The sequence below is a fragment of the Pongo pygmaeus genome, chromosome 20, assembly GCF_028885625.2.
Source record: "Pongo pygmaeus isolate AG05252 chromosome 20, NHGRI_mPonPyg2-v2.0_pri, whole genome shotgun sequence".
Taxonomy (NCBI): domain Eukaryota; kingdom Metazoa; phylum Chordata; class Mammalia; order Primates; family Hominidae; genus Pongo; species Pongo pygmaeus.
In genome coordinates this window covers 18,999,433-19,121,328 of record NC_072393.2, presented here as the reverse complement: position 1 = coordinate 19,121,328, position 121,896 = coordinate 18,999,433, and the positions used below count along the sequence as shown (strand labels likewise).

Here is a 121,896-nt window from a genome sequence, read left to right as displayed (position 1 = left end):
TATATATATATATATATATATATATATATATATATCGATTTTCATTTGAAATGCCTTGGACATTGCCACTGCCCTACTTTATCTTTGTTTTGAGACAGAGTCTCACTCTGTCGCCCAGGCTGGAGTGCAGTGGCGCGACCTTGGCTCACTGCAATCTCCACCTCTCAGGTTCAAGCGATTCTCCTACCTCAGCCTCCCAAGAAGCTGGGATTACAGGCATGAACCGTGATGCCCAGCTAATTTTTATGGGATTTTTTTTTTGAGACGGAGTCTCTGTGGCCCAGGCTGGAGTGCAGTGGCGCAGACTCAGCTCACTGCAACCTCTGCCTGTAGGGTTCAAGTGATTCTCCTGCCTCAGCCTCCCAAGTAGCTGGAATTACAGGCACCTACCACCACACCCGGCTAATTTTTGTATTTTTAGTAGAGACAGGGTTTCACCATGTTGGCCAGGCTGGTCTTGAACTTCTGACCTCAGGTGATCCGCCCGCCTCGGCCTCCCAAAGTGCTGGGATTACAGACGTGAGCCACCGTGCCCAGCCATCTTCCTTCTTGATATGATTTTGCGCACTTTGGTAAACTCCTCTACTTTTTGCCTAACAAGCATATTCTTCCCCCAACCCCACTCCCTCAACTTTTTAGTGTTAACAACCCTTATTTGGGGAACACTGGTTCTGACTTTCAGTCTGTGAGATGTGAATGGCTGGTCTCACCACTCTCCCACCACGCAAACACCCCTCCCTAAGGTGGAAGTCTTGGCCAATCAGCATAGCCCATTGTGCTGGCCATCAAGATTGGTTCAGGGCAGGCTGGGTGTTGTGGCTCATGCCTGTAATCCCAGCACTTGGGAGGCCGAGGCAGGAGGATCATTTGAGCCCAGGAGCTCGAGACCAGCCTGGGCAACATAGCGAGATTTAATCTCTACTAAAAATAAAAAAATTACCTGGGCCTGGTGGTGCCTGCTTATAATCGCAGCTACTCAGAAGGCTGAGACAGGAGGATTGCTTGAGCCTGGGAGATGGAGGCTGCAGTGAGCTATGATAATGCCACTGCACTCCAGCCTGGGTGACAGAGCAAGACCCTGTCTCAAAAAAAAAAAAAAAAAACCAAAAAAAAAAAAAAACAGGCTGGGCGCTGGGTCATGACTGTAATCCCTACACTTTTGGAGGCAGAGACGGGCAGATCACCTGAGGTCAGGAGTTTGAGACCAGCCTGGCCAACATGGTGAAACCCCGTCTAGACTAAAAATACAAAAAAAGTTAGCCAGATGTGGTGGAACACGCCTGTAATTCCAGCTACTCGGGAGGCTGAGGCAGGAAAATCACTTGAACCCAGGAGGTGGAGGTTGCAGTGAGCCAAGATAGCTCCACTTCACTCTAGCCTCGGCAACAAAGGGAGACTTTGTCTCAAAAAACACAAGAGATTAGTTCAGCTGGGCCAAAAGAGTGGACCCACACAGAGGAGAAAACAGAGCCAGGCCTGGCACGGTGGCTCACAACTGTAATCCCAGCACTTTGGGAGGCCAAGGTGGGTGGATCACTTGAGGTCAGGAGCTTGAGACCAGCCTGACCAACACAGTAAAACCCCATCTCTACTAAAAATACAAAATTAGCTGGGCATGGTGGCACATGCCTCTAATCCCAGCTACTTGAGAGGCTGAGGCAGGAGAACAGCTTGAACCCAGGAGGCAGAGGTTGCAGTGAGCCGAGATCACACTACTGTACTCCAGCCTGAGCTTCTGGATCCAGCCATTCCTAAAGCTAGACTCACCTGCCTTTTCAGTTATGTAGGCCAAAAATTTATTCCCTTTTGTGCTTGTCTACTTGTATTCTTGTTTGTTTGTTTGTTTGTTTGTTTTTTCAGACAGGGTCTCACTTTGTTGCCCAGGCTGGAGTGCAGTGACATGATCATGCTCACTGAAGCCCCAACCCTTAGGCTCAGGTGATCCCCCCACCTCAGCCTTCCAGGTAGCTGGGACTACAGGTGTGCACCATCATGCCTGGCTAATGTTTTGTGGTTTTTGTGGAGACAGGATTCAACCTGTTGCTCAGGCTGGTCTCAAACTCCTGGGCTCAAGTGATCCGCCCCCCTCAGCCTCCCAAAGTGCTGAGATTACAGGTGTGCACCACCGTGCCTGGCCTGCCTAAATCTATTTCAAGTTTTTTTTCTGTTCTTGGTTCTGACTGAGACTGCGGCTTCTGTGAGTCCAATGCAAGACTGGGCCTGCTACATATGTGGCTTCCAGTTCTTTTTTTTTTTTTTTTTTAAAGCAGAGTCTCGCTAGGTCTCCCAGGCTAGAATGCAGTGGTACGATCTTGGCTCACTGCAACCTCCGCCTCACAGGTTCAAGTGATTCTCCTGCATCAGCCTCTAGAGCAGCTGGGACTACAAGTGTGCGCCGCTACGCCCAGCTAATTTTTGTATTTTTAGTAGAGACGGGGTTTCACCATGTTGGTCAGGCTGGTCTCGAACTCCTGACCTCAGATGATACTCCCGCCTTGGCATCCCAAAGTGCTGGGATTATAGGCATGAGCCACCACGCCCGACCGGCTTCTAGTTCTTGACAGCATCCTGTGAGGTCAGAGAAGAAATAAAAACAGAGCAGGGATAGCAGCTGCCCTAGCAACTTATGCACCAAAACTCAAGCCTCACAGCCGACCTCAGCTGTTTCCACACACTGAGTTTTGTAGGCTTTAAATGAAGTTAGCCGGGCGTGGTGGCTCATGCCTGTAATCCCAGCACTTTGGGAGGCCGAGGCGGGCGGCTCACCTGAGGTCAGGAGTTTGAGACCAGCCTGACCAACATGGAGAAACCCCGTCTCTACTAAAAATACAATATTAACCGGGCATGGTGGCACATGCCTGTAATCCCAGCTACTCAGGAGGCTGAGGCAAGAGAATCGCTTGAACCCAGGAGGCGGAGGTTGCAGTGAGCCAAGATCGCGCCATTGCACTCCAGCCTGGGCAACAAAAGTGAACCTCCATCTCAAATAAATAAATAAATAAATAAATAAATAAATAAATAAATAAAGTTAATAAGTGTCAACTGCCTTACTTCTAAGAAGTGCTCCATAATTGATGCCACTTACCCTAATCAACTACATGTATCTTTTCTTTTCTTTGTTTCTTTTTTGAGACACAGTTTCGCTCTGTTACCCAAGCTGGAGTGCAGTGTTGCGATCTCGATCTCAGCTCACTGCAACCGCCGCCTCCCGGGTTCAAGCAATTCTCCTCCTACTTCAGCCTCCCGAGTAGCTGAGATTACAGGTGTGTACCACGATGTCTAGCTAATTTTTTCTTTTGTTTTGAGATGGAGTTTCACTCTGTCGCCCAGGCTGGCATACAGTGGCGAGATCTCGGCTCACTGCAGCCTTCACCTCCTAGGCTCAAGCGATTTTCCTGCCTCAGCCTCCTGAGTAGCTGTGACTACAGGCGTAGGCCACCACACCCGGCTACTTTTTGTATTTTTAGTAGAGACGGGGTTTCGCCATGTTGGCCAGGTTGCTTTCGAACTCCTGACCTCAAGTGATCCTCCTGGCTCGGCTTCGCAAACTGCTGGGATTATAGGCGTGAGCCATCGCGCCTGGCCCTGTAGGCTTTAAATGAAATCAATATGTGTCAACATACGTTAATATGTTAGTATGTTAACATATGTTAATATGTGTCTCGCTCCTAAGAGGTGCTCCATAAATGCCACTTACCCTGATCACTTACATATAGCTGCACTAAGCCAGTTTCCAGACACAGGAAGATGGAAAAGATTTTGGGGACTAGCAAGGGTTACAGCAAGGAGCCATCCTGGGCATGTGCAGAAGTAAGTCTGCTGCTCTTCCTACTCACCCCCATTCACCCCGCAGCCCGCCTGGCGTGAAACTTGATCCATCCTAAACCCTGGTGATGAGTCAGAGGAAGCAGCCAGCCCGCTCATTGTGCAATGGCCAGACAGCAGCCCAAGCCCCCCTTCTTGCTCCACTGACCCCCAGCCCTGAGAAGGGTGAGGCTTCAGTGTCCACTGACCCGGGCAGAATCCAACCCTGAGGTTTTCACTTTCTTCCTTCATCAAAGGAACTTGCTGCCACCCAGTGTGGTCCAACACTGCTCCTCACAACAGCCCTACGGGCTTTGCAAAGCAGGGCAGATCCCACACTCCCATCGCACTTTAAAAAAAAAAAAAATCTAAAGGCTTGGCGCAGTGGCTCATGCCTGTAATCCCAGCACTTTGGGAGGCAGAGGCGGGTGGGTCACCTGAGCTCAGGAGTTCAAGACCAGCCTGGCCAACATGGTGAAACCCTGTCTCTTAAAAAAAAAAAATACAAAAATTAGCTAGGCATGATGGTGGGTGCCTGTAATCCCAGCTACTCGGGAGGCTGAGGCAGGAGAATCGCTTGAACCTGGGAGGTGGAGGTTGCAGTGAGCCGAGATCGCACCATTGCACTCCAGCCTGGGCGACAGAGTGAGACTCCATCTTAAATTAAAAAAAAAAAAATACCCTCCTCCTTGGCAGCTCCACATGCTTATGCTCGGCTCGGCTCTCGCTCCAGCCACATGGGCTTCTTAGCTGTTCCCTCTGCCTGGATTGCGTGCCTCCAAGATGCTTTCGTGGCTGGCTCCTTCTCGACTTGGAGGCCTCTGCTCTGAGAGACCCTCCTGAAGGGTCTAGCTGAAGTGGACCTCCAGTGTCTCTTCCCATGACCCAGAAACATCCCACTCTCTGAAGGCAGCTGTTTGTGCGGTCTCATCTGATCCCTTATAGATTGAGATGAAATTATGTTCACCTTTCCCAAAGAGGCCAGGGCCAGGCCAGAGTTCCCTGTGGACCTGTGGAATGTGGAAAGGGCAAAGACACACGTGATTTCTTATGTGTTTTTGTTCATTCGTTTGTGTGTTTTTAAGACAGAGTCTTGCTCTGTCACCCAGGCTGGAGTGCAGTGGTGCGAACTCGGCTCACTGGAACCTCCACCTCCACACCTGTAATGTCAGCACTTTGGGGGACTGAGGCGGGTGGATCACCTGAGGTCAGGAGTTTGAGACCAGCCTGGCCAACACAGTGAAACCCCGTCTCTACTAAAAATGCAAAAAAACATTAACTGGGCGTGGTGGCGCACGCCTGTAAACCCAGCTACTTGGGAGGCTGAGGAAGGAGAATCGCTTGACCCGGGAGATCAAGAAACTCTTGAGCATTTCTGTGCGGTCCAACACTTATCAGTTGTCAAGCTGTGTGACAATGGAAAACTGTCTTCACCTCTCTGAGCCTCACTGCCCTCCTCTGCTAAATGTGGACAGTGGTGCTCCTCATAGCAGGCTCTTGGAAAGATTAAACAGATAACACATGGAAAGCACTTAGCTCAGTGCCTGCTTCATCCAAGCACTCAGCAACTGTTAGGAAAGCAAAACGCTACTTTGCAATGTTAGTTTTCATGCTTTGCTTCTCAGCTCTTCCTTATATGGGATCTTAGTCGATTTGGGGTACCCACGTCGTGTGGAGGTGAATTAGGGCCATTGGAGCTGAGAGGCAAAGAGGAAAACAATCCCTGGTCTGTCTTTGACTTCCAAAAGAGGCTCTCATCGTACAGAGTTTTTAAAAGGCAAAGCAAAAGCCAGGTCTGATCATGAAGAGAGAGGGAAAGGACCCAAGAGAAGCCAGCAATGCCCCTCCTTACGATAAGGTTACAGGAGGACCCAGGCCCCTCGTCCTCTCACCCAGGCTTGAGTGGTGGGTGAAGGGTGGGACGGGGTGGGCTGCCAAGGAGGGTACTGAGAGGCTGGAACTGGGCAGGCGGGGGACCCAGGGTTCAAGTCTAGGGACCCAGCCACTTGCGCTGAGGGGTAGATGGCTGAAGTGTGTGTTGGAAAACTCGTTGGTTGGCTGGTCGCATTGGCTTGTGCCTATATTCTCAGCACTTTGGGAGGCAGAGGCAGGAGGACTGCTTGAGCTCAGGAGTTTGAAACCAGCCTGGGCAACATAGAGAGACTGGGGCATGCTCCCAGGGACACCTACAGTGTCCATGCCCTGAAACTTGGCCAAGGCCCCACCGACCTCCCCACATCCAGACCCCCATCCTGCTGTCCAAGAGCCTGGGGCACTCACAGCCCCCACTCACCTGAAACAAACAAACAAAAAAAAGAGAGAGATACCTCGACCTCCAGGGGGCAGTGGCTGCTAAGGAGATGCAGAATGGGCTTTTCTTTTTGGTTGCCAGCGTCAGGGTCCCCATCCAAGTTTGGGGAGTCCCCCCACAGAGGGAAGTTGGTCACCCTGCTAACAAGAGAGGCCCCCAAGGCAAGGGTGACCCATCGAACTATTGGCCCCGGTTCCCACCTATTCCTGCGTCCCTGCCCTCTACAGTTCTTCCTTCCAGGTGGAAGACACTTCCCCATTCCGGATGTGGGGCTCAGCCATGTCATTTGCTTGGCCAAAGACTTATGGGCAGGTCAGGCATAGTGGCTCATGCCTGTAATCCCAGCACTTTGGGAGGCCGAGGCAGGTGGATCACTTGAGGCCAGGAGTTCGAGACCAGCCTGGCCAACAAAGCGAAACCCCGTCTCTACTAAAAATACAAAACTTACACCAGGCGTGGTGGCACATACCTGTAATCCCAGCTACTCAAGAGGCTGAGGCAAGAGAATCACTTGATTGCTTGATCTTGGGAGGTAGAGGTTGCTGTGAGCCGAGATTGCGCCACTGCACTCTAGCCTGGGTGACAGAGCGAGACTCAGTCTCAAATAAATAAATACATGAATAAGCTGCTCTTGGTGGCATGAGCATATAGTTCTAGCTAGTCAGGAGGCTAAGGTGGGAGTATCACTTGAGCCCAGGAGGTCGAGGCTGCAGTGAACCATGATTGTGCCACTGCACTCCAGCCTGGGTGACAGAGCAAGACTCCATCTCAAAAAAAAAAAAAAAAAAAAAAAGACTTATGGGCAGATGTGATAGTATGTGAGTCCCGAATTGAGACCCTACGAGGCCTCACGTGATTCCACTTGTCCTCAGACACCTGCAGGAGGAAAATGTGCCCTGGCTAGCTGCTGTTCCAGCAGGAGGCAAGAACCCGTGGAGCAGGGCCTCTGGGCCACTCTGCATCCTTGCACCTGGAAGCAGAGCTGCCCAGCCAAGGCCAGCCTAGAGCAGACACCACCTCTGCTGACTCACAGACATGTGAAAAACAAACGCTTATTGTTGTATGCCATTGAGACTTGGGGGTGTTTGTTGCACAGCAGTGGCTGACTAATACACACGAATGTACTCACTTTCACCACTCCTGGGACAGCTGGGGAATGGCGTGGGATACTGGCTGGGCCTCTAGGATGTTTCCATGCAGGCACAAGTGCTACAGAGAAACAGCATCAGGGCAGGACCATCTGTTTTCTAGGGGCAGCTGTGGCTGAGTGCCCAGGGCAGATGGCAGTGCCAACGGAGGCGTCTGGATTCTGCAGTGGTGGCAGGATCGTCCTCTGGCATAATTTCAGCTGAAGGCCTAGCTGCCTCACCCCTTTGATTCCCTTGTTTACTTTTTTCTTTTCTTTTTTTTTTTTTTTTTTTTTTTTGAGACAGGGTCTCACTGTGTTACCCAGGCTGGAGTGCAGTGGCACAATCACAGCTCACTGCAGCCTTGATCTCTGGGGCTCAAGCTATCCTCACCTCACCCTCCTGTGTAGCTGGGACTACAGGTGCACGCCACTCTGCCAGGCTAATTCTTCTATTTTTTGTAGAGACGGGGTTTTGCTGTGTTGCTGGTCTCCAACTCCTGAGCTCAAGAGATCTGCCTGCCTCAGCCTCCCAAAGTGCTGGGAATACAGTCTCTAAACCAAAAAAAAAAAAAAAAAAAAAAGAAAAGAAAAGAGAGAGGCATAGTCGTGCCCCCTCCCAGAAATCACGGGCCACCAGTCATAACATCCCGGCACCTCTGACCTCCAGTCTCCTTATTATGAGAGATAATGTCTGCACTGCCGAAAACACTAATGGCCAGATATGCTTGTCACCAAACAGTTCCAAAATTATAATGTCAATGTGTCAGATGCTGGAGTATTCCCATCTCATGTCAGGGTTTTTACTTGTAAGCAACAGAAACTGACTCTAGACAATTTATTTACTTAAATTTTTTTTGAGGTGGAGTCTTACTCTGTTGCCCGGGCTAGAGTGCAGTGGTGCAATCTTGGCTCACTGCAACCTCCGCCTCCCAGGTTCAAGCAATTCTCCTGCCTCAGCCTCCTGAGTAGCTGGGATTACAGGCATGAATCACCACACCTGGCTAATTTTTGTATTTTTAGTAGAGGCAGGGTTTCACCATGTTGGCCAGGCTGGTCTTGAACTCCTGACCTCAAGTGATCTGCCCGTCTCAGCCTCCCAAAGTGCTGGGATTACAGGCGTGAGCCGCTGCATCCGGCCTGGACAATTTAAATAGCCAATGTGTATATTGCAAAACTGGTTGGTTGGCTAGGTACGGTGGCTCATGCCTATAATCCCGGCACTTTGGGAGGCCAAGGCAGGAGTGTTGCTTGAGCCCAGGAGTTCAAAACCCACCTGGACAACATAGTGAGACTCTGTCTCTATTAAAAAAAGAAAAAGGCCAGGCGTGGTGGCTCACGCCTGTAATCCCAGCACTTTGAGAGACCAAGGTGGGCAGATCACTTGAGGTCAGGAGTTCAAGACCAGCCTGGCCAAGGCGGCGAACCTCGTCTGTACCAAAAATACAAAAATTAGCCAGGAGTAGTGGCGTGCACCTGTAATCCCAGCTACTCAGGAGGCTGAGGCAGGAGAATTGCTTGAACCCGGGAGGCAGAGGTTGCCATGAACTGAGATGGCGCCATTGCACTCCAGCCTGGGCAACAGAGTAGACTCCATCTCAAAAAAAAAACAACAACAAAAAATTGTTTGGTAGCTCACAGAAGTGATGAGAAGGCTGGAAAACCAGGCTCAGAAAAACAGGCTGGAGTGCAGTGGTGCAATCACAGCTCCTTGCAGCCTAGAACTCCTGGGCTCAGGTGATCCTCCCACTTCAGCCTCTCCGAGTAGCTGGGACTACAGGCGTGCACCACCCTGACGAGCTTTTTTTTTCTTTTTTTTTTTTTTTTTGTAGTGATAAGTTCTCACTATGTCACTCAGGGCTGGTCTTGAACTCTTGGACTCAAGCAATCCTCCTGCCTTGGCCTCCTAAAGCTCTGGGATTACAGGCGTGAGCCACCGCGCCCAGCCTGAGTGTGCTCTCTTAACTTGCTCCTCCTGGCCACAAGATGGCTGCAGAAGCCCCTGGCATTGTGTCCTCATAAGAAGCAGTAAGGGAGGGAAGGGGGCAACAAGGCCTCTCTCTCCCTTGTCCAGAAACACCCGACCCCTTCAAGCTTGCTGGCCAGAGCTGGGAAACACGCCCAGATTGCAAACAACCCCGGCAAAAGGCATTGCCAAGAACGGCTCAGCTGAATCTTAACCCCGGAGGCTGGGCACGTTGCTGCTGGCACCAAATCAGGGATCTGATGGTGAGGAGGGAGGAATGGCTGCCCGGCTGGCCACCAGAATGAGAGTGACAGGAAGACGAGAACAAAGCAGGGGCCTTGCTGGGGGTGGAGCACGGCTTGGTGCCCTCCTTTCCCTGGGGTTTGCACACAGAAGGTGCCCACAGCCACTAGTGTGAAGAAGGCTGCCCTCACCTTCCCGCCCCAGCACCTCTCCTTTGCGCAGCAAACATTTGAGCTATGCTCCGTCTGTGCCAGGCTCTGTGTTAGGCACCGGGCCGCTGAGATCCACGGCCGGGCGCCCCGAGGAAGAGCAGGACCCGAGGCTGCACCGTGCAAAGTGAATCTCCAGGGCCCGTGAGAACGGACCAGCTGGAGCTGCTTCCTCGGAGACAGAGCCAGGGGCGGGTTTCCAAGCTGGCCAGGTCCGGGGCGGATTCCCACCTCACACGGCTCCCCAGAGGCCCCCTTGGCCCTCACTTGCTGAGAGGCCCCAGAAGTCGCACTTGGCCTCCCTCTTGCGGGCCTGCATCCGACCGTCCCGAGAGACAGCGTTTTCCCACAGCCTGAGCCCAGGTGCGAGGGAGGCTCCTGCGGCTGGCGTCCAGGCCTCAGCGAGTAGGCAGGGCATCTGGAAGTAGACAGGTTTCCCCTAGGCTCGGGGCGGTGCTGGGCTCCAGACCCCTTTGGGCCACCAGGCACAGTGGGCTACGCTGGTCCAGGGGTGCATGCACAGATATGTGTGTGTGTGCATATGTGTGAGCTTGTGTTTCACCGTGTGTGGGTGAGCGTGTGAACGCGTTGCAATGCGTGAGTATGGACAAGCATGCGTGTGCAGGCGTGCACGAGTACGGCCATGTGAATGTGCGTGTTGCGGCATGCGTGTGCAGGTGTGTGCGTGAGCATGTGCGAGTGTGCGCAGGCGTATTCTGCCTCTGAAGGACACAAACGTTCACAAAGTGAAGATTCAAGCCAGTTTCTGCTAAATTAAAAACAGCTTTTTCATGTTTAAAGTTTACAATACGAAAAATAATTTTCCTTTCTTGGGGGGATGCGGGAGGAGGCTGAGGGAGGGGCAGGGGGCCCCACGAACATTCCATGAACCGGCCTAGACGGTTATGCACAATCGATCCGGTTAGATACAGCAGCGCCCCCCGCCCTGGGCCGGCGCCCCTGCCAGCTCATTGGGGACAAGATGTTCTGAGGTGTGAGCTGATCCGGGGGACTTGCAGCTGGCAAAGCTTCTCACTGCCCCCCTGAAGGGGCCATGCCTCCAGTGGGGAAGGGTTCTCTTTGGGGGAGCTCAGGTCGGGGGTGGGGCTGGAATGTTCTGGTAAGTCCCCGGGGAACTCGGCTTTCATTTCGATGCCCCTGACAGTGTAGGCTTCTTTTAGGTTCCCAATCATGTTCCTATTTTAGCACTGCCCACCCCTTCAGCCTCTAGTGTTACCCCAGCCCCGATGGCTGCCACACAGAAGCGCCAGGCATGCACGCGCAGCAACTTATGCAGATCCATGTGTGTGTGATATCCCAGGGCCTCCCTTCTAGGAAGGCCGTCCGGGAACATCAGGCTTTCTCCGCTAACTGCAACTGATAAGTGGCCTGCTCTGGGCGGCCCGGTTCATAGTTTGGCCGGCCATGATGAGAGTAGGGGGCTGAAGGCTCTTCCAAAGTGCCAAGGTGGGCCGGGCATGGTGGCTCACACCTGTAATCCCAGCACTTTGGGAGGCAGAGGCAGGTGGATCACCTGAGGTCAAGAGTTCAAGGCCAGCCTGGCCAACATGGTGAAACCCCGTCTGTACTAAAAATACAAAAATTAGCCAGGTGTGCTGGTGTGCGTCTGTAATCCTGGCTACTTGGGAGGCTAAGGCAGGTGAATTGCTTGAACCCAGGAGGCAGAGGTTGCAGTGAGCCGAGATCACGCCACTGCACTCCAGCCTGGGTGACAGAGTGAGGCTCCGTCTCAAAAAAACAAAAAAACCAACAACAAAAAACGCCAGGGTGAAAGTCCTGGCCATACTTCCTGCTGCCTCTGTGCCCCTGAGCCAAAGCCCAGCCCCCTGCCAACTCCTCTGAAAGGCTGGAAAAGGCTGAGGCGGGGGAGAGGAGCCCCCAGACACGCGGAGGACACACGAGGAATCTGTGACCAATCAGACCCAAGCCGCACAAGCTCGGTGCTGGGCCGGCTCCATCTCTTCACCATAACATTTTTATTAAATAAAGGGAAATATTAGGAGACGACGTCTGCTAAGATAGGAGGTTAATTCTTTACATGGTGAGTGGGTCACAGAGACAAGACATCAATCGTCTGTTAGCAGCGAGAGAGACACTTTAAGTTGCCCCAAGAGTACAAATCCCATCTATGAGACAGCAGTGCTGGCTTCTTAAAAACAGTAAAACCAATCAAAAAGAAAAGGTTTAGAGGTTCAGACATTAAAACAAATGTGGCCAGAGATGCCACAGAGCCCTTGAAGGGAAAGGCCTCACTGCTGGCTCCGTAGCAATGTTGACCCAAAAACAGGGCAGGTCAGGGAGTGGCGGGGCACAGAGGGGTGGAAAGGAGGGAGGAGAAAAAAGACGCCCCACCAGACCTGCGGCAAGCGACACTATGGGATTCTGAAGTTAGCGTCGCCCTCCAATTGCGGGAAGGGGACCGCCCGGCCAACTGGGCAAATGAAGAGGGCCGGGATGTCTCAGCCAGTTAAGGCCCCACAAGATGCTTAGTGCCAAATGGAAGGTCCAAAGCTCCTAAGGACCGTTTCTAGGAGTTGATATGGTTTTTCCTCCGGAAAGCAGATGAAGACAGGAACTGAGGCATGACCAGGGCCTCCCCTCAGCCGCTTGGGATGGGGGAAGGAGGGCACCCCAGGGGAGGCAGACACGTGCCCTCCTCCTCCACCCACCCCAAACCAGGGGCTTCTAAGCCACCTCTCACTGCTCCTGGAGGTCCGTGTGTTATGGACGTTTCGGGTGAGTTTATTTTAAAAACACGCGCGCAGGAGACTTGGAAGGAGGGTGAGTCATATACCACCGACTTGGGGTTCGATGTTGATGAGCTCACATCTGAATGCCTGAAACCGTGGGGCTGGGACGCCGTAGAGAAGTGAGATGGAGCTGCACAGGGACCCCCTGGAGACCTGGGATTCCACCCGCCAGCCCGCGGGGACTCGGGGGCCAGGCGAGGAAACCACCCGGGGGACGAATTTGCTGCCACCACATCTCAGACACTTCGCGGGCAAGCTCCCTCAGATGGACTCGGAGCCAGGATCTGCTTTGGGAAGGAGGGAGGGAGGGACCCCTGGGAGGGGGGTTATCAACGCGGCAGGCCCCTCAAGGGCAGCCCAGGCGAAGGGGGGCACTGGGGTTCTCAGGCAGACGTGCACTCGCCAAGCCCCACTTGGAGACAACATGCGGTCAGGCCAGGGTCCCGGGGGTCTTGGGGGCTACCTCCTGGTCCCGGCACGGGGCAGCAGGACGGGGGCGCAGGCTATGCCCGCGAAGGACTCCGGGAAGTGCAAGTCCCGCTCCCACTCGTCGGTGTCCGTGTTGTACACCTGTACGATGCCCGTGACGTTGTTGAGCCGCCAGTTGTAGCCCCCGACGATGTAGATCTTCCTCTCCAGCAGGCAGCAGCCGGCCTCTGACTGGCCGGCCCGCATGGGGCTCACGCTGGTCCACTGGTCCGTCTCGGGCACATAGTACTCCACAGCCAGCACGTCGAAGCAGCGGTCCACGTGGTCCATGCGGCCCCCGAGGGCATAGATGCGGCCGCCTGCGCCCACCATGGCGTGCAGCACGCGGGGTTCGCTCATGGGCGCCTTGAACTCCCACTGGTCGGCCACGGGGTCGTAGCAGTGCAGGGCCTTCTTGTCCTCCACTGAGATCCCGTAGCCACCCGAGATGTAGAGGCGGCCCCCTGAGGCGGCCCCAGCGTGGCCCCAGGTACGGCGCTTCAGCGAGCAGGCGTAGCCCCACTCGTTGCGCCGGGGGCAGTACCGCTCCACGGAGGCCAGGCTGCCGGCTCGGTTGCGGCCGCCCGTGGCGTACACCATGCCGCACAGCACGTTCAGCTGGAACTGGATGCGGCTCTCCTGCATGGCCTGCAGGCGCAGCCAGCGATTCAGGTGGGGGTCGTAGCGGTAGCAGGCGTCCACTGCGCCCTCGCCGCTGCGGTACTGCAGGTGCTGGCCCCCGGCCACGTACACAAAATTGTCCAGCACGGCCACGCACGTGTGGCTGCAGCCCACCTCCATCTCCGTGAGCTCGCGGAAGTGGCGGGCTCCCGGCTCGGGCAGCTGGTAGACCTTGCTGCTGACCGAGCGGTCGCTGTCGGTGTAAGGCGTGCCGCCGAAGGTGACCAGCGAGGGCACATCCGAGCGCACGGCGGTGCGCGGAGACTGCATCTCGTGCTGCCGGAAGGGCAGCACCTGGTAGTTGAAGGCCTCCAGCAGGTACTGGCGGCACAGCACATCCTCCACCATGATGTCCAGCGTCTGCACGCTGTCCACCAGCTCGGACGACTGCATGAGCGGGAAACGAATATGGCAGAGCACGTGGCTGGCGCGCGGCCGCCGGGCCGGGTCATGCTGCAGCCAGCGGACGGCCGCGCGGAACAGGTCGATCTCGGTGCAGCTCTGCAGCCGGTTGCTCTGCAGGAAGAAGACCAGGCGCTCCAGCGGCAGGCGCAGGAAATCCTCCTCCTCGGCAATCTGCAGGAAGTGCCGGAAGGTGAAGGCATCCACCGACTCCCGCAGCGAGGCCAGGCTGAAGGTGGTGGCCATCTGGCCGATGTTGAGGCAGGTCTCCACGCTCATTGCCGCCTTCAGGAACTCCTCGCACAGCTCCACCACGGGCAGCATCTGCAAGAACACGGCCGCACCCAGCACGTCCTGCACGCAGTCCAGGTCCAGTGTCACCTCGGCGCTGTAGGCGAAGTCAATGATGTGCCGCAGGCCACGGGCCGACACGCCCTTCAGCTCGATGACGTCCTGGCTTGCCTCCCGCATGCCGCCGGTGAACATGGCCCTGAAGGGCAGAAACACAACGTGTGGCTCGCAGTAGCTGAGGGGCGTTTTGGCCAGCCAAGAATTATCTGGCCTGGGGAACAGTGGCCTGGGGACACAGAACACAGGGCACAGCCAGCAAGAGGAAAGTAGGCGGAATGCTCATTAAAAACATGCAAAGGGGCCAGGCACAGTGGCTCACGCCTGTAATCTCAGCACTTTGGGAAGCCGAGGTGGGTGGATCACGAGGTCAGCAGATCGAGACCATGGCACTGCACTCCAGCCTGGGTGACAGAGTGAGACTCAAGTCACAAAAAAAAAATAACATGCAAAGGCTGGGCACAGTGGCTCATGCCTGTAATCCTAGCACTTTGGGAGGCCGAGGTGGGTGGATCACTTGATGTCAGGAGTTCAAGACCAGCCTAGAGGTTGCAGTGAGCCGAGATCATGCCTCTGCACTGCAGCCTGGGCAACAAGAGCGAGACTCCGTCTCAAACAAACAAAAAAACAAAAAAACCATGCAAAAAAAAAAAAAAAAGATTTTGAATCCACCCAAGCCATGCATCTTCCTATAAATAGCAACTCCCTGCTTGGCCCCTCTGCAGAGGACCCTGCCCCTGCCCCTTCATGACTAGATCGTGTTGGAGCTGCAGGAGCGGTGGCCCGGGTCAGCCTCACCCACAATGTGCCTGGTGGGGGTGCGGTTAGAGAGGCCAGGTATGGCAGTGCAGGATGAGAACACACCCTGTGGCTCTGGGGGCAGATCTGCAGCCCCACTTGACACCTGAGCTCAGGAACCGCAAGGCCAGTGCTCTGGAGGTGCCGTGCACCACAGTTCAGCCCTACCTTGTTCACTGACCTAAGCAGGCAGCTCTGGCGTGCCCAGCCTGAGTCTCAACAACCATCATGTGAACAGGGGAAGGTAATGAGGGTCCCCAGGAATGCAGCCCCCACCAGGAGGCTGTGCTGGGGTGACTGCTGTCTCCAGAGACAGGCTCAGGTGGTCGGGGAAGCGCCTCCCACCCAACAGCTATGTCCCCAGCCTCCATTGAGACCCCAGCTCTGCCCTTGTACTGCTGTGCTCTGGGAGGCAGAACATGAGAGTGGGAGGGGACACAGGCCCCCATGAGGGAGGGCAGCGGGGAGGCACAGGGTTCTAGGTCACAGTTCCCCTACAGCGTTCAGGGTGTTCCCCAGCAGAAGAGGGGAGAGCACCCCAGCTCCAGGGGAATGGGCGGTTCCTTCCAGGAGGCGCAATGGCATGGCATAGTAACTCCCACTTCTGCCAGTGCACCTCCCCTGATGGCCATCCGAGGAGGAGGGAACACCCCTTGTGCATTTGACCCACAAAGGCCTGTCCCCTAGTCTTGCACTTCATGTGAGCCAGGCTCAGGGCTACAGGGGCAAGGACAGCTGCCAGGGCGCTATCTCGGGGCCGCCCACTGACATCTGCCCAACAAGCCGCTCTTCAGCATCTCTGAGCGGTCCAGGAGCAGTAAGTATGCTGCCAGCTCCCCAGACCCTGCCCCGCTTGTCCCCACGGGTCCCCGCTGGCCCTCGGGCATGATGCGATGAAGGCAGAGGCGGTCGCCGGCGACAGGAGGGAGCTTTGCCTTTTAAGGTCTCGCTGGCTGCAGTGCCAGCACAGGGGAGCCTTTAAAGGGCATTGCTGGCTGGGCTGGCCCACCCGTCCCCAAATCCAGAATAAAAATAGAAGCGGCGCCCCAGTTGGCTCGGCTGCTGCGGCCCCCACAACAGCCTCATTGAGCCCACGGGGCAGGCGGCCTGGGCCTCAGGGAACGTGTGGCTGAGCGGCACACCTGGGCTGGGGCCTGGGAACCTCCCCAGGGTGGCCCAGCTCTCTCTGGCAGGGTCACCGCCTGGCAGGAAGGAGACTCACCTGCTGGTCACCCAGGGAGGGAGACCACTCAGCCCTGCAACAGCCCCCAGCTGACGAGGAGAATGCACCCCCCGCCCCACAGCCCTGCTCTGTGGTGCTCTCACTTCCGGCCCGGCCACGGCACAGGGACAGACAGACAGTGCCCGCCATGGCCTCTTCTGTCACATGGGGGAAGCGCCCACAGCTCAGGGCGACAGGGAGGAGAACTCATCTGGGCCTCAGACAGAGCCCAGGACATGGTGTTGGCAGACACAGGGTCCCTGCGGCCCTCGATGCCCCTCCAGTCCCCCAGCTGTCCTGCTCCAGGTGTCCTGAGGGGATGCCCTGAGGGCAGGGGCTTGTGCCCGTTTCACTGTAATCCCTGCTGCATCCCAAGGACTAGAATAGTGCCCGGCATACAGCAGTCGTCAAGTAAAGACAGATCGGGCTGGGGGCAGTGGCTCGCGCCTGTAACCCCAGCACTTTGGGAGGCCGAGGCAGGTGGATCATGAGGTCAGGAAATCGAGACCATCCTGGCTAACATGGTGAAACCCTGTCTCTACTAAAAATACAAAAAAATTAGCCAGGTGTGGTGGCATGCGCCTGTAGTCCCAGCTACTCGGGAGGCTGAGGCAGGAGAATCACTTGAACCCGGGAGGCGGAGGTTGCAGTGAGCCGAGATTGTGCCACTGCACTCCAGCCTGGGTGACACAGCGAGACTTCGTCTCAAAAAAAAAAAAGACAGATCAAAAGCCTGGCCAAGCCCTGCCACCCTGCGTGCAGGGTAGAAGTGAGTGGGTGCCCACAGGCCATCTCTGTCCCTCCAGGCATGTTCTGCCCAAAGAGAGTAAGATGCAAACTCAGGGAAGCCTGTGGGTTTACTGGACATTAAACCTCTCTCTAAAATCAGAAGAGCCCCGGAGCGGTGGCTCACGCCTATAATCCCAGCACTTTGGGAGTCCAAGGCAGGCAGATCACGAAGTCAGGAGTTCAATACCAGCCTGGCCAACATGGTGAAACCCCGTCTCTACTAAAAAATACAAAAAAATTAGCTGGGCATGGTGGCGGGTGCCTGTAGTCCCAGATACTCGGGAGGCTGAGGCAGGAGAACTGCTTGAACCCGGGAGGCGGAGGTTGCACTGAGCCGAGATCATGCTACTGCACTTCAGCCTGGGCAACAGCGCGCGAGACTCCATCTCAAAAAAAAAAAAAAAAAAAAGAAGAGCAGCCAGCACCAGCCGTTCTTCCTCGAAGCCGTCCCTGGGTAGCGCTGAGACATGCCCCCTTTAGAAAGTGGGTGCCATCTGCCCTGTCCCTGTCCCCACAGGCAGCCGCCCCTTCCAGCTGCCCGGGGCCAGCACTTACCTGAAGTAGTCGCTGCAGGCAGCCAGGACGACCTTGTGTGCAGGAAAGGCCTCTCTGTTAATAGTCAGCACAACATCGAGGAGCTGGCCCTGAGCGCGGAGGGTGGCCAGACCCTGCAGGAGGCTGGTGCTGTGGCTGGGTGCCGAGAAGGTACACTTGAGGGCCCCATTCTTGTCGGCCGTGCTGTGGGGAAAGCAGAGGTGGGGACATGGCTCAGAGGTTCACACACACACTATTACCTTGAACACAACACTCAGTGCAAGAAGCCAGACACAAAAGGCCGCACTGTGTATGACTCCACTGACGTGAAATGCCCAGAACAGGCAAATCCGCAGAGACAGGAAGCAGATGGGTGCCACCAAGGGCTGAGGGAGGGGAGGGGGGAGTGACTGCTGATGGGGTAGGGTCTCCTTTTGGAGGGATGAGAATGTTCTGGAACTAGATAGAGGTGGTGTTTGCACACCACTGTGAATCTACTAAATGCCACTGAATTGTCCACTTTCAGATAGTTTTATGTCACGTGAATTTCACTTCAATAAAAAACCAAAGGGCACACGGGAGCCTTCTCGAGTCCGCTGCAAGCCCCGCCACAGCCCCCCGCACCCCAGAGTATACGAGCCCTCTGTGGTCCAGCCCCCACTGCCCCTACTGCCCCCTCATCCCCTCTTCTCCAGCCCCACCACCCCTTTGCTATTTCATTTGGAGAAACTGTTGAACGGATCAATGAATGAATAGCTTAGGAGCCATTAACACACCACTTCTTCCTCAGAACACAACAGGGGGTGGACCCTGGTGCCACCTCCAGGATCAGTCCCCTCCAAGACCCCCACCCCCACCGGGCTGAGGCACCCTGCTCTGTCCTGGTGGCCTCTGCCCTCTGGAATTTGCTCTCCCATTCCTGGGACCCACGCCTGCCCGTAAGCGAGGGCCAGGAATGCGGGCACTGATCTTTCCAAGAAAGCGGGAAGAGACGGAAGGCTCCTTGGCCCCACTGCCAGCCAGCCCCAAAACCACAGTGGGCATTAAAGAGCCAACGTCAAACACAGGGCGCATAGTGGGCACTCAGTCAACATAGCAGCTGCCACCGGAGGTCCCTGACCTCCCCCTCAGGCCACCCTCCCAGAGACCCTTGGGAAAGGGTGAGTGATCAAGACAAACTGCTGGGGAGAGGGGCAGCAGCGCCAGCCGCTGACCACAGCCCTGCAAGGCACCACAGGCAGAGAAGTTGCCCAAGCCCCAGCCCTTCCTGCAAGGCACTGCATGTCCTAGAGGGTGGGGACATAGCATGAAGGACCCAGTGTGGGGCCTGTGCTCAGTGGAAAGCCTTTGAGTCCCTGGGGAAGCAGGGCATATGCTACTCAGAGCCCAATGCCACGGTCATCTGGGCTGGCTAGCAATGCTGCAGTGCCGGGGGTGCTGGAGCCCAGACCTCGTGTTTGCCTGGGAGGGTGGGGGTGCAGCCTTCTGAAAGCTGAGGAGGGCGGGGAAGGAAAGGGGTCCAGGTGCACCCTGAGACTCTGGCTTGTCCCTGTGGCCTTTCCCCTGCCAAGTGGAGGGGACGCTCACCTCCACTCCTCCCTTCCTCCCCTCCCCACACATCCGCCCCAATCGCACGTGACCAGGCTGCTGCTGTGAGCCAAGCCTCGGCTCTTTTCTCCCTAGACCCATGACAGATCCAGTTCCGAGGCTCGTGAGGAGCATGTCACAGGCTCATGGGCCGCCCTCCCCTATCCAGCCCCCCACAGGGGTCCAGCACCTGCCTGGACATCTCCAGGGGCAGGGTCTCGTTGCTTCCCATGAATGCCATGCCCTCTCACCGACACCCTGCGACGGGTGTCCAGGCGACACCCTGCGACGGGTGTCCAGGCTGCCTGGGGCCAAAGCCACATCCTGCATGTGCCTCTGAGGACCCTCAAGGTGACCACGTCTCTCCTTGTCCCCAGCTTGCCTCACTGGCTTTGCAAACTCCTCTTCCCTGCCCATGCATGCAGGGATGCTGCGTAAATGAGATGAAGTAGGCCCCGTCCTCATGGGCACGCAGTCCAGGCAATGGGGACCAAAAGGGGTCAGATCACCCAGGATCAGCTTTGTGTTGCAGCTGTGGCAAGAGTTGTGCCATCGGGCTCTGGGTGACCCCTGCCGGCCTTTCTGTGGACACTTTGTCTCCCAGAAGAATGCATGGGCCTTGCCAGCCTTTGCCATTTTGATTTTGGTCTGGTTTTTCCTTAGAAGTTCAAGGAGATTTGGGGGGAGGGATGGGAGGACTTCTTGTGCCTCCTGTAAAGCCCTTGGAGGCAGGTGTGCATGTGTACATTTTCATCAGAAGAAACACGTTGCACTGGGGCAAGTTCATCATGGGGCCACTCAGTCCTTAGGAGCATATTTACCATGCTCTTCCATATATAAAGATCATCAAGAAATCAATACAAATTAGCCAGGCATGCTGGCGTGAGCCTGTGTTCCCAGCTACTTGGGAGGCTGAGGTGGGAGGATCACTTGAGCTCAGGAGGTGGAGGCTGCAGTGAGCCATGTTTGTGCCACTGCACTCCAGCCTGGGTGACAGAGCGAGATCGAAAGATGCACAGAGAATGTGGGCTGATGATTCCCAGGAAAGCAAGCAGAGCTGGCTAGAAGGACGTAAGAGTCAGCCTCGCTTGCAGTCAGGGAAGCACATTCTCGGGGGGCTTATGAAGCAAGGTGACCCCCAGGAAGGCAGCTGTGTAGACCCAGCAACACTCTAAAGGCTCATGTCCTTTACCCAACAACTCTGTTTCTGAAACTTCCCAAATACCATCTCTAGGGGCCACAGACGAGAAATAAGCTAACCACCCTTAGAGGAGATTCGTGGAATCACAGCACCTTTGGAGTGAGGGCTGCCCTATAGATGGGTGAGGAGGCTGACGCATCCTGGGGAAGATGTTGCATGCAGGGGATGACGTCAAGGCTACAGGAGGAAGGAAGAGGCAGAGTGCACACAGTGGGATGCTATTTGGGCTCAAAGTGCCACACATATGCATCTGCCCATGAGTGCACAGAACATATCTGGAGAACTGAGAAGTTGGACAGAGAGGACCTCCCTCTGGGGAAGAAAGGGGCTGCTGCCCTGCCCCCTGCTATTCTGATGACTGAGGAACAGGAAACCAGGGAGGTGGGCCAGTGTTCCAAGCATGGGATCTCTGGGTTCCCCAGCAAGCAGAGAGGGTGCCCGGAACCCAGAAGGCAGGATCAGTTCAGCTGACTGGCAGGGCATCTCAGAGGAGACATCAGGGGCCAGCAGCCTGGGCCAAGCCAGCTCTGGTTAGCTGGGAACTCAGCAGTCACTCAACCACCCAGGCCTCAGCTACAAAGCAGGGGCAAATGACCGTCCAGCTCCCCAGCCCCGGGGCCGCTGGAGGATGAGATGAGCAAACGCAGAGCCCTGGGACCCAGGCTGCCACTAGCACGTGACGACTACACACTCGGAGAATTTGGATGCTCCCATCTGGAATTTAGGACACCCCAGGCCCAGAAAGCAGGGTGAGGCCCATCCACTGCTGTTTACAGGGCACAGGGCCCACGCTGGACCAAAGAGGGGAGGAAGCAGCTTGTCCTCCCCAGGCCTCCTCCTCATGCCCCGGTGATGCCTGACACTTTCCACATGGCTGTTTCCTTCCTCTCATCTTAGGGATGGGACAACTGTCCCTGAGGCCCCTGACATCACCCTCACTGCCGCCCCTATGAAGCCAAACCCACCCCGCTGCAGCCCCTCCTGGGGAACTCAAGGAGGGAGGAGGCCAGTAGGGGCAGGAGTCCCCCAGCCTGGACAGAGAAGCAAGATGCAGCCTGGGCGGAGGTGGGCAGGCAGAGGAGGAGGGAGGGCCGGGGCCAGGGCTGATGACTAAGGTCCTCTTCAGCCGGCCACTGGGAGGAGGGGAAGGACCCATTACTCAGGCCGGTCCAGACAGGGGGCGGCCGGCACGGCGGGGCCACAGGCCCCCAGGAAGGCGGTGGCCCTGAGCCGGTCCGAGTCTCCAGACGGCCACTCGAGTCACGGTCACCCGCACGTGAGTCATCGGAGCCAATGCGTCAGCAGCCCCGGCCGGGGCCGTCTCAAGAGGCCATTGCTGCCCGCCCTGGCTGCACCCTCTGCCCGAATCTGGCCTCTGAGTGGCCACACGCCCCCGCTACAGGCCTGGCCCGGGCTAGGGGCCATTCTGACACCTGCTTGCCGCTGTATCCCCCCAGGAATGTCATCGGGCACCCTAGCCAGACCCAGGCCTGTGCTGGACCCGAGGACACGCCCAGGTCTGCCCTGGCGACACCACCCCTGCTCCTCTCAGATGTCCCAGTGCAGGGATGTGCTGGGGCTGACATCCAGGGAGTCTGGGTGGGGTAAACTCCCCCAGGTGGACCGCCTGTTATGGGATTCCCGAGATCTCCAAGGGTTGCCCCGGGACCACCTGCTCACTACTGACACACCCTGTGGAGGCTCCTTCCCTCCCCACGCTGTTCTTTCATGGGGCCCTCGAACCCTCGCCTAAGAGTCTGCTCTGGGGGAACCCAGCCCAAGGCACGATGGCCTCGTGGGGGAGGTCACAGGAAGCTCAGAGTTGCAGAGGCTGCGGCCAGGCACCCTAGGGATGAAGCCTCGTGGAAGGATCAGGAGCAGAGGGAGGTGGGGGCTGCCTAGGGAGACAACAGTGAGGGGCACGCACCTGTCAGGGCAGGTGCCCCTCCTCCGGCCCCGGGCTGGCCTCATCTCCATGGTCGGCTTCCCAACCCACGAGAAGCGATCCAAAGCCCCAGAACGGTTCTTTTCATTGGAATGTCCAAAAAAGAAAAAAAAAAAAAGGCAAGAACAAGAAAGAATTTCATGGAAACATTTCTTTGGGGTTTTATAAAATCCTTTCCCACCCCCACGTGGAGCCCAGCGCTCGGGCCAGAACGGAGCCTGCCAGCATTGCCCCTCATAGGTGGTTCTGACGCGCGCAGTCCCTCACTTCCCCTCAAAGAGGAGAGCGCTTCCACGTTCAAAGCCAATTTTGGTTTTATTGTCCATGTGGCTCGAAGGAGCACAGCAGCGCAGCACAGCTGATTGGCTCCCACCCCGGCTGATGCGATGCCGCCCCAGGGTCCCGGTGCATGGGTGGGGAAGAGGCTGTGTACTTCAGGGGACAGCAGGGGACGTCAGGGCCGGCTGAGAAGCCACTGCCCACTCCCTAGCCTCTCTCCCAGCCAGTCCCAGGCTGGCAACTGGACCAAGACCATCCTGAGAGCCTTGTCTGAGATCCAGCAAGAGAGGGAAACAGAGACTCAGAGAGGGAGTGACAGAGACTTAGAGAGAGGGGACAGAGACCCAGAGAAGAACCGGGACCCAGAGAAAGAAAAACAGGACCCAGAGAGAAGGGGACAGATATCCAGAGAGAGAAAAACAGATTCAGAGATAAAGGGACAGAGACTTAGAGGGTACAGAGACCCAGAGGGGAACAGGGACCCAGAGAAAGGTAGACAGACAGAGACCCAGAGAGAGGGGGACAGGGACCCAGAGACAGGGGGACAGACAGAGACCCAGAGAGAGGGGGACAGGGACCCAGAGACAGGGGGACGGACAGAGACCCAGAGAGAGGGGGACAGGGACCCAGAGACAGGGGGACAGACAGAGACCCAGAGAGAGGGGGACAGGGACCCAGAGACAGGGGGACAGACAGAGACCCAGAGAGAGGGGGACAGGGACCCAGAGACAGGGGGACAGACAGAGACCCAGAGAGAGGGGGACAGGGACCCAGAGACAGGGGGACAGGGACCCAGAGACAGGGGGACAGACAGAGACCCAGAGAGGGGGGACAGAGACCCAGAGAGAGGAAGACAGAGACCCAGAGAGAGGGGGACAGGGACCCAGAGACAGGGGGACAGACAGAGACCCAGAGAGAGGGGGACAGAGACCCAGAGAGAGGAAGACAGAGACCCAGGGAGAGAGGGAGACAGAGACCCAGAGAAAGGGAGAGGGAGAGACAGAGGCCCAGCAAGAGGAGGAGAAAAAAACCCAGAGAGAGAGGAAGACAGATACCTAGAGACAGGGAGACAGGGAGACAGAGACCCAGAGAGAGGCAGATGGAGAGAGACCCAGAAGGAGAGGGAAAGAGAGACCCAGCAAGAGGGAGAGAAAGAGACCCAGGGAGAGAGGAAGACAGAGACCCAGAGACAGGGAGACAGAGACCCAGAGACAGGGAGACAGAGGCCCAGAGACAGGGAGACAGAGACCCAGAGACAGGGAGACAGAGACCCAGAGACAGGGAGACAGAGACCCAGAGACAGGGAGACAGAGACCCAGAGACAGGGAGACAGAGGCCCAGAGAGACAAGGAGAGAGATACAGGGAGAGAGAAACAGAGAGCCAGTGAAAGGAAGGGAAGCAGAGATGGTGGCAGGGGTGGGGGTGACAGCGACCAGGCAGTGTGGGAGATGGTGTGGGGCTCAGGTGCCAGAGCTGTGGGGGGCCTGGAATCCCACCACCAACCTCTCAGCCTCACAGCCACCACCCTACTCTCCAACCACGCTGACACCTTCTCTCATGACCCTTCCCACCCACTCTGACCTCACCAAGCAGGCACAGGTCTTCACACGCAGCCTCACAAATCCCCAGCAACCGGGGAGGTCACAGGCTCAGTATCCCTCTCCAAGATGGGAACACCGCGGCTCAGCGTGCCCCTGCTCCCCCCCGACCCCCGCCCCTGGCCACCAGCAGCTGCAGTCCTCGCTGGTTCTTGGGCACGTGCCTCGAGGGTAAAAGGTGCAGAGAGGCAGGGTCCCACCCATTCCACAAAGGCAGCTCCCCCAGTACTGTTGCCATGGTGACCACAATGTTTCACAGCACCGGGGACTGCTCCCAGCCCACAGGATGGAGTCGCTGGGTTCCGGCACCACATGCTGGCCCTCAAACGCTCCGGCCCCCACGCTCACGTCAGCAAGCATTCCCGTGGGACAGCTCAGAGGCCCCTGAGGCCCGGCTGCCCTGCTTCTCCCCCAGACTGCCCAAGGCTACTTCCTGGGGTTATCCCTCCTGATAAGGGGCCGCCCCTTCCAAGGCACCTGCTGTTCTCTGCGTCCCTCGGCTCCCGTGGGAGTGGAGGAAAGATAATGGCTTCTGGATGGACAAGTGGGAGAGCCCAGGAGTGGGTGCAGGGCCCCACCGCAGTGTCCCAGCAGGCCAGGACACTCAGCCACTGACAGACCCGGAGACTGGGACAGAGGAACAGAGATGGGGAGACAGAGACCCAGAAACAGAGGGACAGAGACACAGAGATGGCAACAGAGACAAAGAGACAGAGACCCAGAGACAGAGACACAGAGACAGGGAGACAGAGACCCAGATATGGAGACACAGAGACTCAGAGACAGGGAGACAGAGACCCAGATATGGAGACACAGAGACTCAGAGACTCAGAGACAGGGAGACAGAGACCCAGAGACTCAGAGACAGGGAGACACAGACCCAGGGAGAGGGAGACAGAGACCCAGAGACAAAGACAGAGACCCAGAGATGAAGACACAGAGACTCAGAGATAGGGAGACACAGACCCAGAGACAGGGAGGCAGAGACTCCAACCACACTGATACCTTCTCTCATGACCCTTGTCTCATGACAGAGACAGGGAGACACAGACCCAGAAACAGGGAGACAGAGACCCAGGGGCAGGGAGACAGAGATCCAGGGACAGGGAGACAGAGATCCAGAGACAGAGGGACAGAGACCCAGAGACAGAGGGACAGAGATGCAGAAACAGGGACAGAGACTCAGAGACAGAGATCCAAAGACAGAAGGACAGAGACCCAGAGACAGGGAGACAGAGACCCAGGGAGAGAGGGACAGAGACTCAGAGACAGGGAGACAGACTGCAGCTCAGCTCAGGGGCCGCCAGGGTGCAGCTGTCTGTGTCTCCCTCCTGCTTGACATGCTGATTTTCTCCAATATCTTCACGAATCATTTCAAACAGGAACCCACCACTCCCACCCTGTGCTGGGAGGGCAGGCGTGCTGGGCAGGCCAGGCGGGGTCAGAGCAACGCTAACCTCGCAGCCTCCCTACCCACCCACCATCAAGCCTCCTCCAAGAGCCCTGCGCTACTGAGGCAGACAGGGCTCGCCGTGAGCTGTGCATGTTGGTCCAACTCACACAGCGTCCTGCATGGATGCCCTCTGACCCCTGCGAAGGAGGCCTTGGCCTTCCCCTTCCTCCCAGCCTCCTGATCCGGAGCCATTCCCTGTCTGTCTGTCCTTGGCTTCAGCCTGTCTGTGCCTGCTGGGTGGGGACAGAATGACAGGAGACAGAGCATCTGGGAGTGCCTAGCAGGAGGCCACTGTACCCAGGGCTGGCACCCCTAGACAGCCCCCAAGTGACGGCCAGGGACGCCAAGGCTCAGAGAGGGTGGCGGGCTGCCCAAGTCACACCAGGAGTTCAGGGAGGGCAGGCAGGCAGGTTTCGGAATCGAGGATCAATTGGAAAGGACCACGACCAATGACCCCAAGGACCCAGTGAGGTGACAGGAGACACTCCCTGCTCTCAGGCTCAGCAGGTTGAGAGGTGAAGCCCACAGAGCTGGGAGCAGAAAGCTGAGGCCCGTCCACCCCCACCCTGCAGGTCCCCCACCAACCCCACCATGAAGCCAGGGCAAGCTGCGTGGCCTCCCCTTTCCTGAGCCTTGCTTAAACCTTCCAGAAGACAGAGGGTTAGAGGTGCAGTGGTTTGCAAGCTGTCATCTCAGGAGCATGGGGGTGTTCTAGATGAGGAAGGAGGCTGGAGGCATGGGTGGGTGGATGATGGACGGGTGTGGCCACCCCTCACCTGCTCCTCAGGGGTCACCATAAGCCTAGTGCCCTCAAGGCCGGGCTGTGATCTCCTGCCCTAATCCCAGCCTCTGACCAGTGCCACCAGGAGTCCAGGATGTTTGGGGCTCTGACTGCGGCCAATGGACAGGAAGACGCTATGCACAGCGCCCCCATCCTGGACTTGCCCGACTCCAGCCACTTCTCAAGGCCAACAAGAAGGAAGCCCCACCATCCAAACAAAGGCCCAGAAGACAAGGGGGTGTTCAGACCCCACCTCCCTGACCAGCGGCAAGCTCTCTGCCTCCATAGCACGAAGACAAGGGGATATTCAGACCCCACCTCCCTGACCAGCATCAAGCCCTCTGCCTCCACAGCACCCCTCCCATCCTGGCTCTCCATGTCCAGATGACATGCTGGGGCGTCTCCATCAGAACAGTCTTCACCGACCGAGGGAGCACCCAGTCTGTGCAGTCTTGGCTCCTGGCCCACCTTTTGGCTGGCAGTCTCTGAAGGGGCACTGCTACCATCCCATCTTACAGATGGGGAAATGGAGGCACAGAGAAGTTCGGCCACTGGCCCAAAGTTATACAGTAAACAGAGCCAGGGGGACACCAGGCTTGGCCAAAGGAGGCCTTCCTCAGCCAACACACGGGTGCTGGTCGACCTCTCCCCAGCCCCAGGTGGGTGTGCCTCTGATCGTGACCATCACACAGATGGGGAGACTGAGGCTCAGAGGGCTGAGACAGCTTGCCAAGGCTCTGCCTGAGCTAGGAGGATGGACATGGAGCTGAACAGCAGGAAGAGCAAGACAGGGGCTTTTCGAGGCCAGCCCCAGGCAAGAACGTGAATTTACCCCACTAGTCCTCCAGCCACCCTGCAAGAGAGGGAACCCCACTCTATAGATGAGGGGGTGGTGCCTGCCAGGTCCCACTGGGAGAACCTCGGTCTATGGCTCATCAGCCACCCCACCTCCCTGATCCCCACCTGGGCCGTTTGTCTTCCCTGCTCGTCACTCCATTTGCCACATCATCTGTTTCCAGCCTATCTCCCCATGGCTGAAAGGGGAACCCCATGGAAGCCGGGCAGGCAGGGTTCTGTCTCCTGCAATGTCCTGGTGCTCACTGCCATGCCTAGCATATGGTTGGAGCTCAGTCATGCTTGTCAACTGGATGGGTGGATGGGCAGTCAAGTGAATGGACAGGTAGATGGATGGGTAAATGAGTGGGTGGATGGGCAAATGGTAGATAGATGAATGGGTGGGTAGATGGGTGAATCGGTGGGTGGATGGGTAAATGGGTGGGTGAATGGATGGGTAAGTGGGTGGAGGGAGGGGTGAATGGATGAGTGGATGGATGGGTGGATAGATGGGTGGGTAGATGGATGGGTGGGTAGATGGATAGATGGATGGGTGGATGAAAGGGCGCGTGGATGGATAGGTGAGTTAATGGACGGCTGGATGGATGGAAGAATGGATGGGTGGATAGCTGGGTGGGTAGATGGATGGATGGGTGAATAAATGGATGAAAGGGTGGGTGGATGGGTGGACAGACAGGTGCGTAGGTTGATGGATGGGTGGCTGGATGGTAGATGAGTGGATTGGTGGATGGTGGGTTGGTGGATGGATAGTGATAGGTGGATAGATGGAAGGATGGCTGGACGGGCAGGTGGATGGGTGGGCAGATGGTGGATGAGTGGATTGGTGGATGGGTGGGTGGGTTGGTAGATGGATAGTGGTAGGTAGGTGGATGGGTAGATGGAAGGGTGCCTGGATGGGCAGGTAGATGAGTTAATGGATGAGTGGATGGAAGGGCAGGTGGATGGGTGACAGACAGACGGGCAGGTGGATGGGTGGCTGGGTACGTGGGTGGGTGGGTGCATGAATGGGTGGGTGGATAGATGGAAGAGTGGGCAGGCGGATGGGTGGGTGGATGGAAGAGTGGCTTGATGAAAGGGCGGGTGGATGGCTGGATGGGTGGATGGATTGGTAGGTGGGTAGGTGGGTGGATGGCTGGATGGAAGGGTGGGTAGATGGAAGAGTGGACCGATGGAAGCATGGGTGGATGGGTGGATGGAAGAGTGGACTGATGGAAGCATGGGTGGATGGGTGGACAGATGGGTAGGTGGGTGGACAGGTGGGTGGATGGAAGGGCAGGTGGATGGGTGAATGGATGGAAGGGTGGACTGATGGAAGGGTGGGTGGATGGGTGCGTGGATAGGTGGGTGGGTAGATGAAAGGGTGGGTGGGTGGATGGAAGGGTGGACTGATAGAAGGGCGGGTGGATGGGTGGATGGATGGGTGGGTGGGTAGATGGAAGGGTGGATGGGTGGGTGGATGGAAGGGTAGACTGATGGAAGGGTGGGTGGATGGGTGGATGGATGGGTGGGTAGGTAGATGGAAGGGTGGGAGGGGTGGGTAGGTGGGTGGATGGAAGGGCAGGGGGATGGGTGGGTGGATGGAAGGGTGGACTGATGAAAAGATGGGTGGATGGGGGCAGGTGGGTGGATGGGTGGGTCGGTGCTTGGGTGGATGGACAGGTGGAGTTATGGATGGTCAGGTGGGTGGGTGAACTGGTGGACATAGGAGTGAACAGGTGGGTAAGAAGGAGTGAGTGGGTGGCAGATAGATGAATGGTGGATGAAGGGTGGGTGGATAGATGGACAGATAAATCCACATCTTTGTGCTAGGCCAGCCCTGAAGAGCCCCTGTCTTGCTCTTCCTGCTGTTCAGCTCCACATCCATCCTCTAGGCTCAGGCAGAGCCTTGGTGAGCAGTCTCAGCCCTCTGAGCCTCAGTCTCCCCATCTGCATCATGGTGATGATCATAGGGCCTACCCACTTGGTACCATGAAAAGGCCAAAATGCACCTGTGCACTGGCCAAAGAAGGTCTCTCCTGGCCACACCTAGTGTCCCTCTGCCTTTTGTTTACTGCGTGGCCTTGGATGAGCCCCTGAACCTCTCTGTGCCTCAACTTCCCCATCTGTAAAATGGGATGATAGCCGTGCCCCTTTTCTAGGCTGCCTGCCGACAATGGAGCCAAGAACCAGAACTGCACCACCCCAGTTGATGGCCTTGCACAAAGTGGGTGCTCCCTTGGTTCGTGGGGGCTGTTTTGATGGGGACACCCCAACACTGTGGTCCAGGTACAAGCCAGGATGGGAGGGGTGCTGTGGAGGCAGAGAGCTTGCTGCTGGCCAGGGAGGTGGGGTTTGAGGGTGAGTGGATGGGTGAGGTGGCAGGTGGATGGCTCCCAGGTGGCAGCACTGGGCTGGAGCCCAACTCTTTTTGTTTTTTGAGATGGAGTCTGGCTCTGTCACTCAAGCTGGAGTGCAGTGGTGTGATCTCAGCTCTCTGCAACCTCCACCTCCCAGGTTCAAGTGATTCTCCTGCCTCAGCCTCCCGAGTAGCTGGGACTATAGGCGCCCGCCACCACGCCCAGCTAATTTTTGTATTTTTAATAGAGACGAGGTTTCATCACATCCACCAGTCTGGTCTCGAACTCTCGGCCTCAGGTGATCTGCCCGCCTTGGCCTCCCAAAGTGCTGGGATTACAGGCGCGAGCCACCGCACCTGGCCCGCTGGAGCCCACCTCTTATCTTAGCTCACTGCTTGTTCCTCTCCACAAGACCTCCTGGCCCGAGTCCTACTGTATGTGATCCTTCAGGATCCACCGCGAAGCCCTCAGCGGGACTCTCCTGCACATCCTGTCTCTGGACCTTTGCTCATGCTGTGCTCTGTGCTGAGTGGCCGACCCTCTTGCCCTCAGACCCTTCTCCCTCCACCACACTCCTGAGCCCACCAGCATTTCTGCGCTCAGCGCCTCTGCTGCCTCCACCCCAGAGCCTTCTCTGCCATGGCTTTCCTCACCCTCATGGCCCAGATGGGTCCCCATCCACGGCTGACGAGTGGGCAGGTCTCGGCCTGAGGCTTCCCTTTCCCATTCCCTCCCACTGAGGTGAGACTGCTTCTGCCACAGCCCATCCCCCGACTTGGTCCCACTGCACTGGGCCGGCAGCAGGGACCACTTGAATGAGCAAATCCCTTCGCTCCACAGTTCAGGCAAGTAGGTACATGACTGCACAGCTCCAGAGCACCGCTTGGAAACCCAGTGAAATTCCAGCACTGCTGAATTCTAGCATGTAGGGGTGGCAACGTGCTGCGAGGCAGCCCACCCCACTGCCTCCACTGGCAGGACAGTTGTTGAAGCCCCAGAAGGGACGGGGCTGCCACACGGCACTGCTCATCCGCAGCAGAGCCGGGCCAGATGCAGGCACTCCACAGCTTAGCCCAGCGCCTTCCAAAAACAACACAAATTTCAGCATCAGAGGGGGTGTGTCATGAATATCTTCATTTTTGGGGTGTTTACCATCCCTCCTCTTCTCATAAGGGCCCCCTGTTTTCCTTGGGAACCTCCTGTTCTCTATTCTCAGCCCCAGTGGTGGAGATCAGGCAGATTCCATTGCTGGGCTGAAAATATGGATGTGACACAGACTGGACAGAGGCTCCAGGGCCCCTGGCCATAGGGATTCATCCTGGGATGGGGACTTGGCCCTTCTGATCCAATCAGAGCCTTCCCTGGGAATTTTACTGGAGCCACCAGGATGAAGGGTCACCTTCCCGGTGGTGTTGGCAGGCTAGTGGAGTGGCAAGGTGAGGTCCCCTTTCTACCAGGTGGGCAGCACCCAGACAAGAGGGATGGCAGAGTTGAAAGAAGGGAGCCACAGATTCCAGCCTTCAGACCTTGCACCCCAACGTACCTAAAACCGGGTGTCTCCTTGCACTTTTTAAAATGTGAACTTCGAGTCTTTAACTGACGGCAGTGTCTTGGGTTTCTGGCTCTCCCCACCAAGAGGGGCCTCGGATGTCAGGGGCCTCAGATCCATCCACAGCATTCCAGACGAGCCTCTGGAAAAACCGCTGTGGCCTTAACACTTTTCCAGCTGCCGCCTCTCCCTGCAGTGCACACCAGCTTCCTACTGGGGCTGAGGGGTCAGGAAGCCCCGCTGAGGGCCATTCTGAGGGCGAGTGGGCGGTGGCCATCCCCAGCCGCAGCCCCGCCTGTCTGTGACGAGGCAGACGGCTCCACTCCGTCCGCCACGACTCCCAGAAAAGGTCAGCAAGCTGCCCGCGCCCCTGACCAATGCGAAAGTTCAGCAACTCTAAATGCTAACAGACTGGAGGCGTGACTGAGGCTGGAACGGCAGAGGGGCCCGGTGCCATCAGCCTTGGCGAGGAAAACATCACCCATCATCTGTGCAAGTGACTCACGTGGAGTATAAACATTTGTGCGCTCCTGACCCCCCGCTTCACACGACTGAGAGCCATGAGGACCCGAGGACGGGGAGCCAGAGGAGAGACCTAGAGAAGCCCTCCTGGGACAGGACAGACTTCACCAAGGAGAACGCGTGCTTCCAACTCGAACTTCAGTCCTGGAAGTTTTTCAGAGAGAGGATGACTCAGGCTGATGGCAACAGAGAGGGTGTCTTGGGGGCCCTCTGTGGGGCTCCACTACGTGTCTGTCATCTCACAGTCACCTTGACACTCCTTCCACCCCGCTCCGGGAAAATGTTCCGCTCTCAGACAATCTGGGTGATCACATGCCTCTCTGCTCTGCCTCCTTAGGCAGACTGCCTCAAATTCTAACATCCCGTGGAGAGCAGAACTCTCCGGATATCCAGCCCAGAGCGCTCCCGCCCGAGTCCGTCTTTGACCCCTGTGGAATTTCACAGTTGTGGCGTCAGTAAACATCTTCGGCCTCGATCCTTGGGTGACCCCCCTCCAGGCCTTTACAAGCCTGAAGGTCCACCCTTCAAGATCTCCTCCAGGCCCAGCCTGTTCAATTCCGGAAGCCCTTGCCCTCGCAGGAAAGGTCTGTGATTCCCCCAAGGTGCTGGTTACTTCCTCCCGGATCACAATATTTTCAGTATGCACCGTGGTGGTGCACACAGAGTGATCAGGCGCTCCGCTGCGCAGTGAGGGGTCTGAAATCACGCTGGACACGCACCAAAATCCGCTCTGCAGAGGAGGAATGCTAGAGAATTGCTGGCACGGCCGTTGGAGACGAGTCCTGTGAATTCTGCGCGGCCCTCTCCGGAGAGACATGTGGAAGGGGCGGGCTGGGGGGCAGGAAGGGACTGGAGGCTGGGGTTAACAAGTGTTAAGAGAGCTGGTCCGCACAGCTGCAGAGCGGCTACCAGAGGAGGAGGGCGGGGCTGCCGGCAGCAGGAACCCAGCGGGCTTGGCCCCCACTTCCACTTCAGACAGCTGGACAGTGAGAGAGCGGCTGTCGTTTGCCGCCTTTGCTTTAACATGCAGGGCTGAGGTTTTGCTCACTCACTAAAGACAGCACACGCAAAACGGTACGGTGCCCTGGGCTCTGTAACAGGGCCGGTTTACTGACAACATGCCTGTGAATTTCTGCTTCTCCGCCCACACCCTGCTGGTTCAATGAAGTGAAGAGGAAGAAGCGGATGACCCTCAGCCAGCCTGGGCATGCAGAGCTATGCCAGGAGGCTTCCCCTCTGGTATGCGTCGAAGACTGTGCAGGGTGCGGTACTCACTGGATCTATACTCAAGAGCATCCATCCCGTGCCAGCAGCTGTGCCAGCGCCAGGACCACCACTGTAAAAAGATCCGATAAAGCCCTACCCTTGGGGAACGTACATTCTACAGGGACATGGGTCCTCAAGCAGAGAATGTACCATGACGACAGGGCGAGCAGTGGCGCCACGGTGGACACAGTGGCCAGGCCCCGAGGAGACAACACTTGAGCCGTGCAAATCGCTGGGACAGGACATTCCAGTGAGTGTGCTTCAGAGCCCAGCAGAGCCGTCAGAGCTGTGCAAGCTCAGGGGCCCGGCGGGTCACATCAAGAAGTAGATTTTGTTCTGAGAGTGAGGGAGCCACTGGCAGGTGGCCAGCAGGGGAGTGAGGTCTGACCTAAGGCAGGTCTGATGCCTGCCTTAGGAGGGTCCCGCTGGCTGCAGTTGGGGATGATGCCCAGGAGGGGAAGAGCCAGGAATGGCTCTGAGCTGGGATGGGGAGGAGAGAGCAGGAGGAGCTGGCTCCAGGCTGTGGCTTGAAGGTAGAACCCACAAGAGATGCTACCTGGGGACCTCCTGGGCAGCTGCAGCCAGACTAAGGCCTTCTCTCAGGAGCAGGGACATTCCCAGGACTGGGACCTGCTGGTGGGAAGACCTGAAGCCCTCAAGGACTGTGGGAGCTCCAAGTGGCACGAACCCTGAGCAAGGAGAGGCATGAAGGGCTTTTCTGGAACACAGGCAAGGCTGCGAATCCCCTAGGCCAGGTGGCGCCTCCAAGTCTGCTGCTTGTTGCAGGCAGTGCAACCACGCGGGACCAAGGACAACCCTGACCTTCAGCCTGCCCGGTGGGGAGGGCAGAAACTGGCCACCATTATCGGTCAGCACAAGCTCAACCTCCAGGCATCCCCAAGCCTGCGTGTGCCTCTCCATCCCTCCAGGGCCCACCTTGGCCGAGGATCCCTTGTCTCTTGCCAGAGGGATCCTTTCTTTTTTGAGACAGAGTCTCACTTTGTCGCCCAGGCTGGAATGCAGTGGTGCAATCTCGGCTCCTGGGTTCAATCGACTATCGTGCCTCAGCCTCCAGAGCAGTTGGGACTACAAGCACCCGCCACCGCGCCCAGCTAGTTTTGTGTATTTTTAGTAGAGACTGGATCTCACTATGTTGCCCAGGCTGGTCTCGAACTCCTGACCTCAAGTGATCTACCCACCTTGGCCTCCCAATGTGCTGGGAATACAGGCGTGAGCCACCACACCCGGCCTACAGAAGGATCCTTTCAAAACAGGAGGCTGACTGATATGCCCCTCACCCAAACCCTGCCCTGGCCCCCTGGCCCAGCCAGCCCAGAAATGACCACACGACGTTCTCTAACTCCTGCTGGCATGTATGCGCCCCATGGGCAGGGTCCATCTGTCCCATGGACCCTGCATGTCCAGCACCAGGCATGGGGTGGACACAGGAGACTGTGGCACCTGCACAAAGGCAGAGAAAGGTGTCTAACAAATCCTGTCCACAGAGCAAAGAGCTGGGGATGCCAGGACGCATGCTGCCCAGTCACCCCTTGCCTTCGGTAGATCCCACCCCCTTCTTCCAGGATCCAAGGCCCCAAGTCGCTGAATTATTTCTATCTGTGTCCTTCCCCCTTATCCTCCTCTCTCCCTCCCCATTCTCCTGTTCTCTATCTTTCTCCTCCTCTCTCTCTCCTCCTCCTCCTCTCTTCCTCCTCCTCTTTTTCTCCTCCTCCTCTTCCTCCTCCTCCCTCTCATCTCCTCCTCCTCTTCCTCTACTCTTCCTCCTCCAGGGCCTCTTAACACCAAATCTAAAACATTCCCTAAAACCAAAGGATAAGACACACACACACACACACACACACACACACAAATATCAGAAAAAGGAAAAAACCAAAGAGCTGGAGTGAGGAGAAAGCCTCACTTTTACAGTGTCTGAGGAGAGATGGATGAGATAAAAAGTAATCGCAGTGGGGGAGGTGGGATGACATTCGCAGGGGCTCCCTGGAGACGGTGCGATTATGGCGGAGGGTAATAAAACCTTTCTTTCCCGGTAACTATGGACAATGACAAGGAGGCCGTCCCAGGGGTCAGAGCTACCAGGTGGAAACAGTCCAGCTGTGACGATTGCACTGCACGATTCCGGTTGAAGTGAGTGCTTTCAGAGCAATTCCACTCCCAGAGCTCCTGGGACCTGCCTACAAGGAGGGGAGGAGAGGGTGGCCTCCCTCCCAGAGAAGGGGCTCAGCTGTGAGGGGCAGAACGAGTAGCCTGGATGTGGCTCGGCCTGTGGGCCCGTGCCCTTCTTGGGCTGGCCCAGTCCCACCTGCCCCCATCCCTGCTGAGACGCACCACCCCCCGGCCCCCGCCCCCGCCCCACCGAGCTCCTGCTCCCAGGCCTGCTCCTGGCCGAACCTGCCCTCTCCAGCTCACGCTGGACGTGCTCTACTCTCCCGCTGCCCCTGCTGCTGTCCCTCTTACGGCCACCAAGTCATGGCACTACTGTCTTCCCAACGGCTCAAGCTCACCCTCTCCTTTCCCTGCCTGACACACGCACGCCACATCAAGGCTTGCTGCCTGACACACGCACGCCACATCAAGGCTTGCTGGCATCGACGATCCCCTCAAGGCCCATGTGGGCATGGCGGGCAGAAGGATGGCAGTGTCCCCATCATGGGCGACGTCAGCACTGCCACAGTAACACTGATGAGGCACGTGTGACCTCTCCCCGCTCGTTTCCTCCCAGACACCCCCCACCTGGTGGGCCTGGAGCCCCATTTCCCAGATGAGGAATCTGTCACAGCCACACCCCATAAAGAGGGAGCCACAGTCACCCATGGGTATGATGAGACACCTCATGCCGCGATATCTGACCACATTTTCCAGGAGAAGGACTTGAGTCCATGTCTTGGAAGGGTCAAAAATCCTCCTTCTGAAAGGGCCATGAGGCCGGGCGCGCTGGCTCATGCCTGTAATCCCAGCACTTTGGGAGGCCAAGGCAGGTGGATCACCTGAGGTCAGGAGTTCGAGACCAGCCTGGCCAACATGATGAAACCCCATCTCTCCTAAAACTACAAAAACTAGCCAGGCATGGTAGTGGGTGCCTGTAGTCCCAGCTACTTGGGAGGCTGAGGCAGGAGAATCACTTGAACCCAGAAGGCGGAGGTTGCAGTGAGCCAAAATCATGCCACTGCACTCCAGCCTGAGATCAGAGTGACGTCAAAAAAAATAATAATAATAAAAAAGAAAGGGGCAAGAGGCCAAAGGAACGAGAACTTCCCCAAAGTAGCAAGAACCTCCTTGGAAAGCCACCTCTTCCCCCAAGTCTTCCTAGCAGGAGCTGGGGGGCTGGACCCTTCCAAGGCCTCTGGGCTTGGTGGATATGATCTAGATTGTGGAGAAAGCTTCAACAGGCAAAGGCCACTGAGCCAGACTGACCGTGACAAACCCACCGGACACAGCGTCTCGGCCACAACTTTCCATGCAAACCCTTTCAGCAGGCAGCAAAGCCCCTGGGCACAACGTCCCAGCCATCACTTCTTTTTTTTTTTTTTTTTGATACAGAGTCTCACTCTGTCGCTCAGGCTGGAGTGCAGTGGCACGATCTCGGCTCATTGCAACCTCCTTCTCCCAGGTTCAAGCGATTCTCCTGCCTCAGCCTCCCGAGTTGCTGGGATTAAAGACGCCTACCACCACACCTGACTAATTTTTGTATTTTTAGTAGAGAGGGGGTTTCACTATGTTGGCCAGGCTGGTCTCAAACTCCTGACCTTGTAATCCGCCTGCCTCAGGCTCCCAAAGCGCTGGGATTACAGGAGTGAGCCAAAGCACCCAGCCTAGCCACCACTTCTTATGCAAATGCCTGAAGCCGGCACATCCCTCACCCAGATCCCCCCACCTCACCCCCAGGAACAGCATGACTCAGTGAGCCTGGGCCCTACCCAGGCGTCTCCAGGGAGTGTGGGCCAAAAAGCATGGATGCCAAAGGCCCATGTCGGAGAGACTGCAAGGCCAGAAGGTTCCTCCAAAACTCTGCCGGCCAGGTACCTCACAGTGATAGAATTTTAGCTGGGGAGGTGCGGCTCCCCGGAGGGTTTGCCTCCCCTTGCAACACCCCAAGTGGCCCAAGCCTCCTTTCCCTCCAAGGAGTCTAGACCCCATGGCCTGAGCTGGGAGGAGGCCAGCTGGTGAACAAGTGTCCTTTGTGCTTGCAGCAAGGACCCCACCTCCTCTCCGCACACCCCAGCCAGGGCAGCCCCACTCTGTCCATCCCTGAGGTTCGGCTCAGTCATTAACGACCATCTCTACTAGGCAACGGGTTTTTTGTTGATCCCTCGAGATAGGAAGGAAGGAGAATAAGCTTTTCTCTTTCTTTTTTCCCCCTTGGTTGCAGAAGACAGAAGTTGGAACAAACAAGTTATATAACGTTGGGGGCGGTCGGGGGTGGGAGAGTGCAGTCCCTCCTGGGGACAGTTTCTTGAGTTGTGGTACCGCTGGAAGGGCCAGGGGGAAGACAGAAACTGCCCCCGCCCCTGGCCAAAAGACAAAAGCTTCGTGGGACAAAAAGGCAGATGCGGGCGTTGCCTCGTAGGCTAGAAAGGCAGCCAGAGACTAAGGCCAGACCCCACTGCCCCCCAGCAGCCCCACAAGCCTCCCTGGAAAGGCAAAAGATTGACCTGATCCCACAGAAGGAAATTCCCACCTGTCAGACTGCAAGCCTCAGAGAGCAATAAGCTTTTGCACACCCCCATCCCTCCCTTCCTCCCTCTCAGCCATGTCTCTGGGACACTTCCTCCTTCTGTGTCATTCATGTTCCAGGCACACAAGACAGCACAAGAGAGACAGGCTTTCCAACCTCAAGGCACCAGAGAAACACAACAAATAATGTTAGGTGGTGACCAGCATGATCAAGAATATACAACAAGCATGCGCCCCAACAATTCCGCTCCTAGATGTGTACCCCAAAGGACTGAACATGAGTGTTTAGACAAAATGTGTACACTCATGTTCATAGCAGCATGATTCATAATAGCCAAAAGGTGGAACCAATCTAAGTGTCCATCAACAGATGAATGGATGATGTGGTGCATCCACACAGTGGAATATTACTCAGCCATAAAAAGGAATGAAGTGCTGATTTAGGCTACAACATGCATGACCCCCAAAGCATCATGCTGAGTGAAAGAAGCCAGACTCAAAAGGCCACATAGTACATGATTCTACTTATAAAACTTGAAAACAGATAGAGACAGACTGCAGATTGGTGATTGCCAGGGGCTGGGCAATGGAGAATAGGGGGTTAGCGCTAATGAAGATGGGGTCACCTTTTGCGGGGACAAAGATGTTTTGGAACTGGACAGCAGTGATGGTTGCACAATTCTGTGAATGTACTAAATGCCACTGAATTGTTCACTTAAAGTGGGTGAATTTTGTGTTACATATATCTTACCTCAAAAACAAAAAACAAAAATACAGGTTGGGCACAGTGGTTCATGCTTGTAGTCCCAGCACTTTGGGAGGCTATGGCAGGAAGATCACTTGAGCCCAGGAGTTCAAGACCAGCCTGGGCAACATAATGAGACCGCGTCTTGGCCGGACACAATGGCTCACGCCTGTAATCCCAGCACTTTGGGAGGCCAAGGTGGGCGGATAACCTGAGGTCGGGAGTTCGAGACCAGCCTGACCAACATGGAGAAACTGCGTCTCTACTAAAAATACAAAATTAGCTAGGCATGGTGGCACATGTCTGTAATCCCAGCTACTCGGGAGGCTGAGGCAGGAGAATCGCTTGAACCTGGGAGGCAGATGTTTCGGTGAATCGAGATCATGCCATTGCACTATAGCCTGGACAACAAGAGCAAAACTCTGTCTCAAAAAAAAAAAAAAAAGAGACCCCGTCTCTATAAAATAATATATATATTTTTAAAGACAGAGTCTGGTTCTCTCGCCCAGGTGGGAGTGCAGTGGAGCAATCTCAGCTCACTGCAACCTCCACCTCCCAGGTTAAAGCGATTCTCTTGCCTCAGCCTCCCGAGTAGCTGGGATTACAGGCATGTGCCACCAATCCTGGCTAATTTTTGTATTTTTAGTAGAGAAGGGGTTTCACCATGTGGGCTAGGCTGGTCTCAAACTCCTGACCTCAAGGGATCTGCCCACCTCGGCCTCCCAAAGTCCGGGATTATAGGCATGAGCCACCACGCCCGGCCCAAAACAATTTTTAAAAATTAGTCAGGTGTGGGCCGGGTGCGGTGGCTCACGCCTGTAATCCCAACACTTTGGGAGGCCAAGGCAGGTGGATCACGAGGTCAGGAGATCAAGACCATCCTGGCCAACACGGTGAAACCTCGTCTCTACGAAAAATACAAAAATTAGCCGGGCATGGTGGCGTGCACTGGTAGTCCCAGCTACTCAGGAGGCTGAGGCAGGAGAATCACTTAAACCCAGGAGGTGGAGGTTGCAGTGAGTCCAGATTGTGCCGCTGCACTCTAGCCTGGGCGACAGAGCGAGACAATGTCTCAAAAAAAAAAATTAGTCAGGTGTGGTAGTAGATGCCTGTAGTCCCAGCTACTCGGGAGGCTGAAGCAGAAGGATTGCTTGAGCCCAGGAGGTCAAGAAGGCTGCAGGGAGCTATGACACTGCATGCCAGCATGGGCGACAGAGTGAGACTCTGCCTCAAACCAAACCAAACAAACAAACAAAAAACCACAAGCCAGGCGCGGTGGCTCACGCCTGTAATCCCAGCACTTTGGGAGGCCCAGACAGGCAGATCAACTGAGGTCAGGAGTTCCAGACCAGCCTGGCCAACATGGAGAAACCCCATCTCTACTAAAAATACAAAATTAGCTGGGCTTGGTGGCAGGTGCCCGTAATCCCAGCTACTCGGGAGGCTGAGGTAGGAGAATCAGTTGCTTGAGCCCGGGAGGTGGAGGTTGCAGTGATCATGCCACTGCGCTCCGGCCTGGGCAACAAAAGTGAAACTCGATCTCAAACACACACACACACACACACACACACACACACAACTAGGTGACTAGAAAAAGTGTCCTGGGGACTACTTGAGCTTGCATGGTCAGGCAGGTGGCTCTGAGGGGCCAGAACCTTGGAGAGTGGAAGGATGAAAAGGAAGGAAGCGTGGGCAGGTTGAGGCGAGGAGGTGGGTCGTGCACCAGGCCTGGCTGTCCCATTTGCAATAAATGAAGGAACAGACGAACAATGCTACAAAGACTCAATGTCTCAAAATGACTTTTGAGAGAATGTCTTGTACCAATCTCCCTCAAAACATGATCCATTTTCTGCATGCTCCATCTTGCCACATTAGGGGTTCTCCCCACACTAGTACCTGAGGCATGAGACGCCCCTATCAGTTGCTCCAAACAGTGATTTTTCACTAGGATGGAGGATAGGGGAGAATGATAAAGATGTCTTTTAAGAAAGAGGGCCGGGCGTGGTGGCTCACACCGTAATCCCAGCACTTTGGGAGGCTGAGGCAGGCAGATCACGAGGTCAAGAGATCGAGACCAGCCTGACCAACATGGAGAAACCCCGTCTCTACTAAAAATACAAAAATTAGCTGGGTGTGGTGGCACATGCCTGTAATCCCAGCTCCTTGGGAGGCTGGGGCAGGAGAATTGCTTGAACCTGGGAGACAGAGGTTGCAGTGAGCCAAGATCATGCCATTGCACTCCAGCCTGGGCAACAGAGCAAGCCTCCATCTCAAAAAAAAAAGAAAAAAAGAAAAAAGAAAAAAGAAAAAGGGCCGGGTGTGGTGGCTCACGCCTGTAATCCCAGCACTTTGGGAGGCTGAGGCAGGCAGATCACCTGAGGTCAGGAGTTTGAGACCAGTCTAGCCAACATGGTGAAACCCCGTCTCTACTAAAAATACAAAAATTAGCCGGGTGTGGTGGCATGCACCTGTAATCCCAGCTACTCGGGAGGCTGAGACATGAGAATCGCTTGAACCCAAGAGGTGGAGGTTACAATGAGCTAGGATCGCACCACTGCACTCCAGCCTGGGCAACAAAGCGAGACTCAGTCTAAAAAAAAATAAATAAATAAATAAAAGGCAACCCAACTTAAAAATGGGCCAAAGATTTGAAAAGACACTTTACCAAAGATATGAATAGCTAAGAAGCTCATGAAAAACTGTCCAACATCATTAGTTATTAGAGAAATGCAAATTAAAACCAAAATAAGACTGGGAACAGTGGACACCTAAGTGCACACCTGTAATCCCACTTATTCCAGAGGCTGAGGCCCGAAGATCGCTTGAAGCCAGGACTTCCAGGGTGCAGTGAGCTAGGATCACACCATCGCACTCCAGCCTGGGCGACAGAGTGAGACCTCATCTCACAAATAAATAAATAAATAAAAACACCAAATGAAGACACCAGCACACACCTATAAGAATGGCTAAAACTAAGGACTGGCCATACCAGGTGTTAGTGAGGATGAGGAGGAGCTGGAACTCTTGAACATTGCTGGTGGGGATGCAAAATGGTACAGCCACTTTGGGAACGAGCTTGGCAGTTTCCTAAAAATTAAAACATGGCCAGTCTCGGTGGCTCACACCTGTAATCCCAGCACTTTGGGAGGCGGAAGCGGGCGGATCCCCTGAGGTCAGGAGTTCGAGACCAGTCTGGCCAACATGGCAAAACCCCGTCTCTACTAAAAATACAAAAATTAGCTGGGTGTGGTGGCGCAGCCCTACAATCCCAGCTACTCAGGAGGCTGAAGCAGGAGAATCGCTTGAACCTAGGAGGCAGAGGTTGCAGTGAACAACCTCTGGGCAACAGAGAGAGACTCCATCTCAAAAAAAAAAAAAAAATTGAAACATAGCCAGGCGTAGTGGCTCACACCTGTAATCCCAGCACTTTGGGAGGCCGAGGTGGGAAGATTGCTTGAGCCCAGGAATTCAAGACCAGCCTGGGCAACATGGCAAGACTTTGTCTCAACAAAAGCACAGAAAAAATAGCTGGGTGTGGTGGCATACGCCCTTGTAGTACCTACCAGCTACTTGGAAGGCTGAGGTGGGAGGATCACCTGAGCCCAAGGAGGTCGAGGCTGCAGTAAGCTGTGATTGCACCACTGCACTTCAGCCTGGGCAACAGAGTGAGACCCTGTCTCGAAAAAAAAAAAATTTAAACACATCTACCATATGAGCTAGTCATTCCACTCTTAAGTATTTACCCAAGAGGATGAAAATATACGTCCACACAGAGACACATACCCAGATGTTCACAGAAACTTTATTTGCAGTTGTCAAAATGGAAACAACCCAACAGTCCATCAACCAGTTAACGGATAAACAAACTGTGTCCGTCCATACGAGATTGTATGGACGGACACAGTTTGTTTATTTTCACTCCACAGTGAAAAAGAACAAATTTCTGATACAACAACACAGATGAACTTCAAAAACATTATGTTAAGGAAAGAAACCAGACGCAAAGGCCACATGTCTGATTCCATTCTTACAAAATTTCTAGAAAAGACAAAGCTACAGAGAGTGAAAGCAGATCAGGATGTCCCCGGGGCTGGATGTTGGGGGAGCAGGGTTAATTGCAAACGAGCTTGGGGGAACTCTTTGGGGTGATGGAAGCATTCCAAAAAACTGGATTGTGGTGAAGGATGCACAACTCAGTAAATGTACTGAAACTTAATGATCTGGGTTGAGCAGTGGTTCACACCTGTAATCCCAGCACTTCGGGAGGCTGAAGCGGGCAGATCACTTGAGGTCAGCAGTTCAAGATCAGCCTGGCCAACATGGCAAAACCCCGTCTCTACTAAAAATACAAAAATTAGCCGGGCATGGTAGCATGCACCTGTGGTCTCAGCTACTCGGGAGGCTGAGGCAGGAGAATTGCTTGAACCCAGGAGGCAAAGGTTGCAGTGAGCCGAGATCACACTACTGCACTCCAGCCTGGGCAACAGAGTAACACTCTGTCTCAAAAAAAAAAAAAAAAAGAAAAACTTAATGATAAATTAAAATGAGTGAATTGGCTGGGTGCAGTAGTTCACGCCTGTAATCCCAGCACTTTGGGAGGCCGAGGCGGGCGGATCACCTGAGGTCAGGATTGCCAGACCAGCCTGGCCAACAGTGAAACCCTGTCTCTAATTAAAAAATACAAAAATTAGCCGGGCATGGTGGCGGGCACCTGTAGTCCCAGCTACTCAGGAGGCTGAGGCAGGAGAATCCCTTGAACCTGGAAGGCAGAGGTTGCAGTGAGCCAAGATCGCGCCACTGCACTCCAGCCTGGGTGACAGAGAGAGATTCTGTCTCAAAAAATAAATAAATAAATAAAAACAAAATGAGTGAATTGTATGCCATGCAATTAATTATACCTTGATAAAGCTGTTTATAAAAAAAAAGCCCAGCATTGTGGCTCACATCTGTAATCTCAGCACTTAGTGAGGGGTGAGGCAAGAAGATTGCTTGAGCCCAGGAGTTTGAGACCAGCCTGGCAACAAAGCAAGACCTGGTATTTACAAAAAATTTAAAAATTAGCCAAGTGTGGTGGTGCACACCTGTAGTCCCAGCTACTCAGGAGGCTGAGGTGGGAGGATCACTTGAGTCCAGGAGTTTGAGGCTGTGGTGAGCCTCGGTGGCGTCACTGCACTCCAGCCTAGATACCTGCGTGACAGAGCGAGACGGGGTTTCAAAAAAATAAAAATAAAAAAAGCACTAGCCCCAGGTTATCCCACTCCAGTGCCCAAGGCAGGGACCTGCGGTTCACTGTCCCTCTTCCCTGTCCCTTACTTGCCAACTCATACCCAATTTTCAAGCCCTGGCCACTCTCTGAATATCTCTGAAAATCATCTGACATCTCCTGGCTCCCTACTGCAGGACAATCTTGCCCCACACCTACCCCAGGAGGCTGGTCACCCCTCTGGACACACACCTCCTGGGTTCCCCACGGCCCCTCTGGCAGACCAGATTCAATGCCCACAGACCTAAGTCTCAAGGTGCCACTCAGCATTCTCAGGAACAGGCAAGGCCTTTGCCTCCTCCTCTGTGCCCTGGCCCAGCCATCCCTCCTCCCTTCCCCACCCATCCCATGCGTGTTCCATTCAGTACCAAATCACACAGCCAGGCCATCAGGCCATTCCCTCCAACACCAGCCCACAGGTCCAAAACTCCACAGCACGTAACTATCAAACAACTTCATCATTTATCATGTTGACTGAAATTACTGGCTCCTGGAAGCTCACCAGCAAGAAAAAGCCTGAATTTCCTCCTTGGCCTGACCTGGGTGGCGGGCTAGAGGAGGAGCTGGGGTGGGAGGGTCTGGCTTTGCCCAATAGGAAAAGAGCAGGAGATCACACTCCCTAAGGCAGGTGTTCTTTCCCTCTGACAATCCAATACAATGCATGCACACACGTATCATTAGTTACTGATGATAACTAATTGTCATGCAAACCTGGAGGTTCAAGCAATCCATGTCAGGACTGGGCCTTGGGGAAAGGGGGCCTACCTCTGACCAAAGGGGTGAATTCTGAGGGCAAGACCTTTCTGTAAGTCCTTTAGCCTGTTGGGGATGTGGATTTGGACCCCATGGGGATGGAAGGGAGAAGCCCCAAAGAAGCCTCTCTATGTTCTTTATAACCCCCCTGGAGTTCTCTCACCCACCTCAGGTTCCCTAGACCCACCCCAGGCCCCCTCAGCCTCCCCATCTCAGGCTCCCAGAGTCACCTGAGTCCCCCACCCAGAGCCTCCCAGTCTCCACGCCTCCCAGGACCCCTCAGCACGCTCTCAGGACCTTTAGCCACCTTGGCGCCCTTCAGCACCTCCCAGGATGCCTTGGACCTTAGCCCCTTCCTCAGAGCCCCCAAGACACCTCACCACCCTCAGACTGGCCATGGCCCCTGCTCAGGCCCTCTCTGCTGCCCAGGCCCCTTGGCATCCCCAGTTGCCCCACGGCCCACCACAGTCAAGAGCCCCTCGGTTTCCCTTCAGACCCCCAGGATTCTGAGGTCCCTAGGGCCGCCTGCAGACGCCTCGAGGTCCTGGGGCACCCAGCCCCCCTCCAGCTACCCGCTCAGTAGCCCTCGGCTCCTCCAGTACCCCACGGCCCCGTAAAGTCCAAATTCTCAGCGAAAGACCCTCGAGCCGTGCCAGGCCTCCCCTCAACCCCTCAGGACGCCCAAGACTGCCCACAGGTGCCCTGGGCTCCAAGACAGGTGCAGGTCTATCCTGCGGGCCCGGTCTCACCTGTTCGGGCGCTCGGGGCCCGGGCCCGAGCCGAAAGCGCCGCCGCCACCAGCACCGCCGCTGCTACCGCCGGACTCCGCCATCTTCCCCCCGCCGTCGCGCGTTCGAGTGACGGGAGCCGCGCGCGCAGGCCCGGGAAACCGAGACGCGGGGGGCGGGGCGGGGCCAGGTCTGCGGAGGGGCGGGGCCGGGACCAGAAACCAAGAATTGGGGCGGGCCCGGAACCTGAGGGGCGTGGTCTACGGAGGCCCGGGGCGGGCCTGGGATAAAGGGAGGGGCCTGCTATGCAGAGAGGTGGGTCCAGGGCGGGGCCTGGGCTAGGGGTGCGGGATTGGGGCGGGACCCTGGCGTGAGGGGCGGAACCAAGTCCGAAATGGACGCGGTTCTGGGCTGAGAGGGCGTGCTGTCTTTGGATAGGTGGGGCCGGGGCGGAGCAGGACAAGTAGGTGCAGGATGGGGTTGGTCCCTGGGCTGAGGAGTGGGGCGGGGTCTGAAGAAGGGGCAGGCCTAGGACAAGAGGAGGAGGGACAAGGGTCCGGCCTGAGGAGGAGGCGGGGCGCAGGATGAAGGGTGGGGCCAGGTGTGAGAAGGGACAAGGTGGAGGTTAGGAATGCAGTGGGGGAGTGGTCGGGGAGGTAGAAAGGAGAAGATGGGTCTGAGGTTGGGACGGGTCTGGGCAGGAGAGGGGAGGAATCTGGGAATGGGTGTGGTCAAGCGAAGAGAGGGCGTGGTCTGCGGAAGGGCGGGGCCTGGGCGGGGGGTGGAGTCTGGTTGGAAGGAGAGCGAGGAAGATCAGGGGTGTGTGCGTGGAGGGGGCGAGGGATTGGCGGGGCCTGGGGGGGCGGAGCCTCATCTGATGCGGGTGGGGCCGGGCTAAGTGAACGGCGGATCTGAGGAGGGGCGGGGCACGTGCAGGTGTTAAGGAGTGTCTGTGAGTGACCTGGGGCGCTGGCAGGCGTGCCCCGGTCGTTGGCTGGGCGTGGTTATACTTTGAGGCGTTGGAGCCACAGGGAAGTGAGCTACAGGAAGGGTGGGCGGGAGGGTGAGATGGAGCATGGAGAAATGGGTCTCTGAGCTCTGAGAACCACACCCTCCCTCTCCCCATCCTGCACACCCCAACTCCAGTCTTACCTCCTTCCCAGGCCTCTCTCAGGGGCGAAACTCACCCATGCCCAGGCCTCAGACTTCCAGCCCCTAATGGTTCCCCACCCTCCCCTGACATACCCTCTTCAGAGCCTCCACCCTGAGACCCCAATCATCTGCCCTTAGGTTCCCACCACCTGCTTCATACACCAATTCTGGTTCCTCATACTCTAAAACTCTCCACATCCAATTATCTCCCATCCTCTACTCAAATCTCATCTCCCACTCCCCCAAATCCCTGCCCACAGATCCTTCAAACCTTACACTCCTAAAGTCCATTCCACCGGACCCAACACCCTCAGATCCCTAAGCACCAGCCCTCCCAACACACTGACCCTCAGCCAGGGCTCAAAGTCCTGCATCTATAGGCATCTATAAAGCATCTAGACCTTTTGGGGGCACCCCTCACCCCCCATCTCTGGTAGGGTCCAGGCTCCCAGGATCCCCTCTGTAGCTTGGAGCTCATTTATTCTTTTAACCTCCAAGTCAGAAAACTCTGACTTGTGCAGTCTTGGGCAGAGAGCAGTGATCCAGAAGGAGCTCAAAGCCTTCTCTCCCGTCAGTGCTGGAAGAAGGAGGTGGCTATGGGGCTGGAGACCCCATAGGAGGAAGGAAAGGGCCTGCTTGGGTGGACTCCTGCAGGTTGGACCACACTCAACCAGCATCTCCAACAGAGGGCCTGATACAACAATAGGTGCTCAATCATTACACAAAATGCTCTCAGATGACCCTGTGCAAGTTGACAGATACCAAGTGCTGAAGGGAACTGCTGGCATCTCCAATACACAGTAAGCACTCCGCAAATGTTGAATGCACTCGTGCATGAACAGCTCACGTTCCGCCAAGCTCTGCACACACACACACACACACACCCTTGCCTGCCCTAAGTCAGCACCGCCGCAGGAGTCTTTGTTCCAGACGAACCACATACAGGCATCAAACCTCACTCAGCAGCGACCTACAGCTGACACACCCGCCACAAATAACATCTGAAGTCAATGGTGTCCATATGCACGCACACTTCATAATCATCTAGATTTGACCCATATGTCAGACACACAAGACACACAGCTGAAGATAAGAAAGAAGAGGTTCTCTGGGCTCCTGGCTGTGCGCACACACATAGTGTGCTGTAGACTCACTGCACTTTGGACACACTGTGTGATCTGTCCTCCAAGATTACATAGCACAGGGCAGCCAGTGCAATGTCCCTGGGGCAGGAGCGTGCCTAGAGAGTGGCCTGGCAGAGAAAAATTAGGAAGAGGGAGAGGAGAGGGGAGGAGAATGGGTGGGAGGCAACAGGAGGTGCTTCAGGTCACAGTGAGCTTTGGGGATCATTTTTGGGTTCCTGTGCATGAAATGAGAAGGGAGAGGGGGCTTGTAAGCAGTGGCAATATAATTGACACTGGGTTTTTGTTTTGTTTTGTTTTGTTTTTGAGACGGAGTCTCGCTCTGTGGCCCACCCTCGAGTGCAGTGGTGCGATCTCGGCTCGCTGGAACCTCCGCCTCCTGGGTTCAAGCCATTCTCCTGCCTCAGCCTCCCGAGTAGCTGGGACTACAGGCATGCACCACCATGCCTGGCTAATTTTTTTTTTTTTTTGAGATGGAGTCTCACTCTGTCGCCCAGGCTGGAGTGCCATGGCACAATCTCAGCTCACTGCAACCTTCGCCTCCCAGGTTCAAGTGATTCTCCTGCCTCAGCCTCCCAAGTAGCTGGGACTACAGGCATGTGCCACCATGCCCAGCCAATTTTTGTATTTTTAGTTGAGACGGCATGGTGAACAGCCTGTTCACTATGTTGGACAGGCTGGTCTCAAACTCCTGACCTCAAGTGATCCACCTGCCTTGGCCTCCCAAAGTGCTGGAATTACAGGAGTGAACCACTGCGCCCAGCCTAATTTTTGTATTTTTATTAGAGACAGGGTTTCACCATGTTGGCCAGGCTGGTCTCGAACTCCTGACCTCAAGTGATCTGCCCGCCTCAGCCTCCCAAAGTGCCAGGATTATAGCATGAACCACTGCACCCAGCTGACACTGGTTTTAACAGTGTCAATTTAACAGTGTGACAGTGTCTGACTGTTCAACAGTATCTGACAACTGGGGGACAATATCTTGAGTTTGGGACATAAGTTAGGAGGCATATAATCCAGGGAAAAATGGGTGGGGCTCATCCCAGGGTGGTAGACATGGAGGGGTGGGAAGTAGTCCTAGTTGAGATGCACTTTGCAGGTGGGACCAAAAGGAGATGGAACAGATGGGATGTTGAGTGAGGCAGAGTGAGGCCAGTGACGTCTGCCAGAGCTGTTGGCCTGAGCTCTAGTGGCCACTATCACTGGGATCTAGCAGAGACAAGTGGAGGACCTGGAGGGCCCACGCCAGTGACTGCACACACCTCATCCAGTAATGATGACCTGTGGTCTGGTGGAGCTGGCAGGCAGGGACACAGCAGGCAGCATCCACAGGCCTGGCCACCATCTGGCTCACAGCTGGCACGGCTCTCCTAGAGGCAGGAGCCGCGCCACCTGCTCTCCCACTCCAGACCAGCTGCAGGGTTCATACCCCCAGGTCAGAGCTTGGAGGCCTCCCTTAAAATCCCCAGTTGTTATGGAGGAGGAAAGTGAAGCCTTGGGGGAAGGCTTCAAGTTCCTGTGGTTTTAGGCTGGGGACAGTGTCCACCCCGTCAGGCGGTCACCACGGAGTGGTCCTGGGGCAAGCTCAAGGTCCCCCGACACCAACGCCCTGTCCTCGGTCCTGTTTGATTTTTCTCCTATCTAACAAACTCTGTGTTTTACTTTTTTTTTTTTTTTTTTTCAGACAGAGCCTCACTCTGTCGCCAGGCTGGAGTATAATGGCACAATCTCGGCTCACCGCAACCTCCGCCTCCCAGGTTCAAGCAATTCTCCTGCCTCAGCCTCCCAAGTAGCCGGGATTACAGGCATGCACTACCAAGCCTGGCTAATTTTTGTATTCTTAGTAGAGACGGGGTTTCACCTTGTTGGCCAGGCTGGTCTTGGATTCCTGACTCAGACGATTCACCCACCTCAGCCTCCCAAAGTGTTGGGATTACAGGCGTGAGCCACTGTGCCTGGCCCTAAATTTTTTTTTAATGGAGGCAGCACGTCCTTTCAGGATCATGAGTGGGGCTTGCTGACAAACACCATGATCTCTCTCTGTTACCCCAGCCAGCAGCCTCCCGCACCTCCTTGAAGTCATGTCTGCACTGGCCCCACCTTCTTTTTTTATGTTTTATTTATTTATTTAAATTTTTGTTGTTGTTTTTGTTTTCTTTTGTTTTTTTCAGACAGAGTCTCACTCTGTCGCCCAGGCTGGAGTGCAGTGGCGCAATCTCATATCACTGCAACCTCCACCTCCCAGGTTCAAGCGATTCTCCTGCCTCACCCTCCCAAGTCGCTGGAATTACAGTTGCCCACCACCAGTCCTGGCTGATATTTGTATTTTTAGTAGAGACAGCGTTTCATCATGTTGGCCAGGCTGGTCTCAAACTCCCAACCTCAGGTGATCTGCCCACTTTGGCCTCCCAAAGTGCTGGGATTACAGGCATGAGCCACCTCGACTGGCTACCTTCTTTTTTTGTTTTATTTATCCATTTTCTTAAAAGACAGGGTCTTGGCCGGGTGCGGTGGCTTACGCCTGTAATCCCAGCACTTTGGGAGGCCGAGGCGGGCGGATCACCTGAGGTCGGGAGTTTGAGACCAGCCTGACCAACATGGAAAAACCCCATCTCTAATAAAAATACAAAATTGGCCGGGCGTGGTGGCTCACGCCTGTAATCCCAGCACTTTGGGAGGCCGAGGCGGGCGGATCACGAGGTCAGGAGATCGAGACCATCGTGGCTAACATGGTGAAACCCTGTCTCTACTAAAAAACACAAAAAAATTAGCCGGGCGTGGTGGTGGGCGCCCATAGTCCCAGCTACTTGGGAGGCTGAGGCAGAAGAATAGCGTGAACCCAGGAGGCAGAGCTTGCAGTGAGCCCAGATCGCGCCACTGCACTCCAGCCTGGGTGACAGAGCGAGACTCTGTCTCCAAAAAAATAAATAAATAAATAAAAATAAAATAAATAAATAAATAAATATACAAAATTAGCCAGGCGTGGTGGCACATGCCTGTAATCCCAGCTACTCGGGAGGCTGAGGCAGGAGAATCGCTTGAACCCAGGAGGTGGAGGTTTCGGTGAGCCGAGATCATGCCATTGCACTCCAGCTTGGGCAACAAGAGCAAAACACTGGCTCAAAAAAAAAAAAAGAAAGAAAGACAGGGTCTTCGTCTCACTCTGTCACCTAGGCTGGAGTGCAGTGGCACGATCATAGCTGACTGTAACCTCCAATTCCTGGGCTCAAGCCGTGCTCCCTCCTCAGCTTCCTAAGTAGCTAGAACTATAAGGCACATGCCACCATGCCTTTCTAATTTTATTATTTTTTATTTATTTATTTTTTTGAGACAGGGTCTCACTCTGTCACCCAGAGTGCAGTGGTGCAACCTCAGTTCACTGCAGCCTTGACTTCCTGGGCTCAAGTGATCCTCCTACCTCAGTCTCCTGAGTAGCTGAGACCACAGGCGTGCGCCACCATGCCCAGCTAATTTTTGCTTTTTTTTTTTTTTTTTTGTAGAGTTGGGGTTTCACCATGTTGCCCAGGCTGGTCTTGAGCTTCTGAGCTCAAGCAATCTGTCCACCTCAGCCTCCTAAAGTGCTGGGATTACAAGCATGAGCCACCACGCCGGGCCCTTTTATTTATTTATTTATATTTTTAGAGATAAGGTCTCGCTCTGTCGCCCGGGCTGGAATGCAGTGGCGTAATCATAGCTCACTGCAGCCTCGACCTCCTGGGTCAAATAAGCCTCGTACCTCAGCCTCCAGAGTAGCTGGGACCACAGGTGTGTGCCAGTACACCTGGCTAATTTTGTAAAAAAAATTTGGTAGAGACAGAGTCTCACTATATTGTTCAGGCTGGTCTTGAACTCCAGGCCTCAAGTGATTCTCCCACCTCAGCCTCCCAAAGTGCTGGGATTACAGGTGTGAGCCACCATACCTAGTGTATATCCTGATTATAGGGGTATCTTAGGAGGATTACATTTGCCAAAACTCATTGAACTGGGCATTTAACATGGATGTGCCATTGGATGTAAATTATGTCTTATTAAAGCTGATTCACTAAAACAAAATCAGGCCAGTTGCAGTGGCTCAGGACTGTAATCCCAGCACTTTGGGAGGCCGAGGCAGGAGGACCACTTGAGTCCAGGAGTTTAAGACCAGCCATGGCAACATAGAGAGATCCCATCCCAATAGAAAAAAAAGAAAAGGTCAAATCCACCCAATGTGATAGAACTAGGACTACCTCTGGGGGGCGACCAACTGGGACCACCCACTGTGGGGACTATGGTGCTGAGAGGCTGCTGGGGATTCAACTGTCAGCCCATCCGACAAGATCCTTGACCTCATGTTCCAAGATATTCTGAAAGGTACATTCTGATGGGAAAGACAAATCTGAGATATATAATTGATCAATGACCAAGGCCATTTCAGATGGCAATAACTGCCTTGAAGGCAATGAGCTGAGAGCGATCAAGTGTGTGTTGGGTAGGGGAGCACTGCTTCAGCCAGGAGATCAGGGAGCGCCTCCCTGAAGAGGTGATGATGTCCTAGCTTCAGTAAAAGGGGACAGAATGTTCTAGAATGTTCCAGGACATTCCAGAACATTGTGCAAAGTTCCCGAATATTCTGAGAGGACATAATATGAAGGACCTAAGCCCAGTGCCAGAAAAAGCTCAAGGGATAGAGATGAGGCCGCATTGGCTTGGAAGAAGTGGGCAAGGCGGAGCAAGGATGGAGAGTGTCGACAAAGATGTATTGAGAACAGCCTCCTTGGTGTGTGGGACACAGCTGTGACCGAGACACCTAGCGCGTAGCATCTGGCAGAGGGAACATTTATTAAACCAATCATCACACAAGCAAACAAGCCATCAATTAATTGTCACCATGATAAAAGCTGGGGCTGAGCCAGGAGGTCAGGCTGAAGAGCTGGCCAGAAGGAGCGAAGAGGGAACAGCCTCCAGGCGGAGGGAACAGCCTGCATGGGGGCCCTGAGGAGGGAGAGTGTGCCAGGAGTTGCATGGAGCCCAACAGGGACCTGAAGTCTCCTCTTCGCGCCCCAGGAAAAGACAGCCACCATGCATCCCCATCCTGCCCTCCAAGTGTTTACAGAATGTCCCCTGTGTGCCAGCTGGACGCTGGGGGCACCCTCTCCCCATCTCTTCCTGGTGGATTGCCACCCATGGGCTAAGAAACTCAGGCCTGTCACTAGGGAACCAAGTTGCTGTGGCAACCCTGTGCTACCGTTGCCATGATGCCAGCCACCCACCCACCCACCACCAGGTCTGTGTGCAGCTCAGGATGAAAATGGAGGGAGGGGCAGGGCTCTAGGACAGGAGAGGAAATTGAAGCTCAGAGTCAGAGCTGTGGTGAGTCTGGTCTTCAGCCACATGGTCAAAGGGGCCTTTCTCTCCTGAGAGTCAGAGTAGGGTCAGTGGTTGGTTACTGGGCAGAGCAGCCCCAAGGCCTCTGCATGGCAAGTGGGGTTCTTTCCCAGCCATCCCAGACACCCTTGTTGGGTCATTCCTCTGTGATCTGCTTTGATGGGTGCTGGGGTCACAGCCAACGCAGCCCTGCCCTCTCGGTGAGCCCAGTCTTGAGTGATGTAGGAGGCAAAAGATGAACCCATAAAGAAGTAAATAGGCTGAGCACGGTGGCTTATGTCTGTAATCCCAGCACTTTGGGAGGCTGAGGTGGATAGATCATGAAGTCAGGAGTTTAAGACTAGCCTGGCCAACATGGTGAAACCTTGTCTCTACTAAAAATACAAAAAATTAGCCGGGCGTGGTGGCAGACGCCTGTAATTCCAGCTACTTGGGAGGCTGAGGCAGAAGAATCACTTGAATCCGACAGGCAGAGGTTGTGGTGAGCCAAGAATGCGCCACTGCACTCCAGCCTGGGCAATAAGAGCAAAACTTGGTCTAAAAACAAAAAGAGAGAGAGAGAGAAAGGGTTGAAGACATTGTAGGCAAACACACACACCCCAGGACGCCTCTGACACACCTACGTGCACAGACAGATCTAACACACACACACACGATACTTTTCCTTCCACCTGGGACACCCTCCCTTCTCCCCAGATCATATTCATCCCTCAAAACCCAACTTGACTGCCACCTCCTCCAGGCAGCCATCACTCACCACCTGGTAGGAAGGGACTCCCCTCCCACTTCCACACACCTATGGAGCTCATTGTTTGTGCCTACACCACCTGGCATGACTAATTCTACATTTGTGAAGCATTCACTCTGGACCCAATCCTAGGCTGGTCACGGGATTCAAGAAGTGATCAAGGCCAGGCACAGTGGCTCACACCTGTAATCCCAGTACTTTGGGAGGCCAAGGAGGGAGGATCGCCTGAGGTCAGGAGTTTAAGACCAGCCTGGCCAACATGGCAAAACCCTGTCTCTACTAAAAACACAAAAATTAGCCGGGCGTGGTGGCACACTCCTGTAGCCTCAGCTACTCGGGATGCTGAGGCAGGAGAATCTCTTGATCCCGGGAGACGGGGGTTGCAGTGAACCGAGATCGCGCCACTGCACTCCAGCCTGGGCGACAGAGCAAGACTCTGTCTCAAAAGAAAAAAAAAAGTGATCAACTACACACAGCTGTGAAAAGAACAAACAAAAACACTCTGCCAGCCCAACTCGGTGGCTCATACCTGGAATTCCAGTACTTTGAGAGGCCAAAGCGGGTAGATCGCTTGAACCCAGGAGTTCACGACCAGCCTGAGCAACATAGGGAGATCCTGTCTATACAAAATACTTAAAAAATTAGCCCTTGTGGTGGCACTCACATGTCATCCTAGCTGCTCGGGAGGCTGAGGTGGGAGAATCACTTGAGCCTGAGAGGTCGAGGCTGCAGTGAGCCATGATCACACCACTGCACTCCAGCCTGGACGACAGATGAAACAACAAAAATCAAACAAATAAAACAAAGGAAGAAGGAAGACTGCAGGCGCTGGGTAGATGCCTACCGAGTCCGTAACAGCATTGCAAAGCAAACAGAAGCTGCAGAAAAGGCCCCAAGGCCAGACCATTGATTCAAAATGAGGACAAGTGCATTTTGGTCTCCAAGACCAAAAGGCAGGAGAGATGGCACAGGAGAGGTGGCTGCCAGGCTGGCAAAGATCAAAAGCTCTTCATAGGTGAGCAGGAGAATTAGGTTATCCCCCCTCAACCTCCTGAGTAGCTGGGATTACAGGCCTAAGCCACCATGCGCAGGTAATTTTTGTATTTTTAGTAGAGACGGGATTTCGTCATGTTGGCCAGGCTGGTCTCGAACTCCTGCCCTCAAGCCATCTACCTGCCTCAGCCTCCCAAAGTGCTGGGACTATAGGTGTCAGCCACCATGCCTGGCCTCTATTATTTTTATTTTTATTTATGTATTTATTTTAAAACGGAGTCTTGCTCTGTTGCCCAGGCCGGAGTGCAGTGGCATGATCTCGGCTCACTGCAACCTCTGCCTCCCGGGTTCAAGAGATTCTCCTGCCTCAGCCTCCCCAGTAGCTGAGAATACAGGCATGCACCACCATGCCCGGCTAATTTTTGTATTTTTAGTAGAGACGGGGTTTCACCATGTTGGCCAGGCTAGTCTCTAACTCCTGACCTCAGGTGATCTGCCCACCTTGGCCTCCTAAAGTGCTGGAATTACAGGCATCTGCCACTGCCCTCAGCCAATAAATAATTCTTAATCAACGACGAATGTCGTCAGAGCAGGGAAGATGGACAGGAAGTGAAACATGGGGATCCCAGGGGATGCTGACGTGGCTGAGAACTTGGTGAAGCAGGACCAGGAGTGTGCTCCTGGCAGAGGGGACTGCATGTGCAAAGGCCCTAGGGCTGGAAGGAACAAGGTAGGCTCAAGAAATCCAGAGAGAACCTCACGCAGCCGCCGGAGCAGTGGGAGTGAGGGGCAGAGCCTCACAGAAGCGCTTGGTGATGGCCGGGCACAGTGGCTCACACCTGTAATCCCAGCACTTTGGGAGGCCGAGGCGGGTGGATCACAAAGTCAGGAGATCGAGACCATCCTGGCGAACACGGTGAAACCCCGTCTCTACGAAAAATACAAAAAAATTAGCCGGGCGTGGTGGCAGGCACCTGTAGTCCCAGCTACTCGGGAGGCTGAGGCAGGAGAATGGCGTGAACCCAGGAGGCGAAGCTTGCAGTGAGTGGAGATCATGCCACTGCACTCTACCTGCGCAACAGAGTGAAACTCCATCTCAAAAAAAAAAAAAAAAAAGAAGTGCTTGGAGATGTTAGGTTAGTGTTAGTGAGACCCGATCATGGGAATCTCTGCTGTCTGGGGATGTTTAGGCTCCTCAAGACAACAGTAAACCCCAGAAAGGTGTGAAGTCTGGGATCAGATTTGCTTTATCCAAGATGGAACCAAAGGGTGGCTGGAGAGGCCGGAAGCCCCAAGAGGAGGAGGTGGGCACCATTGCTGAGTGAGAGGCAGTGGCAGCTTGGACCTCGGTGGTTGCCATGGAGACAAAGAGATGCTTGTGGGCTGGAGGTATGCTTTGGAGGCCTAGGGGACAAGCTGTGCTGATGGAATGAAGTGAGGTGAGGACAGTTAAGAGTCAAGATGCAGCACAGATGTCTACAGCCACTGAGAAGAGAAACTGGGGGCCAGGCAAGGAGACAGAGTGAGTCCAAATGAAGTCCCTTTCAAACTGGGCTGACCAGTGACAGTAGCCATTTAAATCCACAGTGGGGCCGGCTGCAGTGGCTCATGCCTGTAATCCCAGCACTTTGGAAGCCTGATATTGGTCAGGAGTTCAAGAGCAGCCTGGCCAACAGGGTGAAACCCCTTCTGTACTAAAAATACAAAAATTAGCCGGGTGTGGTGGTGGATGTCTGTAATCCCAGCTACTTGGGAGGCTGAGGCAGAAGAATCACTGGAACCTGGGAGGTGGAGGTTGCAGTGAGCCTTGATTGCGCCCCTGCACTCCAGCCTGGGCAACAGAGCAAGACTCTGTCTCAAAAATAATAACAATTAAAAAAAAATCCATGGCAGGTATGGCTGCACAACATTGTGGGTGCAATTAATGCACTCAAAACTCATGAAAATGGCAATTTTGACCAGGCATGGTGGCTCACGCCTGTAATCCCAGCACTTTGGGAGACCGAGGCAGGAGGATCACTTAAGTCCAGGAGTGCAAGACCAGCCTGAGCAACATAATGAGTCCCCATCTCTATAAAAAATCAAAAAATAGGCTGGGCATGGTGGCTGGCCTGTAATCCCAGCACTTTGGGAGGCTGAGGCGGGCGGATCGCCTGAGTTCAGGAGTTCAAGACCAGCCTAGCCAACGTGGCGGAACCCCATGTCTACTAAACAAATACAAAAATTAGCCTGGCGTGGTGTAATCCCAGATACTTGGGAGGCTGAGGGAGGAGAATTGCTTGACCCCAGGAGGCAGAGGTTGCAGTAAGCCAGGATTGTGTCACTGCATTCCAGCCTGGGCAAGAGCAAGACTCTGTCTCAAATAAATAAATAAATAAATAAATAAATAAATAAATAAATTATGGCTGGGTGTGGTGGCTCATACCTGTAATCCCAGCACTTTGGGAGGCCAAGGCAGGCAGATTGCCCGAGCTCAGGAGTTCAAGACCAGACTGGAAAACATGGCGAAAACCCATCCTACTGAAAACACAAAAAATTAGCCAGGCATGATGGTGGGTGCCTGTAATACCAGCTACTTGGGAGGCTGAGGCACGAGAATCGCTTGAAACCAGGAGGCAAAGGCTGCAGTGAGCCGAGATCATGCCACTGCACTCCAGCCTGGGCAACAGACAGACTCTGTCTCAAAAAAAAATTAAAAAATTAGCCTGGCGTGATGTCATGTCAGAGACAGGATCTTACTCTGTGACCCAGGCTGGTGTGCGGTGGTGCAGTCACAGCTCACTGCAGCCTCAACCTCCCCAGGCTCAAGCAATCCTTCCGCCTTAACCTTCCAAGTATCTGGGAGTAGCTGGGACTACAGGCAGCCGCCATAATACCTGGCTAATTTTGTATATATGTATATTTTTTGTAGAGACAGGGCTTCACTTTCTTGCCTGCGTCTGGCCTAAAAAATTGTTTTAGAGAAAGGGTCTTGCTATGTTGCCCGAGCTAGTGTCAAACTCCTAGTCTCAAGCAATCCTCCCACCTCAGCCACCTTAGTAGCTGGGACTAGAGGCACATGCCCCCACAACTGGCCAATTTCTTTTCCTTTTTTTAATAAAGATGGGTGCCTCAGCTGGGTGCAGTGGCTCACGCTGTAATTCCAGCACTTTGGGAGGCCGAGGTGGGCAGATCACCGGAGGTCATGAGTTCAAGACCAGCCTGGTCAACATGGCGGAACCCCATATCTAATAAAACAATACAAAAATTAGCCGAGTGTGGTGTCAAGTGACTGTAATCCCAGCTACTCGGGAGGCTGAGACAAGAGAATCGCTTGAACCTGGGAAGTGCAGGTTGGTGTAAGCTGAGATCGCGCCACTGCCCTCCAGCCTGGGTGACAGAGTGAGATTCAGTCTTAAAAAAAAAGACAGGTGCCTCACCATGTTGCCCAGGCTGGTCTTGAACTCTTGGGCTCAAGTGATCTTCCTGCCTCAGCCTCCCAAAGTGCTGGGATTATAGCTGTGAACCACCATGCCCAGCCGGAAAAATCTTACATGTACATCAACTCAAACTAAACAAAATAAGAAACACAATTTGTCAGTTACACTAGCCATGTTGCAAGTGCTCAGTAACTTCCAGGTGGCTGGGAGTAGTGCAGACATAACGTTTCTATCATCAGAGAAAGTTCTACCAAAGAGAACAGCTGGCTGTCATTCTCTTCTCACCTCTGCCCATGTCTTATTTCTGGGCAACATTCCTAGAGGTTTTCCTGAAACCCCACACAGCACCCAGAATGATACTCCCTGGGGCCCATATTACATCTGGGTTGAATCCTGATGGTCATGGTACCAGGTGGATCACTTGAGGTCAGGAGTTCCAGACCGGCCTGGCCAACACAGCAAAACTCTGTCTCTAGTAAAAATACAAAAATTAGCCAGTTGTGGTGGCTTGCGCCTGTAATCCTAGCTACTTGGGAGGCTGAGGCAGGAGAATCACTGGAACCTGGGAGGTGGAGGTTGCAGTGAGCTGAGACCACACCACTGCACTCCAGCCTGGGTGACAGAGCGAGACTCTGTCTCAAAAAAAAAAAAAAAAAAGTAGACTGGAAGACAGGTGGCTACAAAATCAAGTCCTCTTCAGAATGCAACTTGTCCCTTCACAGGAGGGACGTCGGGCACAGGAAGGGACGCTGAACTGCCCCAGTCAGATGGGTGGCACAAGCCACTTTTTTTTTTTTTTTTTTGACACAGAGTCATGCTCTGTTACCCAGGCTGGAGTTCAGTGGTGCAATCATAGCTCACTGCAGCCTCCGCCTCCCCGCCTCAAGCAATCCTCCCACCTCAGCCTCCGGAGTAGCTGGGACCACAGGCTCAAGCCACCACACCCAGTTAATTACGTACGTGTGTGTGTGTGTGTGTGTGTGTGTGTATTTTGTAGAGATGGGGCCTTGCTATGTTGCCCCAGGCCGGTCTGGAACTTCTGGGCTCCAATGAATCTCCTGCCTTGGTCTCCTAAAGTGCTGGGATTACAGGCATGAGCTGCTGCGCCTGGCCACGAGTCAGTTTTCCAGGGACATCTGTAGCTGGAAGTGTGACCTGGGTTAGAGAAGACGGAGTGTCCTTCTGAGAGGCAGCTACTTTTCAGTCCCTGGTGCCACCTGGGTTTCCAGGGCTTTCCCATGTCAGAAAGGTCCTGCTCGGCAGGGGTCATAGCCATGCATGGGCCACACCCCAAGGGCAGACAGACAACTGAAAAGAAGCAAGATTAGCCTGAAACTCTTTTATATACATGGTTTATTCCTCCCCAGCCCCAGACAAGCCCCAGGCACGCTCTGTAGGGGCATGGAGATGCCCACACCCCATCTCTCAGAAGCTGGGTCTCTGGAGATGGGGATGGGGAGAAGGGAGAAGCCCTAGCAAGACGCAGCTCCCCCTCGGCCTCAGCGACCCCCGCCCCCCAGAGAGGGGACAGAGAAGGAAAAAGGAAGGCGACACAGGACTGGGGTTCAAATACTCAGAAAGCCACACAATAGAAGACAAAAAGTAGCAAGCCCCCGAGAAAGCGAGGACAAGGAGGAACCAGCACCCGATCCCGCCCTCCTCCCAGCTGGGGCACTGCGTCCCCAGGACTCCGTGGGGCAAGGGGTGGGACTGGGAGGAGAGGAAGGATTTGGGGGTGGAGGGACTCAAGGCTGGACCCACCCTGCCCTTGGACTCCTGGGCTCAGGGCAAGTGAGGCCCGAGGGGCCCCTGCAGTTGGCAATGATGGGGCCAGCGGAGGCCTACAGCTTGGTCAGGTCCAGCTTCAGCTTGTAGGGTGGTGGGCTGTCCTCACAGGCGTGCGACGGCGGAGGGTACAGGGGCCAATCGGGCTCGATCATGAAGCCCTTGTGCTGCTCCAGGGTCAGAGGCTGCAGGAAGAGAGGGGAGGAAGGAAGTGGAGGCAGGGAGAGAGGCCGAGCCCCCAACCCTGACTGTCTCCTTCCCACGTCTGATTGTTTTATTTTTTTCTTTTTTTGAGAGAGTCTCTCTCTGTCGCCCAGGCTGGAGTGCAGTGGCGCCATCTCAGCTCACTGCAACCTCCGCCTCCCAGGTTCAAGCGATTCTCCTTTCTCAGCCTCCCAAGTAGCTGGGACTACAGGTGCACGCCACCACGCCCAGCTAATTTTTGTATTATTAGTAGATATGGGGTTTCACTATGTTGGCTAGGCTGGTCTCGAACTCCTGAAGTGATCTGCCCACCTCAGCCTCCCAAAGTGCTGGGATTACAGGTGTGAGCCACCACACCTGGCCTTGTGTGTGTGTGTGTGTGTGTGTGTGTGTGTGTATGTGTGTGTGTGTGATGGGATCTTGCTCTGTTGTCCAGGCTGGAGTACAGTGGTGCCATCATAGCTCACTGCAGCTTCGAACTCTCAGGCTCAAGTGATCCTCCCACCTCAGCTTCCTAAGTAGCTGGGATCATAAACATGCACCTCCATGTCTAGCTAATTTTTTTTTTTTTTTTTTTTTTTTGAGAAGGAGTCTTGCTCTGTCGCCCAGGCTGGAGTGCAGTGGCGCAATCTTGGCTCACTGCAAGCTCCACCTCCTGGGTTCACGCCATTCTCCTGCCTCAGCCTCCTGAGTAGCTGGGACTACAGGCACCCGCCACCACGCCTGGCTAATTTTTTTGTATTTTTAGTAGAGACGGGGTTTCACCGTGTTAGCCAGGATGGTCTCAATCTCTTGACCTCGTGATCCGCCCACCTCGGCCTCCCAAAGTGCTGGGATTACAGGCACGAGCCACCGTGCCCAGCCACGTCTAGCTAATTTTTAAATGATTTGTAGTGACAAGGTTTCACTATGTTGCCCAGGCTCTGGGCACCATAGAGAGAGGTGTCACCAACACACCTGGGCACGATAGAGGTGAGGCCAACACCACAGAAGTGTGGCCACCTCTGACTTCATGTCGCCCCAACTAAGAGCGGATGTTCTTCCCACCCATTCAAAGGGCAGTGAAGAAACTGGCCCAAGTCATGCAGCAAGTGTGAGGTCCTGGCTGGGCGCGGTGGCTCACGCCTGTAATCCCGGCACTCTGGGAGGGCAAGGCAGGTGGATCTCTTGAGCCCAGGAGTTCGAGACCAGCCTGGGTAACATAGTCCCCATCTCTACAAAAAATACAAAAATTAGCAGGGCATGGTGGCACGTATCTGTGGTCCCAGCTACTCAGGAGGCTGAGGCAGGAGGATTGCTTGAGCCAGGGAGGCCGAGGCTGCAGTGAGCTGTGATCGCACCACTGCACTCCATCCTGGGTGAAAGAGTGAGATCCTGTCTCAAAAATATATATATAGGCCGGGCGCGGTGGCTCACGCCTGTAATCCCAGCACTTTGGGAGGCCGAGGCGGATGGATCACCTGAGGTCAGGAGTTCAAGACCAGCCTGGCCAAGATGGTGAAACCCCGTCTCTACTAAAAATACAAAAATTAGCTGGGCGTGGTGGCCCGCGCCCATAGTCCCAGCTACTCTGGAGGCTGAGGCAGGAGAATTGCTTGAACCTAGGAGGCGGAGGTTGCAGTGAGCCGAGATGGTGCCATTGCACTCCAGCCTGGGCGACAGAGCAAGACTCCATCTCAAAAAAAAAAAAAAAAAAAAAAACAGGCCGGATGCAGTGGCTCACGCCTATAATCCCAGCACTTTGGGAGGCTGAGGCGGGCGGATCATGAGGTCAGGAGATCGAGACCATCCTGGCTAACACGGTGAAACCTCATCTCTACTAAAAATACAAAAAATTAGCCGGGCGTGGTGGCAGGCGCCTGTAGTCCCAGTACTTGGGAGGCTGAGGCAGGAGAATGGCATGAACCCAGGAGGCGGAGCTTGCAGTGAGCCAAGATCTTGCCACTGTACTCCAGCCTGGGCAACAGAGCAAGACTCCCGTCTCAAAAAAAAAAAAAAAAAAAAAAAATATATATATATATATATATATATATGAAAAAAGAAAAAAAGTCTGAGGTCTTGGCCTCCGTGGAGCAGGTGGCCAAATCCAGGACCAGCAAACAGCTCTCTCTGCCTTCATCCCCTCTCTCGGCCCAGTGCCATTCACAGATCCCACCCACCTGGAACTTGAGGTGCTGGCCAGGCGCGGTCACCAGGGTGGAGCAGCTCAGCCACAGCATCACCAGCACGGAGAGGAAGAGGCAGCAGGCCAGGATCCAGCGAGGCAGACCCGAGCGCCTGCCCCGCCCGGCAGGCACCACTCAGCTGCCCAGGCCGGGACCAGGGAGACCCGCACCTCCAGTCCCACCCCCCTCCCACCTCCAAGGTCCTGCCACCCACCGGGACATGCAACTGAGGAAGTCATTGTCCTGTGGCTCTTCAGACTCCACCTTGGCCTTGCTGCTGGTCTTGACTCGGATCTTGGCCTTCCTCACCTTGTCCAGGGGGCCTACAGGGTCTGAGAGATCAGCTGCCACTCAGCGACCACCAGGTCTTTGCTAAGAGGCCACAATAACCATGACCAGGAGGGAGGAGGTCAGGACCTGGGGCATGGAGTCCTGGAGTGGAGATCAGAGGCCTGGGAGATGGACCACAGAATGCTGAGAGAGGGACCATGGAACCCTGGGAGATGGATCCTAGGAGATGAACCATGCCACCCTGGGGGTGAACTGCAGAATCCTAGGAGATGAACCATGGAACCCTGAGAGATAGACCAAAGAACTCTGGGAGATGGACCCTAGGAGATGACCCTAGAAGATGAACCCATGGAACCCTGGGAGATGGATCCTAGGAGATGACCCTAGGAGATGAACCCATGGAACCCTGGGAGTTGGAACATGGAACCCTGGGAGATGGAACACGGAACCCTGGGAGATGGACCATGGAACCCTGGGAAATGGACCATGGAACCCTGGGAGATGGACTGCAGAACCCTGGGGGATGGGCCACAGAACCCTGGGAGATGAACTGCAGAATCCTAGGAGATGAACCATGGAACCCTGAGCGATAGACCAAAGAACCCTGGGAGATGGACCCTAGGAGATGACCCTAGGAGATGAACCCATGGAACTCTGAGAGATGGACCATGGAACCCTGGGAGATGGGTCACAGAACCCAGGGAGATGGGCCACAGAACCCTGGGAAGTGAACCATGGATTCCTGGGAGGTGGACCACGGAACCCTGGGAGGTGGACCACGGATCCTTGGTAGATGGACCATGGAACCCTGGGAAATGGACCTTGGAGCCCTGGGGGATGAGCCGTGGAACCCAGGACTTGAGAGATGGAGATCCCAATCCTAGAGGGTCTGTTTGCCAGGCCGACTCCTTGTGGCAGTGGGGCCACCCATGGAAGGAACACTGGTCTAGGTTGCACCTTACCCACGTGCACCTCCAGGGCTTCAGGGTGGGAGCCTCGCCAGGTCACCTCCACGCGCTGCAGACGGCCCCCCTGGAAGCCGAGGCTCTCCACTACGGGCTGAGTCTGAGCCAGGAACAAGACGGCACAGAGAGGCTTGTGAGAACAGCACCCCTGGGCCCAGGCAGGCACTCTGTGACTGCCATGTCCCACGCCCAGCTGATACCCAGTTCCTCTGGGTATCAGGGGTGGGTTTGATGTCAGGGATGTTGTTTTCTGCTTTCATGGGCTCCTCCATTTGCCTTAACCCCATCCTTTAGCTCCAGAGGTAGGAACACGATCCAGACCAAGCCAGTGAATTGCCTGAGAGATGGTCATATGATCCAGCCAGGGGCAATCAGAGTAAATCCCAGCTCAGTTAAAACCCCAGAGGGGGCCAGGGCAGTGGCTCACACCTGTAATTCCAGCACTTTGGGAGGCCGAGAAAGGTGAATCACCTGAGGTCAGGAGTTCGAGACCAGCCTGGCCAACATGGCGAAACCCCGTCTCTACTAAAAATACAAAAATTAGGCTGGTGTGGTGGTGGCCGCCTGTAATCCCAGCTACTCAGGAGGCTGAGGCAGGAGAATCACTTGAACCTGGGAGGCAGAGGTTGCAGTGAGCTAAGATTGCGCCATTGCACTCCAGCTTGGGCCGCAAGAATGAGACTCCATCTCAAAAAAACAAAACAACAACAACAACAACAAAACAAACAAACAAACAAAAAACAGGGTTTGAAAACCTAGCGCCTCTGGCATCCACCTTACTGCCAAGAAGAAGTAAATGCCTGGGAATGAAGCCACCGCAGAAGAAAGCAGAGTCAAGGCATGAAGTGAGACATTGAGCCCCTGGAGCCAGCTGTGCCTGAAGCTCGCCCACTGTGGACTTTGCATCTCATGAGCTAAGAGCCAATTCATCCCATCTTCTTACCCTGCCCGCCCATCTGCCACTCTGTCGTGGCCCCTGTCAGAGGTCTCACCTGAAACACCACCACCTTCCCATTGTCAGTCTGCAAGTAGTATGTCCAGGTGGAGGAGACAAATCCCTGGGCTGAGTTGACGAGGTCATTGCAGAGGGTGGAAAACAAGTCCAAGAGGGAGAGGGCCCCACTTGGAGCCTCCAGGACCTTTCTCTGGTGAAAAAAGGTCCAAGACACAAAGATGGCACCAAAATAGGGCATTAACCAATGAATGGGAGGAGGCAGGGTGCGGTGGCTCACGCCTGTAATCCCAACACTTTGGAAGGCTGAGGCAGGCAGATCACTTGAGGCCAGAAGTTCGAGACCAGCCTGGACAACATCGTGAAACCCTGTCTCTACTAAAAATACAAAAATTAGCCAGGCATGATGGTGCACGCCTGGAATCTCAGCTACTCCAGAGGCTGAGGCAGGAGATTTGCTTGAACCCTGGAGGCAGAGGTTGCAGTGAGCCAAGATCACACCACTGAACTCTAGCCTGGGTGAAAGAGTGAGACTCCATATCAAATAAATAAATGAATAAATAAACTAATAGGAGGGGAGCTGGGAGAATTCACTTGGATTGGATGTGGCTAAGTTATTTGGGCCAATAGGACTTCTTACAGTGAACACAGATCTCAGCGTGGCAGTTGCCTTCCTGTGTACCCTTAGGGAAGTGGACTGTGCTCTCTGAGCCCTAAAATGGGTATCATTCTCTTCCTTCATGGAGTAGCCATGAAATTTCAACTAGCGGATGCCTGCCAAGTGCCTGGCATGGCACAGGTACTTAATGCGTCGTAGTCCCTATTACTAAAAATATCATCATCCTCATTATTCTTATTCTGACAGTGTCAAGACAGAGCTCTGATGGCCGGACATGGTGGCTCACGCCTGTAATCCCAGCACTTTGGGAGGCCGACGTGGGAAGATCACTTGAGGTCAGGAGTTCAAGATCAGCCTGGCCAACATGATGAAACCCTGTCTCTCCTAAAAATACAAAAATTAGCCGATTGTAGTGGTGGGTGCCTGTAATCTCAGCTACAAAGGAGGCTGAGGCAGGAGAACCACTTGAACCCAGGAGGCGGAGGCTGCAGTGAGCCAAGATTGCACCACTGCATTCCAGGCTGGGCAACAGAGCAAGACTTCAACTCAAAAATAAATAAATAAATAAATAAATAAATAAGAGGGAGCTCTGAATTGGAAGGGCTGACAATGCAGTGAGCTTTTCTGAACAGCAGTGAAAGCTGGGAAGGGGTGGCGGAAAATGGGGGAAGTGGGGAAAGGGCTTTCTGGGGAGTCCCAGCCCCTAGGTCTCTGGCTATGCTACATGATTTTCTGTGCCTCAGTTTCCCCTGATGCAGCATTGCTTGGACTACAATAGATGAGCCGTTATTATTTCTCCCATAAGGCAGTGTGTGCGTGCTTGCAAGGCAAGCCTGCTCTACCCTGAGCTGCAGTTCTGAGCCCCTCCAGGTGACAGTGACCACCAGCTCATCACAGGGGAAGGGCTTAGACCAGCACCTGGCAGCTCTGGGGGCGCCTAAGATGAGTGAGGTGAGGATTGGCCACAGCTCTGGTGGCTTCAAATCTCGCCCCTTGCACAGCCCGGTGTATGACCTGGGAGGTTGCTCCCTGGGCACTAAATGGGGGTGACATTGTCCCTTGTGCCTCCAAGTGACACAAAAACATTTGGGACAGGTTGAAGTCAGGCCCGAACCAGGACAGATGTTTGATAAATGACTGTTTTCTGCCACTTATTCCTCAAAAGGTGGTGGGGCATGGGGGGCATTGTTGCATGTCACAGAGATGACAACGAAGGCTGGAGACATGACGGGGCTGGATGGAGGTTGCCCTGCAGGCCTGGTATAGAACGCAGAGTCTGGCAGAGTCTCTGCACGCGAATGAAGATTTCCCGTGGGGTGAAGCGGGTGGGGTTATTGGGAAAAGGGACCCCAGGCCGCAGTGGGAGGCCCACCTTCTGCTCCAGCTCAGGCTCCGCGGGCTGGCTCCAGCAGCCGTGGCTACAGGCCTGCTGCTCTGCCTCCTTCACATAGGCTTCCACGCAGGCTGTGGGAGGTGGGAGGGGGTGACTGGGGACGGCCCTTCCCAGGCCACCTCTCCCCACCCTGGCCCACCCTGCCAGCGGGCCCTCACCTGCTTCACACTCAGTTTGGGTGGCATTGGGCTTGGAGCTCCTGGCCACAAATCGGCAGATGGAGAAGAGGCGGCAGCCACGCTCGCAAGCGCTGATCAGAACGGCTCTGTCATAGGGAGACTCGGAGGCGCCCTCCAGCCCCGCCTGGGGGAGGGGAGGACAGGGAGCTCAGGCCATGGGGAGGGACAGGAGGAGGGTGGGGGGACCGGAGCATTCAGGAGAGGCGGGGAAAGGCTTTCCCGCTCCCCACCAAATCTAGCCAGATGGAGATGAAGTTGGGAGAGGCTACAAATATTAGTGGGGGCTCTTAGCTCTGAGAAGGGAGATGGGGAGGGAGCTTGAGAAGAGAAATGGACAGTGAAGATGGAGAGAAATGAGCCTTCCCCCCACTAGGCTTCAGGGAGGAGGGGAGAGATGGAGAAGGATTCTCAGACCTGGAGGAGGAGGGGGAGGCTCAGAGGAGGGGGTTTTGGTCACACTCAGATCAGGCTTGAATCCTGGGGAGTGGTGGTATGAGTAGGGGCTGGTAGCTCTGGGTGGGGAGAGAAACACGATGTGGAGGAGGAGGAATGAGGTGGGGGGACCATCAGGCCTGAGGGAGCTGGGGGTTGGGTGCTAGAGGGTCCTTACGCAGCAGAGTGCGGAGGGAGCCCGGGAGGTGGTATCAGCCCCTTATCGCAAGGACCTGCATCCCCAAGCACTCCCCCATCAGAGGGAACCCCAGCCCGTCCCCTACTGGAGAGATCTCCCCATTCCCGACCCCCACCTCCCCAGGGACACCCCCACCAAAGTCTTCTGCTGTCATCCAAGAGAAGCCCATCCCAACGCCTCCCCCTTCGGAGAGATCCCGCGTCCCCGGCTGGCACCTGGCACTGCACGCGCCTCACCTGCGAGGGCCGCGGGCCGAGGTCGCGGTCGCGGCACCGCAGCTGGCAGTTCTGCGTGTCCCCGAGCTGGGGGGCGAAGGGATCGCGGGCGGACTGCGCGGAGGCGGCGGGCGGAGATGCCAGCAGCAGCAGCAGCAGCAGCAGCGGCGGTGGCATCAGCGCCACCGCAGCCATGGCCGGGCGGGACGCGGGGGGCGCGGGGGACTCCGGCTCAGGCCGAGCACGGAGGATGCAGCGGCTGCGGCGGGGACCGGGGCGCTGACGTCACCCGAGCGAGGCAGCCTGGGAAGGGGGGTGGGAGATGCGGAGAGCGGGCGGGGGAGCTGCGCTGCGGCACCCGCGGGGTGCGGGTCGGGCGGGGCAGATGCATCGCGGCCCCCACCGTCTATCCCATCGCTGGGGTCCCGGGACACCTCCCTGGTGCCCACAGGCGGAGGATCTCTGCTGGCGCTTGGAGCCAAAAGGAAATACATAGGGGGATGGGATGGAGGGGGCCATTCGCCAGGGTTGTCGAGGAGAGCGGAGAGCCTGGCGGAGAAGGCGACGTGTGAGCCGACCACGCGGGAAAGAGGAGAAAGGGGTGTCCAGGCTACAAGGGTCAGCGAGGATCCTGAGGCGAAGAGCTTGTTGCAGGAGGAGGGAGGGCGATGGGGCTGGAGTCCAACCAGGGAACGGAAAGGGAGGAAGGTGAGAGCCGCAGGACCCGGCAGCTGAGTCCTGGCATCTTCTCCTTTGACACCCAGGTTAGAAAGGAGACAACTTGTGCTCAGTTTGCCTCCTCCGGGAAGCCCTCTGAGCCCCTCCCTTGCTCCTTCAGCCTCGCCTCCCTCTGGCCCAGCCCTGATCCACTGACCTAGGGAATCTGGCCCTGTCTCCCCAAGGCTGGAGACCCCTGGGCTGGGGCTTAGTGGGAGGGGACACGGAGGTACGCTCAGGAGCAAGGGGAGGGGGTGATGCTAAAATGTCTAATTCTCATGGGAAAACGGGGCAAATAGCGACACTTCTGACTTCCATAACCACCACACCCCAGGGCGATGGACTGTAGCCCCAGGAGCCGAATCTCGGTTAGGGGGTCCCCCCAGCTTCCTCTCCGCCAGGCACGGGAGTGGGGACGCCCCTCTAAACCCGGATCCTCTGCAAAGATGCCCCCGCTTTCGCTGGCATGCCTGGCGCAGGTGCCTGCAGCGCAGCGCAGCAGCCCGCAGGTCCCCCGCCTACGCCCCGCCCCCGCAGACGGGGAGGCAGCCTCTCAGGGTCGGCGGGTCAGAGGGCGGCTCAGGTTCCGGCCCGGGAAGAGGGTGTCCCGGGTGGGGGCCTGGCGCACCCCCTCCTCCGGCGGGCGGCCGCCCTTTCATCTCAGCGGCCCCCGGCTGGCCCCCACGTGGCTTAATCAGGCGCGGCTGTGCCTGGCGGACCCCGAACATCTGGATCCCGGTGCGGCCCCTCCCCCGCCCCGCCCCGCCCCTCCCCTCCCCTCCCCTTCCCTTCATGCTAGGCCGCTGCGACCCGGCAGCGAGGGCCTCCAGCCCGCAGTTTGCTCCAGAATCCAGCAGGAGAATTCCGCTTCTAACCCACCCGCGCGCCAGGCCCACACCTTGGGAAACAGCCCTGTGCGTTATGACCAATACTGTCCCCCATTTCACAGGTGGGAAACTTAGGCTCCGGGACGCATTGGCAAAGTCACGATTCAAGCCCACACATGTTAATTCCAGAGGCAGGCGCGCGCCAAACCCCTCCACAATTACTGTCCTTCATTCATTCCAACAAAACACTTTTTCTTGCAACAACCGTACAAGATAGGTACCGGTAGCGTTGCCCTTTTATATGGGTGAGGAAACTGACGCTCAGACTGCAAAGTGGTTCTGTCCAGGTGACAGGGAGAGAAGCAAAGAAAAGCCAGCAGAGCCCTGCCAATGAAGGGAGGGGACCTTTGGGCATTGCTTAAAGCGCATCAGGGAGGAGGAACACCCCGCGCCTTTTTGCAGAAGGAGAAACTGAGGCTGGAGGAGTGGGTCGATCACCCAGGTCGCCTGAGGGGAGAAGGGAAAGAGGCTGATTGCCGCCCACCCAGCCCCCTTTCCGCTGCACTAGGCCGCTGGGGGGGTGAGCGGAAAGAGGACTTGACCCCGGCCCCCAAGGTGAGCCCCCGCGCCCCTCCTGCTGTTCCCGGGGGAGCCAGTCCAGGTGAGGGGCGGGAGGGCCGGCGGGCGGCCAGGGTCGGGTTTCAGGAAATCCGCCGACATTCCTTCGGGGCTTAAGAGGGAAAGTTGACTCGGCGCCGCCCTCGCCCCCCCCCCACTTCCTACCCCCCGGGGCGGCCTGGCCGGGGGCGGCAGGCGGGGGGCGCTGAGGCCGGCCTGGGCGTGAATCAGCGGCAGGCCAGGCGTCCGGGAAGCCACAGCAGCCGAGGTCAAGGCGGGCAGCGGACAAGCACCCTTTGTCCCTTGCCGCCCTCACCACGACCCTGCTGACCCCCACCTCCAAGCAGGGTACAGGGCTAGGGAGGAGGCAGAGCACCATGGCGCCGGTGGTGGTTGCTGAGGGTTGTTGGGGGAGGAAGGAGGGATGTGGCTGTCCCCCTAAAGCAGCTGGTGCCTCCTGGGACCCAGACTTCGGAGGCTTCTCAGGGTACAGATGAGCAGGGAAACTGGCCTCCCTGGGGCAGGCCTGCAACTTCCCAGGCAGGTCCCCTAGGCAGGTCTGCAACTCCCCAGGTCCCGCCTCCAGTGCCTGACGTCCAGAGTGCATTAAACTGAGGACCCAGCCATCGCTTCTCTCCAGGCTCAGCCTCCAGCGCAGAAATTATAAAGCCTAGGTACACACAGGCCCCACTTTCCTGTGCCACAGACCCTGAACCAGGTGTCCAGACCCTCACTGCCCCTTAATTCCTGAAAGCACCTGCCTGGAACACCAGGTAGCTAATCCCATACTGGGGGGCCCTGAGCACCGGGCTTTCAGAATAGGAGAGGCAGCTCTCAGCCTTCCTCATTCTCAGTGGTTGTGGGTCCCCACAGGACCCTGAAGGTGCCATTTCCACTGCCCCCTCCCTGGTGCATCCTCAGTGCCCTGGAATCACGAGGGAGCTGGGGATGGAGGGCCCCCCAACCTAATACCTCTCATCTAGAGGTGACCTTGGAGTGGAGGGTGCAGGAGTAAGGAGGGGTCCCTCCCCCAGCCCAAGGGGAGGCCCTCCCTCCTTCTGCCGCTTATACATTCCCAGCCAACTTCAAGGACTTGGGTCAATATTTGCCAGAAGTTTCATTGACGCTAGCTCCCTTTTGTCCTCAAGGAGATGATGGAACTGGGGAGGAAAGGGTTAAACTTCTGGGGGCCCTAAGGGCCGGGAAGGATGCACTCTGGGGTCAATTCCCTTTCCCTGAAGTCAAAGGTGTGGGGTAAATGTCGCCCAAGGGCAGAGGTCACACTCCAGGGTGGGGCTGGGCAGGACTGGAAAATGGTCCCTCCCTTTCTGTTGGTAAGAACAAGAGACAGATGTCTACTGGCTAGGGTCACACAGCAAGACAGAGAGTGTGGGCCAGGCTAGGACCCCAGGCAGCATGACTTGCTGGGACTGAGTTTTCTTGCTACTTGGAGGGAGTAAGAGTTCTCCATCCTTTACTTTTACAAGTATTTAGTGAGTGCTTCACTTTCAACCCTCACTGGGCCAACCACTGGGGTCCAAAGGGGCTGAGGCTGCCCACAGTCTAAAGAAAATCAGTTGCACAAGAAATGAAATGGTTGGAAGAGTTGTGTTTCAAAAACAATAAAACAAAGTGAAGGAGAGGGAGTGCTGGGGGAAGGGTGGAGGGCCTCTCTGAGGAGGTGGCACTAATCCTGTGACCTGATGGAAGAGAAAGGGCTAACTGGGGAAGATGTGGGGAACAGCATTCCAGCAGAGGGAACAGCCAACACGCAGAGGCCCTTCGATAGTAACAAGCCTGGTATGTTTGGGGAAACAGGGCTCCAGTGGCTGGGGCGGAATGAGGGAGAGGAGGGGGAAGAGGAGAGGGAAGAAGAGGAGGGGAGAGGATGGCGAGAGGGTGGCAGGGCAAAGATCTGCTTTTTCTTCTTTGAAAAGCTCGCTCTGCCTGGTGTGCCGAGAAAGGCAGAAGGGTTATCAGGGAGGCCCCGGAGGAAGCCGGCAAGCATCCCTGAGGGAGACCGTGGGGCCTGGATCTGAATGGGGTGGGAAGAAGGGGTCAGTGTCTCAGAATGGAGATGTGTTTTGGAATCAGAGCCAACAGGATTTGCTGATGAATTGGACATGAGGGATGAGCGAAGGAGAGAGTTGTCACATGCGCTTCCAGGTCTCTGGCCTGAGCACCTGGGTGGATGGGGGAGCCCTTTCCCAAAACCAAAATGACTGGAAAAGAAGCAGAAATGGAGGGGGGAAAAAATCAAGGTTTTGCTCCAGAAGCCTGAAGTCCTCCCAGGAGGGGGTGAGGCGTCTCTACCCACACAGAGAGCATCTGCAAACAGGAGCCATGGGGAGTAATGGTGAGTATCCTAAAAACTCAATTCCAGCCAAGAACTGCCACCTCCACTTAACCCTCTGGGTCCCCTGGCAGGTGGGACTATGGCTCCATGTTTCAGAGGGGACAAGTAGGCCTGGGGGTCACCTCTGCTCCAGGATATCCTCCAGTGCTGTGCTAAGGGCTTGGATTGTACAGACTTCTGCTGCCCTGCGTCTTCCCACAGAAGCTCCTAGGCTGGGTGGTGCCCACTGTGCAGAGGAAGAAACTGAGGCACAAAAGGCTTGGTTTCCCGAAGTAAATGGCAGCGTCTGTCCTTGCCTGTCTTCATCCAGAGTTCAGATGGAGCAGGGGCGCCCTGGACCCCTATAGGCTTCCATCCCCCAATCTTGTTTTTTGACAGTCTGGAGTCTGAACTGGAGATTTAAGTAGAAGAGGGTGGGGCTTCAGTCTTGGGCAGACACATGGGGGCTCCTGAGCCCCCCTCAGACATTTTTACCCCCTTGGATGGTTGGGGACCGGGAGAGAGAATCCAGGCCTCTAAGGGACTCCTGGAAAACGGGACTTGGAGCCGTTCCCTTCCCTGGGCGCTGCAGCTGGGGGCGGGGCTGCGACCCAAAGTGGGTAATTGCACCCCAAAACTCTCATTTCAGGCACCCCCATCCGCAGCAGCCTGGGAGGCCAGGAACCCTTTATTCCTGGGTGCCCGTATCGGGTGGGGACCAGGAGGAGGGAGATGAGACTCCCGGACCGGGAGGGGTCCCGAAACTCGAGCAATGGCCAAAAATAATAACACCGAGAAGGCTCTTTGCGCAAAAGAAGGAAGACAAACTATGCGTCGCTCCGGGCAGCCGGCGTTACCTGGAGTCGGCGGGCGGTGGCCGCCGGAGCGATTACTCACCGCGTGGCGCACCCCACCCGCGGGCCGCTGAGTGGATTTTTCCGTGGCGGGGTGTGAATAGGTCCCGGGGGGAGAGCTTCTTACCGCTCTCCTCCTGGGAATCCCTCTTACTGCGGTGCGGGACCCAGTTCCCGCGCAGGCCTGGGTCCCCGCTCCCACAGGGGACTATATCTCCCCGTCTGCCCACGCAGGAGCTCCCTCCCGAGGCCCCCGGGGCGCCCAGAGCAAACTCAAACCCATCCCGCGCGCGAAGGGGACAGCGCAGCCGGGGCGAAGGCGAGGGACTCCGTGCCTTCCTGCTTTTTCTCCTTTCTTCCAGCAAAGGCTGGGGCCGAGGCTATTCGCGGAGAATCGAAAAGAGGCAGGATGAGGTGGGAGGGCTGGAACCCGCGCGCCGAGGGCGTGGGGCTAGGGGTGACTTTTAGGCCCCTGGGAAGGCTGAGGGGCTGGAGATGGGGGTAGGCGGGACTCAGGGACCGCTCGGTGGGGGGGGGCGGGGCCAGAGCTGGGGTGGGGGCCGAGACAGAAGATTGGGCCGTGGAGGGGAGAATGGAGGAGCGGGGCAGGGTTGGGGACCAAAGGGGCCACTGAAGAGGCACTGGGGTGAGAGGAGGGTGCAGGGAAGTGGGCAGGGTTATGGAAACGGGATTGGGGGTGCCGGGTCCCAGACTGGGGGTGGGAAGCCTGTAGCTGGCAGGGTTGGAGAGGGAGGTCCTGGGCCGGTAGGGGTTGAGTTAGGGGGCTTTGGGCCGCGGGATAGGGCGCGCGCGGTTCTCGGTGGGGCGGAGGCCGGACGGGCGGGGCGCGCGGTGCCCGCGGGCGGGAGGGCGGCGGGGAGGCCGGTGCGGGGCCCGCCGCCCCCCCGGGGCCGGGCCGGGCCGGGGGCGGGGCCGGGCGGGGCCAGCGGCGCATTAGCGCCTTGTCAATTCGGCTGCTCAGACTTGCTCCGGCCTCCGAGTCCGCGCCCAGCGACGTGCGGGCGGCCTGGCCCGCGCCCTCCCGCGCCCGGCCTGCGTCCCGCGCCCTGCGCCACCGCCGCTGAGCCGCCGCCCGCCGCGCGCCCCCGGCAGCGCCGGCCCCATGCCCGCCGGCCGCCGGGGCCCCGCCGCCCAATCCGCGCGGCAGCCGCCGCCGTTGCTGCCCCTGCTGCTGCTCTGCGTCCTCGGGGCGCCGCGAGCCGGATCAGGAGCCCGTGAGTACCCGGCGCCCCACTCCTTCCCCCCTGCCAGAGCAGAGGGCGGGCGCCCCGGGGGCAGCCGCGGGGGGAGGGGGCGCGGGCGCCACCTGGACGGCCGGGGAACAAAGGAAGGCGCCCCCGGCGCAGCCCTCGGGGCGCCCTCACCTGCGGGGCACGCGGCGCCGCAGTCCACTGTCCAGAGAGTCCTGCTTCCGCGCCCAAGGCCCTGTTACCTGGGCAGCTGGGCCGAGGGCGCCAGGCCAGGCCCCCGGGGGCTGGGGGGATCGCGGCCTGAGACCCTCTGCACGCCAGGACGTGGCGGGCGCACGCGTCTGCTTCGGTGGACTCTGAGCCGCTGGGACTGCAGGGCACCGCTCCCAGGCGGGGGCGCACGCGGTTGGCGCGCTGGGTGCGGGCCCCCAGCGGGTCCCCCCAGGCGGAGGGATGAGCCCCACGGGGAGGGCGGGGCCGCAGGGGGGCCGCTCTGGCCGCCTGGCGCGCAGCCCGGGGTCCCCGGGGACTTGTCTCTCCACGGGCCGGCGTCACCGCCCTCCCCCTGCGGGACCCGGCGCACGGGGGTCCGCGGAGTCCCCGCCACCGGCGGCGCTTAGAACCGTTTTCAGCCCGGCTGCGTCGGGCGGACAGCCTCCAGCGAGAGGAATCTTTGTGAGCTAGTGGGTGAGAGGGAGAGGGAGCGGGAGCCAGTGAGTCCGGGCACCAGCGGGCCCAAACTTTGAGGGGGCCCAAACTTTGAGGGGGCCCACTGGGAACCCGCTGCCCTTACAGGCCAAGACCCCCGCCCTGGAGGGACTTCTGGCCTCAGGCACTCTGGGGCCCCCCATCCAAGGAACACCCCCGCAAGGATACGTCTCCGTATCCAGACCCGCTCTGGGACACGCCCAGAGACACACAAAGAATCACACTGGCTTGTGGCCCGTCACCCTCGCCCTCAAACTCGCGCACACTGCATCCCAGATGCACATTCGCACACCATCGCGGACGAACACACATTCCATCCCCGACACAGACATTCATGGTCACACACATCCCACAGGGGAGGCGACCCAGGGGCACAGAGGCAGGCACAACTCGCCCCAGACGTTCAGTCACTCCACGCACCCCATGCAGGCGCACGGGCCACCCCGGGGGTCGCCGGGCACACACTGCTTCCAGGCTCACCCACCCTGTGCTGGGCTGTTTGCGGGCTGCCTATAGGGCTCCTCCGGGAAGAGACAGGGTCCGGGCATCCTCTAGGGGCACTTGCTGAAAGCCTGGCTCTCCCCCGGCTTTCAGGTGAGGGGCTACCTCGGGCCCTCCCAGGGCCCCTGACGGCTCTGCCAGGCGGTGGGCAGCGCCTGTGAGTGCCACTGTGAGCGCCAAGCTTTGTTTTCAGCCAGTAGAGCAGCAGGCGAAGGTGTAGGGGGTGGGGGGGGCATTGTAAGTGTGTTTTTCCTTTAAGGGGGAAAGAAATTAAATAAAAGATTCTCACACCTCGGCAATATGTTTCTACTTACGGTGTGTCTTAGCACCTGACCAGCAGGCGGGTGGGTCGTAAAGTGTCTGCAGGTACCAGCGGGACAGGCGATGGGGACCCCCGTGGGGACCCTGGGATGGAGGCCACCCTTCCGCCCTGCTTGCAGAGAATCTCACACTTTTCCCTTTTAAAACACATGGTGTTCCTTTTTAATAACGGCAGTGGCTCCAGATTGGGAAAAGAGGAGAGAAAAAACTTTTAAAGGCCCCAGCTCTGCGGGAAAGGAGGGGAGGCAGGGAATGAAAAGGGGGCTGTTCAAAAGCCCAACCTAGGGATCTGCTTTGGGGAGCCCTCTAGGAGGCCCTCCAAACCAAGCCAAGCCCCCACCAACTCCGACTCAGTGGGCTGTTCCCAGCTGCTCCCCCGCCTGGCCTGGAGTGCGTGCATCCCTGTCCCCAGCGCCTTAGCCCATTGTTTGTGGAGGCCTGGAGGGAGTGCCTAGTCAGCCCGGACCCCAGAGCTGGGAGGGGCTGTCATCTTTGTAATTCCTGGGGGCTTCAGGCTTCTGAGCCCTCTGGACATTGGATGGCAATCACATCTCATTGATCTCCCCAGCAAGTAGAACGTATTTCTCCTCCCATTTTACGGAGGAGAAAATTGAGAACTGGAGAGGGGAAGTCAATTGCCCAGGTTCTCCCACTGGGGTTGCGCCCATATCCAGGGAGGAGAAAGTGTCCTTCTGACCTTACCGGCTGGGGCTAGAGGGTGGGAGATTGGCCTGTCCTGGCCCGCCTGGCCTTGCCTTCCCCCGACAACCCGTCGCCGCCCGGTGTCCCCCGCCCAGCCCCGGGAGGGCAGCTGCAGCTGCTGGCGAGTGAGCCACGCCAGCCCAGGCCAGGCGGGTGTGGCAGAGGGGCAGCGCCCCCCAGGCAGGACCCCCCAGAGAGACCCTTCCTGCCCAGGCCATGATGGCGGGTGGGGGGGCAGGAGGGGCGAGACCCACTCTAGAAGGGCTGAGAGGGGCCTGGGGTCTGGGCAGGCCTGGCCGTGCCTCCCACTCTGTTGGGGGGGCCCAGGCAGGAAGCGGTGGGTGGGCCGGGGCAGAGACGCTGGCACGCCCGAGTTCATGCAGAAGGAATTCCGAATTAGCGGGCGGCTGGCTGCCTGGGACCTCCAGGGCGGCCCCCTGGCCCCCAGCCCCCCGCCCCCCTCGGCCGCCCCCGCCTCCTCGGCTCTGGCCCGCTCAGCCGGCTCCTTCGCACGGACGCGGAGACCTCCGGCGAGCCCTGGGCCAAGCCCCAAGCGCAACTGCGATTCCAGGCTCCAGCGAGACAGAGCCCTCGAGCCAAGTTTGCCCCGGAAAATCATCAGGGCCGGCCGAAGAACCGTGTCCACCCCACCTCTTCCATCTGGGGCAGTGAGGGCAAGTGCAGGGCAGCTCTGGCATTCAGGGGGCCTCCCCAGGGGCCGGGATCACCCTGTCCTTGGCTGCCATCTCTGCGAAGCTGGGCTGCCCCTGCCTCCTGCAGTCCCTTCTTCCAGCCGCCTGGGGAGTCCTTTTAATGCAAATCTCACCGCATCCCCCCCTCCCCGGCTGAGAACCCTGGAATCCCTCCTCCCTGCAGGTCAGGGTCTCTGACCTCTCAAACCTCATTTCCCACCGCTTCTGCCCCAGGACCTTGGCACTTGCAGCTCCCACTGCCTGGACATGCTCTGTTAGATAATGTCACAGTTACTTCTCTTATTTTATTCAGGTCTGTGCTCAAAGGTCACCTCCCCAGATGCCTCCCGAGCTTCTGCCACTACTCTGTCTTCCTCCAGCCCCTACTTTACTTTCTCCCCTAGTTATTGTCTTAGATATTTATTTATTCCTTTTTCCTGCTGCTTCCTTGGATTTGATGCCCACAAAGGCAGGACTCTTGTGTGTCTTGGGCATCACCCTAGTGCCCACAGATCCTGACACACTATAGGTACCCTGTGAATGAATAGATGAATGCGTGAACGAACAAAGGAGTGGATGAGTCTTTACAACCACTCTGTGTGGAATGAGAAGCCCCTTTACAGAGGCTCAAAGAAGTAAAACACTGAGGCCGGGTGCGGTGGCTCAGGGCTGTCATCCCAGCACTTTGGGAGGCCAAGGAGGGTGGATCACTGGAGGTCAAGAGTTTGAGACCAGCCTGGCCAACATGGTGAAACTCCATCTCTCCTAAAAATACAAAAATTAGCTGGGTGTGGAGGTTATGGTGAGCCGAGATTGTGCCACTGCACTCCAGCCTGGGTGACAGAGTGAGACTCTGTCTCAAAAAAAAAAAAAAAAAGTGTAACACTGAGTCAGGCTGGGGGCATTCGAGTCCGGGTCAACTTGGTTTAAAGATCTCATGGGAAAATATTGTCTCCAACAGTATGTTCACTCCTCTCAAACAACCTCATGAGGTTTGTTTTGTTGGTTTTTATAAATTTAAATTTAAATTTTTTGTTTCTTTTTTGAGACAGGGTCTCACTGTCACCCAGGCTGGAGTGCGGTGGTGCACTCATGGCTCACTGCAGCCTCAACTTCCCGGGCTCCAGCGATCCTCCTGCCTCAACCTCCCAAGTAGCTAAGACCACAGGCATGGGCCACCACCCCCTCTCCACCTGGCGAATTTTTGTATTTTTGGTAGAGACAGGGTTTCACCATGTTGCCCAGCCTGTCTCAAACTCTTGACCTCACGTGATCCACCCACCTCAGCCTCTCAAAGTGCTGGGATTACAGGCGTGAGCCACCGCACCCAGCCAACCCCATGACATTGATGCCCACTTCCCAGATGGGGAAACTGAGACTCAGAGAGGCATCGGGAGGTTGGCCTGTGCACCCCCTCCTCCTTCTCTGGGCCTTGGTTTCCCTATGGACAAAATAGTTTCTTCTTAGGTTCTGGTCTCCAGAAGGGGAACTCCTGGGCTTCCCTGAAGGCCAGCAGGAGAGGAGGCATCAACCACCCATGGGCGTCCCCAAGGTTCCTGTGCCTAGTACCCGACTCACACACAACCTGGTTCAGGAAGTCCTTTCCCCTCTGACTTTCACAATAGCCCAGGAGACAAAGAGCTTTCTCGTTCCCACTTTGCAGATGAGGAAAACTGAGTAGAGGGAAACAGCGATGATGTCAAGTCCCTTTGGATGGGAGGTGGGGACGTGCAGTTTGCCAGGGCTGCCTTTAGTTCCAGAGGTAAGCAGTGTGGAGCAGAACTTTGGAGACCAGAAAATCTGGGCCTAACTAGTATGGCCTTCCCTCATTCCAGCAAGGAAACTCCATCTTTCAGAGCCGGAGTTTTTTCATCTTTAACATAAGCAGGACTGGCCGAGAAAATGTAGGTAAAGTCTTAGCCCAGTATTCAGAACACAACAAGTGCTCAATAAATGGTGCTGTTAGGCCGGGCGCAATGACTCACGCCTGTCATCCCAGCACTTTGGGAGGCTGAGGCGGGTGGATCACTTGAGGTCAGGAGTTCGAGACCAGCCTGGCCAACATGGCGATACTTCGACTCTACTAAAAATACAGGCTGGGCGCAGTGGTTCACCCCTGTAATCCCAGCACTTTGGGAGGCTGAGGCAGGCAGATCACAAGGTCAGGAGTTCGAAACCAGCCTGACCAGCATGGTGAAACCACATCTCTACTAAAAATACAAAAATTAGCCGGGCACAGTGGTGTGCACCTATAATCCCAGCTACTCGGGAGGCTGAGGCAGGAGAATCAATTAAAACTGGGAGGTGGAGGTTGCAGTGAGCCGAGATAGTGCCATTGCACTCTAGCCTGGGTGACAGAAGGAGACTCTGTCTCAAATAATAATAATAATAACAATAATAATAATAATAATAATAAATGGTGCTCTTAGCCAGGTGCAGTGGCTCATGCCTGTAATCCCAGCCCTTTGGGAGGCTGAGGCGGGTGGATCACCTGAGGTCAGGAGTTCGAGACCAGCCTGACCAACATGGAGAAACCCCATCTCTACTAAAAATACAAAATTAGCTGGGTGTGGTGACACATGCCTGTAATCCCAGCTACTTGGGAGGCTGAGGCAGGAGAATCTCTTGAACCTGGGAGGCAGAGGTTGTGGTGAGCCGAGATCGTGCCATTGTGCTCCAGCCTGGGCAACAAGAGCAAAACTCCATCTCAAAAAAAAAAAAAAATGGTGCTCTTAATGATTCAAATAAGGGTCAGGGCTTTCATTTTAAGCAGTGCCCTTCCCCCACAGAAACACCTACTATGTGTGAGGCTCTGGGAGTATCACAGGAAGAACCCACGATCTTTTGTTTCTAGTTGCCAAAAAAGAAAAACAAAATGAGAATGAAAAATAAAGAAGGCTAGGCACCAAAGCTCATGCCTGTGATCCCAGGACTTTGGGAGGCCAAGGTGGGAGGATCGCTTGAGGCCAGGAGTTCAAGACCAGCCTGAGCAAAGTAGCGAGACCTCATCTCTAAAAAAATATTTAAAAATCAGCCAGGTGTGGTGGTGCACACCTGTAGTCCCAGCTACTTGGGAGCTGAGATGAGGGAGGATCGCTTGAACCCAGGAGATCAAGGCTGCAGTGAGCTGTGATCACGCCACTGCACTCCAGCCTGGCCGACAGAGTGAGACCCTGTCGCTAAAAAAATAAAAAGCAAAGCATGCCTGGGCATGTTGGCTCACTCCTGTAATCCCAGCACTTTGAGAGGCCGAGGGAGGTGGATCACGAGGTCAGGAGTTCAAGACCAGCCTGGCCAATATGGTGAAACCCTGTCTCTACTAAAAATACAAAAGTTAGTCAGGCATGGTGGTGCCCACCTGTAGTCCCAGCTACTCGGGAGGCTGAGGCAGAAGAATTGCTTGAACCCGGGAGGCGGAGGTTGCAGTGAGCTGAGATTGTGCCACTGCACTCTAGCCTGGGTGACAGAGCGAGACTCCGTCTCAAAAAAAAAAAAAAAAAAGCAAAGCATAGTGTTTGTCATAACAATGTGCTAAGCAAGAGTCACTTGGATCCGAATGAGCCTGTATACCCGAGTTGTGTTACCCCTCAGAGAACTTTAAGCATGTCAGTGATGAAGAGTTTTGGAAGGATCCAGTGTTGGAGTCAGACAGACCTGGACAACTCCAGGTCTGTCAGTTTGGCCACCAGTGTTGCCCTGAGCATTTAACCTAACTGATCTTCACCTTCCCTATCTGTAAAATGGGGGACAATCATTAACGGTGTCTTCTCAGGACCACCATGAACCCTGGAGGTCCTGGCATGGTTGGGGGCTTGGAGGGTCCCCGCCCTGTCCTGACACGTACTCCTCTTTGACCCCAGACACAGCTGTGATCAGCCCCCAGGATCCCACGCTTCTCATCGGCTCCTCCCTGCTGGCCACCTGCTCAGTGCACGGAGACCCACCAGGAGCCACCGCCGAGGGCCTCTACTGGACCCTCAACGGGCGCCGCCTGCCCCCTGAGCTCTCCCGTGTGCTCAATGCTTCCACATTGGCCCTGGCCCTGGCCAACCTCAACGGGTCCAGGCAGCAGTCGGGGGACAACCTCGTGTGCCACGCCCGTGACGGCAGCATCCTGGCTGGCTCCTGCCTCTATGTTGGCTGTAAGTCCGCACCCAGGACACCCCAGGGGTAGCTCTTGGGAGCGGCATCTCCCTCTGGAGTGAGGCATGAATCGTGGGCCTTCTGGCCTGGGGATGAGCTGTGGGCACACTGGCATGGCTATGCAGGTCTTTGAGGTGGGAATGAGAACCTGGAGACCCGGTCGGGCAAGGTGGCTCATGCCTGTAAGCCCAGCACTTTGGGAGGCCGAGGTGGGTGGATCACTTGAAGCCAGGAGTTCGAGGCCAGGCTGGCCAACATGGCGAAACCCCATCTCTACTAAAAATACAAAAATTAGCCAGGCGTGCTGACAGGCACCTGTAATCCGAGCTACTTGAGAGGCTGAGACAGGAGAATCGCTTGAACCCGGGAGGCGGAGGTTGCAGTGAGCTGAGATGGCACCATTGCACTCCAGCCTGGGGGACAGAGCGAGACTTTGCCTCGAAAAAAGAAAAAGAACCTGGAGATCGAGTCACCAGCCTCTCAAGAGCCCTTGCAGTTGTCACACCAACTGTACTGGCATTTCTCAGCACAGGGCTGAGACTGTCCTGTCTGCCCTCCTTCCACTCCAAGGTGGGGGCCTGGTGGGTGGGCAGCAACCCCTCGGCCCAGGCTCAGCTAGTCTAGACCTTCAGCCTGCTTCCTGCACCCTCCCCTTCTCCAGTGCCCCCAGAGAAACCTGTCAACATCAGCTGCTGGTCCAAGAACATGAAGGACTTGACCTGCCGCTGGACGCCAGGGGCCCACGGGGAGACCTTCCTCCACACCAACTACTCCCTCAAGTACAAGCTTAGGTTGGTGGTGGCCTGAGGGCGATGTGTGTGTCCCAGGCTGGCTGCGTGACCTTGACCAACGCAGACCCTCTCTGAGCCCCCATGTGCTGTCTGCACCCTGAGGCTGCCATGGTGAGGTCTGGGGGCCAGAAGGAACCCTCATGCGTCCTGTCGCCCTCCCATCCCCGCAGGTGGTATGGGCAGGACAACACATGTGAGGAGTACCACACAGTGGGGCCCCACTCCTGCCACATCCCCAAGGACCTGGCTCTCTTTACACCCTATGAGATCTGGGTGGAGGCCACCAACCGCCTGGGCTCTGCCCGCTCCGATGTGCTCACGCTGGATATCCTGGATGTGGGTGAGCCCCCAGTGTCCGCTAAGCCCCTCCCTCGGCACCAGCCCCACCCACCGAGCATCCCAAGGGGTCCCCTGCACCTTCTCATTTTTCCTAGGGTCCCGCCTGCCCCTCCCCAGCCCGGCAACTCCCGGGTTGTCCCTGCTGGTCAGAGGGAAGGTAGGTAAGTAGCTGAGCATCCGCTCATCAGTCCGCAGCCCCCAGAAACAGCCAGGATACCCCCACTCCATGGAGAACACCTGGCCTGGCCACCTCCCCCTCGGCAGCCCAGGTGTGCAGGAGGGGGCCCTGGGGAGAGGGGAGGGGGCGCCCAGGTCGGGAGGCGCCCCAGGAAGCCGAGGCCTGGAGCTGGGGGGTGCAGGGCGGGAGGCAGGAAATGGATGATCTGTGAGCAGAATTGAGCCTAATCTAATTAGAGTGTTTCTCAGCCCCAAGCAGGCCTGTGCCTTAACCCTTTAGGCCCCTCACCAAGGCCTCAGGGGGAGAGGCCAGCTCACCCTGCTGCCCTCAGGGACCCCCAGAAGGATCCTCAGACCCCCCCAACACACACATATGCCTGGGTTGTAGCCCCCATCCCTGCCCCCGCAGCCTGCCTCACTCTTCCCCACATCCTAAAGCTACAGTGGGAAAGTTCTAAGCCTCAGTTGCTTCTCTGCACCCAGCAAAATGTCACATCAAAGATTTCAGTAAGAGTGGAAGGGAGGTGTGAGTGGGGAGGGGGTGGCAGGGGGGTTCCCAGAAGGCTGCCGGCCTGACAGCCCCTGGCCTCCTAAGCATGATGATAATAATATCATCAACCCCACAATGTCTGCTTTCCCATAGTCAGTTGAAGATAGGGTTATGTTTCTCCCGTCACAGATAATAATGGTGATAACAGCTAACATTAATTAGGTGCTGAGTGTTTCTCCAATATTATATATCGTGTAATCCACCAGTCCTGGGGGTTGGGGCAGAGGGAGGAGGAGGAAAACAGAGGCAGGTGCCATCTAGGCCAAGTGCCCTGGGCCACACTGCTGGGGAGAGTTAAACCCAGACAGTCCCAGGCTGAGAGGGGCCCTCCTCCGCCCCGCAGTGACCACGGACCCCCCGCCCGACGTGCATGTGAGCCGCGTCGGGGGCCTGGAGGACCAGCTGAGCGTGCGCTGGGTGTCGCCACCCGCCCTCAAGGATTTCCTCTTTCAAGCCAAATACCAGATCCGCTACCGAGTGGAGGACAGTGTGGACTGGAAGGTGACCCGCCCCTTCCCTGACTCCGCCCCTGTTCCTTCCAGGCCCCGCCCCCGCTCCTGCTAGGCCCCGCCCTCTACTCTGACCTTGTCCTCACTGTCCAGGTGGTGGACGATGTGAGCAACCAGACCTCCTGCCGCCTGGCCGGCCTGAAACCCGGCACCGTGTACTTCGTGCAAGTGCGCTGCAACCCCTTTGGCATCTATGGCTCCAAGAAAGCCGGGATCTGGAGTGAGTGGAGCCACCCCACAGCCGCCTCCACTCCCCGCAGTGGTGAGCACCCCCCTAGGGCTGGGTGATCCAGCGGCCAGTCCCCAACCAGCTAGAGCCTCTGTTTCCTTGTTTTCTTTTCTTTTTTTTTCTTTTGAGACACAGCCTCATTCTGTCGCGTAGTGGCGTGATCTGCACTCACTGCAACCTCTGCCTCCCGGTTTCAAGCGATTCTCCTACCTCAGCCTCCCAAGTAGCTGCGACTACAGGCACGCGCCAACATGCGCAGCTAATTTTTGTATGTTTTAGTAGAGACAGGATTTCACCATGTTGGCCAGGCTGGTCTCGACCTCCTGACCTCGGGTGATCTGCCCATTTCAGCCTCCCAAAGTGCTGGGATTACAGGTGTGAGACACCGCGCCCAGCCTGTTTCCTGATTGTCTCCAAGAGAGTAGAAGTCTCAAACTGGTGGCCCCCCCAGAGCTGAATGTGGCCCTTGGATTTATTTTCTTTGGCCTGTTGTTTGGAAAACAAAAAAAACGTTTGACCAACTAGTAGAAATTTTAAACCCAGGAAGTTTTTACACAAATATCCTAGATTCCCTAGAAAAATAAATTCTCTAGAAAATGTAACAGCATGGCCCACAGCCCCCACCAGCAGTGGTCTCCCCTTCTCAGGACCCTCACTCTCCATTTGCCCATCCCCATCTGGTCTGTTTTGGCCACTCAGACTCCCTCCTAAGACGGCCAGTGAGTTTGAGACCCCTGCTTCTAAGGCCAATGGGCTGCCAACTCCCACTTTGATGGGCCTTAGTTTCTCCTTCTGATCAAGGCTGGGGGATGGGAATGATTAGGTGCCTAGGTCTGCTTCCTCTTGCTGTCTGGGATTTCTCCGGGTCCACAGGCCTCTAGTCTCTCTTTTGTGAAATGAAACGAAAGCTGTTACTTGGAATGTCTGGCCTCCGTTTCCCCATCTGGAAGGTGGGATGGAGAATCCCACTTGCCTTGGGCTGTTATGAGGGTTGGATGACATAATTTGTGGCAAGTGCCCATATGGTGGGTGCCACCTAAGTGTTTGCAGGCAGTTGGCATGGAGATACTTATTGCCCGGTTCCCCCAGGGTTTCAATGCAAGGGAGGCCGCTTTTTCTCAGGTGAGGACACTGAGGCTCTAGGAGATCACACAGGTCTAAACTTAGTTCACCGGGAAGTCCAAGCTCACTCTGGCTCGTGAGATGATAGGGAAACTGAGGCCCAGAGAGGGTCCCAGAGCTAGGGAGGGGTAGAATCAGGCTCCAGCCAGCTCCCCAGCCCCTATCCCGGGCCCCTCCAGGTTCAGGGGTGGGCGGGAGCAAGCGCAGCAGGGAGGGGCCTGAGCCTTGGCCCCTGCTCGTGCCCGGCACCTGCGATTCTTGCACAGGAGCCAGCAGGCCGCTGCGTCCGCAGGGGAGGCTGGGGAGGCCGGGGAAGGCCAGCAGGGGCGGCGGGGGCCGGGGCCGTGCCAGGGCCTGTCAGCGGGTCCCCGGCTTTATTTATGACGTGAGGCCGATGTCCTTATCCGCCGGCCTGCTGGGGACTGGCTGCAGCCGGCAGCTGGGCCGACAGGCAGGCCTCCCACCTGGCCCTCCCGGCCCACTCCCTGTCCCATGGGCCCATGCTGGGGACTGTCCCATGGGGTCATCTTGCACTCGGTCTCCCTTCATCTGTCACTCTTCCTCTGTGTCTCTGTCTCGATCTCTTTGTCCCTATGTCCCCAGGGTTTCTGTCCTACCCTGATCAGGCCCTTTCCTCCTGGGCTGACCCCCTTGGCTTTCACCCACCCTGCGTCTCCATCTCTCCATCCCTGGCCCCGGCTCTCTCATCCGTGCGTCTTTCTCCCTTTCTCTTTTTCAGCCCCCTGCTCTGTCTGTCTCTGTGTCTCATCCCCCGGGCTCTGGCCTCTCTCATTCTCCCCTCCCCCCACTCCACTCGCACCTGGCTCAGGCCACAGGAATCGGGTTCCTGGAGATGTGGAGGAGGAGCCCCTTCCTTCCCCCGCCCCCCCACCTCCCCAGGGGCGCAGCCGGGCCAGGGGCGCAGCTGGGCTGCTGTGCAGGGCCGCGGGGAGGACTCGGTCCCTGAGAAACGGGGAGGGAGGTTCCCCGAGGGGAACATGGTCCCGCCGCGCCGGGGTCTTCCCTCTCCTGCCCGCGCGCACCCCCTGCCGGGCGCGCCCTGACACTGCCGCTCCGCCCACCACCAGAGCGCCCGGGCCCGGGCGGCGGGGCGTGCGAGCCGCGGGGCGGAGAGCCGAGCTCGGGGCCGGTGCGGCGCGAGCTCAAGCAGTTCCTGGGCTGGCTCAAGAAGCACGCGTACTGCTCCAACCTCAGCTTCCGCCTCTACGACCAGTGGCGAGCCTGGATGCAGAAGTCGCACAAGACCCGCAACCAGGTAGGAAGGAGGGACCCGCGGGCGTGGGGGTGGGGACAGGGAGCTGGGGGGCCCAGAAAACAGGGGAGGGGAAAGACAGTAGGCTGTGGACGCAGGTCTGCAGCCCCCACGACACCTCTGCCTTCCTTCCAAGCACAGGACGAGGGGATCCTGCCCTCGGGCAGACGGGGCACGGCGAGAGGTAAGGTGGGCCTGAATGGGTGGGCGGGAGGGAGCAAGGGGAGGGCCCCTTCCGGCGGCTGCAGGTCTTGTTCACACCCCCACGCCTCCCAACCCCAGCCTTAGAGTCGCTGAGATGGAATCCGTCCTCTTCCTTTGTTATTCATCAGCATTTACTTAGCACTTACTGTATAACTGGCATTGTCTCCTTTAGCCTAAGAACATTCAATGCCCTGAAAATGTCCGAAATGGAATCTCGTCCGAAATGAATGAACATACTCACCCTAGTTAGCACGCATGGGCACCTACTGCATACTGGCCCTGCGCCAAGTGCTTTACCTGCAGCTCAGATAGCCTCGCCAAGGCCCAGAGAGGGGCAGGACCCTGCCCAAATTCACACAGCCAGAAGCGGTGGGGACAGGACACGAATGAAGGCTCCTTCAGTGGCTCTGTGGTGCGGCCCTTTCCCGGACTCCCTGCTTAGCTTGGCTTCCCCTCTGCCTGCAGGTCCTGCCAGATAAGCTCTAGGGGGCTCAGGCCACCCTCCCTGCCACGTGGAGACGCAGAGGCCGAACCCAAACTGGGGCCACCTCTGTACCCTCACTTCAGGGCACCTGAGCCACCCTCAGCAGGAGCTAGGGTGGCCACTGAGCTCCAACGGCCATAACAGCTCTGACTCCCACGTGAGGCCACCTTTGGGTGCACCCCAGTGGGGGTGTGTGTGTGTGTGTGTGTGTGTGTGTGTGTGTGTGTGTGTGTGTGTGTGTGTGTGTGTGAGGGTTGGTTGAGTTGCCTAGAACCCCTGCCAGGGCTGGGGGTGAGAAGGGGAGTCATTACTCCCCACTACCTAGGGCCCCTCCAAAAGAGTCCTTTTAAATAAATGAGCTATATAGGTGCTGTGATTGTGAAGGTGAGTTTGGGGCTTGCTTGGCCTGGGGTGGGGGCTGTGAGATTTGAGGGGAATGTGAGGTGTCTTAATGACCCTTTGAGATTAGAATTTTCACCTCCCAGGACTTCAGACTGTCTCTCCAGTATTTGCAAGGTCTGATTCTGAACTCCTTGGAGAATGTGATTCAAAATACCTGAGCTGGCTGGCTGCGAAGGCTCATGCCTGTAATCCCAGCACTTTAGGAGGCCAAGCTGGGAGCACTGCTCAAGGCCAGGAGTTGGAGACCAGCCTGGGCAACAAAGGGGGACCTCATCTCTACTAAAAGCAAAAAATTGGCCGGGCGCCGTGGCTCACGCCTGTAATCCCAGCACTTTGGGAGGCTGACATGGGTGGATCAAATGAGGTTGGGAGTTCGAGACCAGCCTGACCAACATGGAGAAACTCCGTCTTTACTAAAAATGCAAAATTAGCTGGGCGTGGTGGTGCATGCCTGTAATCCCAACTACTCAGGAGGCTGAGGCAGATGAATCCCTTGAACCCAGGAGGTGCAAGTTGCAGTGAGCCGAGATTGTACCATTGTACTCCAGCCTGGGCAAAAACAGCAAAACTCCATCTCAAAAGAAAAAAAAAAAAAATTAACTGGTCTCGTGGTGGCATGTGCCTGTAGTCCCAGCTACTTGGGAGGCTGAGGCAGGAGGACTGCTTGAGCCTGGGGAAGTCGAGGCTGCAGTGAGCCATGATCTCGCCACTGCACTCGCCTGGGTGACAGAGCAAGACCCTGTCTCAAGCAAAAAAAACTCAGAGTTTCTAGGGAGGGTGGGAGTCTTCTACCCACAATCCCTGGCCCTGTGGGGGCCCCCTCCCCAGGCACATTGGCTGCAGCACCCTTGTACACAGAGATGGCAGAGCGGCTACAGAGGAAGAGCTCTTTATTGTGGGAGGTGTCTCGAACTGCAGGAAGGTCAGCAGCGCAGTGGGGCGCGACCCCAGCCAGCTGGCGGTTAGGGCTGGGCTGGGTGCCATCCGCCCCGTTTCCCATCTCCCTCGGCGCATCCCTGGGGAGCCGCCATCACTCGGCAGATTCCGCATCAAACCTGAGGTCCTGCAGAACCTCGCTGATCGCCTCCATGGTTTTAATTACCCTACAAGAGCGGATGGGAACTATAAATAAAACCCAGATGGGGCGAATTAGCTGCTGCTGCGAAGCTGCAAGAGGGCTGTGGCTGTGGTGAGCCCCAGGCCCTCCTGCCCGCCGCCAAACCTCCAGGCAGCACTAGCAGCAAGAGGGACCACTTAGGTGCTAGGGAGAAGTGGTGGCCCCATAGGTCAGAGTGGGCTGAGAGAAAAGGCCATCTGGGCTGGGCATGGTGGCTCACGCCTGTAATCCAGCACTTTGGGAAGCCGAGACAGGCAGATCACCTGAGGTCAGGAGTTCAAAACCAGCCTGGCCAAAATGGCGAATCCCCATCTCTACTAAAAATACAAGAATTAGCCAGGCATGGTGGCGGGCATCTGTAATCCAAGCTACTTAGGAGGCAGAGGTTACGGTAAGCCAAGATCGCGCCACTGCACTCCAGCCTGGGTGACAGAGCAAGACTCTGTCTCAAGAAAAAGAAAGAAAAAAGAAAAGAAAATAAAGGACCAGGTGTGCTGGCTTACGCCTGTAATCCCAGCACTTTGGGAGGCTGAGGTGGGCGGATCACGAGGTCAGGAGATCAAGACCATCCTGGCCAACATGGTGAAACCAGTCTCTACTAAAATACAAAAAATTAGCTGGGCGTGGTGGCACGCCGCCTGTAGTCCCAGCTACTCAGGAGGGTGAGGCAGGGGAATCACTTGAACCCGGGAGGCGGAGGTTGCAGTGAGCTGAGATCATGCCACTGCACTCCAGCCTGGCGACAGAGTGAGACTCTGTCTCAGAAAAAAAAGAAAAGAAAAGGCCATCTTGGTGGGGTGTGTAGCATCAGGAGGTTATGAAGTGTGACTGTCAGATGTGTGTGTACATGAGTGTGTGTGCTTGGGGGCTGAGGACAGGCATCTGAAGGTTTGTGCTCAGTGGGGCATGTCCAAGTTCCACGGACAGCCACGTGTGCAGGATTGGCATGTGTCGAGGTATACAGCAGTGTCCCAGCAATGCACAGCAAAATTGATGTGAAGTTTCACGGCTGTGCCCTCTGGGGAAGTGTATATCTGAGGGCCACCAGGTGAGAACACCATTGTACACTGGCAGAGGGTTCCTCTGCTGGCAGGGTCTGACCGTGCCAACCGTGGTGCAAATCGAGCATAGCCAGACGGCTTGGGCAGCAGCGCTCACTTCATTTTCAGCTGGTGCATCCGTACAGCGTCCTCCTGCCCCGCCAGCTCTGGCGTCTCCATCAGCTGCAGCAGGGCCACCTGGTGGGGGAATGAGCAACAGGAAGGATGTCTCCAAGAGCAGAACCCACCCCCTGCCCTCCAAGGATGTTCAGGAAAAGATAGAGGCACCCAGAAAGGCAGTGCCCGGGTAGAACCACGAGGGGCAGTGCTTTGTGTAGGAAGAGTCTGAAATTCAGTTTAGAGAGGCTCTCTCAGAAGGGAGACGGCGGGCAAGCCAGAGGCCTTGCTGAGCGCGATGTGGGCGTGGCCTGGGAACAACAGTGACGTCTTAGCCAGGCATTGGCCGTAGGGGTGGGTTAGGTTGCGCCTCATGGTCCCAGGGACGGGGACCCAGGATAAAAGTAGGCCAAAAAGCCTGGACGCGGTGGCTCACGCCTGAAATCCCAGCACTTCGGGAAGCAGAGGAGGGCAGATCGCTTGAGACCAGGAGTTCGAGACCAACCTTGCCCATATGGCAAAACCCGGTCTCTACTAAAAAAAAAATACAAAATACAAAAATTATGCTTGTAATCCCAGCTACTCAGGAAGCTGAGGCAGGAGAATCACTTGAACCTGGGAGGCGGAGGTTGCAGTTAGCCGAGATCGCGCCATTGCACTCTAGTCTGGGTGACAGAGCAAGACCATGTCTTAAAAAAAAAAAAAAAAAAAAAGAAAGAAAAAGGCCAAAAAGAGGCTGAGATGGGTCGCTCATGGGGGGCGTGGCCTAGGAATTCCAGTCACACACGGTTGCAGGGCTGAGCAGGAGGATCGCAAGAGAGAAATAGGCAAAGAACTAAAGCTGTGATGGAGGAATAATACGGAGGAAGCGTGGCCTGGGACGCCCCTCGCCTGTATCTACGGGAGGTTGAGGGAGGGACCCTAGACGCGGCACAACCAGAGTGGGTGGAGCATTGTTGGGGCGGGATCTGGGCATCTTGGAATAGCATTTAGGCGGAGCTGGGAGAAAGTGGGAGTGCTCTGGGAATAAGGACAAAACTTGGAAAAAAATTGGGGATGAACAGCAGAGGGCAAGGTCCGAGAATCCCCAAGTGAAGCCTTAATAGAGGATTGGGGTGGGACAGGAAGCGGTGAGGTCTGTGTAGGGGATACTGGGACCACCCCCCAACCAGGGGTGCGCCACGAGAGGAACAGGCCAGGGTCCTAGAGACACGGCGGGGAAGGGGTGGTGGCCTCACCGTGCCCAGCCGCGTCTGCTCCAGCTCCTGCAGGCTGCGCACGTGGCCGGCGAGCAGCGGCTGCCTGCGAGGCCCGCCCAGCTCTGCTTCCACCGCCAGCACCTCCCGCGAGGCGGCGGCGAAGGCCTGGGTCACCTCGTGCACTGTGCTCCGGTAGCGCGCGAAGTCGTAGTCAGGACCGCTGCGCAGGTACTGGCGGTGGCCTCTGCGGCAGGTGGGGACCCTGAGGCCGCGCCCCCAGGCTCTCAGGCCCTGCACCCGCGCCAACCACCTGAAAGGCCCCCAGGAAGTGTCCCCGGACCCCAGAGGGGAGGACTGCTAGGTAGGAAGGACGCTTCCCGACTCCCGCAGGAGAACGCGAGACAGGCCCACCCCTGCTCTTGGGGAGGAGAGAGAAGCCACGAGGAGTGAGTCGTCGGGTAGTGGGGACGTGCTGTGGGGCCTTTTTCGTGAAGGTGAGGACCCGGTGCCCCGAAATCCCCGCCCCATCTGACTCTGCAGCCGCGCGAGGACCCAGCTCCTCCTCCAGGCACGCCCGCCGAGAGCACGCCCACGCCCGGAGCGGGCAGGGGACTGAACCCTGAGCCCCTCCGCACCCCCACTCACTCCTCCAGTCGGCGGAAGCCCTGCGCGCGCTCAGCCTGCAGCTGGTGGATGCGCTGGACCAGCGTCCGGATCGGGGCGTCTTTCTGCGGGACAGGGGCACGGCTGGGGCATGAAGCCGGCGCCCCGGGTCTGCGCCGCCCGCCCCGCGCCCGTTCCCGCTTGGGCCTGGGCTCACCCAGGGCCACGCCGGCTCCTCGCGTCCCCGAGCTTCGGTGGCCTCCTCAGCAGCAGGCACTGCAGGGACCGTGGGCTCCGCCGCGGTCTCGGTGATCATGACTGCGCAGCCCTTGCCAGGCTCCGGAGCAGGCCCTTCCGCTGCTCACGACGCCCCCTACAGGCCGGGAGGTCCACGGACCCCCTACCCTGCGGCCGGCCAGCCAGAAGACCCCGAGGAAGAAAAGGGGAGCCAAGACGGCCGGCCGCCCAGGCAAGCCCACCATCCTTCACCCACCCTTCTTGTTCCCGTCCAGGGCCCGCCTCCGATCGTGTTTTTCCTTGAATGTGCGGCTGTGAATACAGAACAGCTGTTAGCCTTGAGTTCGTTCCTATGCTTGTATCTCAACACCAACTTCCACGTGAAGCGGGTATTGAGCGTGGGTTTTGACGTTCAAGAGTGTTAAGTAAGCCTGGGCAACCTAGGGAGGCCCGATCTCTACAGAAAGACCAATTAGCCCGACATGGTGGCTCCCGCCTGTAGTCCCAGCTACTCGGGAGGCTGAGGTGGGAGGATTGCTTGAGCCCGGGAGTTGGGGGCTGCCATGAGCTATGACCATGCCCCGGCACTCCAGCCGGAGCCACAGTGAGTCTGCCTCAAAAAAAGTGCAGTGGCTGGAACTCCACCGACATTAACAGAGATTCACTGGCTCTTCAGAGAATCACAGGGGTGAAGACAAGATTCAGTGACAGGGACGTTGTCAACAGCCCACCGAGTTGAATTGGGTGTCTTGTGTAATAGCCCTGAGCCTGGGGCATAGCAGGGGCCAGAACGACCTCAGAGTACAGAGGAGGGCTTGGAGCTTCCTGCTGGAGGGATACATGGGCTAGACTGAGCTTTGGAAAGCTTCCTCCTCCAGGGGCCCAGCCGGAGGAGCAGGAAGATGCTGGTAACCTGACTTAGTGAAGAGGGACCAGCTCAGGTATGGGGTGACAGACACCAGCCTTTAAGGGGGAAGGGACTAGGCTGTTAGTGAGTTGGGAGTTTTTCCTGCCGATGGGTTCGTGGTCTCGCTAACTTTGAAGAATGAAGCTGTGGACCTTCGCGGTGAGTGTTACAGCTCAAAAAGAGTCCACAGACCAGGAGAGTGAGCAGCAGTGCAGTTTATTGAACAAAGCGAAAGGAAAGCTTCCACATGCTGGAAGGGGACCTGGAAGGGTTGCCGTTGCTGGCTCCGGTAGCTAGGGCTCATATCCCTGTGTTACCCCCTCCCCTTTCTTTTTGTCCATTGAGAGTGGTTCTTTTTTCAATCCTCCTCTGGAGTGGTTAATTTTTTTTTTCTTTTTTTTTTAGTGGGACAGAGTCTCGCTCTGTCGCCCAGGCTGGAGTGCAGTGGCGCGACCTCGGCTCACTGCAAGCTCCGCCTCCGGGGTTCACGCCATTCTCCTGCCTCAGCCTCCCCAGTAGCTGGGACCACAGGCGCCCGCCACCACACCCGGCTAATTTTTTGTATTTTTAGTAGAGACGGGTTTTCACCATGTTAGCCAGGATGGTCTCAATCTCCTGACCTCGTGATCCACCCGCCTCGGCCTCCCAAAGTGCTGGGATTACAGGCGTGAGCCACCGCGCCTGGCCTGGAGTGGTTAATTCTGAATCCTTCACTCGATTCGTTAAGAACTCAAAACCCTGAGTCACAGGGGTCTTTTGTGAAAATCCCCAAACCTGCCCAGTAGATCCCGCCAACTCCACCCCTCAGTCCCGTCTCTCAACAGGAGAGCCCAACTGCTGTTGGGGTGTGGGACGATGACCACTCTAATTGCTTCCTGCTGAATAGGGGCGTAGAAGGGGTCCTGTAGCTGAGGTTTCCTCGTGAGAGGTGGTTTGGGTGTCAACGTCCGGGTATGGGCCAGCAGGCTGGTTTAGGGGTCCTTGATAATAGGTGCTGGTTGAAGTCATCTGAGGTTCCATCTGCAGTAACATTTCTAGTTTCATTGATTCTATTCGGAAAGAAATTAAAGGATGAAGGAATTGAAAAGACATGGGCCAAAGGTTACTCCTAGAATAATCATAAGGAAGGGACCTAAAAATGGAAGAAGCCAGGGGAGAACACGCTGTGAGAACCCTGAGGTAGCTTCGGTTGTCCCAACATGTAGTCTGCTGGCTCTGTCCTGAAGTCATTTAATTCCATCTCTCACTATGCCTGATTTATTGACATAAAAACAACATTCCTCCTTCAGAAAAAGGCATGTTCCTCCCCTTTCAGCAGTGAGGAGATCGGAGATCTAGTGCTCACCAGTTCTGGAGAACCACGGCTGCTAATGAGTCTATTTGGTTCTGGATTTGAGTAAGTTGGAGAGAGATTTCATCTAGGTTGTGAGTCCAGCGGTTCCAGTTCCTAGGTGGTAGTAAATCCTAAACCAGCCAATAGAGGAAGTAGTGAGATTGCTCTCGGCTGAAGCTTAGCATGAATGGGCACAGCTACTGCCTCTTCTGAAAAGGAATAAGTCACAGGAGGTACTATGTAGGCTAAAGTACAAGTTCCTGTCCAGTTGGTGGGGAGGCAAATATAGAAGGATCTTCCACACACAAAGAAAACTCCTTATCGGGGTTCTATACACCCCTGTAGCTGAAAATCTCATAATTCAGCTGTGGTCGGTCTAAATTCATTTCTCATTCCCATGATTTGAGGGTTCAGGACAAATGGGCCACTCCTAGCAGTTGGAGCTGAGTAGAATTTGCCAAGGACGTATTATGGGGTTCCTGTAAGGCAAACCGGTGGCTAGCTGCATTAAGAAAAACTGTTGACTGGGTGCGGCGGCTCACGCCTATAATCCCAGCACTTTGGGAGGCCGAGGCAGGTGGATCACGAGGTCAGGAGATCAAGACCATCCTGGCTAACACGGTGAAACTCCATCTCTACTAAAAATACAAAAAATTAGCTGGGTGTGGTGGCAGGCGCCTGTAGTCCCAGCTACTCGGGAGGCTGCGGCAGGAGAATGGTGCAAACCTGGGAGGCGGAGCTTGCAGTGAGGGAGATCGTGCCACTGCACTCCAGCCTGGGCGACAGAGCGAGACTCCGTCTCAAAAACAAAACAAAACAAAAAAACAAAAAAAGAGAGAAAAACTCGCGCTCCCCAGACAGGAAGCAGGAAGCAATGGGGTTTTTTTTTACCCTTTGCCTGTGAGAGAGGAACAAAGTCCCAGGAGGGGGATATCCTGGGCAAAGGGAAGTCTGCCCCAGCAGTAATTGCTTGTTGTTTTGGCCTCTGGTGGGGGAATTATTTGGCTTGGGTTAGTAAATCTTAAGGGATAGGTGACTGAAATAGGGTTTCCGAGGAGCTCATGTTTATTTCCACAAAACATGGGGGTGCCAGTAGTGGTACTGTAAGAATTAGAATATTTGAACTCTATATCCAAGGCAAGCTATAGTTGCAGCCAGCCACGTGTCCCACACCTTGTGATCCTGGGAACACTTGATGGGAGATACAAAGGAGTGGAGGCGAAGAGAAGGAGGTTATTGTGCCCACAGAACCTACGATTGGGATAGCTGATATAGTGAATTGTTGGAGAATGGCGGCGGCTGCTTTTAAGGCTGCTTGAGCCCTGTCAGGGAAATTGGACCTATCACTAGGATGAAAAAATCCTGGACCCTTAGAAGTGTTAGCTATGTATGAGGCCTCAGAGCTTTCCACCCATATGTTGAGGGGGGCCGGAACTGCTGTATATAAGGGGGAATTAGGGTTCATGCAAACCCAACAGGATGAGTTACTCTGGCTGGGATGTGCTTCAAATAAAAACCTGGAGGACATGTTTATAATTCCCTCAAGGTAGGCCGGGTGTGGTGGCTCACTCCTGTAATCCTAGCACTTTGGGAGGCCGAGGCGGGCAGATCATGAAGTCAGGAGATCGAGACCACGGTGAAACCCCGTCTCTACTAAAAATACAAAAAATTAGCCAGGCGTGGTGGCGGGCGCCTGTAGTCCCAGCTACTCGGGAGGCTGAGGCAGGAGAATGGCGTGAACCCGGAAGGCAGAGCTTGCAGTGAGCCGAGATCGTGCCACTGCACTCCAGCCTGGGCAACAGAGCGAGACTCTGTCTCAAAAAAAAAAAAAATAATAATAATAATAATTTTAGAGGAAGACGTTGAGCGGGAAAAGGTTAAGACTTGGGCAAAGGCAAGGAACGTTAGGATGTTAGAGTACATTCTGTTTTTAAAACAAGAACTGAGGTAGAACTTATGTGCACTGATTAATTTCCTGTGGTTTTTCCTTCTGAAAGAGGATGTGTAAGTCTTCCAATGGCTCACAGGTGTAAGAAGGTTGTCTGGCTGACTCTTAGATTCCTGAGCTAATGATTCTGCGGGTTTTTCAGGCTTCATCCAAGGTTTGATTCAGGTGTGATGGATCCAAGACTCCACTTCAATCACCTTGACTGAAGTTGGAGTGGAGAGGATAACCAAATATGGTCCTTCCCACGATGTATCTAGGGATGGGGAGGTAGAGGGGAGGGACTTGACTAATACTAGATCCCCGGGATGGAACAATGCTTTTCCCTTTTCTCGGTGGCATCCCTCGGGTAATGTCTTTAGGATTTGCTGGTACCTAGCCAAAGAAGTTTTGTCCTTGACCAAGTTGGCAGTTTCTGAATCAAGTAAGAGGTTGTTTGTGAGAAAAGGCCGTCCTTATAGCATTTCATAAGGACTGAGTCCTATCTTGTGGGGAGAATTTAGGATCCTTAATAATGCAATGGGCAAGAGGGTGAGTTTCCATTGGAGGTGAGTTTCTTGTGTTAATTTCCTTGAGTGCCTTTTGAGTGTTTGATTCATCTTCTTGGCTTTCCCTGAGGATTGGGGTCCCTAGGCACAATGAAGGTGATTTTTTTTTTTTTTTTTTTTTTTTTTTTTGAGTCAGAGTCTCGCTCTGTCACCCAGGCTGGAGTGCAGTCGTGCAATCTCGGCTCACTGCATGCTCCACCTCCTGGATTCATGCCATTCTCCTGCCTCAGCCTCCCGAGTAGCTGGGACTACAGGCGCCCACCACTAAGCCCAGCTAAATTTTTTGTATTTTTAGTAGAGACGGGGTTTCACCGTGTTGGCCAGGATGGTCTCGATCTCCTGACCTCGTGATCTACCCGCCTCGGCCTCCCAAAGTGCTGGGATTACAGACGTGAGCCACCGCGCCCGGCCAATGAAGGTGATATTGTATCCCTAGCACCTTGGAAATTCCCTGAGCCACTGTGGCTCTGAAAGCCAGGCCATTATCACTTTGTAAACTACGGGGAAGTCCAAACCTAGGAATTATTTCATGGACCAGGGCTTTGATTACCTCCTGTGCCTTTTCTGTCTTACAGGGGAAGGCTTCAACCCAATTTGTGAAGGTATCAACACAGACTAGTAAGTATTGAAGTCCCTGTGACTTAGGCATATGAGTGAAATCTAACTGCCCGTCCTCTCCAGGGTAGTGCCCTGTCCTTTGTTCTCCATGAGGAGCTTGGTGATGGACCAAGGGGTTATTCCTTTGGCACACTTCGCAGGCCTTGACTGTCTGCCGGATAGTTTTAAGGAGGTCTTGTCCGGTGAACAGAGATTTGACCATTTGATGGGTATTCTCAATACCCCTATGGAATGTTTGGTGAAGGGTTTTAAGTATTTTCCATTGATTAGCTGCGGGTATGGGCACCTTTCTTTCCTCAGTAGCTAGCCATCCTGAGGGGAGAAAACTATGTCCCCGTGAAAGTCCCCATTCCGTTTCTGCAGGGGAATACTGGGGCCTGGTCTCCTGAAGGGGGTTATCCCATACCAAGGGTCCCTCCATAGGTGTTTCTAATGGGAGGTCCCATCTTACGGCAAATTTGGCCTCAGCGTCTGCGCAGCGACTTCCTTTTGCCTCCTTTCCTTCGCCTTTCTGACAGCCTTGGCAGTGCAAGGCCACTACTACTTCCTTGGGTTTCTGTACTGCCTGTAATAATTTCATAATTTCTTCATAGTATTTAACGGGTGTTCCTCCAGAGGTTAGGAACTCCCTTTCTTTCCATATGGCAGCATAGGCATGTAGAACTAGATAAGCAAATTTGCTCTCTGTATATACATTTATACTTTTTCCGTTTCCCAGCTCTAAAGTTCGGGTAAGCGCCACTAGTTCTGCTAACTGGGTGCTGGTCCCTGGGGGAAGGGGCCCACTTTCAACTACTGCTTTATCACTAACCTATGGCATATCCTGCCCTTTGTAATCCCTTTTCTACAAACAAACTTCCATCAGTATATAGGTTGAGGTCAGGGTTGGTTAAGGGGACTTCTAAAAGATCCTCCTGGGCAGCATAAGTTTGGGCTATGACCTGTTGACAGCCATGTTCTATTGGTCCTTCATTTTCTGGGAGAAAGTTAGCCAGGTTAAGAGCTGCACAAGTGCGCATCTGAAGCACTGGTCCCTCAAGTAATAAGGCCTGGTACCTAAGTAGGCGATTGTCTGACAGCCACAAACCTCCTTTAGCAGTTAGTATGCCGTTGACATCGTGAGTAGTCCATACAGTGAGGTCTCTCCCTTGTATTATTTTGACGGCCTCTGATACTAAAATGGCCACTGCAGCTATCACCCATAGACAGTGAGGCCAACCCTTTGCTACCACATCAATTTCTTTACTCAAATATGCTACTTGCTGTATGGTAGTCCCTCAAGTCTGGGTAAGGACTCCAAGAACTATTCCCATTCTTTCTGACATACAAAGAGAAATTTTGTCCTGTAGGTAGACCCTAAACTGGGGCTTGTGTTAGGGCCTGTTTTAGGGTTCTGAAGGCTGCCTCTGCCTCTAGTCCTCATTCTATCAAATGGGTATTACCTTTTTGGGTCTCCTTAATTAGAGTGTAAAGTGGCATGGCCATTTCGCCGTATCTGGGGATCCACAGTTGGCAAAAGCCGGTTATTCCAAGAAAGCCTCGCAACTGTTTTAATGTCTTAGGGTGAGGATAAGCCAGTATAGACTGGATACGTTCTTTGCTGAGAGCCCTGGTTCCTTTAGCCAAAACCAGCCCTAGGTATTTGACCTGCTATAAACAAAGCTGGGCCTTTGATTTAGATACTTTGTAACCCTGATCAGCTAGAAAGTTTAAAAGGTCTTGGGCTAAAATGTAATCCCAGCACTTTGGGAGGCCGAGGCAGGTGGATCACGAGGTCAGGAGATCGAGACCATGCTGGCTAACACGGTGAAACGCTGTCTCTACTAAAAGTACAAAAAATTAGCCGGGCGTGGTGGCAGGCACCTGTAGTCCCAGCTACTCAGGAGGCTGAGGCAGGAGAATGGCATGAACCCAGGAGGCGGAGCTTGCAGTGAGCCGAGATCGCGCCACTGCACTCCAGCCTGGGCAACAGTGCAAGACTCCGTCTCACAAAAAAAAAAAAAAAAAAAGTCTTGGGTAGCCTGATGGCACAGGGTCTCTGAACAGGAGAAGTAAGTCATCCATATATTGAAGAATTAGGGTACCTGGGTGCGAGAAGTGACTCAAATCTTGGCCCAATGCTTGGCCAAACAGGTGAGGGCTATATCTAAACCCTTGGGGCAAGACTGTCCAGGTGAGCTGAGATGTTTGATCTGAGGGATCCTCAAAGGCAAATAGGAATTGAGAGTCAGGGTGTAGAGAGATACAGAAAAAGGCATCTTTAAGATTCAGGACTGTAAACCACTCTGCTTCTTCTGGTATTTGAGAGAGTAATCTATAAGGGTTGGGTACAGCTGGGTATGAAGGAATTATGGCCTCATTTATGAGCCTGAGGTCCTGCACCAACCTCCATTGACCATTTTGTTTTTGTACCCCTAGAATTGGGGTGTTACAGGGGCTGCTACAACTTCTTACTAGACCTTCGGCTTTTAAATTTTTAACAATACCTTGTAATCCCTTTTGAGCTTCAGGTCTTAGGGGGTATTGTCTTTGGTAAGGGAAAGAGGTGGGGTCTTTTAGTTTGATTTGGACTGGACAGGCGTTCTTTGCCCCTCCAAATTGTCCTTCTAATGTCCAAACCTCAGGGTTGATTCCTTCCTCAAGGAGGGGACAACAGATAGGTGTTTTCTTCCCTGTATTCATACGGATGATAGCTCCTGATTTAGCTAATATGTCCCTCCCCAGTAAGGGCGTGGGATTCTCTCGGGCATGATGAGAAAGGCATCTGAGAAAATTAAGGTTTCCCAGTTACAGCTAAGGGGGTGGGAGAAATACCTGGTTACAGGTTGTCCCAGGATCCCTTGGATGGTAACAGACCTTGAGGACAGCCATCCAGGGCAGGACAGTAGAACTGAGAAGGCTGCGCCAGTGTCCAGGAGAAAGTCGATTTCCTGGCCCTCAATGGCCAGACTTACCCGGGGCTCTGTGAGGGTGATAACACGAGCTGGTGCTTGCCCCAGGCACCCTCCGTCCTGTTGCTGGATCATCTGGTTGGGGACTTCTGGCCCAGAGAACCTTCGTCCTCTGGGACAGTGTGTCTTCCAGTGATCACCTTGGCATAGTGGACATGGGTGAGAGGGCGGCTTACTTCTCTTTGGACAATCTTGTTTAAAGTGTCCTTGTAAACTGCACTGATAACAAGCCCTGCTGGGTGATTGGCCTGCTCCATTTTTTCTCCTCTCTGAACCACCAAGGTTTGTTTGTCTGAGGGCGTGACTAAAGCTGCGGCCTTTCTCTTATCCTGCTTTTCCTTTTCGGCCTGTTCCTCTTGGTCCCTATTATAGAACACCGAGGTTGCCAGGTTTAATGATGCCTCCAAATTTTGCTCAGGGCCCAAGGCTAACTTTTGGAGCTTTTTCCTCATGTCTGCAGCTGACTGAGTAATAAATTTGTCCTTTAAAATTAACTGGGCTTCGAGGGAATCTGGTGACAGGGGAGTATACTTTCTCAAAGCCTCCCTCAGTCTTTTGAGGAGGGCAGTAGGGTTTTCTTCCTTCCCTTGGGTTATAGTAGACATCATTGAATAGTTCATGGGTTTTTTCCTAGTTCTCCTTAACCCTTCTAGGATACAGGTCAGTAAATGTTTGTGACTCCAGTCCCCATGATCCGAGTCAGGGTCTCAGTGGGGATCCATACTGGGGACTGCTTGCTGGCCGGTAGGAAACCGCTCTTTTGTGATGTCATTCTATCACTTACTTAACTGAGGTACCAAGTATCCCCAAACTCTCAGGCTGCTGTTAAAGCAGCATTCTTCTCATTAGAGGTTAGGTCTGATCAAGCAATAACATGACATCTCTCCAGGAAAGGTCAAAAGATTGTCCCAGACCCTGTAGGACATCTATGTATCTATTGGGGTCATCTGAGAACTTTCGTAAGTCTGCCTTAATTTGCTTTAGATCAGAGAGGGAAAAGGGAACATGTACTTGGGTTGGGCCAAATTCCCCTCCTACAGCCTGAAGAGGACATAGCCAGGGGCCAATGGGGTCTCTTGGCTCTTTGAAGGCTCTTTATTTGTTCCCTCTTGGGCTGTAGAGGCCAGAGAGGGTTCAGCATTAGTAGGAGGAGCCGTGGGGAGGCCTCGGTATGGGGGTAGACTTTGAGGACTCCCTGTGGGGTGCAGGTTACATGTCTTACACAATCGTGGGTTATCCCTTAATGAGAAAAAGGTCTGAACATATGGTACCTCACTCCACTTGCCTTCTTGTTTACAAAACAGATCTAGTTGCAGGATGGTATTATAGTTTATACTTCCCTCAGGTGGCCATCGTTCTCCTCCTGGAGGAGGATATTGTGGCCAGGCAATGCTGCAGAAAAATATGAGCCTCTTCTTCAATGTCTGGGGATCAAATTGGTCCCAGTTATTCAGAATACACTTCAGGGGCGACTTTGCTTTGGAGGGAACATCTCCCATCTGAAAGGAAAGCATAGGGATGCCCGCACCCCTAGTCATTCCCAGTGGACACTGGTTCTAGCGTGTCCCCTACTGTTTTAGTGTCCTTTTTTCAGGGTGCACAATCACCCATGGAACCCTGCTTATCGGATTTAATTGTGCTTACCAACGTAGCAGTTTCAACCACACTCTTTTCCCTCCCTTCTTAGCCACAAAGAAGGAGGCCAGGCTGCTGGGTTTAGCGGCCTCTTACCAGTGCACCCGAAACAGTTTTTGTTTCAGTGAGTGGGTTCTAAGTTTGGGGTATATTCTTAGGTGGTTAACAAGGCTCCAGTTAGCATATTTCTGAGCTTGAAACTTCCCCGATAAGGTGAACTCCTTAAAGATTGTACATAGACATAGCAATTTCAAGGCAGGGGGCAACGGGACATTGGGCCAAGACTGAAATAGTGTCTCATGCACTAAGGCCTTTTGTCCCCGCTTTCCATCATAAGAATATTACTTTTGATCTCCCAGTGGGTGGTCTATTATTTTACTTAACTCCCACAAATGTGAGTGTTACCCTGAGTGGAAGAGCTCCGTAGTTCGGATTGCTGATCCTAAACAAGAGATGGTAGGTGAAATGCTTCCCAGTGAGGTGGGGACGACAGAAAGAAATGGCCTAAGCCTTCCAGTAACCATTGGCACACACTATATTGTCCTGGGTGTTGCCTTGGGTGTCGAATATGGGGAATAGGTCCTGTATATTTGCATTGTTGCCCATCTACATTAGAATAAACCATGGGGGCCGGGCGCAGTGGCTCATGCCTGTAATCCCAGCACTTTGGGAGGTCGAGGCGGGCAGATCACGAAGTCAGGTCAAGACCAGTCTGACCAACATGTGAAACCCCCGTCTCTACTAAAAATACAAAAATTAACTGGGCGTGGTGGCACGTGGTGCCTGTAATCCCAGCTACTCAGGAGGCTGAGGCAGGAGAATTGCTTGAATCCGGGAGGTTGAGGTTGCAGTGAGCCAAGATCGCGCCACTGCACTCCAGCCTGGGCATCAGAGCGAGACTCCATCTCAAAAAAAATAAAAAACAAAATAATAAGCCATGTGACATCAGGAACATGGATCTGAGGGTTGCCATCCTAATTGTTTTAGATTCCTAATCCAGAGGGTTTTCATCCCGGGGATAGAGAGAATCCTGGAGACAGGGTCTCAAGAAAGTCTTCCTTAAAGACGTTTGGACCCAGGAGGCATGCCTCTCAAAGGGTGGGTGAAGTGCGTTTGGGCGGCTGTTCAACTAAGGTTTCACATAGCGCTGTCATCTCGACCGGGCGTTACCAGGAGCTCAGGGCTACTGTTTTCCACCCTTGGCCAGCCCTTGGTTCAACCCAGAAAATGCAGAGAAAGTAGGAACTGGTTTCTAGGCAAAACAACGCTCTCCACTCCGAAGTCAGGGGTTGTTAGAGAGCCCTTTCTCAGAAACCCTTACACCTGTCTTTAGTCAGGCGGCCGCGCTTGTTGCTTTTAAATGGCCGACAGGTGCCAGGTGTTTGCCCTCAATTCTAAAGAAAAATAGAGCAGAGTAGCAAGCGAAAGAGGTCCGATGTTACTGCTTTGGAAATCCCAGGTGAACCCCCATGATGAGTCAAGTTTCTTCTGCCAATGGGTTCCTGGTCTCGCTAACTTCGAAGAATGAAGCTGCGGACCTTTGCAGTGCGTGTTAACAGTTCAAAAAGAGTCCACTACCAGGAGAGTGAGCAGCAGCTGTTTATTGAACGAAGCAAAAGGAAAGCTTCCACATGCTGGAAGGGGACCCAGAAGGGTTGCCGTTGCTGGCTCGGGTGGCTAGGGCTCATATCCCTGTTACTCCCTCCCCTTTCTTTTTGTCCATCAAGAGTGGTTCTTCCTTCAGTTCCCTCTTGGAGTGGTTAATTTTGAATCCTTCACCCGATTGGTTAAGAACTCAAAACCGAGTCATGGGGGTCTTTTATGAAAGTCCCCAAACCGGCCCAGAAGTCCCGCCAACTCCACCCCTCATTAGGATGCATCATTGGCCTCGCGCCGGCTTCACCGACACTGCACCCTAATCAAGACGGGCCAGCAAGGTGCCTCACCCCTGTAATCCCAGCACTTTGAGAGGCTGCGGCAGAACTGCTTGGACCCGGTGCAAAACCATCCTAGGCAACATAGCGAGACCATGTCTGTAAAAAAAAAAAAAAAAAAGTAGCAAGGCCGGGCGCTGTGGCTCACGCTTGTAATCCTAGCACTTTGGAAGGCCAAGGCAGGTGGATCACAAGAGGTCAGGAGTTCAAGACCAGCCTGGCCAACACAGCAAAACCCCGTCTCTACTAAAAATAGAAAAATTAGCCAGACATGGTGGCGCACACTGGTAATTCCAGCTACTCAAGAGGCTGAGAAAGGCGAATCGCTTGAACCCGAGAGGCGGAAGCCGCAGTGAGCCGAGATTGCGCCACTGCACTCCAGCCTGCACAATGGGCGTGAGATTCCATCTAAAAAAAAAAAAAGTGATAAAAAACCAAAACTAAACAGGAGGCTTTTAAGTTCAGGAGTTTGAAGCCAGCCTGGACAACACAGCAAGACCCCATCTCTACAAAATATTAACTGAGTGTAGTGGCACAAGCACGTAGTCCCAGCTACTCAGGAGGCTGAGGCAAGATCCTGGGAGATCAAGGCTGCAGCAAGCTATGATCGTACCACTGCACCCCAACCTGGGTGACAGTGAGACGTCTCAAAATTTTAAATCAGTAAATAAGACAACAGGAATTGGTCTGTGCTTACCCCAACACATCTAGAAAACTCTTGACCTTGTGATTTACCCGCCTCAGCCTACTGATATTACAAGCTTTAAAAACACCAAAGCAATTATCTGAGCGTGGTGGTGGGTGCACACCTGTAGTCCTGGCTACTTGGGAGGCAAAGGAGAGAGGATCACCCGAGCCTGAGTTCCAGGGTACAGGGAGTCATGACCACACCACTGCACTCCAGCCTGGGTGACCTTAAGGGGAAAACACCAAGGGTTGCCTTTCTTAAGAGTGATTATCATAGGAAATGGTAGAGCTCAGGGGCAGAGCACTGACTGCAGACCATGAGTGATGGGAAAACACCAAGGGTTGCCTTTCTTAAGAGTGATTATCATAGGAAATGGTAGAGCTCAGGGGCAGAGCACTGACTGCAGACCATGAGTGATGTCACGGCCTCAGGTTCAAAACTGAGTGAGTGGGCCAGGCACGCTGGCTCACGCCTGTAATCCCAGCATTCTGGGAGGCCAAGGCAGGTGGATCACAAGGTCAGGAGATCGAGACAAACCTGGCTAACCCAGTCTCTACTAAAAATACAAAAAATTAGCCAGGAGTTATGGCGGGCACCTGTATCCCAGCTACTCTACTCGGGAGGCTGAGGCAGAAGGGTGTGAACCTGGGAGGCAGAGGTTGTAGTGAGCCGAGATTGCGCCACTGCACTCCAGCCGGGGTGACAGAGCGAGACTCCCGTCTCAAAAACAAAAAACAAAAAAACTGAGAACTGGGTCAGGCATGGCAGTTCTTGCTTGTAATCCCAACACTTTGAGGGGCTGAGGTGGGAGAATGGCTTGAGCCCAGGAGTTCAAGACCAGCATGGACAACATAGTGAGACTCCATTTGTATAAAATTAAAAAATTTGAGAACCAGTGTTCTACACCATTGGGTGTACCTCATTTTCTACCCATCTCCACACACCTAGACACTTCAGGGCCAAGGCCTGAGGGACACCTCAAAGTGCCTGACGGGATCCCAGCAATGACAAAACTGATTCTCAGTCCCACCAATTACACGACTGAGGTTTTTACTCCAATTTTACAGATGACAAATCCAGGGTCAAGGACATAGGGCAGGGACCAATGCCGGTGTGACAGAATCTAGGACAGAGGACCCCAGAGGTGGCACAGAATGGAGTGCTGAGTAGAGTCCCTAAGGGAGATGCCCACTCTTCAGCCACCTCCCTGGACAGACCAGCCAAGAGGACACCAGTTGCTGCTCCAGTCAACGAAAGGGACACTTTATTGAGGCTCCAGGGCCATGGGGCCTGGGCAGGAGGCTGCCCTTCAAAGAAAGAACAACCTTATTTGACCTTCTTCTTGGGACGCAGGTTGTTGGTGTGGCCACACTTCTTCTTGCGGCAGTTGACAGCACGAGGGTGAAGGCGAGCGTAGCACCTGCACAGAGACAGGAGGGGCGGGTGAGGGCATACCCTGACTCCGGCAGCCCCCACAGTCCCCCAAGCATCGGAGCACACATACTTGCGGCAGATCATCTTGTCGCAGTTGTATTTCTGGGCAAGCTGGCGGAGGGAAGGCTCAATAATGCCACCTCGCAGGCGCAACACCAGGTGCAGGGTGGACTCTGCAGGAGACAGCCAGAGGGACAGCGACTGAGCCCAGCCCTGGCTCCTCAGTCACAGGGGCAGGGCCCTCTGGGGCCTATAGTCTGCTGCTTTCTCAAGTGTGATGGGGACACCAAGTCGGGATCCCCCGAGTGTTCTACGTGTGGAAGATACAGTCCCAGCCAGGCCTGCCCCAGGAAATCTCCATCTCAGCACTGACCACGAGCCCTGAGGGGAGTCTGAGACTGACATATGCCAACTGAGGCTTCCATCTGGGTTTCTAACATGGAAGCCGACTTCTAAGTGGTTCAGGCAAGGTCAGATACTGAAGTCTAGGCTGGGCACCATGGCTCACACCTGTAATCCCAGCACTTTAAAGAGACCAGCCTGGCCAACATAGTGAAACCCTGTCTCTACTAAAAATACAAAAATAATTAGCCGGGCATAGTGGCGGGCACCTGTAATCCCAGCTACTCGGGAGGCTGAGGCAGGGGAATCGCTTGAACCTGGGAGACGGAGGTCACAGTGAGCAGAGATCGCACCACTGCACTCCAGCCTGGGTGACAGAGTGAGACTATGTCTCACAAAAAAGGACACTGAATTCTTGTCACTCCAACAAGTGACACTAATTTCCTTATTGCAATGATAAAAAAAAATTCACATTATGACTTTTTTTTTGCCTCTCGAGTTCAAGCAATTCTCCTGCCTCAGCCTCCTGAGTAGCTGGTACTAAAGGCAGGCACCACCATGCCTAGCTAGTATTTGTATTTTTAGTAGAGATGGGATTTCACCATGTTGGCCACAATGATCTCAATCTCTTGACCTTGTGATCCGCCCGCCTCCGCCTCCTAAAGTGCTGGGATTACAGGCCTGAACCACTGCACCCAGCTGATTTTTATATTTTTAATAGAAACGGGATTTCACCACATTGGCCAGGCTGGTCTTGCACTCCTGACCTCAGGTGATCCACCCGCCTTAGCCTCCCAAAGCGCCAGGATTACAGGCGTGGGCCACTGTGCCCAGTCCCATTATTTTAAACAAAACACAAGTCATTTGAACTGCTCCCCAATCCCTGACTGAGGCCATCAATGCTCCTTTCCTAGGACCTGGGAATCCTGGGTCCCTGCCCAGCAACCCCAACCCTAGTACCTTTCTGGATGTTGTAGTCAGAGAGAGTGCGGCCATCCTCCAGCTGTTTGCCAGCAAATATCAGACGCTGCTGGTCAGGCGGGATACCTGAGGGGGAGGGAGGCTCAGTTAGAGGCTCTGCGGAGCATATTACTAGCAGTGTCCCCAGCAGGGGAGCTCCAGCACTACCCCCAGTCTCTCAAAAGGCGAACTGAGGTAGAAGATAACAAACGTTCTTCAGATCACATGGAGAAGCAAGGGCAAAACAGGTCTAAAGCCAGCACAACCCACACAGGACTGAGACTCCCCTGGGCAGAGAGGGACTCCCAGTTCATAGCCAGAGCCCCCACACCCAGCCCTACTCACCCTCCTTGTCTTGAATTTTGGCTTTGACATTCTCAATGGTGTCACTGGGCTCGACCTCAAGGGTGATGGTTTTGCCCGTGAGGGTCTTCACAAAGATCTGCATGTTTGCGTCTGCTGGAAGAAGGGAGGCAGCATAGACTGGTGAGCAATGCATGCCTGAGTGGCACAAGCTCAGGTGCCTACACCCCAGTTGCTATCCCTTTGCCTGCACCGAGCCCAACTGGTCCTGCCCCAGTACCTGTCTTCCTTCCACTCCTCCAAGCCTGGCCCTGCTACGCTTCTCACACACCCTGGCCTGTAGTCTAAACATGTCCTGGAACTAAAGACCACATGTCCTCCACCCTCCTGACTGCACGGGTGCTCTTCAGGAACACAGACTGTGGTTATTCTCCTTAGGCTTAGCAGCGGAAGGACTCATCAGTATCTCCTGATGGAATAAGTACCCTTTGGCATCATCTTGCCAGATCCATCTTCCCTGAGTGCGGTCCCACCCTCTCCCACCGCAGCCAGGTCCTGATCTGCACAGGCTGCTCCTGCTGCCAGCCTGGATGGGAAGCCATCCCTTACAACACACATGCCTTCCTGTCGCAGCCTCTCTCCTCTCTAACTCCAAGCTGGAGCACCCAACACTCCTAGCTTCTTTCTCAATTACACCAAAACTCTCCAGACCCCACACCACGAACATCACTTAGTATCTGCCAACCACTTGCCAAGCATTGTTCACATATAAAAGTTGACTTAAAAAGACAAAAGAATCGACCGGGCACAGGGGCTCATGCCTGTAATCCCAGCACTTTGGAAGGCCGAGGCCGACGGATCATTTGAGGTCAAGAGTTCAAGATAAGCCTGGCTAACATGGTGAAACCCCGTCTCTACTAAAAATACAAAAACCAACTGGGCGTGGTGGCGGGCGCCTATAATCCCAGCTACTCGGGAGGCTGAGGCAGGAGAATCGCTCGAGCCCGGGAGGTGGAGATTGCAGTGAGCCGAGACCGCACCGCTGAACTCCAGCTCAGGCGACAGAGCGAGACTCCATCTGAAAAAAATACAAATAGTCTAAAGAAAAGTCTAAAAAGCAGACACTACCACCAGGCCCTCCTTACAGACGTAGTAATACAGCCAGGTATGAAGACTCAGCTCGAGAAATTTAGTATTTCCAAAGCGACTGACGCAGTGACTGGCAGAGTTAACGCTACACGCTCAATACCCCTCTCTCATTAACTCGGATCTGCCCCGAGGACCTCTTCCCGCCCGAGGCCTCGTGGGGTCACGCTGGCAGGCAAAGCAGGCAGGCTCCTCTCTAAAACGGCGCTCGCCTCCTGGGCCCCGGTCTGGGCTCGGAGCCGCGGCCTCGCGAGGCCTGCCCAGCCACCCTGCCGAGACTGGCCCGCATGAGCCGGCTCAGGGCCGCCTCTTCTGCCGCCCAGGCCCCTGCAGCCTCCCGCAGCCCCCCACCCGCCCTCGGCCCGGCGCGAACCCGCACGACCGCTGCCACCAACCAGCTCGACCGCCTAGCTGAAGAAAAAGAGGACGGCGGAACCGGAAACCACCTAATCGCCGCCGAAAGCGCTTGCGCACGGAGCACGCCGGGCGCCTGCGTCACAATTCGCCCCGCGCCTTGGGCCCCGCCCTGCCGCCATCTTGGATGCTGGCAAATGAAGCCGCAGCGCACGTGGGTGAGCGGCGCCCACCCGCTTCCGGGTGTGGGCTCCGCCCGCCGAGTCACTTGAGACGATTGCACCTCTCCCGGTGTTTGCGTCGGCTGCCTCTGGGCCACTGACAACCGCTGGCGGCTGGCGGGCCCTCAGCGAATAGTTGAACGGAGGAAAGGAGAATGTTTTCTAATAAAGGAAAGGCATTAAGCAGAGGACTGCGGGTCCAGGACGCAGGAGTCCGGGCTGGGAAAGCACCTAACACCTGGAATCGGTTATTATAAAGCTCTCGGCCGCTGTGCCTGAATGGATTTCAGGACAGCAGCAGGAAGAGCAGACGGGACTACCGCATTCTCCCGGAAAGGTGGTGGTGCCTGACAAAAGGTGCCAAGCAGGACTCAGGGTCTTTTTTTTTTTTTTGAGACGGAGTTTCGCTCTTGTTGCCCATGCTGTAGTGCAATAGCGCGATCTCGGCTCACCGCAGCCTCCGCTTCCTGGGTTCAAGCAATTCTCCTGCCTCAGCCTCCCGAGTAGCTGCGATTACAAGTGTGCGCCACCATGCCCGGCTAATTTTGTATTTTTAGTAGAGACGGGGTTTCTCCATGTTGGTCAGGCTGGTCTCAAACTCGCAACCTCAGGTGATCCGCCTGCCTTGGCCTCCCAAAGTGCTGGGATTACAGACGTGAGCCATTGCGCCCGGCAGGGGCTCTTTTCAGTGTAGGATCCAGATTTGTGGGTGGTTAAAAAGTGCCAGGGCGGGCTGGGCCCGGTGACTCACGCCTGCACTTTGGGAGGCCGAGGTGGGCGGATCACCTGAGGTCGGAAGTTCGAGACGACCCTGACCAACATGGAAAAACCGCATCTCTACTAAAAATACAAAATTAGCTGGGCGTGGTGGCGCATGCCTGTAATCCCAGCTACTCAGGAGGCTTGAGGCAGGAGAATCGCTTGAACCCGGGAGGCAGAGGTTGCAATTAGCCGAGAGAGTGCCGTTGCACTACAGCCTGGGCAACAAGAACAAAACTCCGTCTCAAAAAATGAAAAAAAAAATTACAAAAATTTTCCAGGTGTGGTGGCGGGTGCCTGTAATCCCAGCTACTCGGGAGGCTGAGGCAGGAGAATTGCTTGAATCCAGGAGGTGGAGGTTGCAGTGAGCCGAGTTCACGCCACCGCACCCAGCCTGGGCGACAGAGTGAGACTCCATCTCAAAAAAAAAAAAAAAAAAAAAGTGCCAGGGCGGGTGCAGTGGTTCACACTTGTAACCCCAGCACTTTGGGAGGTCAAAGAAGGAGGATTACTTGAGGTCAGGAATTCAAGACCAGCCTGGAAAACATAGTGAGACCCTGTCTCTACAAAAAAAAAGGTTTTTTTTTTAACTATCCGGGTGTGGTGCTGTGCACCTGTAATCCCAGCTACTTCAGAGGCGAGAGGATTGCCTGAGCCCAGGGGTTTGAGATTGCAGTGACCCAGGATTCGGCCACTGCACTCCAGCCTGTGCAACAAAGAGAGATGCTGTCTCAAAAACAAAAACAAAAAAAGTGCTGAGTACAGAGAAGATGCGGAGCAATGAGAAGTTACCTATAGGCTTAACAGGGGTACCTGTTTATTTCCTTGAACATTTGCAGGCGCTACTATACCAGGCAAAAGCAGACACTCACGTCTGGGAAGATGCCTTTAAGAACATAATTTCCTTTTCTTTTTTGAGACAAGAGTTTCGCTCTTGTTGCCCAGGCTAGAGTGCAGTGGTGCGATCTTGGCTCACTGCAACCTCTGCCTCCTGGATTCAAGCAATTCTCCTGCCTCAGCCTCCCAAGTAGCTGGGATTACAGGTGTACACCACCACGCCCAGCTAATTTTTGTATTTTTAGTAGAGATGGGGTTTCACCATGTTGGCCAGACTGGTCTCGACTCCTGACCTCAGGTGATCCACCCGCCTCAGCCTCCCAAAGTGCTGGGATTACAGGCATGAGCCACCAAGCCTGGTCATAACAACATAATTTCTAAGTACTCAGAAGATGAGGTAACCCTGGGAGTGTGTCTGATGGGGAATGGATCTAGTGTGGCTCCCAGATCTGGAGGAAGGATGAGATCTGGAGGAGGAATTATGAAAGGAGGGTGGGAACGGTAGTATTGTGAGCAGTGACAGCAGCGTGAGGGAAGACCTAGCTGATGATGGGAACTTGGGTTGTTATAGCTCCCACCAGGGGGGTTCCAAAAAAGGGCCACATCTCTTTCTAGCTCTGTAGTGCCTGATTGTCTGCACCTCCCTCCAGCAGGGCCCCCAGCCCCACATCCAGCACTTGCCCTCTTTTTGGGTTGCTTGGCCTAAGGATGGAAGAAGCCACGGCTAGGTGTACTTTTCCCTTTTTAGTAATGGTGTCTTTTTATTGATAACTTCCCAACAGCATCTGTAAACATCGGGTACAAAAATATTCCATTAAACTCTTTCCCGAGGTGGCTCTGTTTGCTCCATGGAGGCCTTCAGAGAGGCCTGCTGGCTCCTCAGGTTCCACACCTCTATTCAGAGAAACACAGGCCTCAGTACGCTCACGGCTGAATGGATGGCCAGCCTCCGTCTCAAGACTTCTACCTATCTCAGAAACCTCCTTGAGATACCAAGGAGAAAGTATTTGATACTTTTACGGAGCAAGGGGCAGGAAAAGCAGAATTAGTGGGTGCGGGGGTGGGCTGGGGTGAACTCAGAGACCGTGCTTGTGCACCTCAAGGAGGTCCTGACCAGGGGTGGGGGACATCTGGCTCTGGTCTCTGGGAACCTTTTAAGCATTCTTCAGAGCAGACGTCAGGCTCAGCTCTGGAAAAATTCCCCTGCGCCCAGCCCCGGGACTCCAGCTGGAATGGGCGTGCCCTGGCATGGCAGAGGGGTCTTGCAGAAGAGAGATGTTCTGAGGAAGGAAGGAGCCAGAATTAAAGACCCCCCCAGGAATTCCACACCCCTCGGGAGAGAGCCTTGTCCCCCTAGGAGCCCTGGGTGACAGAACGGGGCAGCAAAAGAGCCCTGGGTGACAGAACAAGGCAGGGTTACCCGCTGCCGCCTTGTATGCCGCTGCCCTGAGACCCCCTCAAGGCACCGGGCAGCAGAGCTATTCGCCCGTCGTCTCCTCGTCATCTGTCTGGCTGCGGCCGTTGATGGCTGGAGAGCCAGGCTGGACATGGGACAGGTCCTCGAAGCCAGGGCTCAGGGAGGGTGAGACGGTGTCAGGGCTGGTGTCACATGAGCCCGTGCTCTGTTCTGAGGTGGCAATGGTGGTCGTGGTGCTGGGTGGGATGAGGTCTTCATCCTCTTCCTCTAGGAATGATGCCTCTGGGATATCTGGGGGAAGGAGGCCCAAGAGTTGGTTTTGTCACCTTGCCAAGCTCTGTGATGTAGGACTTATTGTCCATGTGACCCCTAACGGCTGCCCTCACCCCATGGGGGTATCACTTGACGCTTTTTTTTTTTTTGAGAAGGAGTTTCGCTCTTGTTGCCCAGGCTAGAGTGCAATGGTGTAATCTTGGCTCACTGCAACCTCCGTTTCCCGGGTTCAAGCAATTCTTCTGCCTTAACCTCCCGAGTAGCTGGGACTACAGGTGCCCATCACCACGCCCATCTAATTTTGTATTTTTACGAGACACGGGGTTTCTCTATGTTGGTCAGGCTGGTATCGAACTCCCGACCTCAGGTGATCCACCCGCCTCAGCCTCCCAAAGTGTTGGGATTACAGGCACGAGCCACCGCGCCTGGCAGACTTGGCCCATTTTTATTTTGTAGAGGAGAAAACTGAGGCCCAGGCAGGGAAGAGCCCTCCCTTCAAGGTGAGGTGAGGAAGGGACACAAACTCTGGGGTTAGGCCTAAAGGAGCCCTGAGGGCGAACCTGGCTCACTGCACTACCTGAGCTAGGTACATGACCTCCCCTCAGCCCGGCTCCCTGCTCTGTAAACTGCTGTTGGAGGCCCTGGGATGGAGAGCTGTCGGCCTTTTCAACAGATGGGGTGAACTCCGGCTCAGCCTGCAGAGCCCTTTAAGGTGGTGGCAACATGGAGTGGTACCCCAGAGAACACGCGAGCTCTCTAGCCAGACAGATGTGAACTCAAGTCCTGCCCCTCTGGGCCTCTGTTTCCCTCTCCATGAAACGGGGATACTCACAGTCCCCACCCCATGGGTGACTGTGGGTAACAGCTGGCCATGGGACAGGTCCTCGAAGCTGGGGCTCAGGGAGGGCAAGACGATGTCGGGGCTGGTGTCACATGAGCCCGTGCTCTGTTCTGAGGTGGCTCATAATGCACACAGGGATAAGGATTGTCACGCTGCTTATCCACATTCTCCTGTGTGGCCTCCCCACAGGGCACGGACTCCCGTCTTAGTGCCCACTCTGCCAGCTGCTGACAGGACCAGGCCAGCACCCCGACCCTGCCCCCACCCCAGGTTTCCCCAGACCCACTGCCCATTACAGCCTGGTCTCAGTATCAGGCCCCAAGGTGGCCTTCCAGAAGCCTGCCCTGGGCGGAGAGTGCTGACATGCTCGGGAGCAGGAGCTCTGCGTGACACTTACGGCTGAAGGCCTCTGGGTGCTGCCTGGCCAGTTTCCCTTTCAGTGTCCTGCAGGGGAGAGAAGGCACACAGGGCTTAACCTGCTGAGCAGGCAGGCTGGGCCTGGTGCTGGCCACAAGCCCCTGCTGCCAGCTGAGGGCAAGGGGAGACGGGAGTGAGAACCCCCACACTGTTCATCACCTCACATCTTCACTCTCTCTAGGTGCTCAGCTCAGCAGCCACGGCCCTGACAGTCGCCCACCAGCCGGCCTCCAGCCCCAAGGTAGGCACCAACCCCCAACTAGTTAGACTCTGGGTGCTCTGAGCCTAGGCACTGGCCGGGGGCTCCCCCTGCAAGGCTGCTTCTTACATGTGGCCTCTTCTCTGATAAACTTTTTTTTTTTTTTTTTTTTTTGAGACAGAATCTCACTCTGTCGCCCAGGGTGGAGTGCAGTGGTGCCATCTTGGCTCCCTGCAACCTCCACCTTCCGGATTCACATGATTCTCCTCCCTCAGCCTCCCAAGTAGCTGGGATTACAGGCACGTGCCACCATGCTCAGCTGATTTTTTTGTACTTTTGGTAGAGATGGGGTTTCATCATGTTGGCCAGGCTGGTCTCAAACTCCTGACCTCAGGTGATCCGCCTGCGTCAGCCTCCCAAACTGCTGGGATTACTGGCATGAGCCACTGTGCCCAGCCATTCCTGCCTTTTCATTATGTGTCTAGCACTATGTTACTTTTTTTTTTTTTTTTTTGAGATAAAATCTCGCTCTGTCGCCCAGGCTTGAGTGCAGTGGTGCGATCTCGGCTCACTGTAAGCTCCGCCTCCTGGGTTCACGCCATTCTCCTGCCTCAGTCTCCCGAGTAGCTGGCACTACAGGCGCCCACCACCACGCCCGGCTAATTTTTTGTATTTGTAGTATTTTTTATATTTTTAGTAGAGACGGGATTTCACCATGTTAGCCAGGATGGTCTCGATCTCCTGACCTCGTGATCCGCCTGCCTAGGCCTCCCAAAGTGCTGGGATTATACGCATGGGCCACTGCGCCCAGCCGCACTATGTTACATTTTTGAAGAATAAATAAACTGCAAGGCTGGGAGTGATGGCTCATGCCTGTAATCCCAGCACTTTGGGAGGTCGAGGTGGATGGATCACCTGAGGCCAGGACTTCGAGATGAGCCTGGCCAACATGGGGAAACCCTGTCTCTACTAAAAAAAAAAAACAAAAATTACACAAAATACAAAAATTAGGCTCACACCTGTAATCCCACCACTTTAGGAGGCCGAGGCAGGCAGATTGCTGGAGCTCAGGAGTTTGAGACTAGCCTGGGCAACACGGTGAAACCTCGTCTCTACTAAAATACAAAAAATCAGCTGGGCGTGGCAGCATGCGCCTGTAGTCCCAGCTACTCAGGAGGCTGAAGCAGGAGAATCGCTTGAACCTGGGAGACGGAGGTTGCAGTGAGCTGACATTGCACCACTGCACTCCAGCCTGGGCGACAGAGCAAGGCTCCATCTCAAAAACAAAACAACGATAACAAAAATTAGCTGGGCGTGGTACAGTATGTCTGCAGACCCAGCTACTTGGGAGGCTGAAGCACAAGAATCGCTTGAATCCGGGAGGCAGAGGTTGCAGTGAGCCAAGATCACGCCACTGCACTCCAGCCAGGGCCACAGATCAAGACTGTCTCGATCAATTAATCAATCAGTAAATAAACTCATGTCGAGATTTTATCCCAGGGTTGGAATTGTCCCAGACACTTAAGTGCGCAGTGAAGCCTTGTAAAACAAACAGAAATCTCCCCTTTACCCTGGTATGTGAAGGAAACTGAGGCTCAGATGGGGAGGTGGAGGCAGAGGTCAGCTGGGGCCCTGGGGTGGGGCTGAGCACCCACCTGATACGGCGGAAGATGCTGTCCAGGTCCCGTTTCATCTCTACCAGGGTCCTCGTGTGGTGCAGGAAGCGTTCGCTCATCTGCTGCAGGCGGGCGCTGGACAGGTTGTTGAAGTTGAGCAGCATCTCATTGGTCTTCTCAAAGCGGTCCAGCCTGATGGTGGAGAGAGGGCATGAGCTTCACTGCCCAGCTTCAGGGCCCTGCCCAACCTGGCCCAGCAGACTCTTCATGCCAAGCCCTTGGCTGCTTCACAACCTTTGCATGGGCTGTTCCCTTGTCCTGCAGAGTTCTACCTACTCTTTGAGCCACCTAGCAAACTCCTATTCAACCTTCAAAACCCTACTCAAGTGTGTCCTTCTCATGTAGCCTTGTCTACCTCTTCATTCAATCAGACTTTTTTTGAGACAGAGTCTCGCTCTGTCACCCAGGCTGCAGTGCAGTGGCGCGATCTCGGCTCACTGCAAGCTCCGTCTCCCAGGTTCATGCCATTCTCCTGCCTCAGCCTCCCGAGTAGTTGGGACTACAGGTGTCCGCCACCACGCCTGGCTAAGTTTTTGTATTTTTAGTAGAGACGGGGTTTCACCGTGTTAGCCAGGATGGTCTCGACCTCCTGACCTCGTGATCCACCCACCTTGGCCTCCCAAAGTGCTGGGATTACAAGAGTGAGCCATCGTGCCCGGCCCAATCAGACTATTTTAATTCCACTAGCCCCAGGTTGTTCCTCTGGCCCAGCCCTGACACCACAGGGCCAGGAGGGTCTGTGCCTGGCTTTGTCTCCCCTCAGTCTAGAAGTTCCCCAGAGCCAGGTCTGAATCTGACCTAAAAAAACAGGAGACCAACCGGGCACGGTGGCTTACGCCTGCAATTCCAGCGCTTTGGGAGGCCAAGGCAGGCGGATCATGAGGTCAGGAGTTCAAGACCAGCCTGGCCAACATGGCGAAACCGCGTCTCTACTAAAAATACAAAAATTGGCTGGGCATGGTGGCAGGCGCCTGTAATCCCAGCTACTTGGGAGGCTGAGGCAGGAGAATCATTTGAATCCGGGAGGCGGACATAGCAGTGACCCAAGATTGCGCCACTGCACTCCAGCCTGGGTGACAGTGCGAAACTATGTCTCAAAAAAGGAGACCAGCACTTTAGGAGGTCGAGGCAGGGTGGATCACTTGACATCTGGCCAACATGGTGAAACCACATCTCTTCTAAAAATGAAAAAATCAGGGCCGGGCACGGTGGCTCACACCTGTAATCCTAGCACTTTGGGAGGCTGAGGCAGGTGGATCACGAGGTCAAGAGATTGAGTCCATTCTGGTCAACGTGGTGAAACCCCGTCTCTACTAAAAATACAAAAATTAGCTGGCCATGGTGGTGCACACCCACCTACTTGGAAGTCCCAGCTACTTGGAAGTAGTCCCAGCTACTTGGGAGGCTGAGGCAGTAGAATCACTTGAACCCAGGAGGCAGAGGTTGCAGTGAGCTGAGATTGCGCCACTGCACTCCAGCCTAGCGACAGAGCAAGACTCCGTCACAAAAAAAAAAAAAAAAAAAATCAGCCAGGCATGGTGGTGCATGCCTGTAATCCCAGCCACACAGGAGGCTGAAGCAGGAGAATCACTTGACCCCGGAGGCAGAGGATGCAGTGAGCAGCGATTATGCCATTGCATTCCAGCCTGGGCGACAGAGTAAGACTCTGTCTCCCAAAAAAAAAAAAAAAAAAAGACACAGGAGAGAGACAGGTACTATTGAGACTCCGAGCTGCTCTGGGTCTGGGAGAAAAGGTAAGGAAATCAGGTCTGTCTGTGTCGTGACAGCTGGGAAGAGCCTTTGGCTCAGAGACACAAAAACAAAGCTGTGGGAGGCTGTTCTTCCACTCCAAGACTGTATTAGCCCAGTGGTGTCCAGTCTTTTCATTTCCCTGGGCCACACTGGAAGAAGAATTGTGTTGGGCCACACATAAAATACACTAATGCTAACGACAGCTGATGAGCTAAGAAAGAAAAAGAAAAAAGTCGCAAAAAAAATCTCATAGTGTTTTAAGAAAGTTTACGAATTTGTGTCGGGCCACATTCAAAGGGTTGGACGGGCTGAGGGTTGGACAAGGTTGGTATCAGCCTTTTTTCCCCACAGGGCAGGCCTGAATTAGGGCAAGGTTTCAGCGGCCACAGCACCAAACCCCAGTGAGGACAAGAGGCCTTTTTATCCCCTCCAAGAGACCCTGGGCACTGTGCAGACACAGCCTGGGCTCTAGGATTCTAGTCCTTCAACAGGAAGTAGGCACACCAGCATAAAACCCGCATAAAGGCCGGGCACAGTGGCTCAGGCCTGTAATCCCAGGACTTTGGGAGGCCGAGGCGGGTGGATCACTTGAGGTCAGGAGTTCGAGACCAGCCTGACCAACATGATGAAAGCCCATCTCTACTAAAAACACAAAAATTAGCCGGGCATGGTGGCACATGCTTGTAATCCCAGCTACTCAGAAGGTTGAGGCAGGAGAAATCGCTTGAACCCGGGAGGCGGAGGTTGCAGTGAGGCAAGGTCGCACCATTGCACTCCAGCCTGGGCAACAAGAGCAAAACTCTGTCTCAAAAACAAGAAACAAATAAACAAAAAAACCGGCATATGGCCCCCTCTGGTCCTTCAACTCTCCCACCCCAGGCCTCGGGACAGGAGCCCCTGCAGCCCCCGCCAAGCCATCCGCAGCTGCAAAACCTCCCCAAAGCCCTGCTTCCTGTGCCAAGGCCTCGCCTCCAGGCCGGGAAGGAATTTACTTTGGAGCCAGCGACAGATTTGCTCATTTCCTTCATTTTATCACCAGTGTGGGCCCCGGGTAGGGGCGGGCAAGACAAGAATGCTGGCCAGCCCGTGGATTCCTTCCCACGCTCAGGTCCCCCAGCCGCCACTCACATGTTCTTCTGGGCCAGGATGATGGCGTTGACATCATCTGTGTTCACCATGCTCAGGATGCGGCCGCAGAAGACCCTCGAGGCCGAGTCCGGGAGGTCCATCTCTTCCTCCTCCTCCGCTGCCTGAAACAGGCAAGAACAGAGTGGTCTGCACCAGTCACCAGGTGAGGTGGGACCAAGAGGCCAGGCCGGGACCCCCATGTGCTGGAATCTAACCCAACCGTGGTGGTATCCTACAGTGGGGATGTGTGACTGCGGCTCAGTCATGCCACCTGAACCTCAGGTGTGCCACCCCAGGAATTTGGAGGTATTGGGCAAACTAAGAGAGGTTGTTATTTGTAAACTGTACCCAAGCACATTAGAATCCCATCATCTCCCACTTCCATGAGCCCAAGGCCACAGGCACCTCTCACCTGCACAGATCTGCCAGCTTCCTCCCTCATCCCCTGCCTCACAACTGCTGTCTTCACAAGCTGAACGTGTGTGGCAGCTTCAGCAAATCATCACCACCTTCAATGTCTCCTCTCCCAAGAGGTCAAAGACTCCTGTTCCAGTCACTCTTACCGCTTCTTTTACTACTTGACCTCGTTTTTTTATTTCTTTTTGATACGGAGTTTCACTCCCAGGCTGGAGGGCAATGGCAAGATCTTGGCTTAGCACAACCTCCGCCTCCCAGGTTCAAGCAATTCTCCTGCCTCACCCTCCCGAGTAGCTGGGATTACAGGTGCCCGCCACCACGCCTGGCTAATTTTTGTATTTTTTAGTAGAGACGGGGTTTCACCATGTTGGCCAGGCTGCTCTCGAACTACTGACCTCAGGTGATCCACTCGCCTCAGCCTCCCAAAGTGCTGGGATTACAGGCATGAGCCACCACGCCCAGGCTACTTTACCTTGTTTTTGTTTGTTTGTTTGCTTGTTTGTTAAGAGACAGGGTCTCACTATGTTGCCTAGGCTGCTCTTAAATTCCTAGGCTGACACGACCCTTTTGCCTTGGCCTCCCAAAGTGCTAAGATTATAGGCCTGAGCCACCGCGCCCAGCCACACTTTACCTTGATTTAACTGCTTCACTGGTTCACCTCTTCCTGAAATTATCCTAGTTATCAACTAACCTGTGTGCCTGTCACCGCCACAACGTTAGCTCCAAAAGAGCAGAGGTGGCCGGGTGCTGTGGCTCATGTCTGTAATCCTAGCACTCTGGGAGGCCGAGACGGGTGGATCACGAGGTCAGGAGTTCGAGACCAGCCGGGCCAACATAGTGAAACCCCATCTCTACTAAAAATGCAAAAATTAGCCAGGCATGGTGGCGGGCACCTTTAGTCCCAGCTACTCACTTGAACCCAGGAGGTGGAGGTTGTGGTGAGCCAAGACTGTGCCACTGTACTCCAGCCTGGGCGACAGAGAGACTCCGTCTCAAAAAAAAAAAAAAAGAAAAAAAAAAAGAGCAGAGGCGTGTCTGTCACCAGAACCCGACCCGGAGTCTTGCTCATAGCAAGGGGCTGCCAGAATGTTGTTGTGGGGAAGGGCAACAGAACTTTTCAAACTCAGCTCTGACGTGACACTTTTATTAGCAAATTAAAGCCCAGAATTGCAGGTACTCACAGCCAACCTGTGGGCCCCAGCAACCCAGATGGTTCTGAGGTTCCCAGTTTCGCTGGCACACGGATGACCATAATGGCAGGCAGGGACTCCCCGGAGCAGCCGGGGTAGGAGGGGCTGCAGCACTGACCCTCCTAGGGAGTTCAGGAAAAATCTAGGATCTTGATATTAGTTTGGCTCTGAGGCCCACACATTTAATAGCCAAGAAACAGAGAGCTACTTCTACTGGATTAGAAAGGGTTTCAGAGGCCGGGTGTTGTGGCTCACGTCTGTAATCCTAGCACTTTGGGAGGCTGAGGTGGGCAGACTACTTGACGTCAGGAGTTCAAAACCAGCCTGGCCAACATAGTGAAACTCAGTCTCTACTAAAAATACAAAAAAAATTAGCCGCCGGGCATGGTGGCGGGCACCTGTAGTCCCAGCTACTCGGATGGCTGAGGCAGGAGAATGGCTTGAACCTGGGAGGCAGAGGTTGCAGTGAGCCGAGATCACGCCACTACACTCCAGCCTGGGCGACAGAGTGAGACTCTATCTAGAAAGAAAGAAGGAAAGAAGGAAAGAAAGAAAGAGAGAGAGAGAAAGAGAGAAAGAGAGAGGAGAGAGAAAGAGAGAGAGAGAGAAAGAGAGAGAGAGAGAAAGAAAGAAAAGAAAGAAAGAAAAAGAAAGAAAGGGTTTCAGAGCTCACTTAATGTACTCTCCCATTTATTCAGCAGCTACTCTATGCTAAACAAAGCATCAAGCTCATAATACTGTTATCATCCTTATTTATAGATGAGAAAACTGAGGCTCAGGGACACTGAGAAACTGGGCCACTGTCACACAGCCAGTGAACCTAACTCACAACAAATGGCCACAGCCCACAGGTCTCACAAAGGTGTGAATCTGAACAGGTACACAATATCCAGCTGTGACAGGACAGTGGCTTCTTACAGCAGCTGATTTCTGGCCGACTTCTGACGTTTCTCCAGGAAAAAACAGGAAACAGGGATTTTTTTTTCTGGGAAATTGCCTCATTGACAAATGTTAGCAATCAATACTTTTTTCCAAAATATCATGGAGGCCAAGGGTATCTATTTGTGATCTGAATCTGGTCAGTGGTTTGCAGCACCTTCTAGAAATAAGGTGCCACACCTGGCGAAACCCCCTTCCCTCTAATAATAGCTATGGTTATTGAACTCCTATGACATGCCACGCAGAGACACCCACAGTCTCCACATTCCCAAAGAAGCATGATCTTGTATAAAGAGGATACCTGGACCGAGTGCTCATGCCTGTAATCTCAGCACTTTGGGAGGCCAAGGCTGGTGGATCACCTGAGGTCAGTTCAAGACCAGCCTGGCCAACATGGTGAAACCCCCGTCTCTACTAAAAATACAAAAATTAGCCAGGCATGATGGCGGGCACCTGTAGTCCCAGCTACTCAGGAGGCTGAGGCAGGAGAATCGCTTGAACCCGGGAGGCAGAGGTTGCAATGAGCCAAAACCAAGCCACTGCATTCTAGTGTGGGCTACAGAGGGAGACTCCATCTCAACTTAAAAAAAAAAAAAAAAGACACCTGGAGAGGGAGGCCCATAGCTAGTACCAGTGAGGCACAGTATTGGGACCTTCTGGGATACACTCCTCCTTCAAAACAGGACTCTTTTCTGTCTCTGGCTCCCAGATGTGAGGGCTGAGGGGTTCCTGGCACCTCCCTCCCGTCCCCCCACAACTTCCTCTCCCAAGAAGCCTTCCCTGATTACTGCTAGTATGGCCCACATACACAGTGAAATTGACCCAGCAAGAGCTCTGATCCCAATTCCAAATGTAGATTTATTGAAGAAACGCAGAGAGGTAGGCTGTTTGACCATGGGAGAGCCACTTCACCCTTCCGAATCAGTTTTTTCAACCATAAAATGAGAATAAGGTAGAATGAAGATCTCACAGTGCTGTCTGTGGCAACTGAAACCAAAGGTGATAACGACTGGAGCTCAGGACAGGCTGTTTCTCCAAGAGGAGTGTGAAGAAGTCCCGGGACAGGGCCCAGAAATCAACATTTTGAGAGCATCCCAGGGGCCTCTAAGAATATATTACGGGCAAACACTTGTAGAGCACTTCATTTCATCCTCAATCACCGTTACGAGGCAGACACAATCATCTCCGAGTGAAACTGAGGCTCACAGGGGTGGGCTCCGTTGCCGAAACTCACGGGGAGAGGCAGAGAAGCACCACGGTTCTA

At 55.2% G+C, this 121,896-nt stretch overlaps 6 protein-coding genes across 16 annotated transcripts in view; 1 reads left to right on the top strand and 5 right to left on the bottom strand.

Moving 5' to 3' along the window:
• Positions 1-10,485: 10,485 nt before the first annotated feature.
• On the bottom strand, positions 10,486-45,386 carry KLHL26 (kelch like family member 26). Its single transcript, XM_054465620.2, has 3 exons — positions 45,251-45,386; positions 17,694-17,876; positions 10,486-14,471 (listed from the first exon to the last, which is right to left on the bottom strand). The coding sequence occupies exons 1-3, from the start codon at positions 45,331-45,333 to the stop codon at positions 12,890-12,892; spliced, it is 1,848 nt and encodes a 615-aa protein (XP_054321595.1). The 5' UTR covers positions 45,334-45,386; the 3' UTR covers positions 10,486-12,889.
• Positions 45,387-59,383: 13,997 nt separating this feature from the next.
• On the bottom strand, positions 59,384-67,990 carry TMEM59L (transmembrane protein 59 like). 3 transcript variants are annotated; one of them, XM_054465735.2, is made up of 8 exons: positions 67,468-67,990; positions 66,580-66,724; positions 66,401-66,492; positions 64,450-64,602; positions 63,455-63,557; positions 62,416-62,533; positions 62,196-62,313; positions 59,384-60,017 (listed from the first exon to the last, which is right to left on the bottom strand). In XM_054465735.2, the coding sequence occupies exons 1-8, from the start codon at positions 67,639-67,641 to the stop codon at positions 59,889-59,891; spliced, it is 1,032 nt and encodes a 343-aa protein (XP_054321710.1). In that variant the 5' UTR covers positions 67,642-67,990; the 3' UTR covers positions 59,384-59,888. The 3 variants fall into 3 exon arrangements, with proteins under 3 accessions (XP_054321710.1, XP_054321711.1, XP_063513545.1); XM_054465736.2 differs by lacking the exon at positions 59,384-60,017 and adding an exon at positions 62,619-62,754 and having other exon boundaries at positions 67,468-67,747; XM_063657475.1 differs by lacking the exons at positions 59,384-60,017; positions 62,196-62,313 and adding an exon at positions 62,619-62,754 and having other exon boundaries at positions 67,468-67,748.
• Positions 67,991-73,780: 5,790 nt separating this feature from the next.
• Positions 73,781-87,447, top strand: CRLF1 (cytokine receptor like factor 1). 5 transcript variants are annotated; one of them, XM_063657471.1, is made up of 10 exons: positions 73,781-74,032; positions 80,793-81,074; positions 81,737-81,866; positions 82,037-82,206; positions 82,394-82,474; positions 83,276-83,433; positions 83,535-83,703; positions 85,881-86,068; positions 86,207-86,249; positions 87,239-87,447. In XM_063657471.1, the coding sequence occupies exons 1-10, from the start codon at positions 73,921-73,923 to the stop codon at positions 87,436-87,438; spliced, it is 1,533 nt and encodes a 510-aa protein (XP_063513541.1). In that variant the 5' UTR covers positions 73,781-73,920; the 3' UTR covers positions 87,439-87,447. The 5 variants fall into 5 exon arrangements, with proteins under 5 accessions (XP_063513541.1, XP_063513544.1, XP_063513543.1 ...); XM_063657474.1 differs by lacking the exon at positions 87,239-87,447 and adding an exon at positions 86,735-87,124; XM_063657473.1 differs by lacking the exon at positions 87,239-87,447 and adding an exon at positions 86,735-87,124 and having other exon boundaries at positions 86,202-86,249.
• Positions 87,448-88,028: 581 nt separating this feature from the next.
• On the bottom strand, positions 88,029-91,776 carry REX1BD (required for excision 1-B domain containing). Its single transcript, XM_054466345.2, has 5 exons — positions 91,449-91,776; positions 91,274-91,356; positions 90,668-90,872; positions 89,431-89,510; positions 88,029-88,258 (listed from the first exon to the last, which is right to left on the bottom strand). The coding sequence occupies exons 1-5, from the start codon at positions 91,545-91,547 to the stop codon at positions 88,186-88,188; spliced, it is 540 nt and encodes a 179-aa protein (XP_054322320.1). The 5' UTR covers positions 91,548-91,776; the 3' UTR covers positions 88,029-88,185.
• A 13,486-nt stretch (positions 91,777-105,262) lies between these two features.
• Positions 105,263-108,754, bottom strand: UBA52 (ubiquitin A-52 residue ribosomal protein fusion product 1). Of its 4 annotated transcripts, none has more exons than XM_054466342.2 (5): positions 108,608-108,754; positions 107,109-107,222; positions 106,764-106,850; positions 105,532-105,634; positions 105,263-105,447 (listed from the first exon to the last, which is right to left on the bottom strand). In XM_054466342.2, exons 2-5 carry the CDS (start codon positions 107,209-107,211, stop codon positions 105,354-105,356), a joined length of 387 nt encoding a protein of 128 aa, XP_054322317.1. In that variant the 5' UTR covers positions 107,212-107,222; positions 108,608-108,754; the 3' UTR covers positions 105,263-105,353. The 4 variants fall into 4 exon arrangements, with proteins under 4 accessions (XP_054322317.1, XP_054322316.1, XP_054322319.1 ...); XM_054466341.2 differs by having other exon boundaries at positions 108,586-108,719; XM_054466344.2 differs by having other exon boundaries at positions 107,109-107,219; positions 108,586-108,694.
• A 2,363-nt stretch (positions 108,755-111,117) lies between these two features.
• KXD1 (KxDL motif containing 1) overlaps positions 111,118-121,896 on the bottom strand; it is an 11,428-nt gene continuing 649 nt past the window's right edge. The window contains exons 1-5 of one of the 2 annotated variants that reach the window (XM_063657470.1): positions 120,140-121,896; positions 118,087-118,776; positions 115,186-115,338; positions 113,312-113,358; positions 111,118-112,091 (exon numbers count right to left, since the gene is read on the bottom strand). The exon at positions 120,140-121,896 is cut by the window's right edge and continues 555 nt beyond it. In XM_063657470.1, coding sequence (XP_063513540.1) covers positions 111,862-112,091; positions 113,312-113,358; positions 115,186-115,338; positions 118,087-118,352 — 696 coding nt within the window. In that variant the 5' untranslated portion in view covers positions 118,353-118,776; positions 120,140-121,896 and the 3' untranslated portion in view covers positions 111,118-111,861. The remainder of the gene's footprint in view (positions 112,092-113,311; positions 113,359-115,185; positions 115,339-118,086; positions 118,777-120,139) is intronic. The other variant, XM_054466339.2, reaches the window with a different exon arrangement.

What these genes read in the sequence shown, in the direction of transcription:
- KLHL26 (XM_054465620.2), bottom strand. Translation starts at nt 45,333, where the DNA reads ATGGCGGAGTCCGGCGGTAGCAGCGGCGGTGCTGGTGGCGGCGGCGCT. An exon ending in GGCCCCGAGCGCCCGAACAG is followed by an intron (nt 17,877 to 45,250) that starts GTGAGACCGGGC and finishes CTTTCCCCACAG; the next exon opens with CACGGCCGACAAGAATGGGG. An exon ending in GCCTGCAGCGACTACTTCAG is followed by an intron (nt 14,472 to 17,693) that starts GTAAGTGCTGGC and finishes TCTGCCCTTCAG; the next exon opens with GGCCATGTTCACCGGCGGCA.
- TMEM59L (XM_054465735.2), bottom strand. Translation starts at nt 67,641, where the DNA reads ATGGCTGCGGTGGCGCTGATGCCACCGCCGCTGCTGCTGCTGCTGCTG. An exon ending in CCAAACTGAGTGTGAAGCAG is followed by an intron (nt 66,493 to 66,579) that starts GTGAGGGCCCGC and finishes CACCTCCCACAG; the next exon opens with CCTGCGTGGAAGCCTATGTG. An exon ending in AGCCTGAGCTGGAGCAGAAG is followed by an intron (nt 64,603 to 66,400) that starts GTGGGCCTCCCA and finishes TTTTTTCACCAG; the next exon opens with AGAAAGGTCCTGGAGGCTCC.
- CRLF1 (XM_063657471.1), top strand. Translation starts at nt 73,921, where the DNA reads ATGCCCGCCGGCCGCCGGGGCCCCGCCGCCCAATCCGCGCGGCAGCCG. An exon ending in GCTGGATATCCTGGATGTGG is followed by an intron (nt 82,207 to 82,393) that starts GTGAGCCCCCAG and finishes TCCGCTCATCAG; the next exon opens with TCCGCAGCCCCCAGAAACAG. An exon ending in CGCACAAGACCCGCAACCAG is followed by an intron (nt 86,069 to 86,206) that starts GTAGGAAGGAGG and finishes TTCCAAGCACAG; the next exon opens with GACGAGGGGATCCTGCCCTC.
- REX1BD (XM_054466345.2), bottom strand. Translation starts at nt 91,547, where the DNA reads ATGATCACCGAGACCGCGGCGGAGCCCACGGTCCCTGCAGTGCCTGCT. An exon ending in AGGAGCCGGCGTGGCCCTGG is followed by an intron (nt 91,357 to 91,448) that starts GTGAGCCCAGGC and finishes CCTGTCCCGCAG; the next exon opens with AAAGACGCCCCGATCCGGAC. An exon ending in ATGCACCAGCTGAAAATGAA is followed by an intron (nt 88,259 to 89,430) that starts GTGAGCGCTGCT and finishes CCGCTCTTGTAG; the next exon opens with GGTAATTAAAACCATGGAGG.
- UBA52 (XM_054466342.2), bottom strand. Translation starts at nt 107,211, where the DNA reads ATGCAGATCTTTGTGAAGACCCTCACGGGCAAAACCATCACCCTTGAG. An exon ending in CAAAATTCAAGACAAGGAGG is followed by an intron (nt 106,851 to 107,108) that starts GTGAGTAGGGCT and finishes CCTCCCCCTCAG; the next exon opens with GTATCCCGCCTGACCAGCAG. An exon ending in TGACTACAACATCCAGAAAG is followed by an intron (nt 105,635 to 106,763) that starts GTACTAGGGTTG and finishes TGTCTCCTGCAG; the next exon opens with AGTCCACCCTGCACCTGGTG.